At 42.8% G+C, this 122,903-nt stretch overlaps 3 protein-coding genes across 9 annotated transcripts in view; all 3 read right to left on the bottom strand.

Annotated features, from left to right (window-relative positions):
• Positions 1-19,627, bottom strand: part of kaznb (kazrin, periplakin interacting protein b) — a 93,902-nt gene extending 74,275 nt beyond the window's left edge. For 2 of the 5 annotated variants that reach the window (XR_014597881.1, XM_084020081.1), the window contains exons 1-2: positions 19,517-19,626; positions 3,671-3,828 (exon numbers count right to left, since the gene is read on the bottom strand). Coding sequence is in view for 4 of the 5 variants with exons in the window: in XM_084020081.1 (XP_083876207.1) it covers positions 3,671-3,828; positions 19,517-19,592 (234 nt within the window). In the remaining variant the exon portion in view is untranslated. Of the gene's footprint in view, positions 1-3,670; positions 3,829-19,516 lie in introns of all 5 variants that reach the window. The other 3 variants (XM_084020082.1, XM_084020080.1, XM_084020078.1) reach the window with 2 other exon arrangements.
• Positions 19,628-24,159: 4,532 nt separating this feature from the next.
• On the bottom strand, positions 24,160-34,907 carry prdm2b (PR domain containing 2, with ZNF domain b). The gene is made up of 6 exons (XM_084021052.1): positions 34,830-34,907; positions 34,401-34,553; positions 33,817-33,943; positions 31,393-31,497; positions 26,645-31,179; positions 24,160-25,822 (listed from the first exon to the last, which is right to left on the bottom strand). Exons 1-6 carry the CDS (start codon positions 34,836-34,838, stop codon positions 25,805-25,807), a joined length of 4,947 nt encoding a protein of 1,648 aa, XP_083877178.1. The 5' UTR covers positions 34,839-34,907; the 3' UTR covers positions 24,160-25,804.
• Positions 34,908-46,773: 11,866 nt separating this feature from the next.
• foxj3 (forkhead box J3) lies at positions 46,774-121,604 on the bottom strand. Of its 3 annotated transcripts, none has more exons than XM_084026758.1 (12): positions 121,294-121,599; positions 93,275-93,781; positions 70,758-70,832; positions 65,616-65,699; positions 64,059-64,160; positions 60,021-60,149; positions 58,262-58,436; positions 55,247-55,711; positions 54,594-54,695; positions 53,831-54,022; positions 51,860-51,958; positions 46,774-51,748 (listed from the first exon to the last, which is right to left on the bottom strand). In XM_084026758.1, the coding sequence occupies exons 2-12, from the start codon at positions 93,593-93,595 to the stop codon at positions 51,636-51,638; spliced, it is 1,857 nt and encodes a 618-aa protein (XP_083882884.1). In that variant the 5' UTR covers positions 93,596-93,781; positions 121,294-121,599; the 3' UTR covers positions 46,774-51,635. The 3 variants fall into 3 exon arrangements, with proteins under 3 accessions (XP_083882884.1, XP_083882883.1, XP_083882885.1); XM_084026757.1 differs by having other exon boundaries at positions 58,262-58,439; positions 121,294-121,598; XM_084026759.1 differs by lacking the exon at positions 54,594-54,695 and having other exon boundaries at positions 58,262-58,439; positions 121,294-121,604.
• Positions 121,605-122,903: the final 1,299 nt, after the last annotated feature.

Below are 122,903 nucleotides of genomic sequence, written 5' to 3' on the forward strand. Positions count from 1 at the left end.
AACGGATGAAACACCCTTATAGAACTTAACAGAATTGGTGTCCAGTCTTGTTCGAAGTTATATTTATAAAGCTTACCAAGTCTTTTTAAAACTGGTAACTTTGTGTTTAATTGTTGTTGTTGTTATTGTGTTTTTGTTCAAAGGACTTTAAGTTTTATATCTTGAGTTTGTATTTTTATACATTTTATTTATCAGAACTTTAATATATTTTGATGTTCCTCTTTTCCGTTGTGACAATAAAATAAACAAGTTTATTTTTAAACTGCATTATCATATTATTTTAGTGAAGACTGCAAATAAATAACTACAAATAACTAAATCTGTTAATGTTTTGTTACGCGTTTCTGAAAAAAAAATGAAAAAATAAAAACCGGCCGATATATCGGAATATCGGATTTTTAAATCAACAAACACTTGTATCGGTATCGGCCTTCAAAATCCTTTATCGGTCGGGCTCTACTAGAAGGGGTCAATTCTTTGTTTTAATTATGACTTTATACACCATTAAAGTTATATTTCAGAGTGAGCTGGGTCAGGGAGAGAAGCTGGAACCAAACCAGGAAGTGGTAAAAACCGTATTAACAATTTAATTAATTCGCCCTCCTGATCCGACAGCAGGACAACAACAAAGTCCTCTGCGGTGTGTCGGCTTTAACATGAGCTCAGCTCTGACACTGTGATGGGGGAGCGAGGGGCACTGCGGCATGGAATCAGCTCTTTTCCATCCAAACACTTGTTCAGTGGAATGTCTAAGGTAGCAGGAAAACAGCCTTATACCTTTATGAGTGTATTTAACGGCGCAAAAAAAGAAAATTATAAAAAGAAAAGGTGCATCAATAAAAAAAGCTGTATCTGGGTGCAGTGGATGTATTTACTGAAGTATTTCTTGAGGTTTTATCACAAAAAAAGCAAAGTTAATAGGATACAAGCAGACCGACTTTCTCTGACCTGAACAGCTGACCATTTATTTAAAGTCAGAGTTCTTCTTCTCACCCTGGGAGAGTGGATGAGATCAGAGCAAAAAAAACTAAAAAAAAGCAGTTTGAAAGAATTACGCTGAGCCATTTCTCCTCTGCCGCGCCATCATCAGACCGCCGCTGTAGCCCCGCTGACTCTTAAACCAAAGTAGCTAATGCAGTGCAACGTTCCACTACATCAATTCACAGCTTCCACACCCTCCGAAATGCATTTGATTAGTCACCCCAGCGCAGCGTTGGGGACATAAATAATTCATCTGTGCAAATGACAAATGAGGCAATCAATTCTGGGACAGCATTCAAAGAGAAACTATTCAAATCCCCTCTAAATTAATTTTCTGCCTTTTCACCGGTCATGGACTTGAAATTTTAATGCTGAATTCATCAGATAATTGTTTTACCCTGATTTCCGCTAACTAAACTGTTCACACACACACACACACACACACACACTTCATATTCCATCTGACAGCAGAAACATTACTCTACCCATGAGTGCAAACACGTACGTGGGATGAGCTTCACACTCGACTTTGACCTCTGAGACACAGAACAAAGAAATCGGATGCATAATCTGGCCACAATTATTCTGTCTGTAGCCTGATAGACGACGGGGAGTTTGACAGCTGCTCAGATAAACTAAATTAAATAAAGGAGCTAGTGATGCAGCTTTGAATCTCAATCCAGGGTCACATACTGTTATCACACGATCCTCCTGGGGGAGATCGTTTAATTTAAAACACTGTTATGATGCAATAATGTAGCAAAATAATTGTTTTTGTTAAGGTAAGAGACACATCATCATGGTTGTAATAACAAGCAGGTGGAGGTGAGGAAAAGATCTTATTGTTATGTTTACATTTAGCTGCTAATGCATGAATTATTCTCCGAACACCTAATTATAAACTAACCTTAAGCCTGAACCGCACTTAAAGATTATGATGCGTTATGGGAAACGCTGTTTATAGAGGTGGAAGAAAAGCATTCACCTGATCCAAACATGTAACTAGTACCACAACCCAGAGGCTCCCAGACAGCCTCCGAGTAAACACACGTATCGCCGTAGCAACCGTCAGTCACATGTCAGCATCCTTTGACAGTTCAGAGCAACAAACCCACGTCTAACAGACGCCTCCATGCTGCACACATTCCAAGACCGTCTGATAAACAAACAAGGGAAGAGGAATCTATCACACTGATGTGTCTGAGTGAACACTCAACAGTGAACTGCCGGCAAACTTTATTTTTTTTTTCCCCCCACCGGCACAACTTCTTGGAGAGATAATCGGCACTCCGTCCGTGGCCGAGGGTCCCACTCATCCATCACCTCCCAATGTTCCCGACTAACAGGAAAACCGGCCGCGGGCCAACAAGATAAGAATTACCTCCCCTTTAATCAGTGACACAGCTTCGGAGAAAACACCTCCAGGAGAACGGCAGAGGGACTCGGATCCATCATCAACGGACGAGCAAACACATCACATTCAGCAAAATGTCGAAGAAATAGAAATACAAGGATAGATAGATAGACGAAAGATTTTCCTTTTTTACTTCATCTTTAAAGGTTCTCTATATTCAGTGGATTAACATAGCAGACAATAACTATTTGCCATGTAAAGAAATAGTGGATTATTGGACACAAACTAGCATTTCCCTTCCATTACTAGGAAAACAGCTTTCACATCAGTTTTCTTCTTGTGATCGAAGGCTTCATTTAAAGTCAGGGACGAACACTTTGTGGTTTCATCCTGGAGCAGAAGACACGTGACGCCGTGGGGACATCGGTACATCTGTTCTGCCTCGCTTCTCACTGTAGTGAACACTTGATCAGGACAAACATGGATCAGACATGAGTTGTTGTTTATACATTCAGGGCCGTAGCCAGGGTTTAAACCCCTGAGAAAGTTCTGACCAGACAACGGAAGTTTAAATATAATTTACACACGCCATGCTTTATTCATTCAGGGACGTGTTTAAGTTTTCTGTAAATATTATTTCCCAAAATGACAGCTTGAATTATTTTTCAAAGCCTTCTGTGCACCGCCAGCGAAGAGAGAAAAACTACTAAAACATTCATTTATTTTGCTGATTTAATAGTATTTCAAGGAATACACGAGACATATTTCTTGCTCAATCAGAATAATGTGCTGCGGAGAAACGATGAGATAAATATACAAGAGAAACATCTTGTTCAACTGAATGGGAAGCTTTTTAAACAACACATGTATTTATTTATCTGCTTCTCTTTTCTTTTGTCATAATCAACTTCTTCACCACTTATTGTTTTCAGCAAACGTATTTAGAAAACTATTTAAATTAAATGTTTGCATCAAAACTTCGAGGGTTTGAAGGCATGAATTTAGTGGCACATTCGTCTTATCAGGAATACATTTATTTTCCTGCTGTTATTGTCTTTTTTCTGCCATTACTACTGATGTATATTTCTGTCATATGATATCTACATATCTGCACAGAGGAGGGATCCCTCCATATCGGACGTGATGGTTCCAGATGATATCATATGTTGTACATATTGTGAAGCCCTCTGAGGCACGTTTGTGATTTAGGGCTGTGTAAATAAAATGTAATTTGACTGAAATAATGCCTCCAGGCACCGCCATCAGCGGGGCAGAGGCACAACAACTTGAATCTTAATCAGAGGGATGAGCACAAACTGAGATTTTTGGTTGTACCTGAGCATCCACGAGCAGGCGTCTCATCAGAGTCATGGACTTCCTCAACGTGTCCCTCTCTCCGGGGATGAAGGCCTCCTCCTCGCAGGTCAGGCCACAAGGTCTCGTCACCATGAACTGAGCGATCTGGTCATTCAGGCTGTTGAGAGACTGGACGGCTGCAAAGGAGGCAAAGGAGACACACGCTCACAACCCAGAAACACAAGGACTCATGGCAACAGACGAACAGCCTCCATTGTCCTCCACTGTAGAATAATCCCTCTATTTTGGACAAGAGGGGCATCATTAGGCTAAATCCATTACCAAGACTTATTACATAATCCGTCGTGGAGAAGAGTAATAATGTCTATTCTGTTGGGTTTGTTCCGTCAGAAGCTGCTTCAACACAAATGTCTTGGGTTCATACAGTTTGATGAGTTTGCTCAGAGGTGTCGGTCGGTCGCAGCCTGAGGCTGGTAATATAGAAACGTCTGATCAGGGCTAAAACATGTCACGAGTCTCAGAACCCTCCCCAGCAGGGTGACGGGGCAGAAACCTGAACAGTAATTAACATGCAGAACATGAGCATCACAGCTCACACTGCAGCTAACCGCTATCGACGGCTACTTTCAATTCAAAACAAGCAGCAGTAATGACTTAAAGACGGGCGTTTATCTGACAGTCCATTAGATCCACCATTCAAGTTTGTGATTGGTTGATTGAAACCTTCATTTGAAGATGCTAAATTCACTGAGAGCATGCTCACTTTTGCAGAAGTGTTACGTGATGAGAAAAATAAAAAAAATGTAAAAGAAAACAAACACTCGCTACAATAATTCAACTGATGATTTTAGAAAGATGCAAATAAAATGATGCACTAGACATGTGGAATATCCCCATTTAATGGACGAGTTATGGGTTTGAATATTTCATATAGTTTTGATTCAACTTCAAACAAGGCATTAAAGGCTGTATATGATATTGTCAGTCAGACAGTGTGGGCTAAACTTATTGTACCAACTACTGAATGTCAAGGTGTTTTTAACTGTCTAGACAGATCTTCTTATCCTTGTTTTTATCCGAACCAACAGTCAAACTCCAAATATGTTAAATTCATGATGATCGCACCTAAGAGGCCGAGAGATCAGTTTTGGGGAACTCAGGCAACATGTGACTCGTCAATGACAAGTCAAGGTCAGCTTCTCGGCAGAACGTTCGAAGATTTATGGCCACGCCTTCCAGCGCTTGTGTTGAAGTGCAGCAGCATGCAGAAAGAGCGGCGTTTATGAGCACACATCCCATCAGCGCTGGGGGGGGGGTGGCGGGCGGGCGACCCAAATAAAATGTTTACGACGGAGGTCGACGATTGGATTCTAATGTCACATCCAACGTGTACAAGGTGCATCTCGTCGCCCCCGACGACAGTCAAACGCCTTCTCCTCTCTCCGCTCCACTTTAAAAGTCTTGTTGAATGGATTCTGTCACGCACACTGTGATGCAGTGATGCATGATGGGGAAGGCAGGTGGGCTTTCTATAAAAGAAATATGTCAACATGTCGTCTCACAATCAAAAACGCCACCAGCCCGCCGGCCAGACGCCACACGTGACCACTTGTGCTTGATTGCATCTCCATGGTGACATCACGAGAAAATGTTTTCAACTCCAGGATCAACGAGCCGTCTGGATTCCGGTTGTGAAGGTTAGGCCGGCACCTCTCCGCCGCCTGCAGCTCTTATTCTTCTGGCTGGAGCAAAGCAGACGAGGCGGCAGCGCGGTCTCTCTGATGAGGATATCAAACCATGTTTTCTGTGACTGAATTCAAAGCCGCTGGAGACCGGGGACATTTTATAATAAAGAGGAGACGTCGGGAGATCTTGAAGAGAGATATTAATAGTTTACTGATAAATATATATTTCCATTGGCCTCCTGGAGTCCAGCTTCAAGTTTGTGCCAACTTTTTATGCATTCATTTTAGTCTTTTAGCCACAATAATACAAAGTATAAAGCTGCCAGCAACACCAAATGATACCAATGAAAAGGTGCGGATTGTCAATCTTTTCTCCACCAATCAGAGTTAAGTATAAAGTGTGAGGAACGCCTGCTGTTGTTACTGATGTCCTCTGTCTGTGTGGTGCAGCTGTGAAGTCTGCTGTTCTTCCTCATCCCAGTGACGTAGTGAGGAAGAACGATGAGTTTTGGTAGCTTTGCTGTCCGATGCCGAGGTTTAGCTGGAGGCTCTGACCGACGATCACCCAGCGAGTGTCTTATTATGCATGAAAGTTTCCCTCCCCACCAGGAAAAGTGTGTGCTTCTTCAGGATCCTGAAGATCAACTGGAAGACATCAGCTTTCTCAGGCAACACATATTCCAGATCAGATTGATCAGCATTATAAAAAGGTGACAAATATTCCCATTCAGTGAAAATTGCTCAAAATAGAACAGAACAAAATACTGTTTCTACACAAATACAGCAGAAACATAGAAGAAATACAACTACAATAAAGTATATTTACAATTAAATTGATTTTTTACAAACTTATTCATGATATTTTCATTGATTCATAGCATGCCTGTAAGTCATATATGAAGTTTATCATCTACAGACATAAATGAGACCCTGTGAACTGGTTTTCTCAGCTTCTCTAAGTGCAAGAAATGAAGTTTTGATACTAGAAATACATGAAAATGCACAGTATTTACAGATGAATACAGAGGGATTAATGTATACTTGAACAAAACGTCTCCATCACATTCATCGTTTTGAATTTTTTTTTCCCCTGCAACATTTCGTGATTACATAATTTATTCTGGAGCCTTTTTTTTTTTAAAGATATGCACATAAAAGTTCTCCTGAACAGGTTTTTAATTCTCCAGATATTCTGATGTTAAATGTACAATCATTCAAATCAGAGGGATATTGTGTACACTTGTGCACACACACACACACAAACACACACACACAAACACACACACACACACACACACACACACACACACACACACACACACACACACACACACACACACACACACACACACACACACACACACACACACACACACACACACACACACACACACACACACACACACGTGGTTGAGTGCTGCTGTGAGATGTGGACGGCTCATTACAATCTTCACCCACGGGAGCGAAACAACATCAACAATGAACTCTAATGAGGCATGTTGGGGTTTTGTCGGGATGCACAGTCCTTGTGAAAGGAGAATATGACGCGCATGTGAAAAACATAAAAACAGCTCACTCATAAAAAAAAAAGCAATCCTCGGGGGGAGGAATAACAGTTGCCGTTTTTTCGTCTATGATTGTTGTTAATTTGCAAAAGAAAATTGCACAAAATATGAACAAGGGACTTTTTTCCCTCTTTGATGTCGATGTGGTGGAATCCAGTAAAGTCCAGTCAGCTGTCCCACCTGGAGATGTGACGATACACATATTAAAACCACTCTTGCTTCTTCTCTCTTATCTTTATGTTTATCTTTATGTTTGGCGCGCACGGCACTATTCATTCCAACGCCACGCTTCCACGCTTCCTCAAAGCTCATGTGAATGTTTCCCCCCTCTGGCGAGAGTTTGCTCATTTCTGATGCAGAGCAGATGGGAAGCTTTGGTGTTTTGAGCGCAGAGCTTTGTCTGTCTTCATGGTGCAAAGCTGGGAATCTGTGAACACGGAGTGCATCATTGTGACAGTGGATTTAGGGAGATTGACCTCTGTGAAAACAAGCGACATGGGTTCCAGGATTTCTGCATGCGAGCAGCGAGACGATCCCTGGAGTCCCCGTTTCGTTGTCATTCCCACACGAAGCAACAGGCATGTTTTGGCTTGTAAGGACGCTAAACTGGATCTGATCGGCTCCGCATACAGACATTAACTCAGCTGCATGTCAATGAGCAGAATACAGATTCATACAATGATACAAGAGTATCATCATCATTGCATAACATGCTTACAACGATCACGTTAACATGCAGATATCTATGTCGCCCATCATATTGTAGAATTTTAGCATTAGATTTGCAGGTAATTAGTTTCAAACTAACATTCTGGACATTTTTGTCGTGATCAAAGTGCGATTCATCCTCAGGAGGACATGCATGTCTGCACCAAACGCCATGTTAATCAATGCAATAGATGTAAGATATTTCACTACAAATCTTAACTCTCATGGTGGCACTAGAGGACACGTCAAAGGATCATGAGGATACATCCTCAGGGGACAATCAATATGTCTACACATCTACAGTATATAGGAATCAAACAGGTTTTTTTTCTTGTTTGTCAGTCAGCAGAAGCTGCTGAAGACAGAAAGTGAAGACCTTGAGGGCAGCCCAGAGGAAAACATGTTCACAATGAGGTCTGCAGGGCAGGAGAAGCTTCCTGCTCCCCCTGTAGATCCTTCACACCAGTCTTACCAGGAAACACCAAATCAAAATGCAACAAACGTGGTAAAACCGTTCTTACATCCCAAAAACTTTTTTGCAGCCCAGATCTAGGTATTAATTATCCTCCCTCTCTCAAATCTGTTACAAACAGTCATTTATTCTCAAGCTCACAACGCCAAGACAATACTAATTAACTCCAAGACAGAAGCATGTGAAGAAAAACAACTCAGGGGAACAGCACTGACAAAATGCTGAAAACATTTCAATCCACCACAGGACGCTGTAATCTGTAGCTTCTTAAGACTGCTGCCAGGAGCGTGTTGGCAGTCGACAAAAACAGATGATATCGTTATCTTGAAAACGGCAAAGCCTCCACCGAAAGCTGGATGCATCGTTTTGTCTCAAATGTTATTGTGTTGCGTTTCCATAAAGGTTGAAGGACCAGTCAGAGGCAGATTAAAGAGGTTTCTATAATCGAAGGATCAGTCGTGTGTGTGTGTGTGTGTGTGTGTGTGTGTGTGTGTGTGTGTGTGTGTGTGTGTGTGTGTGTGTGTGTGTGTGTGGGTGACTCACATTTTCTCAAAACTGCCAGCTATCTCCTCATTCACTCCTCATCCCCAAACAGGTTACTACTGATGACACAGCTCAACGCAGCCCAAACTATTTCTCACAAGACTCTCAAAAAATATTATGATGCAATTTGCATAAATGAAAATATGAGCTGCTGGCCAACAGATCAAACTGTCGACATGAACCCTGAAGGTTTCACTCTGAGCAGTCTGCCACCTTATTTCTCAAGGTCTTTGCCGTCTCTAACAAATATACAAGTTTTGCTTTCATGTAAAGCCCTTTAAGATGGAGAGAGTCGAGGGTCTGCATCAGACCACGAAGCCTGTGGAGGCACAGACTGGAGGAAGGATTTCATTTTGCCCACGGCAACATTGCCACCACCTGGTCACTTGGATGCACGCTGCGACCGGATGCAATTAAAGTGTGCCTCTCTTAGCCGTCGTTCGCCTGAACAGCACGGTGAGAAAGACGGGAACACGCCTCCACCATGTGAGGTCGTTAAATTAAAAAACAACACGCATTAAAAAAGACAAATTGTGTTAAATAACAACTCCACACATGGGGTGTAATTATGTCCACAGAATAACAAGATCCATCACGAAAAAAAAGCTCCATACTGATCTCCCTAAAACCTGTTTGTGATGCATCATTAAAGGATTCGACGGCTCAGAGGAAGCCGTGGTTTAAAGTGCCCTCCTCTGATTTCACATAACTTTGAACAGTGTGCCACCTAGTGAGGAGCACAAGAGATCGGCGGAGAGCTACCCACGTTCCCCCCCCCCCCGTTCTTCCTCCGAGTCAAAGACTTTAGAAAGACAAACCTCAGAGGGAGCGCTGAACCACCGGCTGAACATAAAAGCCGGCGGCCCCTTTGATAATCTGCCCGAGGCGTCCTCTTCAATGGAACCGCTCACAGAGGACGGTGGCTCTCGCTCAAACTCCTCCACTCACACGTAAGCAATTCATTTCCAGATAAGGAGCCGTTCTCCTTTATATCAAGGTGTAATGGTGTGTGTAATAGCCTAAAAAGAAAAACGTTAAAAACTGTCTGGTCTTACTGAAAAGGTGAGGGATCAGGAGGCAGACTTATCTGAATGGGTTCTCCGGGTCAAAGGTTAATGAACGTTACCATCCGTGAGAAGTCTTTTATAACGGCTTAATTCAATTTCACAGCAGAAGCGGATGAAAGGCTGCACGGAAAGGAGTGAAAAACCTGTGGTTGTTGTTGGATTGCACTCCAGGAGTCGCTGCGTTCTCATTTAATTCTTTGGTGCTGCAAACGGACTCGTCTACTCCATCAGTTTTAAGCTTTAATGTGTCCCTAAATCACTCTAAAAGCTTGCATTTACATTGTGTTCTTTCAGGACTAAACCTTTATATTCTCAGTCTGAATCACCCACAGGAATATGAAACACACGCCGGACAAAGCACGTTTTCAGCAGCAAACCGCAATGAGTGGAAACGAGCGTCGGGGGGGGAACTTTGAAGACACAAGCGTCAAGACGGCAGAGAGGAAATCTCCCCGCATCAGCCGAGATGAGGAGGAACTAAGGATGCTCTCATCCTCTCACGGCGTCGGGGTAAACACAGCTTGTTAGAGTCGACCCGCGCCGGCTCAAACATGACATTTCAAAAAAATCCAGAGGCTGCACGCCGGAGCTTCTTTCCCAGAGCCGGGGGCTCTACAGGCGGCAACCGGTGACAAGGCTGCAGCCAATTAGGAGTGTTTGTGAGCGACTGTCTGTACCTGCCTGTCAGGGCGGATGAAAGTGGGTCAGAGTCGCAGCACATCTCTGTACAAAAGCACAGCAGGCAACTCGCAAAAAAAAAAAAAACTTCAAATGAGACAGATGGGGGGATTAAATAGCCGAAACTTCACATTTGCTCTAATGTGGGGTGACGGTTGTGAATCCATTATCATTATCAGCCACTTTGATGCTCGGGAAATTCAATTTCGGAGCAGGTTTCTAATCGTAGATGAGCCGACCCGAGTTCAGGCTGCAGGTATTACCGCTATCATCGGTTCACACGTCGTCTGTGCAGGTAAACAACTCGGCGAGTTCAAAGGCACATCAACTCAACATATTAGCAACTTAGACGTCAGCGTGGAGGAGAAAACGGTTGCCGCCACAGTTCTCTCACTTCAAACTCTCCGAGCGGAGCCGGAGAGCGCCGTCAACGACGCGTCTCTGAGTGCTCGCCAGCGGAGGGCAGCTCGGACCAAGACGACATCACAGGTGTGACGCAAAAACCACTCGACATGATGGTTGCATGCGGTTGTGATTCTCTGATGTAAAGACTGCGTTCAAGGCCTCTGATGTCAGGCGACGTTTTGTACAACACACACACACACACACACACACACACACACACACACACACACACACACACACTTTAAATGTGCACTAACTTATGGAGCAAGCTGTGCCTGAAAAGGTCAGTTATGTTTGGTTCCATTCATTTTTCTGTATCTGAATATCTTTGGGTTTTGGAACGTTGGTCGGAGGAAAAAAAGACATTAAATAATTATGACGGCCATTTCTCCTATTTCCTAGCAGACCGACTTGGAGAGCGATTAAGGCAGAAAGGTAAACAATTTAACTTATAGATCACTACCAGTTGATTACTACACTAATTATTTGATGTGTTACAAGTTTTTGGAAATTGTATGTTTAAATATACAAATTATGCATTATCTTATTAATTGTGCGCCAATTTCCTAACATTTCTAGAACAGATACAGCCGTCTTCAAAATTCTTGTTGCATGATGTTGACAAATAAGAGTCCAAGTTTCTTTACAGAGGGAATTTTGGATATTTATCACTCCATAAACTGTTATTTATATATATATATAAAAATAATAAAATAACAGACATTGAGACAATTATTCTAGGTTTTCCATAATTTTCAGAAATTTCATATTTTAATATGCAGATGAGGCATTATCAAATTCTAAATTTTAGTGAATTAGGGAGAAATCTACATATGCATTTAGCAAAATAAACACCTAAATGCTAAATGTGTATTTCAGATGTTTTGGTCCCACTAGTCCAAAAGAAAGCAACAAAATAGAGAGAGAGAGAGAGAGAGAGAGAGAGAGAGAGAGAGAGAGAGAGAGAGAGAGAGAGAGAGAGAGAGAGAGAGAGAGAGAGAGAGAGAGAGAGAGTGTGTGTGTGTGTGTGTGTGTGTGTGTGTGTGTGTGTGTGTGTGTGTGTGTGTGTAATGTTAATACTCAAGCTCTGTGGACTAGATTTACCTAAAGATACAATTTCATGTTCCTGCATGTTGTTTTTCCTTGTCATATTCTTCCTTGTTGTTGTATGTAGCCATGTTGTCTACCCGACGTGTAAAACAGAAGAAAAAAAGAAAATTAGAGGTGGAGGTGGAAAAAAAAACAAAAAGCACTTCTATGTTCTCACCTATAGCACTTTGATCACAGCACTGTTGTTCTTACGGTATGTTTGCTGAACAGCTACTACTTTACTCAGACGAGGACCGAACACTTGTGTATTTTTAGCTCTTACTTTATGTTGTGGTTTCTTTCTTTTGACAAATGTACTTATTGTAAGTCGCTTTGGACAAAAGCGTCTGCTAGTTGCCCTAAATGTAAATGTAAATGTAAATGGAGGTGAGTCACGTCACGTGTAGACTGATATTTTAGAGTTTGATGCCGGTGAGCTGACTGGCTCACTGTGAACGTGTGAGGCTCTGAGCCAGCTGACAGTTAGAATAATATATACTAATAATAAGCTCTCCACAAAATGTACCTTTTCCCCGACCCCAACATGTAAATCCTTACTCAAATGGTAATGTGTTGCATTATTTTCTGCAGCATGGCCCGTGCAGACTGGCTCTGCAGCATAATCTACAGTCAAATGAGTCAGCCCTGAGGTCTGACTGTATTTCATATTCCCGGTAATGAGGGAGGCTTGTTGGTTAAAGGAGGACATCTTTATGCAGCGAGTGCGTTCTGGCGGCTAAAAGAGCAAAAAGGTGAAGACTGTGGAGCAGCAGGTGCTGCAGTGCATTTAGAGGTTATAATGAGAATGATCTGTCATTCCCACCATGCATCTGGGTTTCTGTTCCTCTGAGATCGAACGACTTCAAAGAGGCATCCTGCAGACTTTTAGAAGAGCATTAACATGTCACGTAGCAACAACGCGTGCTGCTCTTTGTTAGCTATTTTCCATTTCTATTTTAATGCAAACAAATGGCCAACATCTGAACTTAAAGGAAATAAGCGCTTCCATTGCTGTTAATATTTTCCGGTCACACGCAGGCCTTCCAACCGAAAGTCTGCTCCTCTCATTGTAACATCGATGTACAGCACGGTGTGCACGTCACTCCCCTCCGTGCTCCTGCATGTAAAAGGAGACGCGCCCGGGAGAACAGGCTGGATTTCATCACCACGGGAGCGCCCCGCTCTAACTACCGATGCAAATTTATACAGAGCACGGCAGAGTCTTCCTTTCCTTTCCGCATAGCAGTGCTGTAGCGTGGTGAGGGATGAGAGGCGGGATGTCTGATGGAATAGGATAGTATTTACAGCCACGCTGAGCCGCGGAACAAAGACTTCCCTTTTTATTTTCCAGCTCAGGTGCAGCACGGTGACAGTCTTACAGATTGGACTTTGGAATGTATTCTCTATAAATGTAACTTCTCTGTAAGTTTTCAAACGTGTGTCAACTGCTATCTTGTCCCAGCCTCCTCCTCCTCCTCCTCCTCCTCCTCCTCCTCCTCTGGGGTGTATTGTAGCAGATGAACACTGGTATTTGGGGAAACAGCTCAGTGTGTCTGCAGAGGGCTGAACAATGTATCTGAGGGGTTTATGGCGGGCGGAGAGGGAAAAAGGAGGCCAGCAGTGCTGGGCACGATGAGGCACATGTGCAGAGTCAGCAGACACTCGGGGAGACGGTTCAACGGCGCACAGAACACAGCGGAGACATTAACGGAGGCCTTGCTCTCAAGGTGCAAGATACCGCCAGGGACGTCATCGGGGCGGCGTCAGCTGTCTCATCTCGAGATAAAACCATATTTTTTAATCTGGTAGGGAAGATTCAAACTCATTCAAACTCACATGATTACGTCATAAGACGAGATGAGGATTAGCCTTTAACCCTTAGGGGGACTTGGGGACTTTTTTGTCCATTTCATTTTTGTTTTTACGATCATTTTGGCTGTTAATGCATATGCCATAGAATACTATGTATAGTACATAGAACTATATCTATTTTACACTGTCTGCATACTTGTTACACTGTGACCCTTAGAGACAAAAATGTCCTCATTGAAACACATTATAAATCTCATTTTTGACCCCAGGGCCATTACAGCATACAGTCAGGAATGTTTTCTGTCATTCTGGACTTTGTGCTGTAAGAATGTAGTTTTTACTATTTTCCACCAGATAAAGCCATTTTCCTATTTTGGGAACACAGAGGAAATTCCTCCTTTTTCCAACGATTCCGTGTCTGTTGTATTACAGATCACAGCAGGCCAGTGGAGTACATGTATGCAACACAGACGACGTGGGTGTGTAGATATGGATGTAAGAGAGTGGTGTGTATATGAGTATTTGGAGAAATCTGTCATGCATTTTTATTTTTAATGCAGTTTTAGATTTGTAAACACAAATCTGACTCAGCAGTTTAGGAGAACAATATCCCACTGAAACCAGGAAAAACTACACTTTTTGATCCCACTGCCATAACAGCATAAAATCATGCAATCTCTCTTTTTAGGCTTTCATTCTGAAGTCAAGCCTTCAAAGTTGTAGTTTTTACTGTTTTCCAACAGATTGAGCCATTTTCACATTTTTGAGATATAAGGAAAACATGCAATATTCCTGAGTTCCTCCATGTGTTTTTGAGCACTGGTAGACATTTGAGTGAATATATTCAATGCATCAAAATCAATATTTTTGCTAATCATTGACATATCCCAGACTGTGATTGTGTGACCACTGTGACCAGTTTGCATATAGTGTGTGGAAAATAATTCATGTTTTGTGTTTTTTGTTTTGTTTTTCATCCTGAAAATGAATGAATATTTAATAGTTATGATCAGGACTGATGCTAATTAACAAAATTGGCTAAAAAAATGTTGATATATAATGATTTCATGGCACTTTTTTGAAATTTTTGTCCTCTAAGGGTCACAGTGTATCGTAAATTGAAGGGTCCATAAGGGTTGAAGGCTGCCGGCGTACACAGCAGATCGATCAGTGACACATTTAGCTGCTTTAAAGCGAGGAGAGATGATGACTATTAAATCCAGGAGACGTGCTCGCCGAGCCTCACAACATTCAGCTTATGTGCATCCACTTAAAATTTGTTTTTGCAATAACCGCACCTTTCTATGACTGTGTGTGTCAGGCGGAGAAAGACTGAAAGAAAAGAAATAAAGGGAGATTAAGAGAAAGAGGAGGCACGAGAGTTCAAGGTGCAGAAAGAAATGACTACAATCCTTTCAAATAATGCAGTCACGTATGATAAGCCTTAGAAAAAAAACATCTTCAATAAATCCAGGAGCTACAAAAAAAAAAAAAAGAAGACGTTTTGAGTTTGGTGGTGCGCTGCAGCAATAAATTGCCTTTTGTGGAACTGGGAGGGATGCGGCAGTCGTCGGGTTGAAATTTGTTTTTCAAAAGAAAGCCCCAATTCAGAACTATAAAACAGTAAATAAATAGAGTGAGATTGAAAGTTAATTCTGCCTCGTCTTTGAAGCAGGAGTCGACCAAAGAAATATCGTTGCCCTAAAATAAATATAGTGGATCACCTGTCCAGGGTGTACTCCGTGACATGCCCCCCCATTCTGGCTGATTGAATAAAAAGGATGATTGAAAACGAATAATAAAATGTGAGAATATAAAACAATCAGAAAAGAAGGAGATGGTAGTTTGTTCTCTGAGAATACTCTGAACACTTTGGAGGCTCTGAACAGACTAACAGACTGTAGTGAAACCTGTCTGTCTGTTAGGAGCTCCATCATGCAGCACATGTTGGATCAACTCTACCTGTCTCGTCATGCTCTCAGTAACCGGAGCTCTTCATCTCCTACAGTATCTGCAGTCAGTGACTAGTGTCAGTCAGGGGAGAAGACGCTGATCTCCAGTCAGGGAGCGATCACGTCGATCCGGAGAGAAAACACCAAACTAATGCAGTCAGCGAACCCCCATCGGTTTATCGATCCCTCCGAGGGGAATGCGTGCTAATGAAGATGCATGTGGCCCCGGCCATGAAGAACTAAATGCATGTAACTCAATAAACTGTCCTGCAGTACATTTATTTACCAAATAACATAATTCACCTTCAACTGAAAGCATGTCTACAGTATGTAGATTTAGGGGACATGTCGGCAGGCCTGAGGCTGTCGCTGTGAGACAGGATGTGCTGACTGACGGGCGAGGACCGCCACTCTCAGCTCTACTTAAATCCAATATGGGGATTAGGAGTGAGGCAGATCTAAATCAGGCCTGTATTTATTCTGATGGGAGTGATTTCCAGAGCTGACAGGGACGCCCTGGGACTACGATCAATAACGGAAGTAAGCATAAACCATTGTGGAGGGACGAATTAGGTCAATTGAGCAGCGCTCACGGATATGATTTGTATATGTGATGTAGCTGATTGGACTTAATTCTTTCTGTCTGGCCAAAAATTCCGTCAGCTCTTACGGGATGAGATTCAGCACACACCTGCACTGAAAATAACTCAATTAAGGAAGTCCTTTAAAAAGCCTCCCTCTCTCTGTGAATTATATGGCTATTAGGTTGGATGGCCCGCAGCCCGGGAGTCTAATAGGGACGGGAACATTGGCCGTAAGCCAGCACCTTGACCTCCCTGAGCAGCGGCGTGAGGACGGCTCTACACGAGAAGCAGAATGAACACGCTAAGAGTTATAGGCCTCCGTGGACCTCCTGCACTACAGCGCGCCTGATCCTCACATCACTTCGGTTCGGTGGAGCAGAAAGGTGACTGAGAACCGCCGCACTGTCAGGGCACGGTCATTCGGCCGAGAAGGAGCAGAGTCTGAGCGGGCAGGGATTCAGGCAAAAGCAGCGTTTCCTCCCATGTAGCCGTTAACCATCATGTATATGTTGTTACCGTGAGAAGTGGGACAAAGCGTTGGTAAAACTAAACACAAAGAGGAGAGAATTCAACCAGCGATGAGGAGGCAACACAAAGAAAGTCAAGATGTAGTGAATAATGCATGTCGTTCTGAAATACAGCGGTTTCACTCGCCATTCGCCCCGGGCCAATTAAAGTCCAGGCAAAGATGCACGATTGAAAAAGAAAATGCTGTTTGGACCAGAGGACACTCTTTGCTACACTTTTACTTAATACATGTCCTTGTAAGCACTGCTCTGCACAGAGAGAGGAGGGTGTTTTATCTCTGAACGGCTGCAAATTCTGGAGCACGTCTTTACTTTCAAGATGCTGCAGCGTTTGCGTCCCAACAGCTCTTGTTCTCGGCGTTTTAACGTCACTGTCTCAATTCTTCTCCTGCAAAAATAACATGTCACTTAGGATAACACCCACTATTCCAGCTCAATACATCAAAACGTAGCAGCCTAGCTGGAGCTGGGATTTGCATATCTGTTAGATTTGCCCCTCTTGCTTGTGAATCCGCTCTGACAACTAAACACGTTGTGGCCCAATGAAACAGTTTGCATGAGGCAGACGATTTTATACGCATCACAAGGCCTTCCATGATAAAACAGTCACAGCGGGCCACATTTCATTAAGCTTAATATTATTTATTTTGGGTTTCACATCATCAGTAAATAAACACCTATGGTGCCCAACCTGAGGGTGGTAAGATAAATCTGAGGAGTTTTGAGAGAGGATTAATAAGCACACCACCTCTCTAAACAGGATTAGATGCACTGTTGTATTAGATTTTATTAGTTTGACATTTGTGTACCGAGCTAACTGAAACAGTAGTTTCTCTTTAGGCCATTCGTCATCATTCCTCCTGTGCACTTTGATCCATTTTCATCTTTCTAAAACACTTATTTTGAAGGCTAGCCGTTAGCCATATGCAGCGTGATAGCAATCTTCAGCTGCCACACCTTCTTCTTGTTTTACCTCCCTTTTATACGGCGATGCCCTCCAGATAAACTGACCCGAGTCACATACGGCACAGTGCAGGCCTGCCGATTAACACAGGGCCAGTATGTGTGAAAAAACTGCATATTTAGTCCCTATAGCGTGCATTATACGTTTGACTTTTCCAATGTTTGTGTGCATATTATTTGCACATGAATCCTGAGAGGGTCGCCCTCTCTGTGCTCGCCATAAAAACATCAAACCAGAGACGCACACATCAGTTCAGCAGCGCTCCAAAAGCCCCTCAGATGTTTCCAGCGCTGTATGAAGCAGAATATTCATCAGGGCCTTGCAACCCTTTAACAGTCATAAGCCCTTATCAACAGTATTAAGCCCAGATACACTCAAACAAAGTGCATTATTTATACAACGGGTGCAAAGAAGGGGCTGAAGAACATCAGTGAAGACAACAGATCCACTGCTCCAGATTTTTTGTTTGTACGTTCTCAAACAACCTCCGCCTATTCAAACAGGCAGAATAAATCCCCAGCAGATGAAATCCTGCAGCGCGGCCCATTAACAAACACGTGTAAAGGAGCATGAATTGTTCCAGCTCAGGAAAGCGACTGTCGGGTTTTTCCATTAGTAGCTTAGCCGGGTTTGTTGTAAATGACACAGTCTTTGAAATCCCACTTCTACCCCTCCAGGTGGCAATAAAGGAAAACACAGGGATTTAAAACCGATACGGGAAAGTCAATGTATGCCATGAAACCCTGAAGGCGGTTTTTATTTTGATGTCCGCCCCGGGCTGCCCTCATTATCCATGATAACACTATGTGAAGGATCACTTTGCATTTGTGGCCGAGCGGAGGCATCAAAGGCACCGGCTAAGTTCTCCCAGCGTGAGACCGTGAGGGGGAGATACGGGGCCAGATGAGGGAGGATGCAGAGGACACTTTCATTCTGGGAGCAAGTCAATCTCCGGCTCCGTCTCCCTCCCGAGGGAAATATGCATTCTGACCATGTGAATTACATAATAAGATAGCACTCGAAGCGTGCATCATTTGCAGCGCTCCACGGTTTGCGTTCGGTGTTTCCACGTCCTTGGAAATCTCGATAGATTCAGTTTTCAATAATTCAGCTTACAGTCTGAGCTCAGAGAGCATCTCTGATAGCGTCTCGGCTCGTCAGACTCGACCTCACTAATACTGTGCACCTCCATTATGAATACATGTCAGCTGGAGTCTGTCTTATTGGTTTCACACCTGACAGTAAAACATATCTGCTGCATTAGAATTATAGATGCAGGGATGCTCTTTGCCAACAACACGTTCTGTAAACAAACTACTGCACACAACAGCTTATTAATGTGTATTTCATAAAGTGTCCACTTTGTAAACATGTGAGCCCCAACACAGCTGAGCCACAGCCCCAAGTTCAACCCGAGAATACATGCCTTTGTGGCTCCCTCCTTCAAATAAAATAGTACACAAGTTGAGGTAACCTTAGCAACATGCTGAGCTAACAGAAACATCAACCACAATCACAATCAATGATTCCTCCCTGCCCTTTACAAACGCATACACATCTGACATCCCAAAAATAGACCATTTTTTCTCCCCCTACCAAAACACTCTATTCTCTGTTTCCAGTAGAGGATTTAAGCTTCAATACTGCCATCCTTTGTGTCCTTATATCTCTTCGCATCAGCTCAATAAAAGCAGCAATAAGATTTAGGAGGGGATCGGGAAGAAATGCTGCGGGTGGAGATCAGTTATGCTGACATGTGGGACATGCAGCTGCCTAACGACTCGTCAGGAAGGTGTAATCACTGGCTACTCACTGGCTTGCATGAGCTGTCCCTGGCGTCCAAACACCTGGGAGAAGGTGGCATGGCTGCAGGTGAGGGTGTCCTCCATGGCTCTCCTACTGGCACACACTGAGGAGGAAGAGGGAGCGAGAGAGGAGGGGGGATGAGGAGAAGGTCAGCATCACTGCGTCACATCAAGATGGAAAGACGTAAAAGGGGAAAAAGGGGGGAGGGGGGGAGAGTGGGGTGTGGGCTTGCCTTCAGTTATAGAAGCTGGTGAGTGATCTCTGGTAATAACCGCTCGCCTCTGGACCCGTCCTGCTGCTGCTGCTGCTGCTGCTGCTGAGGAGCGGAGTACAGACCCTCGCTGCTCTCAACAATATGAGCAGAATTGCTCGCCGCACCGATAACGGGAGGGGGGTGTGCCTGCTCGCTTGTCAGCGTGTCAGTGTGTGCGCACGAAAGAAAGTTCTCCGACGGTGCCAGAGCATTTTGCCGTGCGTGTGCAGAGGGGAGAGTAATACAGTTTGATCGAGCAGGTAGACACAGTTGCTCTGCCAGCACTATGATCTGCTGCTTCCTCTGTAGGCTGACAGTCCTCTGCGGCTGCAGACAGACTGGGTTGAAAGGCAGAGCAAAGGCAGAGGGGAGGCGAGGGGGGCGAGCGCCGTGTCTACAGCAGGTAAAAAGTCAATCCTCCCCATCTCCAGGGTGAGGAGACGGAGTCCTCTGGGCACAAGACGGGACGGCTGTTCTCCGATCTGTTCGAGTCTGCCCCCTTTTCTCTCCTCCCTCTCCCTCCTCCTCCCCTCTCTCCCTCCTCAGCCCTCATTTGCTGTGCCTCAGCAGTAACATCTCTCTCACACACATCTCTTACTCTCTCCACCCCGCCCCATGCAAATCCCCTCGATCCATCTTAAAGCTTGGGCCGCTGCTGTGAAACAGATTCTAGCAAACTTGAGTGCTTCATCTTCCCCCAGTGCTGAGGGGGGAAAAAAGAAGAAGAAGAAGAAGAAGAAGGATGAGAAAGAGGAGGGGTTGAATAAAAAAAAAAGTTAAAAGTAGGCCTGGTACAGCTGGTAGTTTCCAGAGGCTTCATCTTGAAAAGGAATTGTAGAAAAGTGCTGAGTTTAAAATAAAATTAGCTCACGCTCAGCTCTCAAACTCTGGCCTGCCTTGCTATGTAGTGCAACATCCACAGTGAAGCACTGATTTACCGGCACGTGTGCAAATACCCTGCAGTTAAGAGAGTTACATGAAGATGTACATAAAACAAAATGAAGTCAAAGTGTTGACGTACCCTCTCAGGCCTGGGAGGCACAGATATTGTACCCACTGTGCAGCTGTTGGCATGGCGACACTCCACCACAGATAGGACTCTTGACGTTCCAACCTTTTAGACTGTCTCTCTGCAGTGTGTAAACCTGTATTAAACAGCAGTTTTCCTCCACACACACACACACACACACACACACACACACACACACACAACACAAAAACAACCTTTGCCAGGAAGCCCATTGTCACGAAGCCATCTCTCACACCGCCGTTCTGCAAGGCGAGCACACGGGGGACCCGACTGCAGCACTCACATCCTCGCATCACATCCTCCTGTTTTGAAAGGAAATGCCAGGATGCTCAGTGGGCCACGGCAGGAGCCGGGGGGGGACGACGCTCGGGCAGCGGGCCCGACTTAAGCAGGTGGCTTCTGCAGGTGAAAGGATAATGGCGAGACAAATAAGCGGCATGAATGCGTTTGCTGAAGGGTAAGCGATTCAAATCCGAATCAATAAGTGAGCGGCAGTAACGAGCGGCGTGCGGTGGCACATAAACACGGATGACGCTCGGGTCAAACTGAGCGCAGGCGTTTCACAAACAAGGAGATGACTCGAAACGCAGCTTCACTTTCAAATGAAAGCATAATGCCCAGTAGAATAAATCCCCTCTCAGTCTTCATCAGCTTTAATGCCATTCTCTTTGAACAGGAAGTGGAGGCAGAGTGAGGTTTTTTTTTTAGGAAGCTGTATATTGTCATGTAGGAGCAGATGTTGCCCCCCCCATTTAGGTGAAAACCAGTGATCCAGTCTGATTCAGATCCTTTGGATTCAACCAGATCTTTCCTTAATAATAATGAAAATAATCTAAACAGTGGGGAGACAGTCTCAGTGAAATTAAATGACATACAAATGAATAATGTCAACATCAAAGAGTAACTAAACTCCTCTAGTCTTTGCTCGTCACCTGGCCGCAGTGAGGCGTTGCCCTGGTAACCTGTCGGGTGTGGTTACAGGTTTAACAGAGCACACCGCGGACCAAAACTCACCACACCCGTCAGCGATGCCGGGCGTGGTCGGAGGCCAAACAGACTGGAAACGCTAACCCAGAGAGGACGACACACACGGATCTTTAACCTGGCGTGAAGACGTGGAAGGATTTTATCAACATTTCCAGTTATAAAATCTTAGGTTGTCTAAAATCTTGCAGATACACAAGGTTTTCACTTAACAGCGATATCTTGTTAAAACTAAAGTGAAGTTATCCCCAAAATACAGATGACAGGCTTAAGGCTGGCGGTGAAAATCCAATGTCACAATATTTTTGACCAAAAACGCAGCGTTGACTACTTCACTACATATTTACTCAATGAGCTTTTTGTTAAATAGTCATCAGTAATGTGGATATAATGACTAAGTGGGTACAGGCTGTTAAATTCAGAATATGCTATCAATCTAGTCTCATTATCGATATAATCAATACATTACCCAGTTCTAATCAAGTTATGTAATGAGATATTTCATTAGTGCATATCAGCCCTACTTTGAGTCTATTTTACCAAACAGATGCCCGTCCTGGACCGTCTGCATGGGGTAATTGAGCTCCGAGCAGCAGCCTCGGTGCCCACCGAAGCTTTAAATCTGCCTCTCTGGTGCATCGTAGTTTATTTCGTCAAGCTGGAGCACAGAGCTGTGTGGAATTGCATTTTTATGAATAGGGCTGAGGCGCCGTACACAGCAATCAAGAGAGAGTGCAGTGATATTTCACCCTGACAGAATGAGTATGGTGCAGCACACACACACACACACACAGCTGAACAGTCATAAACTACATGCAGCCATAAACTATACCATCATTGTACAGGGGCAAATAAACACATCTCCCCATCCCCTTAACTAAAGAAGCCTGTGAATCAAATCCAACATACGGATTGCATTTTATTCATAACCGCGGCTATTAACATGACAACCTCATGTAAATATCATCTCCACGAGACTTCCTCGTTGTCGAGTTGGTTCCTAACGCCAGAGGCACGTTTTTGTGATTCACACCGTCTGTCCGGTGGGCTCGATGGCTCGTTAACTCACGCGAGTGTGATGGATGGAGCCTGGATGGAGAATAATCTCAGCAGATGCACGCACGCCAGGTGAGACCTTGAGAGGTGATTCTGTGACACTCCAGGTTATATCCAGGTTAATAACACACTATTTTATACTGGACGATGTTCCAGAAACAAAGTTATATTATTAAATTATTTTCTAAAGGGAAAGGGTTTTTCTTTTCTTTTTCAGCTGCGTCTCATGAATATTTATCCATTCAGATGGTTTCTCACACATTACTTTAAGGAGATTTATCTCAAAGATAATTTATTCAAAAATGCATCTCAGAAAGTTGGAAGAAGTTTACTGTAGCCGAGCTGGAAAGAAGTGTGCACTTAATTATTAATACCGTTCCTGCTAATGCCCATCCTGGGAGACTTTCTGGTTTTCCACAGATCCATATCATTACTCTGAAGGTAAGAATTAGGGTTCAGCACTTATTTTTTTAATCTATATATATAGAAATGTGGCTTTATAGCTTACTATTTAATTAAATCTATTGTTTTGTCATCATTGTACAATGACTAATTCAATAAAAACTGCCCATTTGAATACAATATATTATCTCTAATAGCAATAATCTGCATGTAACATCCAACTCTTCAACTCAATTTGCCCCCGTTTCCCTTTACACAGAGTGAAGCTACACAGCAGAAGTAGGAATTCAAGGTACTGTAGGACTCACATATCAACCTCCCTGACAAGTGCACTGCTCCCAAAATAGACACAGATCTCCCAGCAACTAGCAAGCTGACAATGGCCGCGGCCCTCCAGCAGCAGCAGCTCGGTGACCTGCGGAGTAAAGGCAGCAACTTAAAAGTCCGATCCACGTGAAGCACCCACCCTCTATCGAATTCCAATGAAACGGAAATTAGAATTCATTTTTCATGATCCCGCCGGTCCCCGACTGGCTGTAAGGGGAGAAGGCAATCAGCAAATGTAATCTGGAAAACTTTATTACAGCTGCGACGGCACGGACATAAAGAGATGCAATGAGAAAAGGTCTCCGTGACTAAAATAGTCTTAAAAAAAAAGGAGTCGGAGCCGTTCCAGAGTGCAGTTAATCATGTCCTGTGTCTACATCCACAAGGTAATTAATTTTTACGTAACCGGTAAACTGCAATAATGAAGAAATACATATTAAATCAGGAGCTTGAAAACTCCCCTTCTATAAAAGGATAGGAATTGAATGGGTGGAAATGGACCTGGACCAATGTGAGGAGAGCATTTCCACCCATTCATTTTCTGTTTATACTCACATCTGGCAGAGCTGGAAGCAAAAAACCAACGCTTTTACACAGATTGAAAAATCTTTTTTTTTTTTTTATTATGTCAATTACAGCAATGTTTTACTTGAGGTCATTCAGGATTTTTTTGTCTTTGTTCATCCTTAAATACATAATCTTGATGCTGAAAGGCAAACATGAAAAATTTTCTCGTGGAGATTAAATTAGCTTCAAATCATATTTCAATTTTTACCTTCCCATAACATGCTACAAGCATTTAAGCACTGACTGTGTCTGCTATCTCTGTGGTACAACTGGATATGGTCAAGAGTAAGAAAGTGGGGTGAGCACTGGAGGGTATAAACTAAAAGAAAGGAGAAGCTTTTCCTTGGTACAGACTTACCAAATATATCAACTCGCAGACACAAAATGACTTTTTCCTTTTCCGTTACGGCGACATGGCTCTTTAAAAAAAACGACACATGAAACAACTTTGCACAAGTCCACTTACAACGAACAACGAAAGAACAAAATAAACACTGCTGCATTCAACGTATTTGAGGATTTGAGTTATCATCATGCATTTTGGCATAAAAGTTGGTTCATGCGTCATTTTCATGTGTCAAATTGCTTAACGGAGACGACCGATTTTAGAGATTTGTTGGCTGTAAAAGCAGCACTTGATTCGGTGCAAATTACCAGTGTCTGTCATGTGCCTGAATACATTCCATTATTCACTGTTTAATAAGCCAATCTTGCCGATCCAGCTAGAAATTTTGGCAGTTATGTTTTTAAAGTGCTGTCGGAAACACTGGGCTCAATGAGTGATATTAAAAACTCTTCTCAAGACGGACATTATTTTAAGGAGACTACAAAAATCAATCCCATCATTTTTACAACTGGAATTAACTGCCAACGTCGGCTAAACAAAGCGTATGAGAAACCAAGTAAAAACATGAGACATACTTGAGATTTATCCAAAGGAATAGCTGTGAGGCCACACATCCAACTATAACCATACACATACTTACCACACACATATACAGTGTTCCTGAGGACCAATTGTTGCAGTAGACTACTGCCATTTTCATTTTTGTTTCCCAAACAAAAATATGCGAATAATATATATTCTACAATATAACGACTACAGAAATTGAAATCAAAACAAACATACTTTGCAAATCATGTATAAACTGAAGTAGGTGCCCAGTTGGGAGAGACTTGGAAATTGGCTTAATCTAGTTTATACTCTATTCTGCACATGCATTAAGAGACTCTGGAAACATCCAAAAATCTAAACAACCAAATTGGGGAAAATAAGGAACGAAAGAATAGACAAGTTACCCTAACCCTCACTGATACATGATTGCCATTTGCAATATATCAGCTTTCCAACATAACGGAGCCCTAATGTTTTACTGTTTTGGGTCAAGTAATGACTCGCATATATTAACTCATTGTCATTTACAGTTTCTTTTTCCTTATTTTTTTTTTTTTTTTGCAAGGCTGGCTAAAACGGAGGCTCAGTTCAGTTCATAGGATAGATGGGAGGATGAAGAGAGTTCCCTCTTTAAATCCAGCAAAAAGGCAGTTGAGAGACTTGAGTGAATAAGCCCACCACAGAGGATGACCTCGGTGCCGTCAGTGCCTCGATTAGTCCAGAGGGTCGCCTGAGAGGTGAGCACCAGTTGCCCAGAAGAGCTCGCCAGTGTCCACGTGGCTCACTTCATCGGCACCTCCTGTAACGCACAAGGCAAGCCAAGTTAACAGAGAACCGTGTGGCGCCGCAGCAGGTCGTTCACAATAATAACGGTCAAGGAAGTTGAGTTACATTGGGATGCATTCAGGCTCCACTCAGTGACAAATAGTATTGGGTGGAAATGATGGTGTTAAGGATGTTTTCACATTCATATATAATTGATATTTTAGGAGAACTGAATGAGAAAAAGCAGTGTTCTGTGTGGAAGCAACACTAAACTTGCAGCAGAGTGATGAAGGTAAGGACTACAGTGTGAACAGAAAGAAGGACTGAGGCCCCATCAGATGTCAGCTGGACCAGTAACAGAACCAAGTCCTCTTTCAAATGAACTGCCAATGTAAATGCAAAAAGAACGGCACCCTAACAGGATGCCAGCCGTGCTGAAACAAAAAACTTGATGAGCTTTTAGCTCTGTGGCCACTTTTAGATAATCAAGTGTGTTTAATGATGTATTTAACTGAAGGAAAATTATTTTCTCAACCCATCAAGACATGCTAAATCCACCAGTTTATATGAAAACTGCAACAATAAGCAAGATGTTCACAAGCTCACTAATTGTTATTAAAGAATCATGATATCAATATAAACTGAGCTTGGCCTTTTTGTTAAAAAATAAAGTCGTCTGCACTCTTTTGGTGGATAAATCATGTAATGGAGACACTTTATAAATTCCCCTCAAACATATTTGGCAATTCTGTGCAGCAAATGATCGCCGCCTCCCAGCTGGCATATACAGTGATATAGAGATATATGCAATAAACTTATATTGGACTTGAAGTCAAAGCGTAGCACAATATCTCACCTGAGTCTCTTTTGGCTCTTGAATGGGTGGCTCTTCCATTTTGACCTCAGCAGAAGGAGCTGCGCTGACCATTTGTAAGCTCCTGGTGACCGGACCGCCGACTCTCTCCCTCGATCGAAGGGAGAAGCGCTCCTCTTTCTTCAGCTGATGTGGCGGCGATTTGGCCTCTGCTAATTTCTTGGGCGCTGCCTCTTTGCCCATACGCTGCATCCTCATGGCTGGTCGTTGCTGTGCAGCGTCACCGGGAGTGTCTGGGGCCGACGGGGTGGGAGGTAGCGACTGAACTTGGCCCTTCTTCGTTTTCTTCCCGGCAGAAAGTGGTGCTGGGAACGAGGAGGGCCTCTTTAGTCTTCCCAGCGTTGTGGCAGTTTTTCCTTTGCTTCCCTGGGAGGGTTCAAGGTCTGCTGCACCAGAGCTACGAGCTCTGGTCTTTCCCAGGGGTTTCGGCCCCGGCTCTGTCTGCTGTAGTTCACAGTCTGAAGCTTTCTTTCGAAGGTTAATGTTTTTATCTACCGTAGACGCCGCTTCTTTTTTCACCTCTGTTAGACCTTTTTTGCCCTTTTTGACAACAGGCTTCATAGGACAACTAACAAGCATGTGTTTGTTGAGACTTGCAGGATAGGTAAACTCCCGGCTGCAGTGGGGGCAAACGTTCGAGGGCAACTCTTCTTCAACTTTAACACTAGCCTTTTTTGCAGTAGTGGCGGCTTTATTTCTCTGTGAAATCGCTTTCTGGACCAGCTGGTTTTTCTTCTTACTGAGAGCACTCATTTTTGTTTTACCAGTCTCTTGATTAAAGTTTAGTCTCTTTGGCTGACCCATTCTACGGAAAGGACTCTGGCCTGCAATGGCCACAGAGGGTGACACGACTCCGTTAGGACTCTTCACTATTTGCTTGAGGGGGATGGGGTTTTTCTTGGGAGTGTAACGCTTCTTGTCACTGGCATTGGCACAGGCCAAAATGTGCTTGTGCAGTTCGGGCATGTTGTCAAAGCTGTTGCCACATTTGGTGCAGCGTATGGCAGTGCTGAAAGTCTGTGGTATGTTGTGGGTGGTGAAGTTAGTAGCCGAGGCCACCGAGCCAGCGTGTGAACGACTATGATAAGGAAAAGGCGGTGGTTTATAACTGGGGTAGTGTTGATTAATGCCAAGGCGGACATCGGGGCCTTTAGGTTTCCCTCCTTCAGAGGCCATGATCTTTATTGTAGTGTACAGCTCCTCGTTGAGATCCTCTGCAAGATTACCATTAACATCGGGTTCTTCTTTTGCTAAATCGGCATCACCTTGCAGAGCAGCCTCATCAGTCACCTCTGGTGCTAGTATTGAAGGACTGCTTTCGTCTTTGGCTCGGGATAGATCCGTGTAGTTCTGTGGCCGAAGCTTGCCGCTCTCTACAGTGGTGTGTGAACACGTCTCGTTTGGATGCAGATCCTTTTGATGCTGCTGGAGGTTGCAGAGAAACGCAAACTCCTTCGAACAGACGGAGCACACGAAGATCTTGCCCACCCCATGCAGTGTCGTCCGGTGGGCCAGCAGGGCAGGAGCGTCGCCAAACAGCTGCACACAGAATTCACACTTAAACGGCCAATCCGCAGCGTGCTCGACGATGTGTCCGCTGAGCTCTTTGATGGAGTCGAACGGCTCCTCGCAGACGTTACACACAAACGTCTTGCAGTACGTCGAGTTGACTTCCTCTGCCCCGGAGGTTTTATCAGGTGGTGTATCAGGAGCAGCGGGCTGAGCTTTAGAGTCAACACCATCAGGAGCTGAGTGATTCATAACTGGCAGCTCATCCGTGCAAGGCTCTTCTTTCATCTTAATCTGAGGGAAAGGTGGTAAAATCGGTGATGGGGATGAATCATGTGATGCAGGAGGAGGAGACGGTGAGGAAGATGAGGATTCTGGCTGAGGTGAGAGAGCAGCATGAGTTTTCTCTGTTACTGAGCCATGGTTTTGGTTCATTTTGCCATTTAGTAGACTGCTGGTGGTTACAGTCGGAGAAATATCTTCTTCTGTAGTGGGCAGATCTACTGATGTCGGCTCAGGAGAGCTGGATGCCGCTGAACAATTAAGGGGATCTTTAAGTGGAGTGTTCTGGGAGTCCAGTGGCTCAGACATATGATCCTCTTCCTCATCTGCATCTTCATCCACATCCTCATCTTCATTTTCATCCATAAACAAGTTGTCCTCCGAGTCCGATGGATCGTTTTCAACTGATCTCGGAGACACTTTCGGCGAGAGGACAGGAAGAGGTCTCAATGCAGAGGAGTCTGAAGGCTGACAAGGAGAGCTCGGCATAGCCGGAGGAGAGGGTATGGTGGGTAGAAGAGGGGGAGGCGGTGTTGGGGATGTCACACTGGAGTCACCAGGGGAGGAGGGGTTCATGGTGACGGGGGTCAAAGAGGGGGGAGAGGGGTGGGCAGACTCTGTCACAACATTCGGGGAGCGAGAATGGAAACAACTTAAGTTTGCTAAAGCAGAGGGGCCCTCGTCTACCGTCAAAGGTAGACCTAAATACTCATTCATCAGCACCTTTTCAAGCATGCTGGTGTTCGGCTTTCTCTTTTTTGTCAGTGGCTGTGGTGCTGCACCTCCCTTTACTTCAGGCTCGGCGTTGCTCTTCCGATTGAAGCTTAAATCAAGCGCTGAATCCCCAAGCACCTTGTTCAAGCTATCCCTCCTCCTACTGATGGAATTTGACAGATCCAAAGGCTGCTGATTACAAGAATTTCCACCACTATTAGACGAGGTTTGGCCGTGCGTATTATCTTCAGAAAGGTTGGGGCTGTCCCGATCTTCCTTGTCCAGTAGGCTCCCAGGAGGTGACACACTGTGGCTTTCCAGCTTTGGCACCTTAAGGGCAAATGAGTTCACCACCTCAGCTTTGCAGCTCTCTGTTTTACATGCAGGACTGAGCTGTGGAGATGACGGGGGAGAGGACGTTCTTCTTTTAAACCTGCCTGAAGGACCTGGCAGAGGTGTGACTGACAGTGGCGAGGCCAGTCTATGGCTTTCTGTGATCAGGGTAATGGTTGATTTCTGAATGTCTTGTGTCTGAAGGAGCTGTTTGAGCTTCGGTGAGAGATAAACGGTCTTCTCTCGTTGAAACGCCGACGAATCGGCAGCTTGTTGGAACAGTCCACCCAACAGGTTAGATGAGGAAGATGTACAGGATGATGAAGACGACGAGGAGGCTGTGAAAGATGCAGATTCTGTCTCCACTTTAAGGCTGGGAATAAATGGGGGTGTAGATGTTCTCCTTTTTGCTGCTGCCTGGCCAATGTTGGAGATCTGCTTTGCAGCACTGGTTCTACCCTCCACCTTCAGGGCCTGACTGATCTGATTTGGGCTGATGATGACCGTGTCCAGACCAAACAGGGCTGCGGATCTGGAGTCCACCTCTATGACCTCACAGGTGCTCACTGAACTGGTGGACACAATCTTGCCGTCAATGTAGAAGCTCAAATTCTCAGAGATGTTTTTGGATATGTCAACTGCGTAATCATCCCTGTCTACTTCATCCTCTGTGTCGGCGCTGGGCACGTAGACAGGCGGAGGGCTGGTGCTGGGGGACTCGTCAGGCAGCTGCTGCTGCTGCTGTTTCTGCACCGATGCCTCTTGGAGCAGCATGCCTTTCCTGCGAACTCCCTTTGGTAACAAGTGCCGTTCGTGTATTCTGCGTTGGTGCCGGCGCATGTTCGTATGTGTGCCAAATGCTTTATTACAGTACTTGCAGGGGTGGAGTTCCTTTGACTCCCCATTTTCATCAAAGATAAAAGGACGGTCAGCATAGGATCCCAACTCCTTTCTCTGCATCTCAGAGTTGTGCAGAGGTGCTCCAGTAAACTGGGACCCTATGGCTATAAAGTGACTCATTGGGCTGGTGCAGTCGGGACTTGAACCATCAGCCTGCGTCACAGGACTTAGTAGAGTGGCCGTCCCTGCTAGAGAGCCAGGCTTCTTCTTGAGCCCGCTCTCATGCCGTCTCTCATGCCGCCGCCGCCCCACCTGTGAGCCAAAGGATTTACTGCAGTACCGGCACTTGAACAGTTGCGTTTGCTGGTTAGTGATGGCATGAATGTGTATGTGACGTTCCAGACCCTGTCTGGTGGAGAAGTGGCGCTCACAGTGGTGACAGGGATATGACTCGCCGTGGGGATCACCCTCGAGGTCACCATCAGGGTCAGGGTCAAGATCAGGATCCGGATCAACCTCTGGTTCTTGACCTGCAAGCGAGGAAGTCTCCGACTTTCCCTGCAAATCCTTATGGCTTTCTTCACGGCAGGTCAGCGATGAGCCAGTCTGCTTATTTTGCATGGAATCCGACACAGGTGAATGCTTAGCAGTTTGCTGCTGTACTACACTCCGTTTCAAATCACCAGGATCCTCCTCCTCCTCTTCTTCCTCCTCTCCGTTTCCCCTGTCTGTCATCACTGCTGACATGTCCTCCTCGTCTCTCTCGTCAGTGCTTCTCATGGGATGGGTTTCCTGGAATTGCTTTACGGTTGATGGTCGCTCATCCTCCTCCTTCAAACCTGTAAACAATATTGTGACAAGTTATAGTTTTCTGTCGAACCATTTCAGGTATTTCAGTTAACAGTTAATACTCTTAAAAACCTGAACATACAGACCCCACCCCACTTATAGCAGGTCACACGTGATGATTGAGAGGGATTGTTTCGTATCGGTTTGAATATTGTTTTTTGTTTGAAATTGCATCCAATACCTTTAACAATTACTCAACTTACCTTCTGCCCCATCCCACATCTCCTTGACAATAGGTTTGGTTACGCTTGTTTTCTTGAATCCACCCAAACCAGCCTGTCTGGCTCTCTCCAGCAGCTTTCTTCTGGCTGAAAGTACACACACACACACACACACAACACACACACTGCTCTGCATCAGGCTGGATAGGAAACACAGGTTTCAAATGAAAGGAGAACAAAACTAATAAGCATATTCCGACATTTTTTAAAATCAGATCTGGGTTGTTATGATGCGACAATTATTGCAACTTGTTCAATCATAAGTTAATTAGAGCAGCATCGATTGTTGTAAACAAAATTAATCTAGTAGGATTGATACCAATTATTTAATGTGAATTATAATCGATCAATATTATTCGACCCACAAAACCTGCGTCAATAAGCCTATGTTGCTTTTTCACCTCATGTACTAAAGTTACTACAAGTAAAAAAAATGGCAAAAACTGCCTGGCATTGCATTCATAATTATGGGCTTGCATGCATCAGTCACTTAAATCTAAGCCCTGTCTGACTCAAGAGGCTTCCCTGGGACCTCCTCATCATTAGAAGTGTGTCAACAAGGTCACCTGACCTGGCCTACAAAGCCCAATTCATTCGAGAGAAACACATGCTGCAGGTCAGTCATCTGACCAGCATGGTCACAGGCATTCTGCTACATCTACAGTAGCAACACAACTCGCCGAACATTTTTTATAATTTCACTGTGCTAGCGTTTGAGGGCCCTCGCCCTTTCCGTCACATTCTTTCAAACCAAGCAGTCACCGTGTATGCACACTAACTCTTGGGCAACCTGCACTGTGTTTGCTATTCAGACGAAGCTAGCTGGATGTGGAAGCTAACTTCATCAGGCTTGACGTTTCAGGACGGTATACGGTGCCAAAAGAGCCAATATACTGCAGTATAAAGAGACGGCTATTTCCTGTTGGGCCACATAAGAAATTAAACAAAACCCCATCGAACCAGACTGTAAAATTACATTTAAAAACTTGGGACATGTAGCTTTTGTTTTCTACCCTGTTTGACAGACAATTAGGGGTTACAGATTTTACGTTCTATATGTTGCCTGTATGTAAGAGTGTCTAAATTACATTTGCGAGCATTATAGTGCTGTTTTATCTACACATAGCTATTGTATTATTGTGTTATTATACTGCTACATTCCTGCAGGACTACTTTGTTATAAATTACATTACACCACACATTTCCCCTCAATGCTCCCATGCCAAAGATTTAAGATGGACATGTGAAATAAGAAGTATCAAAGACAATCAAAGACATTTTTGTCTTTTTTAAAAATCAATTTGCTCTCTTCATCGTGGTTCCGCATTGAATTGCCACAGGATCCAAAACATGTGAACACTATGTCCAAAGTTCACAGCGAATGTGTTTATTTTTAATTGTGACACACAGCAGCCATGTTGATAGTAATTAGTCGATGTGTTGTACGCTTTTCATCCACTTATTACTGAAAACAAAGTGTAACGTTAGCAAAAATGTTGACGAAATCCGTGTTGCGTTAGCCTCAGGTTTCTGTTTGTGTCTTTAGTCACGTACTCACGCTAATCTAACCAGGCTACGACACCACGTTGCCCTTTTATAACTAGTGTTAACTGCCTGTCCATCGTATCAATATGGTCGTGTTTTCAATGATAATTCGGCCCACATAGTTTGTTATCTATTCCTGTACAACGACATATCCGTGCTCTCAGACCTTAGCCGTTTTAGCCTCATGCTAGCACGCAAACACCGAGTCTGACAACTCGATGAACTGGTTATTCGGGACACAAAACTACGCGAAATATCATTCTAAAAACACCCTCCACGACGTGATATAGTCACAATTCCAGTTGCTATCCAGTACCTGCGCTGTGGACGGCCCCGCAGTTTTATAAGAGGCAGCTGGCTAGTTAGCTAACCTGGCTAGGCCATCACCAAGTAAAGAGGCTCGCCGATGGATGGCTTTCATGCTTTAGGAACTCAAGGAAGGTCACATCCTCGACAACGTCAGGACCCAGAGGTGGAGAGAAGGAAAAAAAAAAAAGGGTGCTTAAAAAAAGTTGCCCCCCGATGCCCGTTTAAACGGCTCAACGTGGTGTTTCACGGCAACGAGTCGGCCGATCTGTCGTCATAACAAGCTAAATCCGCTCGCACTGACGAGTTTCAGGTCGGCTGCGAAAGTGGAGAAAAGCCACCGCACACACATCGCAACCGTTAACGTTAGCCACCGCTAGCCTTCCCCCCCTTCAGCCGAAGCTAGCTAGCGTTAGCTCGCCCGTTACAACTTCGACTGCGAAGAAATCGATTCGCGGCCGAGTCTGTGGGGCCGAGCGTGAACGTCGGAGATTATTGTTTTTCTAAAAACCCGAAGCACAAACAGCACGTCGGTCGGAGTACGTGAGGCCTCACCTCGCTTCGCCCTGGGTGAGTTTTTCCTGCTCAGACTGCTGGCTCTTTCTTCCTCCAGTGCAGCTGTTATCTCGGGGTTGTCTTCCACAGTGTACCACACCAGCAGCTCCTCTCCCGGCCCGATAGGCTGCAACAATGAGAGATGAGGTCGGCCACCAATCACAGCGCGGCTTGCTGGGAGGCAAGGGGGATATTTAGGCCACTGTGCATCTTATCTGTCTTGGGGGGGTGGGGGGGGATTTGACAGTGTTTTCACCATAGTCTGCAGTATTGTCCTATGGTGCACATTTGGGGATTTTATTGTAATAGGGATGTAGTTATCAAAACTTTTTTTTTTTTTTTTTTTTTTTTAAATTGCATGAATCTAAAGCTTCATACAATACATCATAAACAACCACTGGCGTCTTTATTATAGAAGGCACACCTACAAAATCTAATTAAAAACAGCTCAAATTCTATAATAAGGTATTAATCTAACAGTATATGTGGGGTTGTGGTTTCCAGAGAACTGGACGCCGTTTCTTATATGTATAAACCATATTCACCATATTCCAGTCCATGTGCACGCTGCTTCTCGGACCTACCCTGAGGACTTTGTAGTGAATGGCTCTGTTGATCTCCAGGGGGAAAAGATTTTGGTCCTCGCTGGAGCGTGCCCAGTTTACGTATCGCAGCCAGTTCCCCTTCATGGGGTCTGTGGCGTCAACACACATCCAACCCCGCGCTGGGAAATAAACCTACAGGACACACGCACAGTTACGTGATAATATGTAGCTCTAGAAGACCTGGACAGGGAGCACTGAGTCATCGGGGTCACCATTGCCCCGGCAGCATTCGTCACATCAGTAGCTTATGTTATTGCAATGTAACAAAGGTTGATTTAAAAAAAAAAAAAAACATTTTGTTCTGTCATACAACTCTTATAAGTGACACAGTTTTAGCGACATAATGCTGTGCAGAGACAAAAAGGTGGAGGAGGGTATTTTTTAAGAACAAAGCAGCCTGTGACATACCTCCCACATGTACACATTACTGGTCACCTGGGACCTTTTTTTCTTCTCTCCAACAAATGGACCAAACCTCTTTCCTTTCGGGATGAGCTGAGTGGCCCAGACACCTGCAAGAAGAACAACAACATCTTATACACGTTGCATTAGAGATTTTTTTTAAATCATCCACGCACTAAATGTTAAATTCTGAACTGGTTTATATAAATCTTTAGATGCATTTAGAGTGGGATTTCATTTTAACTATCTTGAATCTTCCAACTGAAAGGAAGTGGACCATCAGAATTGGCATGCCCAGCCATGCACCAAACAACCATGTCTACAGTTATGTCTGGAAGCCTTTATCTGCCCGTTTCAAAGAGAAAAGAAGGTCACGAGTGTACTTTGTTAGACAGGAGAACAAGGTGACCCATTAAATGGCACTATATTACTAGCTCCAAACACTTTTAGCCTTGAAAAGAGTTACATGATTTTGCTAAGTGTGTTATAATATTAATAATAATAATAATAATAACAACATCTACTTTAAGTAGCCTAAATCTAGTAAATATTGCTACACCGGTAAGGATTGTTTGCAATCATGTGTAATTATTAATTTTTCAGGTTTTTAAATGTAGTTTATTTTGTCTTTTTGCATGTGTGGTCCAGTCACCACCTCTAGTGTCATGCTGAATTAAAGAAAGTCATTTATCCTAATATGCTCCTCAACAGTGAGTTTACACTATTTTTTTATGTTGTACATCAGTGAAATGCAAATGGAAATCAACATCGTGATTAAAGTTTCTCCATATGGAATTCAGAGCATGTCTATTGCCACGTGGCTCTCAACATGGCGACAGCTGAGCCAGAGGCTAGCAGCTAACAACACTTATAATGCAAACAACAGCAACAGTGCTAATAGAGGTAACAGTGTTAGCCTGGGGAGGAAACCGGAGAGTCGGCGCGACCATGAGCTAGCAAGTAGGGAACAACGGAAAGAGACTCTGCGCTAAGATCGGATTACAACACACACAGAGGGAGAGAGACTTGATTCTCTACTACCCATTTATTTAGCAATAGCTGCAATATAAATGTTCCTAATCTTAGAACTTTAAAGCTGTAGTTATTTAAACGCACACACTTTTGTACTCACCAACTCGGCTTCGGTTCGTAGCAGAAGGTCCGAGACTCAAACCGTCAGGCAAACCCTTCCACACATGACCTGGAATTTCATCTAGAGTTTCCACTGACCCTCCGGAGACATCCATGGTCTACAAGACAGGAAACAGTGTGTCATCAAAAAAGCATCAAACCCCTGTGAAAATGTCAAATATACTTATGGCGCACGTTAAACCTCAGCAGATAATATTGTCATCTTATTATATTGAAAGGCATGTTTTGTAAGTCTTCATGGAGCGATATCACATAGCCTATAATCACCACAACTTGAGGGCAACACACCAACTTTCTACAAGTCCTTTAAAGTGTTGAGGTTTTTCGGCCTAACACTGAAACATGACACTAGATGAAAACAAAACGTACTGTTTAATGTCAATGTTAATGTCAAGAGAGCACTGCGTCCATGGACTTTGTGAAAGCTGTGCCATGCTTTCACAAAGCAAAGGCCTTTTCATAAATACAGCAAATAATAAGTTCACAGGCAACCAATAAGTATTTTCACTGTGAATTAGTTTGAAGATATTTAAGATTCCTTGAAGTTTTACTTATACAATTTCAAAAAGGTTCTCCCCAAAGTGAAGTCGTCAAATTGCTGGTTTTGTCAGGAAACCTCAGAGACAGCCGCTGAGATAAGATGAGCGCAGCATCAGGAGGGGTTAAAAATCCTAAAATCTCCAATGATTTTTCAAATATTTCCAGCTTTAAGTCCCAACTGGCAGGAAAGCTAATTGTTCAGCACAATGAGCCTGACCAATGTGGCCAATCCCACTGGATTCATGAATTAAAACAACATGCCACAGACTTCAATGCTCCATATTTGACCATGGCGACTTTTGCTTGACTTACCGATGATGTTATTACCTCAAAAAAGGCAAATAAGGCTGACAAAACCCAGACAATATACCTTATTGTCTGAGATTCCTGTTGCTTGAGCTCAGCTATTTAACATCCTCTTTAAATAAATAAGAAAAAAGCATTAACTTTTAACTGGCCTTTCCATTTATGTTCATTTAATTCACTATAATCCAGCTGATACTGGAGTTTTAATCAGACATTGTATTCAAATCCTTGTAAACTGTAGTTCAGGCAACACATGGAGAGATTTCAACATGGGTGTGTTCGTGTTAAGCAGATTAAAAAACCTTCCTGCATCAAAAAAAGTTGACAAAGACAAAAAATAACGTGTATTTTATGCGTGCAGCGCCAGAAGGATGCAGGTTATTGTTCCCCTTGTAGACACACCGGTCTCCCTCCTGGTTCTCCACGATGCTGGTCGCGGTGGTTTTCCTCCCTCGGCGCTGCTTCTCCTAGGGCGGGTTTCTTTCTTTTTTTCTTTTTTTGGAGGGGGGTTCGGCTACTCACACGCGCTTACCTGCTTTGTGTGTGATGTTTGCGCTCTACCTGCTTTCAATCGGCTGAAAATGGCGGATGGAGCCCAAAGCCTCCTCTGTAACTCGGATGGTGGTGCGGTTGAGGGGAGGCAGCCCCGTCAGACCCGGACCGGGGGCAACAGTGTTCAGCGAGGCTAAAGGCGAACGAGGCTCCCCGGCGTCCTCTCTCGTGCAGGCGGCGGCGGCTCCAGTCCTCCTGTCCACGCGCAGCCTCACGTGAAGCCTTGCCAATTAACGACCTCGCTCACATTCATGTGTGAGCTACGGGGCCTGCAGGCTGCTGCCGTCCGTCTGCATCCACCAACAGCTCAGAACTCAATCAAATCAGGCAAGAGCAGACTGTTGGTCCTCAACTTGAATGGTTGAAACAAAAATGTGATATTATATTATTTCATACTCTTCAAAGTCAGTTCAAAAACGAAGAATGCTGCAAAAAATGTTGATTTTGGTGTGATTCAATTAACTTATTGTTTCAGCTGGATAGTTTCCAGGGAGTTCTGCATATATTAAAACAAAAAGTAGGTCAGTTCAAACCCCAAAAACAGTCGGGAGAGTCTGGTAATCCAAGTGCAACTGGTGTCCAGATTCCAGTTTCTGAATTCAGTCCCTGACATTTGGGTGACAACACAACAAAGCAATGATGACGGACACAAAAGTCCTGCAACACATCCTCCCTGAATGCTTTTTAAATCCTCTAAAATCTTCTATCAGTGTATGACATTTCATATAACACTAACTGTGTATGTCTACATTTTCTATGCATCATTTTCAGAGCCCTATTAAATGGGGAAACCAACCATTCTTGTGTATTGGTTAATTATGTGATCAATTAAAGTGACAGGGATGCTGTAGCTGCCATGTAAGAAACAGTAAGAGGACAATCTTTAATGGAGATAAAATCTCCTCATGATATCCTATATATTGTCATGTTACTTCAATAGAGAAAAACTAGAAATGATTCTAATTGCTCTCACGCGAGACAAAAGTCCACGTGTGTACAGTTTGGTCTGTTCCCTGCAGTGTGCAGGTGTTGATACCTGAATAAGCTTCAGCAACATTTCACTTCCTGTTTGGATATATTCAGTCCCCAGTCTGTGGTCACGTTGGTTCTCAAAGGGCATGCTCGGTAATAAAGGTTGTTCTCACTATCTGCAGGTACAGTGTGTGGCCACTAGAGGCCGCTGTGCTACCATGAACAGGTTGGGTCCTCCTCAGATTGAAGTCTTTGCCTGGAGGTTTGTGAACTATGCTAGTCAGAACAGGACAAATAATTTACCTGTCAGAGGAGCTTCACCACTGCCAAGAAAGTATTGTGACTGAGTGGTAACAAACGTGAGGTGATGTGTGACCTACATATTTAAATGTTAAATGTTGAAAACCTTGTCTGCATGAAGCGTGCAACAACATGCCTCCGCATCTGTTTTAGTGGGGATTTCTCACAGGAATGAAACAGCACAATTCCACCTTTTTGATAATTGCAACAGGATCTGTGTTGGAACATCGGAAGGCGTGACCTCATGCCACACTCGGACACAAAGTTTTTCTTACTCTGCAAGTCTGGCAATCGAACACCGGCGGGTACTCAGGGGTTTTATATTCATTACATCTCCTGCTTGGATCCATGTGTATGTATTCTGAATTACACCAGTAATGCACACAGTCATAGTGTGGACTTCTTGGGTGTCTGTAACCTCAGCGCTTTAAGCATCTCTCAACCAGATGTGCTGATTCGTGACCCCTTTTTCACAAGCGTTCACCCCTGACGGTCAAGTAATGCCAAATTCCTCCACAAGTGCTCCACCCTGATGGCCTTCCCATGTCCACCAGCTGCTCCATGACCTCCTGCTTTTTATGAGCACACGAGGGTGTCCATCAACTACTAGTGTGGAATAGTCGACACCTTCAAAAGTGGTGCCCATATGATCTAACCACTCCTTATTCTCATGCTGGCAATCACAAGATCCATTCTTAACCTTTTTTTTGTGTTAGTGATGAGGCTCAAGCAACATACTGGCAGCAGATCAACCTTGGAATATAGTTTTGTATAAAAGGAGCTTGGATTTTCTCCATCATTGTGTTTTCTTGCTGGCTGTAGTAAAAAAAAAGAGGGAGTTTTGTAGTAAAAACCCTGTAACTTTGGAGAAATATCCACTTGATACAACTCACATTGATGGCAGAGGCCTTCAGAAAAACCTTTTAGACATTTTCAACACAAATACTATATTATAATATCGACTACTAGGAGATATAATCATAAATAATTGCATGAATGTGGGTACGCTTGATTTCTTATGTATTTATCAGTTTATGGACACGATGATCTGAGAAGAGACCATGAGCATAACAGGCACAACTTTAAAAGCATGAATTAAGTTTTTAGGCGCTAAAGAGCAAAAAAAAAAGAAAAGAAAAATTGATATTTAATTCATGACAAAGATATTTCACAGAATCTATGTCATGCTTTTAAAAACATATTATAGCTTAGACACAAAAGAGCCAATATTAATATTTAGTACACATCTTAAATATACTGGATTTTAAATAAAAAACGTACTTCTTATGTAAAGTTTTACTTGGTGATATTCTGAGTAATTTGTCATTGTGTGTTTGTGACTGATTTGCGTCGCTGCGATGTGTAATTTGTTCTCGCTGACACCTCCTGAATAAATCAACTAAGAGGCGAATTAGGCTTCTGCAGTACATAAAGGCTTTAATATCTGCTGTGAATTATATAAAGTTCTAAACATTATTCTGTTTGAGTCTTTACTTCCACAGGTTGTGCAAATCTCCATTTTATTTCATACAGGCTCTTTAAAACAAGTGCAACAGTCACAACAATATGTTTACTGTACTTGGGTGTAGTTTTTAATACACAGCACAGTTTAAAGCGTTCCCTTGGTACACCATGTCCCCCCCTTAGCCTCCTAAAAATATGTACTGTGTGCAGGATGAGCCGTGGACATATAGCTGGTACGGCAACGTGCCAGAGTGTGATTGATAGGAGAGCTCTCTGTCTCTCAGGCTCCATGACAGAACAGGAAAAGTGATAGGCCTCCTTGGCTCTTAAACAGCATATAGGAGGTGTATGCCCTTTTTTTCATGCATGGTGAACTGTACTGTATGTTTGATCCACCAGGCCAATGGAAATGTACAAGTTGTACGTAAAGAACATTATGTAATTAAAGGCTGTACAATGTTAGATTGAACAAGTGTAAGAAAGAAAACATTCACCAAACCGCGCTGACCTTTTTCCTGACCGTCCACGATCAAAAAAGATCAACGAGTTAAGTAACAAGTGCATCAAAGTGTTCATTATCCATGAATTTCAAATTCAATTCAATTTCAAAAATGCCTTATAGCTAATAATCTACTTCTAACAGCAATACATTAGCTTCAGACACAGCTTTAAGACCAGAGGTGGAAGATATGTAGGAGCCGTACTTCACTTGAGTATTTCTATTCAAATAGTTGCCATAACAACAATGCAGCCATACCTTTTTGCAAATCACAGGATACGTTGAATGCACAATGCTGCACGGTTAGCACTGGAAATTATTGTTACATTTAGGCAAAAAATAATGAAAGCGATTATGGTTTGTGTGGCAAAAAACACAAGTTTGTATTTAAAAAAAGAACGTAACATTACAAATTTAACAATAAAGTTAAAAAGTAGAAATGCGCCAGCAAAGGCAGTGAGGAAGACGCCTGCAGCGCTAGCATGTGAACATGTTAACAACGCAAGAATTAAAAATATTATTTATGCCTTTAATATGCCTAAACGTACATAAAGTAGGTAAGGGTAATGCATCAGAGACCATTCTGCTCTCGACCTTTTGCTGATGATGCTTCCATATTTCTACTTAAGTGAAATATAAATAGGATCTTTACTAGTCGAGCGTTTTAATATTCAGGCATTGCCTAAAACACTAAAGTGGAAGATCTTTATACCTCCACTGTTTGGCTTTCAGGCTGCCCAACCCCTGGATCCTCCAGCTGACTTTTCTCATGCAAAGATCCAAGGCAGAGAAACTCGTTCTTCTCGGTCTCTTCGGTCTCTCCACATATCATCAAGCAGCTATTTCATTTGTCAATTCAACATTAACTCCAGTCTCCTAAAACAAGATAAATACTCGGTGTGAGTGTCAAGTTATAGACTGCCATTTAATCATTCAAATTCAATGACATCGTTGTACTCACCTGCATTCAGCGCAGCTTCTTGGCTACAGCCATCCCGACAAACCCAATGACAATAACAGATATCAGTGTGAAGAATGCTCCGCTGAGTACCGTCCCTCTGGCCACCGGCACTGGGAGACCAAAACTGTCATTAGTGAAATCTACTTACTCACTGTGAGCTTTTACCATGAACACGTCCTCACAGCACTTTGGGATTAGTTTACATCATAGTGAGGTATTCATTAAAAACGGGTTTCAAAGTAGCTGGATGGACTCTCACCTACGGGTTCATCTTCTATCAATAGGGCGGCGGCGTTAAACTTTCTGCTCTGTGTCTTCTTGCTGGTGCCGTCACCACCTTCCAGAGGAGCAGAGACAGCTGGGCCAGGAGGAGCCGGGACAGCTTCAGTCGGGGCTTCAGTTAAGATCTCTGTAACAGCTACTGGGATTTCCTCGCCTGGATCCAGTCTCGTCTCGATGGTGTCGTTGTCTGATGGGGTCTGAGTGGCAGATGTCTCTGCGGTACTGTCACCTGCCGCGTCCTCTTCCAGGGCTGTTTCTTCTGGGAGAAGATCTGATTGGATGACTTCTGTAGTCGTGTTGTTCTCTGGAGCATCCTCCTTTCTGTCTTCCAGGGGTATGGTGAGGATGAGGTCTTCGGGAGCTGGTTCCTTGCTGGTGGGTTCCACAAGAACAATAACAGCATGTTCGTCCAGGGCTGGTGCTGTTTCCTCTGCAGCCGCTTCCTCTTGACCTTCCTCTTCTGTGTCAATAACTATAGATTCCTCTTCTTCTGAAAGAGGCGCTTCACTAGTAGCAGGGTCCTGGTCTGTATTTTCTTTTGGGACTATTGGGACAGGCACTCCTGCAGCTTCTACTTCTGTATATTCCTCTGGAGCTTCTTCTTCTGGTGCTCCTGGGGAGACTATGGGGATTGATTCTTCAATAACTTCTTCTTTCAGCTCATGCTCCTCTTCTGCAGGTTCTGGTGCTGACTCTTGTGGTGCTGTTTGTTCTCCAACAGGTTCCACCTCATCTTCCGTTTCGGTCTCAAGCTCTACAGGAAAGGGGGCAACAGATTCCTCTTTTTCCAGTGTACCAGGAGGAGATAGTTCTTTTGTAGGAAGGTCCACTTCAGCGTTTTCTTCCGGGACTAGCAGGAGAGCTTCTTCTTCTGTGTTTGCATGTTCTTCTGGAGCTTCATCTTGTTCCTCTTGATTCGGCTCCTGTAGAGCAGGTTCCACGAAAACAATAACAGCAGGTTCCTTTGGGGCTGACCCCTCTGCAGGATGTTCCCCTGGGGCTGACTCTTCTGTAGCATGTTCCCCTGGGGCTGACTTTTCTGTAGCATGTTCCTCTGGGGCTGACTCTTCTGTAGCATGTTCCCCTGGGGCTGACTCATCTGTATCAAGTTCCCCTGGGGCTGACTTTTCTGTAGCATGTTCCCCTGGGGCTGACTCTTCTGTAGCATGTTCCCCTGGGGCTGACTCATCTGTATCATGTTCCCCTGGGGCTGACTCATCTGTATCATGTTCCCCTGGGGCTGACTCATCTGTATCAAGTTCCCCTGGGGCTGACTCTTCTGTAGCATGTTCCCCTGGGGCTGACTCTTCTGTAGCATGTTCCTCTGGGGCTGACTCTTCTGTAGCATGTTCCCCTGGGGCTGACTCATCTGTATCATGTTCCCCTGGGGCTGACTCATCTGTATCATGTTCCCCTGGGGCTGACTCATCTGTAGCATGTTCCCCTGGGGTTGGCTCATCTGTATCATGTTTCCCTGGGGCTGACTCTTCTGTATCATGTTCCCCTGGGGCTGACTCATCTGTATCAAGTTCCCCTGGGGCTGACTCATCTGTAGCATGTTCCCCTGGGGCTGACTCATCTGTAGCATGTTCCCCTGGGGCTGAATCATCTGTATCAAGTTCCCCTGGGGCTGAATCATCTGTATCAAGTTCCCCTGGGGCTGACTCATCTGTATTATGTTCCCCTTGGGCTGACTCGTCTGTAGCATGTTCCCCTGGGGCTGACTCTTCTGTATCATGTTCCCCTGGGGCTGGCTCATCTGTATTATGTTCCCCTGGGGCTGACTCATCTGTATCATGTTCCCCTGGGGCTGGCTCATCTGTATTATGTTCCCCTGGGGCTGACTCATCTGTATCATGTTCCCCTGGGGCTGACTCATCTGTATCATGTTCCCCTGGGGCTGGCTCATCTGTATCAACGTCTGCAGTGATGAGAACAACAGATTTCTCTTCTTCTGGCGTCACAGGAAGAGCAGCAGGTTCTTCTTCAGTATTATAATCAGGGGCTATAAGTGCCGGTTCCTCTGGAGCAGCTTCTTCTGCTGCATTTTCCTCTGAAGCTTCATCTTCTGAAGCCTGAACAAGAACGATGGGGATTGGTGCTGCTGGAACTGGATCCCCAAGGTCATGCTCTTCTGGGGGTGCATTTTCTGTAGCACTCTCTATAGCAACAGCATTTTCTTCTGCATTTTCCTCTGAAGCTTGATCTTCTGAAACCTGAATAATGGGGATTGGTGCTGCTGGAACTGGATCCTCTAGGTCATGCTCTTCTGGGGGAGTATTTTCTGTAGTACTCTCTACAGCAACAGCACTTTCTTCTTCTGCTTTTTCTTCTGAAGCTTCAAAATGAATGACTGGGATCACTGCTTCTGGAGCTGGGTCCTCCACATAATCCTGTTCATTCTCTATAACAACTCCCTCTACAAAGACAGCTTCTTCAGGGACAGTTTCCTCCTCTGAAGTTCGTTGAGGAGCTGCAGCGAAAGGCTCCTGAGAAGCAGATTTCTGAGATTCATCAGCTTCATCAGAGACCTGATCTGTAACGATAGCTGGTTGTGGTTCTTTTGCAATAACTAGAATGTCGTCTCCAGGAAGGGATTCCTCAGGAGATGGAGCTGCTTCGCCCACAACAGCTGGAAGGAGTTTCTTCCGAATTATTCCTTTTTTCTCTACACATTGACAGTGGTCTTCAGATACTGCTGCAAGTTCCTCTGGCCCTGGTCCAGCAGACAGAATCACTTTGGCAGCTGCAATAGAAATTCAGCAACAGCTTGAACTGATTCTCTAACTGAGTTAGACAACAGCAGAACCCACATTTATCTGAAATATATTTTAAAATATCTAAAGAATACCATTGGGGTAAATATTAAATCTCATTAAAGCTTTTGTTTTGCTTAAAAGGCCCAAACATGACATTCCACTGAGCTAAATGTAATTCCATGCAACAGACAGTTTTTGTAATCGTTTAATATGAGTGCTGTTAGTAAACCCTTCAGTACGCTGCAGCTCTGAATGATGGCTGATTATGTAACAGTTATTCTCCAGTGACCTGATGAGGGATCAGAGTTTGCTTCAAATGTCTTACAGGGTAGCATGCTAACAGGAGCAGGTGTGTCGGTGAACACCAATGGAAGTATTTTGAGACATTTGGTTGTTAAATCACATCCAGTCAGGCGCAGGAGTTTTATTCTGGATTTATGGAGGTGACTAAGGTCATCCTTGAATAACCTGAATGCATATTTTATTATTACTCATAGCTACAAAATACATGAACAAATATCTGCTTTTCCCCGTCTTAGACAAAACTAATGTATATTTCTGTTCATTTCTTAATTATGGTTATTTGTGAACTGTAACTAAAGCAATTTATTATTAGCCTACATTATTTTACAGTTAGTTGTGCAATAATTTCCGCAACATAAAAGAGAGCACGGCTCAGCCAGTATCAGACTGAACCCTCAGGCGTCACTTTAATTTACGGCCCTCTTCTCTCCTTTTCTACTTGTATTTGCATAAAATCTTAAACAACTTACACCCTGCTCAAAATGACCAAACATTCAATAGTTTTGAGGATATTAACCCTTTAACTGAGCAAACTAAAAGCAAAAATCTTGCAAATTATTTATTATTAATTGTTCAGAGAGGGAGCTGTGCAATAATTTCTCACATCATTGATTTAGAATGTTTTAATTTCCAATAATTATGATAGTGTCAAAAAAAACGAAATGCATGGCTTACGTATCGGTGCTGATGAGCACAGGTGGGCATTAAGGACCAGGGTCAGCAGGACAAGAGAGCAAGCTTTGAACATGGTGTCCTTCTCGTCAGAGTCCCTTCCTAAGAATCAAACAACTCCCCGAATGTCCCGACCCAGTCGTCAGCCCCGTGCCTCCACTGTGAGGAGAATATCCCACGGGGGTGAGGCACACATGTAAAGTGCCAGCGTGGACACACGTTGTGAAGTGACACACCATATGGAAATCCTAGGAGGGCGCTTTGAGGGGCGGGTGGGTAAAATAAGAAACCCGCTGTGAGATCTAATCACATGGACTTCTTCAAGACTGCACCAGCTGTTCTTTATCCTGGATCAGAGGTCCAAACGTCTCAAAACACCGAAAAATGTTGCCACTAAAAACAGATACGATGTATTCTACCGGTTCCTAACTCAACATGCAAATATCTTGTCCTATAGCACAGAATGACACACTCATCCAGTACACAATGTTTTTGACCCAACCTCAACCTTCCCAAAGTAGACTAAACAGAATATTTAGAAATCATAGTTATTCTTTGGAACAGTTTGAAGAAAGGATCCATTAAATGGAATAGACCTTGTAATAAGTGTCCTCCAGAAATGAGGTCTTGGCATGCATGGCCACAGTGGATGGAGCTCCGGTGGATGAATCCAGCGGCTAATAGGCCTCTTATGTTTTTTAAAGTATGCTGCTTACCAATCGTCCTACTTTTTAAATAATAACCATCATACAATAGAGACTGTATCCCACATATCTGAGAAGAAATCTCATACAATGCAAAAAAAAAAGAAAAGAAAAAAGAAACGTGGGTTTTCAGAATAAAAAGCTGCAAGAAAATTCAGTAAATTGGTCTGAAGTGGCAGAAAAAGTGAGTATTTTACTTTAAACACATACCTTTTAATAACGTTTGTGCATTTTTATTTTAAAAAATCCCATCATTTGGGGAAGTGGAGTAAGTATTGTAACCAAGTGATCTTCCAGCTGCCTAAATGTGTGTTTCTGTTGGTTTTCTTGTTTTTTTTTTTTGAAGATAACATTCAGGTGCTCATACAGTGACAGATATTGAAGGCCACTCCCCTGCTCTTGTGTCATAAAACCGGCTTATGAGACTGACCATCCTGACAAGGCGTCTCCAGGAACAAAGCTCAAACAGCACATTATTCCACAGTGAAGTTACCATATTTTATTTCTTTTAAGTGCCATTCATGCATATTGGGGAAGGGGGGCGGGGTGGGCGGTGGTATCGACAATTCTAATAACACTTGAGTTATTTTACAGCACTAAACGAATACAAAGAGTAGCTGTGTCACCTCATTGGACAACAAAAGTAATAAACCGTGCAATAAACAAAAAAAGGGACAAATAGGAGAAAAAAAAATACAAGAAATGACAAAGACAAAATCAAACAAAACAGTAAAATAAAACACAAACCAAATATATATTATCAACACTGAAACACTGAATGTAGAACCATAGTACAGGTAAAAGGTAGTGTCACACAAAAAGCCAACGCGTTTTCATCACATATATACAATATAGATATATACATACTGTCACCCTCTGATTGGACAATAACAAAATACTCTATTCTTTTTCGCTCCTGTCTTTCGTGAATAAGCCCCCACCCCCGGCCTTGATGCCCCACCCCCGAGAGGAAAAAAGGGATGATTGAAAAGACATATATGTACAAGCACAACAACACACCAGCACTGAATAAAATAGGCCCCAATCAGCAGTACTTGTTGGCAGTTCTCTCCCATATTGTAACAAGGTTTTTCAATCTTTTTCATCTTTTTTTCTTTTCTCCCAATAATAGTAATCTCTCTGGCAGGTACATGTCCAGCGGTATTTAAAAAAAAAACGGAAATCGTCTTTTGAAAAAGGAACTTAAAACTCACACAAGATAACACACACACACACACACGCATACGGACTTAACGTAAAATTGTGATTGTGATCCAGTCATTGTCTTCACCTTTTTTTCCTCCCTTTTAGCCACATTCTTTTTGCTTAAATCTGGTTTTTCCTAATGGGCTGTTGTGCTCAAATAGTAGCTCATGTGTTCACAGGCTTCACCTGGAAGAACCGAAACACACGTCATCTTCACACCAACCGAGGACTCGCGGGACGCTCTCTATTCAACGTCCGTTAGAGTCCTAACGAAAATCACAATGATGCTCTTTTTTCCCCACTGCTGTCTTCAGCTGCAGTCCTTTGGCCCACACACTCACCTAAAAACAGTCAGGATTTATTCTCACTTAACCGACTGAGAAGTCTGTTCCGAGCACTCATTCAGAAAATTCTGGCAGTTGAACAAAACTTAAAAACTTAAAAAATAGCATAGTTGAGATCCACAGGTGAGGAAATCCTCCACATACAGCGGGCGTTTGATATACAAAGACAAAAGTGGAGCAGAAAGAAGTGGGAGTGGACAGGTATGATTGGCAGAAAGATATAAAAATGAATGGCAGTATCATCGGTTAAAGAAGTGAGCTCGACTTCATCGGCACAGTGCAGCTGTGGACAGTTTATCAAGAAGATCTACAGTTAAAAAAAAAAAGAAAAACTGGGCTGGCTCTAGTCTCAAACAGCCTTCTGTGTGTTCACACAGAGCAGCCGGTTCTAGAATATCCAATAAAACAACCATGTGAGACTTGAATGTGCCTTTTCTCACAATAACAAAGACTTTATGTAATATCATTAAAAAAACAAACAAAGAATCCATGATTGTCATACAAATATTAAATATTAAACTACGGTGATCACTGGAGTTGCCGCGTTGCTAAATTGTCTTAAATTATTAGTTTGACGTACGGGGGAAAAAGCATCCCTTCACAGATTCAGATAAGAAGATCGATGCTGCTCTCATGTCTGGATGGTTAATATGAAGCTACAGACAGTACACAATTAGCCTAGCTTAGCATAAAGACTGGGAACAGGGGGAAACGGCTAGCCTGGTTCTGTCCGATGGTATCCTGACGGCTATAAAGCTCAGTAATCAACGTGTGATACATCTCCAGGAAATGACTCCACCAGGCCAGGAAAGAGTCCGACATATAACCCTAACACTAAGGTTTCTGAACGGATGAGAAAAGAAATACAGCTGTTCATTGGTGAGCTTTAGAGGTGCTAGCATTCAGAATGTGTCACCTTTTGGTGGAGCAATCCTAGTCGTTTCCTTTCTTTGTGGTCACCGTCTGCTTGCTACAAACATGAGTGGTATCAAGTCTTCTCATCCAACTCTGGGCAAGAAAGCAAGCGAGCGCATTTCCCAAAAAAAGCAAGGACACAAGTGTTACAGATGCAAAGCACCATGCACAGTTAAGCAGTATTGAAGAGAGGGGAAATAATCTTGTTCATGGTCAACTGTGCTCATAACTGCCTCCAGAGGTCACATCATTGTACTGAGTCAATGAAGAAAACATGAAAGAACAAGTATGTGAGGGACTAGTTTCTGAGATTGAGGAGGTGCTTTGCATCATAAAAAAAAGATCAACAGAAGTGTGCAAAGGGCTTTTTTTTCTTTCCAAACATAGTGTCTCTGAAGTTCAGCACCTGTCTGATTGAGGAGCCACTTGTTAACAGGTTTCCAGAACCGCTAATCTCCCTGTTCTGTGCTTCGGAAACCCCTTCTAAAAAAAAAAAAAAAAAAAGCATGTCTCAAATCTAGACTTTAATCGCTGTGTGCATCTGCTTTTGTGCTCATAGATAACAGAGATGAATGCAGCAATCAATCATGGCCCTAAAATTACAATAAAAACAAACACACACACACACACACACACACACACACAGACACACACACACTCGTTATTATGAGTCACATTTCTCATTCTGTTCACGATTGTATAATAGCAAAATCCGACGCTATCGAACCATCACAACAAAACGTTGGGCAGTTAAAAAAAAAGAAAAAGAATCATATCTCCGTAATTTAAAAATGTCAGAAGTGACCATAAACACTGAGTGTAGCATCGAAGACTCACTTTGATGTACAAAAGGCGGAAAAAGGCATAATTCAAATGTAAAAGAAATGTACAGTAAAACTCATGATTGGTTTGTCCTCTTCAAATGGAAACAACATCAGACGCATATCCTATTGATCATTAATCAAAGTATTGGGACTTTCAAGAAGCCTTAACACCCTTTATCAGCCCTTATCCGTTTGTCTAATTTAAATGTAATTTAACTATGTTGTTCTTCGTCTTCTAGCAATGTTTTAAGTGAGTGAGGCCGTAGCGCTCAAAATGTTATACATGATGTTTTACCCGTTAATGTCACGAGTATAAATTATAGTTTGGCATGCTGGGAAATATATGCTTACACACTTTCTGTCATACAAGATCAATACCAGAATCAAAGACACAGACGCAGTTAGCCTTGCTCTGTCCATACGTCACAAAATCATCCTACCGGCATCTCTGAAGCTCATTAATTAACACATATCATCCCCAGGAAATCTGGCACATAACCCCCCGTAAAATCACAGTTCGCTGTGTTTACGCAAATACGATCCAACGTGTTAATCAGCGAGCTTTAGAGGAGCTCGTAGGCAGATGTTTGTTACGTTCAGACGGAGCCGGCTGGATGTTTGCAATCACCTCAACTCCTGATGGACATACAGCTTTAATAAACCAAACCCTGCTGACTTTGACAGTACATTTAAGAAAAACATCCATCTGCCCATCCGATACTGAATTGTTGAGGCATTTAACAATTCCCATATTTTAAAGATCAACTCGTCCGTGCTCTTTGGTTGCCAAACTGTCTAATAGAAACACACTTTCTAAATATTCCCAATCTTTATTATTAGCTGACATATGTGGAAGATATATTGGTGATACTCTGATCAGCATATAATACTGGCCTATCAGACTCTATTACAAATGATCTAATTGTGCCTAGATGGCTTGTTTAATGATCAATAGGCTACTCACCTAAAACTGATGTACTTTACCATGAAAACATGCTTGAAAATATGAATTTGTTTAGGATTTCATGTCATCTTCTGATTGGTCAAGCAAGTATTTAACTGTGTGATGTACACAGAGGAGCGAAACCTCAGGTTACTTTGGGTTGAATGAATTTAAAAAGACAGAAAGAAATGTTTGACATCCCTGTTTTCACCTTCTTTTCACACTCATCATATTCACTCGGCTTGAAGTGCTTGAGACAGAGAAAAGGAGGAAAAAAAGAAAGAAAAGTTGCTGTACTTAGAACAAGTCTGCTGCAGTGAGCCTGATGACATCGGTTGGCTATGAAAACAGATCACGGTACTTTCTGTGATCTCTCTCTCTCTCCCTCTATTGGTTTGTTTGATATCAAGCCAGCTTTTACATTTAACACCCTGTTCAAATTTATTGTAAACCTTACTTTACCACCAATCAGCCACAGTGGGGCCCACTTTTTTCCCAAAAGTGACCAACGAGCACCATCACATTACTCACAGAGACGGCCTGTGTTTCTTAAAAACAAAAAAATAAAACAAAATCGTTTTTTTTTTTTTTTCTCTTTCAAAAAAATGAAAACAAGAAACTCATCCAAGAGGCAGCTGAGGCCAATGTCAACACGAGAAGAATTACAAGCTGAACACGTCGCTCAAATCACATAACAGTTACGGAGCGGGGGACGGGTGGGGTGGGTGGGGGTGGGGTGGGAGAGAGAGGGGTTCGGACTTTGGAAGGCTGCTGGCTAGGGACGGGGAGAAGGCTGGCCGAGGAGCTGAGGAGCATGTGGTTTGGACGTGAATGTGTTCTACTCGTCTCTAGACGAGTACGTAAGCAATCACTTTAACATGTCCGACTAAACATGATTGTCTTCAAAGTAACATTTTGGAGTTATGTTTTGCTTTTTGTAAAAATGTCAGGACTCTGAAGTCTGTCTTTCTCCAAAGCTTGTTCAAATGTTCTTCTGCATCCCACCCACAGTGGCCTCCTCCTCCTCCTGCAGCCTTTCAGCTCAGCCTGGCTTCCTCTGGCTTCAACCTCCTCTCCTCGCTCCCTGTCGTTTTGCAAAAGGAGGTCTAAGGGGCTAGACAATGGAGTCCCAATCAAAGTCATCCTGGATGTCATCAGCTGGCATGCGATGCATCTGGAAGTTTCTGGTAGGTATCATGTGCTGCTGGTTCATCTGTGCATGGTGTCCTGGAGAGAGAGCAGGAGGAAGGAAGAGTCAGAACCATACATATAGAAATGTTTCATAATGTGCTAGCAGTGATTATTTGAATCGTGATGTTCTCTGTGGTTCCATGTCACCTGTCATCGTGGGTCCTGTGCTGCTCATGGGGGGCATGTGGGGGTATCCTGGAGGACCCATCATGGACATGCTCTGTCTGGTGTCCATGTAGAGATTTCCTGAACAGGGAATCGAAACAAAACCTTAATTTTTACGCCTCTATTAAAACCGACCTCTTAAATTAAAGTAATGTTCCAAATCATAGCCGATGCCCACAGGTGAAACATGGTGGTTGTTTATTATAATGCGTGAATGTCTTTGTTAGATCGTGATGGGCAGGTGGCAACATGAATCAGCATCAGTATGAATGTGTGTGAATGGGTGGATGGTGACATGTAGTGTTAAGCACTTTGATGCTGGTCCATTTACCCATTAACACGGCTGTCTGCCTCAATCAATGTTTGATCTGCTTACGACAACGCCGTATTACCGGCTCTCCTCCACCAGGAAGTAATCTTTGTAACACTTGTTGTGTTCGGACAGCTAATTTTGCTACCCAAAATTGCATTTATTTTTATTACCATTCCTCTTGTGTTACCCTGGGAATTACTGTATTATATTCTGCAAATAAAAATCATTGTTTGGTTGAACTGGTTACAAATGTGCCGCCACTAGCCTGTAATGAGCCAACACTTTTTATTCTAAGGGGTTGACGAGCTAAAAATGTTGGAGTCAATGGCATGAAGGAAAAAAAAATCAAGACTGTTTGCACTTTCAGACAGAAGGACGTGTAAGTGAGATCAATTCATCTCCCCGGGTTTTGTATTCATTTTTTTGCCCTTACAGATGAAAAGTCAGAAAGACTTGGTAGCTATCCTGACATTGCAGTTGTTTTTAAGTTTTATATCATGCTATGATCTTTTAAAACCAGATCAAAATATCTACATCTTTCAAGATATATGATGTTGATTATTCACCTCAGAGGCAGAGAAACAGCTGAGGCCTCGACTACGAGGCGAGTTCAACACATCCAGAGTATCTTACGGTTATATAACCCCAACAACTGTGATCCTGCTAAACGCTCCTACGAGGGTGAATATCAACTGTGTAAATCAACCCAGGGTTTCTCATTCTGGCTGTGACCACGTTCACATGAAAGGGGTTTGCAGTTTCTACTGTCAGCAGGGCGGCGCATTTTAAAAACTGTAATATTAGACAAATACTAAGAAGTTTAACGCATAAATCCAGGCTAAAACCAAATGCAGGAAGGTATAAAAAAAACTTAGTGTGTGAATGCATGAATTAATAGGTTAATAATATCACTGCCCCGGCACAACAGATTATAGTTACGACTATAGTTACATTTGTCTGTTCCATTGAATGAATGTGTTGATTAGATATATTCTCTCTTATAAAGTAGATGATACTTTATTCATCCCCTTTTCAGCTGCAACCCTGGCGGTGTGAAACTGACTTTGAGCAGATAAAGAATAGCGTGAACAAAAGAACATTTAAAAGCGGTGGCAGGCTTACTTTCTTATCTTATAATCACCCACAGCGTACATAAAACCACCGGAAGCACATCGCCGGGGCATTAACAAAAAGGCTTAAATATTGTCATACATATCGGCAACAAATTAACTTAATGTAAGACACACATGTAGCTAATTATAGTCAGGCCTATGGTGCTCTAGATGTGGCAGTGATATTATGAGTCCATTCATTTGCACATTCACACAGCCGGCAAATTATTTGGCAGCTGTCCTTTCTGCATGTGGTAATTTAAACTGTGCTGCTTTTAGTCTGGATAATGACTTTACCTTCTTCTTGTTAATGTAATATTCTCACGTTGCTCCAGAGCAGGTTAGGTGTGCTGCATGAGTTAGCATGGTGATCTACCCCGGTAAGAAATGACTGAAGGCCCAAAGTTAAACCTGAAGTTACTTCGCTAACCCCAAATCCTGCTCTGCTAACTGTATATGATGATGAAACACACACATCCAATCACACTGGGATGTAAAAGGTGGTGGGTTAAGGAGTGGGTGTTTGACCTGTGTTGAGGTGCTGGCTGGGTTTGGTGGGGTGCATGGAGCCATGACAAACAGGAGGTTGCACTGCCCCTTGTGGCTGGATTACACCGGTGCGGGCAAAAAACTGGTTGATGGACGAGCAGAGGTCGGCGATCTGGGTGGGTTCCAGGGACCAATTGTTCAACTCCGCTTGTCTCATACTCTCTCTCAATCCTAAGGGACATAAAACACACATTTATAGACTGAACAACTGGAGTCACTACCAGAGCTACCAGTATCTTGTCAGCACTAAAATGCCTTTGTGACGATGAAATGTATGAAACTGCACCAACTGACTGTCCAAAGAACATACATTTAGTAAACGAGAAACTAATTTTCATCGTGAAGAAAAACTTTAGTTGCAATATATATTCATTATGTCAGTAACCTTCGGTGGGTGATATTTAAAAAACATCCTACCTTGCAATCCTAGACTGTAATTGGATAAACTGACCTGCTGAGCTCGGTGTTTTGGTAATTAAACTTGAAGGCAGTGTTATTTAATTGAAGAGCTCAGTTTAATTAAACTCGTAATCAACTCCACAGTGTCAACACTTCAGCACTCAATCAAAAGCTGGGGGAAGAACTGTACTATCAGCTCCTGGCTTTAAATGTTTGCTTTCTTTTGTAATCTATGGAAAAAAAAATCTTAATCTCGGACTAATAAATCAAAGAGACTACATAAGTATTATTTGTTTAATAGTTATAAATGCAATAACGTCTATTTGTAGTGTCCAAACAGCACCTTGGAAAGGTGAAAGGTCGACATCAGCCCAGTTATAGCTGCTAGCAATACGACAGCTTTCTTTCAGTGCATCCAGATTTGGGTACCAGTCAGACAGTAAACCTGCAACACACACACAGCATACTATCTGTAACATTACAAGATGAGAGACTTGAAGGACACAGGTCATTTTGGTTCCGACACCAATTTCACTCCCGCACAAAAATAGCTGCTGTAATAGTTATGAACCGTGGATTAGGTTATAAGGCCAGATGATGCATTTTCATTGTTGTCACATTTATATAGCTGTCAGGCAGTCGTAGGGCCGAATGAATGAGACGGTAGCGCCAAATAAAACAGTTCATCAGGCTTTTAAACAGTTCGACTCTGTGTGTTGGCCACTAGGAGGAGCCAGTCGACTCTGTAAGAGCTGCTGAAGTCACTGGATGCAGCATTGCTTTGTTCTCACACCGGCGCAGATAATAAATCAGATGATGATTTACTGTTTAGCACCTTCACATTTCAACATATCAATTTTCTAAATGCTTTATGAGTAAAAAAGAATGCCGACAAAACCATATCCAGCTGTTGTCTTTGTTGACACGTGTCTGTGTGATGAACATGATGTTGGAGAAAACGACACAGTGGAGACAATGACAGACCGAGCGTCTTACCTGTGTTGCAGGCCATCTGTTGGGTAGGATGGGGCTGGTGGGAGAGGCTCGGATGCTGCTGTCCGTGTTGAGAAGGGTGCTGGTTGTGCTGCGTGTGTTGGGCGGGGTGTGGCGTGTGCTGCTGTGGGTGCTGGCCGTGGGGCTGATGCTGCGATGGGTGCTGCCCGTGCTGGGCGTGCGCAGCGTGCTGTTGGTGCTGACTGTGTTGACTGTGCTGGGCGTGTTGGTTGTGGGGGACGCCGTGCTGCGGGAGGTGCTGCGCGTGGGGCGAGCCGTGGCCAGGGTGGGCCTGGGTAGGATGGGACAGGGGCACCTGGCCACTGTTGGCGGGGTGGCTGTTGGGGTGGTTGTTGGGTTGGTTGTTTGACAGGCTGTTCTGAGTGCTAATGTTGCCACCGGGGGAGTGCTGATAGGAGCAGGAGGTGTGGGACTGCTGGGAGGAATCCGATGGTATGCCCATCAGACCTGGGAAACGAAGCACACCAACGCAAAGCTTTTATATTTATATAATGCCTAAACAGACAATGAAAATGTTTTTTTTCCACAGTATTGATTCATTTGGCAATTACTTTTCCAATTAATGAATAAAAAAAAAATCAGAAAATAATTAAAAATGGCCACCATATTTTTCCACAGCCCTCCACAGCTTTGACTTTCTAACCAAAATCACCAAAAATATTAAATTTAGATAAAACGAACACAAAAAAGAAATCCACAAATTCTTGCACTAAAGAAGCTGGAACAAGCGAATGGCCTATTGTTTGAAAAATACCTCAAACAATTAAAATCAACCATAAAATTGTTGCAGATTCATTTTCTGAAATAAAAAATGGCAACTTTCTAGTTCTAGCTTTTTAAATGTGAGGATTTACTGCTTTTGTTTATTTCTTCTCATTGTAAATATAATACATTTGTTTGTTCCTACAGAAAAAGCAGACATCACATCTGGAAATCACTGAATCTAAAAGTAAATTAAATGATAATGAAAACATGTTTAATTTAAAACCTAGCTGGTGAAATTAAACTTCTAATTCCATAATTCCAAAACAAATTGTTTCATTTGTTTAGGATATATATATAAATGCACTTCAGCATGAACACAAAGTCGTCACACATAATAACAGCTACTTACATATATCTTAATATCTTAACATCAATTTCTCATCCTGTCTTACCTTGAATTTGTGAAAAATTTTATTTAGTTTTTCCTCGCAGGCCTCAACAGTGAACTGACAAAATATCCAAATTAATTTAAGTAAATGGAGGTCTGGTTTAACAACAGAAAATCTACATCAAAAAACATAACTCATGCAATATAATGTCATTTTTCAGTCGTATGCTCACTGCATCCCAAACAGTACTATTTAAAACACTTCCACATAAGCAGTCTGACACTTGCACCGGTGCTCCACTCGTCGATGTGAGTGATGTTTATGTGGGAGTGTTTTTAAAATATAACGTTTTAGTGAAACAAACTGATGCTATGATATAGTTTTACCGTTGTTAAACCTGACCTCCATCTCTCTCTATTGTGCTCGGCTTCCTCATACTCTGTGCAGGCATTCTAGGAAAAAGTTTGCCCGACAAATTCAATGCAACACGAGGTGAGTAAATTATGTACAAATAGTCATTTGGGGAGTGAAGGATTTCTTCAAGTGGTTCTACACTTGAGGCAGACTAGCTGCCATTTTGTTGTATCGGGGAATGACTCAGCATCAGTCGAGGTTCCCGAGCTGCTGTCGCCTCTCCTCTCGCGCTACACAGCTCTGGATTGTCTTTGACAAATTCATTGTGCAGCTGCGTGGCTCTTCCAACAGACATGACTGGAACGTGAACATCTGCACACCCAACTGCAATCATCTGAGTGGCAGGGAGTGGTCTTAAGAGGCCCTGTCCTTCATAGCTTTGGCTCAGTAAACCTATTTCACTGGAGTGCTTTTAGAGCTGACTCTAGCCCTGCACCTCCACAATCGGCACATAACACTCACTGCAGGGGTGACAAAGGTGCATCTCTTATCGACACAGAAAGCCCATTGTCCATCCAGGGAAATACAGAAAGCAATTAACGCGGCACCAGAATAATAATGCAAGCTCATTACCTATTATCAAAGCCAGTGAATTAGCTCACTGTCTACAGCGGCAGAGTGTGAAATCCTCCAGCGCGATTATTTACGCTTTTTAATTGCTAGAGCTTGTCTGACGGAGAGATTTCACTTTTATGCGCATAAAAAAAAAAGGTAACAACTTTGAACTAATGAAACATAGATGATAGATTAAAGGAGAAGAACTCTTTGAAAACATTAGCATGAAATGCATGTGATTTGTGAAAGTAGGTTATACACAGAAAGCTCAGTCTACTTTTTGCTCATAACCCGCTTGTCAAGTGCTCTTTGTTTATCAGTCAATCAGATTACAAGAAAAAAATGCATTTTGTTCTGCAGGGACTCACAGGCTTTCAGAAAGCTGTGCTCTATCCAGTGCTATGTATTATATCATATGAATTCCCCATCATTATGACAAATGAACCTCAAACCCAACAGATTTAACCTCCTTCCCTCCCTCTGATGAAACACAGCCTACACAAGAAAACATTTCAAACGCGACAACAAGACGCAGACAACCTGTTATTTGAAAAATATAACGTAAGACGGATGGTGCATCGAATCTGAATTAACCATGAAATGAAAGAAGTAACATCTCGTTTTACATCCTCTAATGAAATATTTACGATATGAACTCTCAGACTCTGCTTCTGAATATGAAATTAGGCCTTTTTCCACATTGCTCTGGCAAAAGTACATGGAAACACTCCATATAGCTTTGCACTATAGGCAGCCTGTTGAATACCTCCTCACTTCCCGGTAAACCTAATCAGCACCTGAAGTCTCTATAGCCCCGGCTGTTAAGAACAACCAAACGTTAAGAAAATCGTTCTGAGAATCATCCGGTTCCTTGATAAATAAAGCTTAAGCTCTTTATTAGGTTTCCACTTGATGCCCCCATGAGGCCACTCACCTTGTTGGCTGAAGGACTGCTCAAAAACAGACTTGTAAAGGCTGCGGAAGGAGGCACTGAGATCTTCAAATTCAGAGAACAGGAGCTGCTTGTCCCTGTCTGGCATGTTGTACTGGGATTGCGGGGGCTGTTGGAGGCTCATAGACTGGGACACAGGCTCTGGGTGACTGGTCACCTGGAGAAACGAGGAGATAAAGAAAGCTCAAGATTTACAAAAGCAAACAGCTGTATCGAGTGCAAAATAAGATTATGTTTAATCTTTAATTTGGGATAGATTTTTTTCCATTAAAGTACGCTGGCTGCAGTTCTGCTACATCTGCACCGGAGACTACAGGGAACACCGATGCCGAGAGGACCGCAATATAATGTTCAAACATACACATCAATAATATACATACATTTTAAAGATTAGCGCCACGCTCATCTGGTCATGGAGCCGTGAAAACAGAAACGGAGAAACCTCTAGAATATTCAATGCCACGCTTGTGGTTGAGGCGAACATACGCGGCAAACGCACAAGTCAAATACGAGGATGGTTCGAGTCCTGTGAGGAGACGCTGTTATGTTGTTTCTGTCTGAAATGGTGTCGGTAACACAGCATGTAAGGAGCACTCACACAGACCACAATTATTTAGGTCAGTGCTTAGATACCGCTTTGGCTCACATACCATTAAGAGACCAACTCGAATGGACACAAACCCAATACTCTGGTGGCCACGCAAAATGTATTTAAAACAAAATCAATAGCAATACCTTGTACAAATAAGCAGCTATTTTATCCATGTATTTGTGTGGGCAGTCGATGTTATGCAGTGCCCCGAGGTGCGAGACGGCAAGCAGCGTTCCCTCCACCAACGAGTTTGTCTACAAGAGTCATCGCAGTGAGGGCAGCGATGAGAAACCATCGCTATTTCACAAAGCGGGATCTGGCCTGTGTCAACTGCGGGGCCAGCGTTACAAGAGAGGTCACGTCACAATTTTTTTGATCATAACATCTTCCTCTTCCAAGATGTGGGCAGGCTGCTGAAGTGCACGGCTCACAGTCTGGCTTGGGTAAAGAGTGAAGAGGTGATAATAAAGCCAGAGTGTTTACTGTGAGTTGCTGCTTTGGCTGTGAGAGAGAGAGAGAGAGAGAGAGCACATCCATCAGGCTGAGCCGATCGATGCTCAGCGCCTGGAGCAGGGAGCACTCTAGGATGCAGGAGGACCACACCAAAGAGGGGGCATCTCTGGTGGGAGGACATCAGAGGAAGAGCTTTCCTTTGTCTGGCTTCCAGGAGTGTGCACATTTTTCTCTGTTTCCCTTAACCCCCTTCCTGATGTTGTACTCTAGTGCATGTCCACCCTGAACCTCGGTCTATTGCTGTCTACAGCTGGCTCTTCTGAAGAAAGCCTCCTGGGGCTTTCTGATTAGATGAAATATGGGATACAGTACACTTTCTGAGTCCGGCGGTGTTTCATTTTCATTCCTTCAGTGAATGTGGCTCCCCCACAGCTTGACAAATATGGATAAAAAGTATTCATCATTTAGCCTTAGTGCTTAGTGCTAAACAAATAATCAACTACGCCATATTTATATAAATATCTTGTAACAAATATCCAACTCAGACGTTCATGGAGCGCAGCACCGACATCCAGAACTACCAGCATCCTTTAAGGAACAGCAGGGCAACAGCATATTGCTACAGCAGAAGCTTATTTGTCCTGTCTTTGTAGCAGAGCAAAATGTAGATTGATGAAGAGCGGTGCTCGGTCTTACCGGTGTGTAGCTGTGCACACTGCCCACACTGTTGAGATTGACGGAGGCCAGACTCTGATCAGACAGGCTGTTGTTAAGGCTGCTTCTTGGACTATCGCTCCCTTCCTGGTCTGTGTTGTACAACGCCACCTGAAACAGAAATGTACATTAGCTTATTCTCTCACAGACAACACAAAAACACACTAATGTTATCAAAATAGGGGTGTAAAGATAAATTGAATGATCAACAATCAGATATCAATGATGCAAAGTCAAAAAGATTAATACACCTATATTTTTACATATGGCACATCAGTAATAAAATGTTTTATATAATATATTTTTTCCATTCTATATACAGTATATACGTATGTTACTGATTGTGTTGAATAAGCATATCGATTGAATTCAATCAAATCAAAAATCAATTTAATTGTGATAACAACATGTTGAAACTTGTGGTTTACAATGTCGCCACTACTCGCCAGAACATGACATCATTCCTCTGAGATAATGCCAGTCTATAGTTGAACAATGTAATTTAGTATGGAAATGCAAAGCCCTACATGTAATGACATGCCATAACAGCAGAGTACTTGCTTTCCATTTTATCAAGAGTATCTTTGGGAAACACAGGGTGCTGCTAAACACCCGCCACAGTCACTCAGGGGTTCAAGCCGAACGTGTGAAGGGGTCGAGAGACAGCTGAGACATTCCTATCACTAAAGGTCACACTACTGCCGATGTCAGACACATCTGCTCACCGAGCGCAAATACGTTTGGGACAACGAACAAAGGATTTCAGTGCAGCCGAGACACTGACCTTTCGATATAGCAGCAAAACTAGCCGAAGCACTTCAGGACGACAATCTTAATTATCGTCTCACAAGGTTTAGGACTCCCACCCTTCCCAAATAAAGTGCACCGTCAGACAATTAAGACAATAACAAGAAGAAAAATCCAGATAATAAATATAATGATACCCACAGAGAATAGCCCATGTGTCGAGTTTTGTATTTAGAGAAAGGAATGCACTGATGGTGTCGCAGTGGAAGAGGGCCTGGCATTCGAAGATTGGTGTGTCTGTGTGTGTGTGTCCATCCATGACTGAGGGAAGCATGGTGGCTTCTGCTCATCACTGTGAGTGGAACAGAGTGGGCTCTGTGCTCAGCACAATGAGACAGCAGTGGCAGCAGGCTTCAGGCAGGCAGCTTGGCCCGGCCCTGCCCAGCACCCTGCCTCTCAGCAGCATCAGTGGACTGAAGCCTCTTGTCTTCTGCTGCAGCAAAGCGAGCTACCACGGAGGAAACCCAGGCAGCCCTGACTGCCTTGCTGGTCTGACTGATTGGCCTGCTGACTAACATGCTGGTACGACTCCAGGATGCACACATGCAGAGTGAGAGCGTCCGATCACATTAAGCTTTTAATGTGGAGTTTGGCTCCTGAGCCGGTAGAACGGAATAGAAATACTGCAATTTAAAAAAAAGAAAGTAAACGGGGTGCTGTACACTGTACGAGGAAGAGGGACTAGGCAGAGGGAGACGAGGATAAGAAGGTAGTAAGAGAAGCTCATTAGGCAACTCTAGCCTTCCTCCGCTAAGTGTGGGCTAGGCTCCAGTGTTCATTAGCGTGAAGGGGAACTCAATGAGCAGCTAAGACTGAGGGCTTAAGCACGTCTGCAAAATCAGCCCTACAATGCTAATCAAAAGCAGTGCGCCACAGAAATATAAATGTTATGTGTAATGAAGTCATAAAACAGGCTTTTAGCCTTAAGTCGCTCACCGCAATCTATTTTTATTCTACGCACCCATAAAAGTGTGAGGATTTCAAAACCTCACTGCTCTGTGGTTTACGCAGACCCCAGAGTCCCCCGAGTGAAGACACCCACTCAAGCACGCACCGTCACAGACGAACACCCAGTTGCATCTCGCCCACATACGTAGAAGCATCCACAAACACATGGCACACACAAACACATGGCACACACACACACACACACACACACACACACACACTTCTCGAGGTACAGATGTGCACAATGTCAGGATAACGCACACACAAAAACACACAGACAGAAGCACAGGCATGCTCACACAGGCAGGAGAGACTCCTCGGTAAATACTGTGTTCAGTGTTAGCTAGCAGGCAAGCGAGTCAGAGTTCTATTCTTAGCGGTGAATTAAGTAAAAAGCCAGAGGTGTATTTTACATGGGGGCCTAATCTGGAGCATGAGACGTGGATTATGAAATCAAAGCAAGATTGGTCCAGGTGTCTCCAACAATGCCAGGCTAGTGTTCAGCACAATCCCTGGGTGCAGGATTGAACAGACAGGGAGAGGCAGAGAGAAGGACGGGATATGAGCGTGAGAGAGAGGGGGGAAAAGGCTGAGTATTCATCAGCAAACACACTTCCCAACAATCCCCTCTTTCCTTTCATCGTCACACTTCAGTGCGAGAGTTTCATCACATCCACGCCAATGTTTAGGGCCGCCTTCCCCCCAAGAAACATCTGAGTGTCTGAGGAAAAGGCACACGAAAAAGAGAGGGACAATTTTTGTTGTAGGAATGTCCGACAGAAGAGAAAGAGATTCCTCCTGGTTCAGTATTCGCTCTGCCAGCGTCTCCCATTGGTCTATCTGAGAAGGCGGGAATGAGAGAGAGACTGGAATAGAAAGGGAGAGACAGAGAAAACCAGAGAGGGAATTCCTGTGGCTTGGCACACTGCACCGACAGAGGCGTGGCCTGTGGTGTGTTTACAGTGTAAGACAGTGAGAAACAACCTCTCTCAGAGGAGTAAGGCCCTCAGATCTGTTGCTATTCCATTTGTCTTCTGTTCACTTCACCACCTTAACAGTTTTTGTCATAATCAAATGAACAAAGGGAACAAAATCAGCTTTGTTTCATCAGCTCTCGGAATCACACAGCAGTCATGTTACGTGTCGTTTTAATGTTTTCTTCTTGTTGCTCTTTGAGTTATTTGACTGGAGGTATTTGATGGCAGGAGTCCAAACTCTAAGCTGTCAGCTCCCTACATTAGAGCCTCATTATGCAGTAACCACTGGTGGAGACTGGTGCTGTGGTAAGTGTTTGTTTGTAGCAATCACACAGGGAAAAAAGGGTCATCTTTCCCCACACATAGCCCCGTGAATCTGTCTGCTACAGCCACATGAAAACCGGCGTGTTGTCTATAGAAACAGCCCCGGGCTAATAGTCACTGACATACTTGTCATAACAAGCAGCAACTATCTGTAACATACTCTACATACATGTACACACAAGTTATTACACATTCACTTTCAAATCTATCTCACACGCACACTAACTCCTTCCTATGAACACTCCTGTTCACATTGAACAGTTTTTTTTTTTTTTTTGTAATGCTTGCAGCAAATGAATAAGCGACTCTTGTAGGCTTTTTAAAAGTACACTTGAGAGCTGCCCCCACTGGGCCCAGAGGATGAGAGCTTAAGGTTAAAAAGCCTATTTAAATTTCAGAGTGAGCGGCACACTCACAGCTAACAGCTAGCAGTCCCTGTAGCTTTGTGCTGTGATGTACAAGTGGTTCCAAGCTATTACACATATTTTAAAAAGAAAGCTAAAGAGACCAGGAGGAACCTGTGCTATGGCAGCACAATGTGGTCACAGAATGAGAAACATGACTCTGGGCGTCAACCTCCACTACAGGTGTGAATACATTAACCCCACGGCGCGTGCGGTGTATCCTATTGCAACTCTGCACGGGACAGTGTAAGGTCTATCAGGTTGCAAAATGCTAAGTATTAGTGTGAGCATCATGTTTCCGTGCTGAAGACAACAAGAGCCTGCTGCCTGTTGTTGTAGAGGAAAAAAGGCGCCGCAGTACAGATCGTTGTGTATTTTGGTGTGGGTTGCATTGCGGAGAAGCTTTAGGCATATGAGCGTGTGCATCTCCCCTCCACTAGAGTGCTCCTCTCTCTGTGGGGAATAGTGCTGTAGGTGGTTGGAGAAGTGGGTGGGGTCAGGGTGCAGCCGTGTAGCCAGGTGTGTGTTGGAGCTGGAGGCTGAATGGCTGGCTCTAGTACCTTGTTAGTCACAGTGTTGATTGCCAGTGTTGGAGAGGCACTTCCAGAGATCATACACTCCATCCCCAAAGACTCCGACTCCAAGCTGTACGGCGTAGAAGCCTGTGGGGGGATGGGGGCGGGGTGTGGAGGCAGACAGAAAAAAAAATAATGATAATAAAAATTCAACACTATCTGATTATCAAGCAGATGAGATCCAACGGCGTGTTGCAAGGAAAGTCCTGTATTATGTTTGTGACACATCCATCTGCACGATACAAAACAAATAAACCAGAGCTATTGTCACTTGGCTGAGCAACACCTTTATTTAGGTCACATTTGAACCGTGCTTTCTGAGACGGTGGAGACAGCCCCCCATCCCAAACCTCACCTCCCACCCAAACACACATGCAGCACACACACACACACACACACACATCCCTGCCCTCATCTGGGTGTATAGGCGCTGTTGTGAAAGAGATAACTCTGCCATGCCTGTCTCACAAAACTGCTTACTGTAAGAGGATTGGCTGCCAACAATACCATTTTTAATTCATGATAAACATAAATGAGATTTCACAAACTCTCAATTTCAATGTCTGACTCTTAATGGAATGCCTTGTAGGCAAACGCTGTCGGGGGTGGGGGTGGGGGGGCATGCACATGTCCTACAGAAAACACACTCTTCACCCGGTGCGTTCTTTTGTGTCATGCTCAAATCAACAGAACAGCATCAGGAGAGCTTTAGTTGAAGCTGTTGGCAGAGGTGCATATTGAAAACAATGTGTTTTTCCTGTAGCTTTACATTTGTTGGATATACAATCTAACTGCAACCAAGAGATGCACTTTGTTGAATGAATGTGATAGTATTTCGATGCTGTAGGGCGACTACATGAACAGTATATTAAGTTTTACGTGCTTGTGCATGTGCGGTGGAGACAATGGCTTGTATTAGCATGGGCGTGCATGAGTCTGCATTGCAAGCCTAACAGGACCTTCCCTTCCTCGTAGCCTCTGGTCAGCCACATTGTGGGGAAGGAGGAGACAAGACCTTGGTGTGTCGGGTGCCCTAGGGCCAGGTCAATCTGAGTAGCTCACTAAAACCTGTACAGCTGTATGTAACGCTGGATGAAACTCATGCATAATTAAAGACAAAAGCTCCCGCTCAGAATAGCCGGCACACACAGCTCTGCATTAATTGATGTTTGTTAAAAAAAAAGGGTGCAGAGAATGTAATGTATGTAATGGCTGCCTCGGGCATAGTTTATTATTAAGGACCCCACTTCATGACAGGTTAGCGGAGCAGCATGGGGAGGCAGTTACATAAAGTCTGGATATGAACTCCTACTGAGTCTCTGTGTGTGTGTTCATGAATGTGTGTGTCTGCATGTGGCAGGGAAGGAGCTGGAGAGAAAGGAGGGCAAAGGGAGAGAAAATCTGAGGCAGAAGTAGAGACACAGAGGCACGGATGAATACTGAACCAAGTCGAGATGGACGCAGAAGCTTTAGAAGACAAACAGCATATGTAGAGAAATATGTTTTCTTGGGAATATGGAGAGTTTCTGTCATCAGACTCACCCGCTCTCCAGACCGCGGCCTCTTCTTCGGCCGTGTAGGCAAGGCGTCCTCCTTTGGGTTGGTGTCGATGGCCCAGTAAGAGCCCTGCAGACAGAAGAAAGACATGTGAGCTGATAAAACATTACATATTGCCGTTTCACATGACATGACGTTTGGACTGTACTGGGAAATTTCCTCTCCGACATGCCAGCACACTATGCTTCAGATCTTTCCCTAGTACAATATTATTTCGAAAACGGAGGTTTCATCTCCTCTGCTAAAGTCAGCCCTATCAGCCTTTTTTTCTTTTGGAGTCGATAGCTGTGAGTTTGTGCAGCGTGTGGGTGGGCTTTGTTAGTAAGAAAGACTTGGCTTTCCTCCTCTGCGGCTACTTCTCAATGAGAGGCTGGTGAGGGCAGCTGGTGGCGGTGAAATGCTAAGCCTTTCCTGAAGCTGTACTTCCTCAGCCTCAGGTACTGAATAAGAGCACTGTTACCAAGGATGAAGACTCCACCGTCTCAGCCCAAGAATCGAAGCAGCCCTGGCCCTGCCGTGTTGCTTTCTTGTTAAGGTCTGAGCAAGGCTAATCAAGGAGAGAACAGTTGGGCTGGCTCTGGGGCTGCAGCAAGCAATTCCACAACCAGGCTGCATTATTTATCTTTGCATTCGGCCCCATTTAATTTATTTTTCAATGGTTTTCTTCCTCGAAGCCAAGAGCAACACCGCTCACAGTACAGATTTTCACCCAAGGGCCCTACCAGTTCTGAATTTATTTTTAATATTTCATATGACCCCCGATAAAATCTCAGTTGTCCACAGAAAGTGAGATCAGGACCTTTAAAATTACTTCCTTAGCAGAGAGAATAATTGTTATTTCCATGAGAAAATCTCCAAACAACAGGAGAGAACACGGAACAAGCTGTATCTCAAGTATCTATACAATAACTGCTGCATAATGGCCTGCTGTTGTTAAATCCAGCAAACCTGTTATTTTCAGAGCTCGAATACAGCACTGCTGCGATTGTTAAAATGAAAAGCCAGGCTTGGCCTATATTTGTCAGGGGGTTAAAATTATAAGTTTTAATATGTGCGAGGCTTTGGGGTCAATTAATATGTTCCTCAGAGGGAAGAATAATTCACAGCACAATCAACCAAAGATGAAGGAACATCTCATACTGAAGTAGGCTACAGGAAGATGCAGCAGATACCTCATTACCCGGCCCATGTTTTTACAAGACGCTTCACTGAAGAATGTATGTAAAGGTGAAGAAAGATGTCTCTACATATGAATGTTATCTGTGTTGAGATGCAGAGGTTAAATGCACAGGTGCAAATGTTAAAAATGAGGGTTCACGAAGACAAAGCCATGCTTGGTGGCATTTCTTTTAATTAGCGGAAGGGGGGGGGAGAAAAACATTAAGTTAACCCTCATGGGAGGAGAGTTTCTGCATTTCCCTACACCCACCCCAAGAGAGTTGGCAGAAAAAAAGAGAAACATATAAAGATTCATTAAATTATTCACAAATATACCGCAAAATACTGTTGCAATGCCAAACGAAGTGTGCCCGTGGAGTCTGGGGTAAAGCCACAATATCCTCTGCAGTCATAAAACAAAGGCTGCTGAAAAGATTGTTTAAAAAAAAAAAAAAAAAAAGATCCTGATAACAGACCCTGTTCTCTTCCCGTAAATGACACAGCTCATTTTCATACATCAACATACATTTTGTCATCTAGTTCCCCTTTTGTGTGTAAATACAGGGAAGACAAACACAACAAGTACATTGGTTATGCTGGCAAGTCCAGACTGAGATATAAGACCAATTAAATAACAGATTATTAACGGTAGCCTTCACAGGCTGCATTTCTACCTCCGAGGTAGACAGGGTGTGTGTATGTACAATACCAACTGTCATCTCTTACACCATCTCAGAGAGAGAGAGAGTCAGACAGAGAGCGACATGACTCTCCTATCTCACCCAACCAGCAGTTCTCATATTCCTGCCACATTACAATATTGATGCAACATATCAAGAGCGGCTAGCGCCTCTTTGAAGTTGTCTTCGGGGGGGAAGGGAGTGAGGAAAATTCCAAATTAAACATTAAGGATGCGAGCACGTTGGCCATGCATTTGGAATGGGATCCATACAGCAATAGATTATTTTGTATTTAGTGGAGCAGCTCCCAGGAGTGTCAATATCAGAGGATTACAGCAAAACATGAAATTAGCATTCAGTCCCCATCCTCTACACAGCTAGGCGTAGCTCTTCATGCATGTGTCGGCGTGCACGTGCGTGTGCACGTGCATGTTTGTGTGTGTAATTATTTGTGCGTTTCCCTGAGCATATGTAGCGTATGCCCTGACAGTGCCGGGATGAAATCTGGGTTAGGCTGCATATGGTAAGACCTATGCAGAATGCACGCCATCAGACTAAATATAGGCCCGTGGGCTGCTTCTTCATGAAGTACTCAGCGGACCAGGGGACACTACTTATCAGGTGGATGTCACTACAGATTGTGAAGTAAATCGAGCTAAAAAAGCAACTGCAGGTGGTCCAACTGAGATTCAAATGTCAGAATAACATGTTGGACTATACGTCCATTTACAGAGAGGAAAAACCGGAGCCGAGTAGAAAGCTATTTTTTTTAGAATAGGTGCAGGTTCACCTTGAGTTAAAACTTGATTCTAGACACGACCAGCGGTCTCATTTATAACTATTGCTTATCGGAACACAACTTGGTGCGAAAGATGCTCGTTCCCAAGCAAAATTTGTGAGCTTGTACAGAAACTCTGACGCACGACCACGAACATGAACGTTTTGGAGACGGGAATTTGGAGACAGAGATGGTGACGTAGTGAATTGAAGCCAGATTATATAATGGTGCCTCTCACACATTTAAAAGGTGCAAACTATGAGATTGGGAGCATTTTGATTGCCTCACAACGGCTCTCAAAATTGCGATGCTAACAGTGCTTAAAGATGATGTCGGTTGCGACATCATCATCAGCTGTAACCGCTGCGAGAGCAGTGCAGAGCGGCAGCTGTGAGCTAGCCAGTGGGACACGCTCATGCACAAACATGCGCTAAAACCATGTGCGTCTGGCCCAGCTATGTCAACAAAGCAATGAGAAGCTCAGATAACACACAGAGAGAGTGACTCCATTCTCTGCTCAGGTAGATATTACTCCACTACATCTTAATACATAGCTAACAGTTTTTTCCAGCTATATTAATGTTGTATTTTGCTTGTTTAACTTTACTTCATATCAAACAGCAGTGTTATTTGTGCTTGTGCTATAACTACTCCATAAGCACCTTTCATTTGGAAAAAATATAAGCCAAATCAGATCTTAAATCAAAGTGTGCTCAATATTTCATCAGCTCTGTCTCACCACCACCAGCACCCGAGAGGGCCGGTTGTATGGTTACTAACTGATGAAATTATCATCGGCTGTAGAATTCCAAGATTACATCAAATAGCATTAAATAACTGCAGAACAGAGCATCAAGTTTAGTAATATATTCTAAAACTGTGCAAATATCCCCAAGTATGATTTGAGTTTTGATATCATTTTTGAGTATAAAATCGCGGCAGTGAGGACGACTGCGGACACGCCGCAGCGCGCCAAACACGCTCTGCCTTCTCCAGTCACCTCACCCGGCACAGCTTCAACACTTGCCAGGTGGATAACATAAATTAGCAAGGTCTGGAAATAAAGTGACAGCTCTCACAGTCAATACACTCCATATCCTCATTATCAGTCTTAATCATAATGCAGGCAAGGTTCACCAAAACAATAAATAAATAACTAAATTGTGTTCACCGATCAAACGTCCATATTTGAATGATATCCCGGGGTGGTGGATACCACTGACTGTCATGTTCAATTTGGCAAGTTGTGAAGCATTAGTCCGATTGCTGGAAATGTGTAAAGTACCGCAATGACACACATAATGTGCTGCATTACTGACCGTAACAAACCACTGATCATCAGGCCCATTTATATGCATCAACATTCAGGAGGTTCTTTGCATTGACCATTCATGGTTGAATGTGGGCGTGTAGAGGGCAGGATATAAATATATATATATATCATATTTTTGTTATGAAGAAATATGCTGTTATTGTACTTTATGTTGTTAAGGACCCCCTTGAAAATGAGATGGGTTCATATCAAGGGGTTATTCCTAATAAAGAAATTCAAATACATACGGTTTTATAAGTCAGATTTTTTTTGTTCTTGTTGCCAGTGATGGCGTTCTAGATTTTTTTTTATACAAAATAAATGACAATTAGTTGATGGTGGGGCATTTCCATTATCTGGATAATCATGAATATCCTCACAAATTACTTCAAAAAGATGTTTGCCATCATGGAAGAGTGAGAAATAGAAGAGAGAGATAACTGCTCAGTAGAAAAACAGCCTGATTGACAAAAATACAGGAATCATGTAGAAAATTTAACCACTTTTAATATATTTATAATTTATTTATGCTGGGGGGGATGTAAAGATTTATGATTACCTAATTTAATAATGTCTGATTGTTTGTTTTTCACTAAAAACAATGATCACTAAAACAGATGTGTGTCCCATCTGTGTTGCAATAAAAATATTTCTTTCTTAGCTTAATGTAAGGTAACTATGTAAAAACTAAGGTTTTAGTGCCATTTGAAGAGCATTATGCTTATTTTTATGATGATCGGGATATCATCATGAACTATTTTGGCCAGGATAATTGTGACATTAAATTTTCATATCAACCCATGCCTCTTGCCCACACACACTCTTTTATAATGAGACCCTTTACTTCCACATTGTTACAGACCCATCTCTACCAGTCTTTGATCCCCCATCACCCACATCTGTGCTGGTCCAACAAACTAGTCTCTCCTTACATTTGTAATGCAATTCAATGGGGGTGAGAGGTTCATAATAGATTACGAGAATGCCATGCATTTGCAGACTGCCAGGGTCTTGGCAGCCATTCAAAGGTAACATTTTTCTACCAGAGATAGCATGATACACACCATAGAAATGTGGCGCCTGTCAATTCCGACAGCTGAGAAACCAAAAAATATTTGTTGATTTGTATTTTCATTTCTTTTCATAGTTGTGTGGCTTCTTCTTCAGTTCATATTAAATTCATGTTTTAAAAGTCTCACCTTTCCTGGGTCATCTTTGGAGCGAGGCACTTTGAGAAAACACTTGTTCAATGACAGATTGTGCCGTATTGAGTTCTGTGGGGGGAAACAGACAGAGAGAGAAAAGTGGCGAAGTGAGTAAACACGTCTGAATTTTTTTTTTTTTTTTTTAAATCACACAATTAAAATCACACAAACAAGTCTCCAGTACTGTGCGGAGAACATCACTAGCAGCAGCAACAAGGGCATACTACTTGTTGGCATGTACCATTTAGGTTTAATCACAGCTCATGTCATCAAGGCCAGCAGGAGATCTGTCCTGCATCTCAATCTGTGTAAAAAGCTACCAGGATGTCTTTCATCAATGTACAACAAACTGCATTCCAGTTGCGCAACATATCGAATTCCTCAGGTGCCAACTATAAGAGCCAGAAGGAATCCCACACTGGGACGGTTGCTGATACCAGGGCCTGATATTAATTAATGCTTCAGCAAGCTCCTGTGGGGGGAGGAAATAAATTATGTAGATCATTCTGAAAGTTAACTCATTACAGTGTTACAAGCTACTCCAAAGCAGTGAAGAGGGAGGTTCATCCAGCTGCCTGATTGGGGAGGCGAGGTGGGCTGAAGTAGCCACAAGGGCTGGAGAGCAATGCTCCAGCCCTGGGTTAACCAGCTACAGCAAGGCTATCAGAACCAGCTGGAAGCAGGCCAGCTCTGTGCTTACAAGAGCCAATAGATGCACACGTTTCTCCACTCCACTTTATGGAGTGGTATTGACAGATGGCCACACTAAAAAGCTGTAGGATTCTCTGATGAGTTCAACGGATGCAGAAGATAAGTAGAGAGAGAGAGAGACTCCCGAGTGCAAAAGATAGGAGCTGCTTATTCAACAGTATTATAGGCAATTATACCACAGGAGGGATGATAATGACAGCCTCGTTGTAATGCTGTCAATCCTTCTGGTTATATCACTCTAAAAATGCCAATGCAAAACTGTTCTCCAGCAGAAAACGTAAGGGGGGGGGACTGGCACCAGAGTCAGAACAATTCTGTTCTTATGCCAGGAGGGAATATTTTCTGAAAGTGAAACTCAACCCAAAATCCATCTTTTGAGTATCAGGATGGGATGTTTATCCCCGTAGGCTTGAAGGAAGGTTGTACAAAGTCTTCTGTTTGCTCCTTCACAAAGAATCGCATGCTACAATGGATCCTGCGAAAATTGTTCAAGGCATCGGTTCTCTGTTGCAGCTCGCGTCGAGTTTAAAACTGTGGTGCTAGCCTGCAGGGCAGGGAAGGGAACTGCTCCTCCCTTTGAACCTCCAAACCACGGTCAAACCCTGCACTTTGGTGCACCCACTGCACAAAGGAGCACAATGGCCCCTGTACTCACTCATCCGAGTCAAAAGCTTTACTTTCTTCTAGTCCTGAGTGAGGTGTGAGGTGGTGAAATAAAGTGCTCACCGAAGTCAGCACGGCAGAGTCACAGCCCTTATTCTACAGTGGGCTGAAAACCAGACGTTTCAGACTACACCTTGACACACCATGCTAGTACTTACTTATTGTGCTATGCACTTGTACTGCAGCACCGAACAGGCTTTTAGTTGTTTAATAGAGTTGCACTTAAATGTCTGATGACAGCTCACTCTTGTTCTTATCAAGGTTGAATTTATTGATTGAAATGTATGAGTCGCTTTGGACAAAAGTGTCTGCAAAAATGAATGTAATGTAAAAAAGTTGTAGGAGTGGGGGAAAAAAGTCCAATGGAACCTCACAGCTTAATCACAATCCACTACTCCTCAGTACCACAACTTCAAGTGCGAGTATCACCCACATTCCTGAACTAAGAACATTTTAACCATACAAACACAGAGAGAACAGCACAACATACAATACGGGGGTAATAAGAGGGAGAGATTCTCACAAGTCACCTCGCCTACACACAAGATTATCAGGAATCATTTTTCTAGAGACTACTTTCATCGTCAATAAATCTGCATATTATTATTATTATTATTATTTATTCTACTCTATGACGTGTCAAAAAAGAGAGTCAGAAATACCCATCACAAGTTCTGAGAAAGGTCACACCTTAAAATGTCTATCTGAACACAAAACACAGAAAAGTGCAAAATCATCACATTCATCATCAAATTTGCTTGAAACACCAAGTTGAAATTAATTAGCAATTAATTAAATTACTGTTGATTGACTCTTCATTAAATATTTGATTTAGCTCTAGTTTAACTCATTCAAAGTATTACCACAAGCACACAAGCCATTATTGACCATTACAGTCAATGTTACACACCAGAACAGATGCATGGAAAGGTCTCTTACCATAATATATAATATTTTGGTCACACTGCTATCAGATCTTCAACACTAGATACAGAAGCACTCGTGCTTGCACTGCGATCAGAACTCTTTATGTACGTCTCCCTCTATGTGGTCTGAAAGTAATCCAACCACAAGATAGCCACTTTCCCTCCAAGTGAGAAGTGTGCAATAATATGACACAGAAAACGCTAATCTGAATCAGATCTAAAAAGGCGCATAGAATTCACACAGGCATCCAAATGCTATAAGACAGGCAAAGTAACAGTGTGGACGAGTAAAGGAGTAAGGGACTTAATGTCGTGGGTACCCGACGTTGAGTACCCATAAACATGACTAAACATCCTGCCCACTCTGAGGCTTATAGATGATCCTCCTCGTCCAAGGCCCAGCCCAAATGCTTTACACAGGCTGGAGTGACAGCAACATTTCACAGGCCTTGTCCTTTAAGCCACACTCTGTCCCCGGCCTTGTTGCAGTTCGACTTTACGATGATTAAAACAATGTAGACACACAATGTGATCATGCATAGTGGATGGTGACAAACAGATAAGAGGCTCTCAACTCAGCCAGATACTATGCTACTTTAAAACCCTGAGACATAGTGTCTGAGCGGGAGGGAGTGTGATGGGAGCCGTTATGCCATACACACTTAAGTACTCAAAACCATTTTCCCTTCACAGCCTCAGTATGTGTGTTTCACTTGATGCAAGGCAGATAGAAGCCGCTGAACTTGCACAGAGAGGTGGCTCTATCCATTAAGGGCCTTCTGCTGGGCCTAAATCATTGATACCGCAAAGCAGTCAAGGCCTGGCGCTACATTAGAAGTTTACTTTTTAATGAACTCTGCCTGCCTGCTCTCTTCTCCTCCTGACAGGCCCTGCACCGCGACGTCCCCTACCGTGTCAGACAAACTCTTTCCACTGCTTTAGACACATTTGTGGTGTGAAACTAACAGGCTGTGGGTCATTTGTGGGCAAAGAGATGAACCAGAAGACAAGGGGGACTTTCAAATATTACATATTACAACGGCAGCAGGGAAAGAAAAAAAGAAAACGCGCCGACAGCGACAGTCGCTGCATTTGATAGATCACAGTGTATTTGCTGAGTAGAAGGAAAGAGAGCGAAACGAGGATAGGGTGATGAAAAATTAAGCCAAATTACCATTGTGCATATAAACAATATGTCAGCATTTGAGCACTAGCGCTACAGATTTACAAATTATGTATATGCGAGTACTAAATATTTGCTTTAAGACAGAAGGATGTAAGTTGTGCATTAGTCTATAAGTGGCACTAAAGTACAGAGGGACATTAAGTAGGTGGAGGAGGTCAGAGGGTGTGAACAGTGATACACAAAGTGAGTCAGACAAAGCTCACTGCAGGGGTCCTGCCCAAGTGCTGCCCAGCATCTACCTGCAACCCCCACAGAGCCCTTCATATCCAACCTCAGCACAAGCTTCGGTGTGCGTGTATGTCTGTCTGTTTATGTGGGATGCCTCCTACACACCTAAAAAAAAAAAAAAAACACGCACACACACACTGGTACGTGTCTCCTAACAAATGGCTGTGATTTAACACACCAGGACAGCAGTGGAGGCGTAAGCAGCTCCGCCCTCGCTGCCCCCCAACCACCACCCCCCCGCTGCTGGAGAGCACTGTAGCTCAGCAGAAGGGCCGCCAGGGGAAAGTAGGTCAGGCTGACCTCTGCGCTCAGCGTGTCAAACGTTCAGAGTGAGCTAAAGGGACAGGCCGTGTCAGAGCCCTGCTCCTCACAGCTGGGGAGGAGGAGGCACCCTGTGCACATGGTTAGGGACCCAAGGGAGGGAACACGGCATGCTGGGACAGACACACGTATGCACATACCGGGTATGACATAGGGACGAACACCAGCAACTGAGGGGGAGGAAGAGTTACAGGGTGGTCCAGCATGTATAAATCAATGCCCCCGTAGGTTCTTGGCTTTCCACATGCACACCATCTTCCTGCAACATTATGCCTCAAGACAACGCTAAAAAACTTTATTTGAAACATTCCTGAGAGTCTGATGACCTAGAGGTGCTCTTAAACTGCTCAAATGTAACTCCAAATTAAGGAGAACTTAAATGCTGCTGGATTTGCTGTCTTTGTGATCAGAGGGTTCTCCCTAGTGCAGTGTGTGGGGGAAATAGGCAGCGGTGTACGGTGTCAGGAACCAGTGGTTAAACATTGCAATGACCTCCGCTGCGGGAGCCGCTCATTAAGACAACCAAAAATAATTCTTGAGATGAAATTCATGAATTCAAATTCCCAGTAAAAAGCAGATCTGGGGAGAGAAGCAAAAGGAGAACCTTCTTTTCACATTTACAATGAAATAGAAGACAGAATGTACCACATGGCTTTTAGAGTGAAAAGCAGCCATATAAAGCATTATACGGGTCTGTACTGCCACATCTAATATATTGTACGTAGAGTCTGTACAGAGGAGAATGACGAATCAAACCAAACATCGCTGGTGCCATGGCTTGGAGGACAGGACCTCAACTTCTAATTGACCAGTCAACAAGTCTGAACAATGGAGTGATATAGATATATATAAAAAAACTTCAACCGCTGCCGAGATTGAGGTTTCAGATCCGTTTGAAAAACACAAAAATGTGATCTGTTGGCTGGATGAATGATGAGATGGAGAAGAGAAAGAACTGTTCATTGAGTGGGTGAGTTGAGCAAGTGAATGAACAAGTGAAACAACAGCAAAAACAAATGGAAAGAAATACAGGAAGACCTTAGGCCTAGGTAATGAAGATGGAGCATATGTATATCTAAAAAGGGTGGCATGTGAGTAGGTGGAAGTGAAAATTTCACTTCCACCATCACTGTTTTAAAAGTATTTTATGCCAGGGAGGAAGACAGTCTAAAATGACTAAGTATGTCCTGCTGCATGCTAGAAGAATACAGCATTTTTTTTTATTATATTAGATTTTGTTAGAAAATTGTAAACAACTCTAATAGGGTAATTGATTAATAATGTATGTATATTTTAAACAATAAATTAAAACAAAAACATGTTGGTTTTAGCTTCTCAGACTGGTAGTTAAAAACAATTTGAATAGGTCACATTAGATTTGAGTAAATTATGAAGTGTAATTTTTCTCCATTTTCACATTAAAAAAAGATCACTTCCGAAGATAATTAATTCTAAATCAATATAAATTAATGAATTATAAATGGCGAGTTGGAGCCCTGTATTCTGAGTTCTTACTGCAGCGGCTCAGGGTTCGACCCTCTCTCCCTCTCAAAAAGCCCATTGATAAGTGATAAGTCAGTGACAAGTTTTAGGACTTATTTCTGCTGCATTATACGCACACTTCCATGAGAAATTTCTGCCAAGCCCAACCAGAGACTAAAACTCTAAAAGAAAGGGGTGACAGTGAGGCATGGTAAGAACTGAGTGTGTACACACACACACACACACACACACACACACACACACACACACACACACACACACAGATTACTGTATTTTTAGGCCTTTGTTATTTTATATGGACCCTGTGACATGCCCACCAACACAGAACATACTCCTCAGCCTCGGGGATCTGCACTGAGGCCATGGAATGTAGCACCTTCGCTGTCTATTTGTAGTGGGTGTGGGAAGGCATGTGGGATACACAGCATTCGCTCAGTTTCTTTTTTTTTTCTTCTTTTTTTTTTATAAACATGTTTTATTGGACACACATACACACAGGTAGAGAAAGGTAAGTTCGTCCAGGTGCAATCACAAGATGATTTAATACCGTTAGCTGTAAGAAAAGTGGTGACCCTAAGGCCATTAGAACGAGGCTCTTCTGACTGGATGAAAACTTGATGTGTGACAAAGAGGCGCCAGGATGCTGTATACTTCACCTCCTGATTTCTGACATGCGTTCACAATATACACATGAAAATCATGACAACGTAAAGTAGGTAAGGGCGATTTTCCAGGGCTTTAACGACACAAATAATTACATTAAACACCTAGTAAAGACAGTTTTAATTCCATTTAGCACTACTTAAGCTTCATTGACTGCAGTGACCCCACCCCCACCGACACCATACTGTCAGACTCAAGACGTCTGCCAACACACACCACAAAGCTCTCTCTCATCTAGCGAAGCTACCTCGAGACCCGAAGCCCACACTCAAATACAAATGAAGTCAACCATAACGATTTTCAACTTGATTTTTTCCAACCATCTTCAAAAGGCATTTGATCTGCCTCCCTTGGCATCTAGTAGTTATGTGTTGGCATGCTAGGTTTTAAACCCTGTAGTCTCTGATCTTTACTGACTTGTATGTAGTTTTAATAAAACATAAACCGTTTGCTTGCCTGCCGCAAAAAAAAAAAAAACATGCCAAGGTGAAATCTGTCATAAAGAAAATAACCTGTTTTTCCGTACGAGGAGCGCTCTTTGTCTATGTCCAAAAATGCAATGACAAAAGAAAATGAGCAATCAAGTAAAATCAAAATGATCGCTAACTTTTGCTATGAAGGTGCAGGTCATTTGGTTCAGCACAATGAGGTATTATAGTAATTAGAACTCAACAGCTACTTGTTCAGTAGGAGATGACACTATAGGGAAATTGTATTTTTCTCCCCCCCTTCCCAACAGTGAGCATTTTCCTAAATTAAACCCATTTTTCACTGGCAGCCTCATATAATGAGGGCAATACATGCAAGAAAGAAATTAGCTTGATAAGCGATTACATGTGGTGTGGACTCAAAAAGAACATGTTATCAAGAGAAGAGAGAACAGTGACGGCAGCAAAAACAAAAACCTTCCAGGACATTTACAATAGTGTAATGCTTCATTTATTATTGAGTGTTAAAACGCTATAATTTAGGAAAATAAACACATAGAACAAACAAAGCTGTCAAGGTTTACCTGCCACTACGGGGGAGCCAATTGAGATGACAACTGAGGTCACCGGTTTGCATCAGCCTCCACAGGTACATTGTTTTCCAGACCCGAGCTACAGTCAAACTGCAGGAATGAGTACAGACTAGGCAGGCTGCGGATACAAAATGTGCTTCATCGCGGGAATAAAGCCACTTCAGATATTTATTCTAGATGAATAAAGCAAGGTAACAGACGACTACAGCAATAATAGACTCGGGGTCATTTTAGACCAAGCTGTCCACATAGTAACCACCCTCCAATACATGTTAACCAAAGAAATCAAACAAAGTAGATATTGAGTCCACTTATTCGGATACCAAGCAAGCAAAACAATCCAACTTCTGCCAAATAATTTTGCCGAGGGTAATCCAGACACTGCCTCCTATAGAGCTTAGACAATAGACAGAGCCAAAACAAAACCCCATAGTTCTGTAGTGGCATAAAAGAAGTTTATGAATGTTACACCGAGGATGTTCCCTTTTCAACAGAAGCACGGGGTTAGAGACCAAAAGCTCAAATATAAATGTTCTGAACTCAATCTCACTCAGGCACATGCACCCACATTCCCTTCCCTACCTGCTTTGTTGCTGTAAGGCCAACCTTGGAATGGACCTGCAGAAATTCAAGGAAAAACACAACTTCTGCATTATTTTCTAGGTGCACTCGAGGTTACAGCCATGGCTTGAATGCTACGTTTGAAATTCGAGCATTCCCCTTTTAAATTGGGAGGCGGTCACTGTAGATTTGAAAAGGTGTGGGGGGGAAAATTCACTGAATGCAACAGTGAATGGCAGGTCAGACAATAACAAAAGCCCTGAGCCACTCATATGAGGCCTATTTGATTCCAGTCCTTCAGAGAGCTATCCGTCTTTGTCGCTCTCTCTCTCTTTTGCCGATATTTGTTCCTCTTCCTCTCTGTCTCACTCTCTTGCTCAGACCCTAAATGCACACGATAAAACGGCTTGTTCTGACCATACTATGTGGTGCAGCGTGCAGAACTGCAGCATTATTCCATTAAGTGGATTATTTCAAAAACATCTTTAACCTTCAACAGGGTTGTCATTGGCGATGAACCAAGAAAGACTTGAGGAGAAATGATGATGGGCACAAACCTCCGTGGAAGTTGGTAGGATTGAGTGATAGATAACAGTAAACCAGTCAATACAACACAGAGATCAGGCTGGAACAAAACGGCTGAAAAACACAGCAGGATTAAAAGCAAGTCAAATAGAAAAGTGTGCAACAGCCAGTGTTGATAATCAAGTGTGAGCCAGGATTGTCTGGGACGGTATCAAATGGGTCTATTAGTACTTCTCTAAGAGTCACAATAATATAAAACATTTATTAATTCATTTGTTTTTATTTCATCGCATGGATGAAAAATAAGGTGATCAAGACAGTACACCTCTGTGTTTCCCAAATATATTGATGCCGCTGACAAATATTTCATCAGTATTTTTGCTTGAAAAACTGTATCTGTATAAAACCCGAATAACATGCTGTAGCTCACATTTAAAGATAACAGCTCTCAAATCATAACAATGACCTTTCCGTGACTCAAATAATTTAATACATTCAAATGTGTATTCATATTTAATGGTAACGGCTTTCTACTTCTCGTAATTGCTGGAAAGTCACAACATCGGATTTCACCTCCATGATCTAGCCTCCACTTAAGCTGTTCACGAGGGAAGGCGAGGTAGCCAATCACCTTCGGCCGAGCATACAGACAATGCACAGTTTAAGGTGAACGCAAATAATGTATACCACTTCTAAAATCTAAAAATGCAGACTTTGCAAACAGCACCCACACTGATCCTGCCGTTGATTTCATGAGGATGACTGGGAACAGAGGGGTTGTAGTGATGGGACATTTTAGGTTTTAACAAGGTTATAATTGCAACAGCGAACTCTGGTTCAAACTCTGACGGTCCATCTATTCTCACGCACTCAGCACCAAAGGTCATCACAACTTACATCAGCCTGGCACAGCGCTGTAAATTGAGTCTGGATTTCTGAGCGGTCTCACACTTTTCTCCTGTGCTACAGTACACAGGATGCTTTTTGTCTCTCCCTTCCTCCTCCACTGCAGAGGCAGCACAAGGCCATGAAAGATTGGAGGCAAAGTGACGTCCTCGGTTTATCCTCCCTGAAAGCCTTCGCATGCTCTCAGTTCCACATGAGGGATCTGATGAAAGCCGTTTGTCAGTACGCCACTTAATTATCAGCCAGAAGAAGAGCCTCTGATGCTATCCTCTGACAATGGCTCACAGCAGCCTGCTGACTACAGTGCCCACTAACAATGAAGAACTGACTGCAGCTACTAATGGTGACGGGGCAGTGCCAACTGTCCACTTAAGCGTTAGACAAATTAAGCAACGGCACAGAAAGCCTTTTGTGTGCTACTTCAGTGTATATTCTTTTCTCTGCATGCTTTAAGTAGCAAGGAGCACATTTTAAGACTTTATAGCAAACATTTGAAATGTGATGTTTGGTAGACAAAATGCAAAAGGAGAACAAGTCTTACGGAGACGTTGTGACCTTTTATTTTTCCTGCATGTCTACACAAACATTATAGAGCTTAATCTGCTGCTCAATATGTATGTTGCCTTCAGACTTCAAATAAATAAACACTCGCATGCATTTCTTAACCTTCTATCATTGCATAGTCATATTTTTCTGACTGCCGACTAGAGATGTAACGATTCATTCGATTAATCGATAGTCAGTCCTATAGATTCTACTAAATCGATCTGCTAAAATAAATAAATAGAACGAATCATTTTGGCTTCACCAATAATCGATATAAATGCATTTAATCGGATGAATCGTGATTCTTACTTATGATTAATGTATTAATATGTTTAAGACACTCAGAATAAAGTGTGACATTTGAATATCAGATGGAAGTAAACAACATGAGTGCACCTTTTGTCTGGTATAGTTGAGTCTATTTCCAAAATGACTAGGGTGTATATATCCTTAAAATTGGTTAAGCTGTCAGTAGCAAAAGTGAAGATCAGCTAGAAAAAGTCTTAGTTAGTAACTATTAGGGTTCTTGTCATGCAACTCGCCCTTACATTTCCTACAGTCAACCTCGGGCTCTTGAATACACTCTACTTCTACTCAAGTAGAAAAAAAGTAAGGCATTTGACATCATCCGTATTAATCTGATCCGATACTTAGCTTTTCATTAGCAAAGTACATCATGGTACATGTCCATTAGAGACACATGGCGATGACTCAGTGTAACCTTGGATTTCCGCAGTAACCTGTCAGCAGGGAGCAAATCCACAAAGGACCAGCAAGAAGCAAGATCTCATTTTAAATCACTGCTCTTCTCTCACTAACAATCTCTGGGAAAAAAAAGCCTAAGAGAACCTTTTTCCCCTCTGTAATGTATTAGATGTGATTTCCTTCTGAAAGGAAATCACAGAGCCACGGTACAGTCCATTAGACAAGTTAATGCAGAGCTGCCAGACTTGCTGACCCATTAATAATACATCGCAGTGGTCAAAAGAGGCCAGACACCTCCGTGCACCCCTTCATCCCTCTACACGGCCACATTAATGGCCTAATTCAGATGCAATTAACTGGTGGGGAGAGGCTGTGGCCTTGGGGCTGGTGGAGCACAGGCTGAAGCCAGGGCTGGGATTTTAATCACTGAGAGCACATACATGAACTTACACACAAAACAATTTACATACTACAAGAAGGGAGCCGCTGGAAGCAAAAAGAAAATGTGTGAATGGAATTTACACTAAATCATCTTATTCATTTGTAGAAATGGTTCTTTGCCATATAAATTTGTTTATTGTATTTCTAAAATACTGTCCACCAAATAAACCTGCAATAACTGATTTTTTTAGCCACTCGAGCTGTAAATAAGATATATAAGAATATATATTATAGATAATAAACATATAGACATAAGTTGATAAATAAACAGTCACTTTAAACAACAGCAATGCATTTATCCCACAAGGACCTTCTTTATGGCATATCTGCATGAGACAACATGGTGTGAAATGCTTACACTGTCCAGCACTGGGATCTAATTTCATCAGTTTCTTTTTTTTTTTTTGTTTGTCCATTATAGCGAGTTATATTCAGTAACGTGGCTGCAGAAATCGGCTCTTCGAGAATGTGACGTTGACAAATGAGCAATTACAGAAGCGATATTCACGTGTCACATCTGTGGCCGGCCTGACCCGAGATTAGCCCTATTGATGCCGAAAGTGAGATGCTAGAGCCGTGCCTGTCAACACGGGCGTCTGGAAAGGCAGCGTGGACCATTCTGGCACGTCATCCATCACTGGTTCCACTCTGCTGCTACAGCTGTGTCACTGTCCCCCTCTCAGAGTCGGCTGACCCCACTAAGGACGCACCAGCAGGATGATCAAATATCTCTCTGGGATAAAAGGCAGCCATCCTGCTCCACTGACGAGGCAGAGGACAAAAAAACCCTTCCCCTACATATCCTCTGCCATGGTGACATCTTTATCAATAAGCAGCATTTAATGGCGGGCAGTGGCAGAGTTGTGTAGTGCCTTTATACTACTACTACAGTTCTATGCCTCCGCCGACATGTCATGTTACAGTTTCCATCCATGTCACTTCATCATTCTATCCTATTGAGACATTTGTGTGTCATAGCATATATTAATTCTTGAGTTATGGCGCGTAAGTGGACATTTGTGCCAAATGTGAAGAATATTTGAGATCGCAGTGATTTTGAGCTTGAGATCACGAGTTTGACCTTGAGATCACAGTGATTTTGACCTTGAGATCAAAGTGATTTTGAGCTTGAGATCACAGTGATTTTGACCTTGAGATCACAGTGATCTTGACCTTGAGATCACAGTGATTTTGAGCTTGACATCACGGTGATTTTGAGCTTGACATCAGTGATTTTGAGCTTGACATCACAGTGATTTTGACCTTTAACTCCAAAGTCAAATTATTTCATCCTTGAGGGTGGACGTTAAAGAAATTCCCTGCAGGCATTCAAGAGATGAACTGGACAGATGAATGGACGGACAACCTGAAAACAATACCTCCGGTGGTTGGCTTTCGCTGGCACTGAACCAGAAAAGAATTAAGGGTTGTGAAGAGCAGAGTGAAGCAATTAGCTTTGGGAAGCTGACACAGAAGGTGACACGGGTTAAATAATTGCCTGAGAAAGAGAGAAGGTGGATTAAAACAAAAGACGAAATGGAACAACATTGGCCGGACGTATTTCCAAGATAATTACTTGCCATGCAGATTTCATCAACATGGCAATCATCAGGGCTAGTGTTCTCCATTTTAAAATCCCCATCAGATGTGAATGACCTGCAGTCTGGATGTAAGGCAGGATGGCTAAGCTCCCAGTAGCTCTAAGTGGATATTCAGTAGAGAGCTTACCTCAGTCAAGCTGCAGACCTTTGACCCTATCAGCAGTCTCAGGTTGCTGTATACTTTTTAAAAGATCCTTCTCCAGACTCCTCTAATTAGTCCTGCAGCCTCTTTTCCTTTCATTTCCAAAAAGGAAACACTGCGTGTACGCTACAGTGCTGGCAGATAAATTAGCTGCATGCTTCACAGGAGGCAACCGTTCTTCAGGGAGAGCAGGGCTACCTTAATTATGAATATTATTAATTACATTTTAAAAAGACCAAGAGAAATAAAAAATGAAAAAAATATCAATCAATCAGATTTTGTGCTAAATTAAAAGTCCAACCTTGTTTATTTTTCTAATGTTAGATTTTATATAAGGATGAGGCTGGCAGCAGTACCCAGGCTGAGCCAGCTTAGATTAATTTAACAGGGCAGATTCAGTGTTAAAGGCAGATTCCAAGGACTGGGTTCTATTTATAGCAGGCAGAATTCATCAGCGTACTTTTCCCTTTTCTCTGCCTCTTTGTCAGGGCAAAAAATCAGTGCACACGCAATAGGATATGTTTAAAGGCACCATCTGTGATCCTTATGTCAACAAAGGTATGATATTCAGACTGAATGACCGTTACGGTACAACTCCATTATTCAGTATGACATTGACTTCTTATTAGCGGTTTCCTGGAGGGGAGGATTTGATTTTACCCCCGGACGAAACAGAACTAATGCATCTGGAGGCTCAGAATGTGTTCGGCTGCACACAGTTTGCACAAATTAATGATACTATTTACAGAGAACAGCAGTTGATATTGAGATAAAAGATTTGCAAAGTCAATTTGCTTCCAAAATATCACAGGAGGGGTTGTGTCCAGGTACAGGAAAATGATAGACGAGGCAGCGTCGAAAACATTTTCAACACAAGATAAGAGTTCACCGAGTGCGTTATTTTCTTGTTTTAGTACAACACTGTTATATAACGGACTGATATCAAAGAAATTAGACAAATAGTGGAGGCAATTAAGTTATGTTACTCAACCCAGCTTGTGTGTACTGCTCCCATTTTTGCAGCCTGAGGAAGATTAGCAAAGGTAGCCAATACAATTAATCTTAACTTGATTTCACAATTATAAATCAGCTGAGTAAGAAAACTGTAAAACACCAATGCCATCCAAAAAAATAAATGTGAATGCACCTGTGAATGTGTTGGTCATTTGGTCAAAATGACTGTTTGGACTTGTAATTGTCACCCTAAAAAACACATAATGTGGCATAGAAAGGGTTTTGAAAACTTTCTTTTGAGTGGGTGGCAGTGTTCACAGACAGATTCTCAGCATTGTGAGGCTCCAACTGTACATATGCTGCATTACGCAAATGCGACAGTAAACCAAGTAGAAGAATGATAGAGGGCAAAAGGCCAATCGCTGGGAAAACTAAGTTAAAATAAAGGGAAAGATAAGTACTGCTTTTGTCTATATCTTTCTAGCCACAGAACAATGACTAAAGAGTTTCTGAGTAGCTCCCCGTGTCCCTTCATCTTCTCCTCTGAAGAATCTCAGAACTAGCTAATGATTTTTCCAGTTATGAGTCGTTGTGGAATGTGCCTCAAATTCCTTGCAATTCATAGATTTAATCAGGGTTGATTTTCTTGCCCAACTGCACTTTAGGCTATATATCTGTGGCAAACGAAGGGGTGATGATCTCAGTCATCACATGAAGGGATATCTCTGGAAAAGACATGGGAATACAGATCCTGACCTCTTCTCCGGTTATTAAACAGTCTCACAGGTCTCACTAGTGCCTGTCAACTAAGTACTTGAGTCTACTCTATAGTTTCATATCCAAACCTCTATCCATCTGAGACAAATGCCAAGCCTTTTGCTAACTAGGGAGCAGGAGGAAAAGTAGCTATCCAATAGATATGACTGCACTGCAGCCTTGAACTCTCAAATTTCTCCATAACCACTAACTGAAGGGCATGTCTCAACAAAACAATCGTATTAATTATTTTTTCCAAGGCCTGAAGCTGTGACTACGAATGTTTGCAACAAATCAACAACCCATTATTGCCCAGAGTTATCTGGCTTATAAATTATTCTAAGAAAGAATTAAAGACACAAAAAAAATATATAAAAAAATGAGGAAGCAGCACAAGTGGTGTCCCCCAGACTCTCAATCAGGTATCGACTTCAACAGATCTCATTATCACAGAGGAAGAAGTTCACTGAATCAATTGATGACCATGGTGAACAGCCTTTTACAGTTTCCATTCTGCTGCTATATACACTGCTCAAAAATAATAAGAGAACAATTAGTCATTACAGGATAACACCTGCTTTGGTGCAAATGAAAGTGACAGGTGCAATGGAGAGGGAAAGAGAGACAAACCCGAAAAAGGGGAACGGTTTTGCATGTGGTGGCCACAGACAACTGCTCTCTCTGCATCCTTCCTGACCGATTCTTCTCTAGTTTTGTGTTCTGGTAGTGTCACTACTTGTAGCATGAGGTGGTACCTGCAGCCCAATCAGGTTCACAGATAGTCCAGCTCCTCCAGGATGCCACATCCATACAAGAGGTTGCAAGGTTTGCTGTGTCTCCCAGCACAGTCTCAAGAGCATGGAGGAGACCGGCTGTTACACCAGGAGAGCTGGACGGGGCCGCATCAACCACTTCCATTTTATACAAACAACAAATTATACAATGTACATCATATATATTTTTACATTTATTGGGATTCACAGAGATTGTCAAATAGACCGCAGTTTCAAGTAAAATTTACGCCAACTTCTTTACACGGGCCTGCAGGCCACAAGAGGAAGCAATAGAAGCTTCAGGCCTTTTATGTTCTGCACTGCAGTCAGCACTTCACTCAGTGGAGTGTGGGGACAGCAGCTCCTGCCAAAATGTATCTGTGCCAAGGCCTGCCAGCCTGCTCTCCCCGCCCACTCTAAGGGCCAGAGCGTGAGCGGTGGGGCGCCGGTAGGCGGGTACAAGGTGAGGCTGGTGGGCGGGTGGCCAGGCTGGAGCTTCCTGACACGGGAACCCACCTCACAGCAGGATCAAACTGGCTGCCGAGTGAATCACTACCCCTCCCACCACCTGACAAAGTAAGCGCCGGGCCAGTACACAGCCACTTCTACTGTCTCTACAATTAACAAGGAATCCAGGATGAGACAAAAATACCACTCATCAGACTGCATCCCACTCAGCCACGGTTATGACACTTGACTGAAAAAGTGAAATTTTGTGAACTTCACGAAAAGGATCATTTCTGACTTGGGGTGGTGTGTGGGTTACAAAAGGAACAGAGTGGTTCTAAATATATAATTCGGTGCTGCTGAAAAATTCAGTATCAGCAAAGTACTTAAAATTTAAATGCTTGCTTTACGGTGTAATGATGATACAAGCTTAGAAAGTAGATGAAGGTATCAGAGAGTCGAGCACCGAAGCAATTTTACACTTTCAGATTTCAGGCCCTGCAAACCTTAGCTTGAGGTGTGAGATAGGGGCAGGAAGCACAAATTCTCATACCTGACCAATCATATTTAAATAAGCAACAGGGGCAGGGATTTTCTGAGCTGTGGCTAGTCACTAGTCAGAAGCAGGAACATTATCTCTAGAGTAAATAATGTCCTGGAGGACCAGTAGCTACCCAAATCGCTTCTTAAAAAATAGAAAACTGCTCCAGGCTGCTATTATTAAGCCTCAGATCCAATGGGAAGTTGAACCTTTGATCTGTTTAGGGTACTGTGTATTTGCATTTTATAATGAGATCAAAGCAAGGTCCAGAGCCCCTGCAGAAGGCAGCTCTGCTCCCCATCTCCACACACTGGACGATTTACAGAGCAAAAGCTATATTTCCCTGTTAACAAGATCATGCAAGAGCTATGGGTCTCAGTGAAAATGCAGTGGGAGATTCAATGTTTGTCAGGCAATCAACAGTAGCCTACATTCTCTTCCAGCTAATTTTCCTTTCCTGTACACAGGTGTGGAAGATAAAAAAGTAAATAAATGCCAGTAGCAACAATCTCCTCAACAGTTAAAGTTCAAGAGCAAACATTTCAAGCATTTTTAAACTGGTTGAGAATTGCTCCAGATTTTTGTTTGGCATTCTTCACCTGGAAGAAACGCAGAGGGAATTTACACACTTTGCCTGAAGTGAGCCTACAAGGAGCTGGGAGAAAGTTGGAGATCAGCATGGAGGTCAAGAATTCAGAGTAAATGCGGAGTCTCTACTCAATACTGTTCCTGACAATTTTTTTTAAAACAGAAAAAAAATAAGAGAAAAGAAATTGCACACAGTCACTTCTTCTTTGACTGAGCCGAGTCTCATATTTTCTGACAGCCTGATTAGAGGTGGAGTCGCTGCATACCGTTAAGAATAATTGGGGAGGTCTGTTTGCTTAAATTAGCCCACCCTGTATGAAGGCAGTATTGTATAACACCCGAGAGCTTAAATTTTGTTGTAAATTTGAATAAAGTGAATTTATTTGCAGATGCCAATAAAGTCAAAAGTTAAATGCAGATTTGCTCAGATGTATATCTTGTATTATGTACTGCTTGGCAACAAATACTCTCTTAACAGGGACGGCACAGCCCATTTTCAGAGTTATTTGTTATATCAGAAAGGTTTCACACATTTTCTGGCAATTTGTCATTCGAGTTTAAATCATGTTAATGCTAATACTCTGCTATGTAAAAAAAAAATATCTGTATCTGTATCGTGGCATTTTTAACTTCGCTATTTGGGGCATTAATATAGCTGCAAACAGCCATTTTCTTTGTACAGACATAGTGGATTAATGTCCCCAGCAAAAAAAATCCCTGGGTAGATATTTCATCTGGCATTGTAACATAAACAATTCGACATCAGGGAAAAATTGTCCATCAAATTTTGTGAACACAGAGTGCATCTCATCCCATTGGAGTCCTGCACTCTGTCTGCAGTCCACCCGTCAAGTACAGCTTGGTCCGGGATGCCATGATGGAGCCAGGTCTCAGACATAAAACAGTGGAGTGCCTAGTTGGTTCTAGCTGGGTAGGCTTAACTGTTTACGTGCATTAATGTTTAAAAAATAAAAAACCTCATACCTTCCGTCTGAATATACCTGCATTCACCCTCTGTGAAACGCTCCATTTTAGTGCATTTCAATGGAATTACGTTACTAGGCAACAGCTTGGTTCCAGGTTACATTTTTGCCAGCTGATGTCATTCACATACACTGCAAAGGAAAATAAACTGGGACACATTTAGGAGGTTTAGGTTTCTATGGTCTATATATTTTAAAGTTGTGACATCACATCTGTACAGAAATCTTGACTGCTTGTTTAAAGTTTCAGCTTGAAAATACAGACTGTGTATTTCTCCATGTATTGAGAGTTTTGATACTTTCATAGTATTTGTATAGCACCTAGACCTAATTTATAAAAAGATAAGAAAAAAAAAAAAGACATGCAAATCTCACGTTTTCAATATGGAACATTTAACCTCTATGGTCATGATGCATCCACTTAGAGGTTGGTTGGGGGAATAACCCCTCCCCTGCATCGGTCTTCTTGAAGTGTCTTGAAGCCACGCGTCTGAAAATCATTTATGCAACAATTGCCCCACAACAGTTGTAACGAAAGTGAGGGACTACTGATTCATCATTCATGACACGCAAGACAGCATCCGCAAAGAGAGAGAGCAGATTTGAGTAGTCTTGACGACAGACTTGCAAAACAAATGCAGCTCTTTCTCCATTCATTCAATTACTACTCAAACAAAGAACACCCCCCCCCCCCCCCCCAAAAAAAAATTTTCCCTACATGAATGTTTTCATGTATTCTTAAATACTGAAACTGACCCAAAGTTAAAAGTCCACAAAGTATGAAAAGTCTCATCTTTGTGAAGCACTCATGATAGGAAGATGGACACATTCTTCTGACCTTGAAGCAGGAGAGTACAGCTCTCCTTTTAATCTCAGAGGAGTCATCTGGGCCATCTAGCACTACCCGTTATGGTTTTGAAATGGAAGGGACTGAGCAACGGATATGAATTATAATCAGGAAGACATAGAAACATTATACTGAATTAAACTGTAGACAAATGCTGCGAGCAAAGCCCCATACTCTTCAAGGAATTGTGTTTAGGAATCCTAGTATATGAAATATCCTTAAGGCAGATGTTCAAATAAGCCAAGCTTGCAATACAAGGAACAGAAGGACACAGAAGCTAGAGTATACAAGCTGAATCATACAATGAACTGCTGAGACTGACCTGCAAAATATGAATCAAAAGTACCTCAGAGAGCTGGAGAGTGTGTTAAGAAGAGCACCCTCTAATTGCTTGCTCATAGATGCCAAGCGCATATTCTGCACTCTCGAAGACAGCGTTCACATTCTTTGACCTTGATGAATTATCCGTTTTTATTGACGGCACTTATTGATATTTCTTAAAAGCGCGGGCTAATGGAGTTCTATTGAGATTATTAAATGAGTTGCTGGTGCCTGGATTAGCCGGGTCTCATCTTGCCGGCACAGCTTGCATTATCATACAGAACAGACGCATGCGTGCCTCGAGTCCCAAATTCCTGCGACTGACATCTCCAGGGGAACAGAGGAGCAATGACTACATCCGACCTACATTCACCCCACCCAGGCACGCTTGCTTCCAACTAATTACACACACGAACATGCATACTCAGTCACACTATAGGTGGATTCATAGTAATGGTTACAGCCTAGGGAAAGGGTTAGTACTGTATCCATATTCTAGAATTATACTATTTCAATTAGGTGGAAACAATACTTTTCCAAAGATGCATCTCTGAGAGTTTTATAGCCAAAAACAACTCATGACTGTGACCTCTTGTTGTTTGGGAGAGACATTTTTCTTCAGCTTTTGCACGGGCTTAGATGGAATATATGATTTGTGCGATTGTTTGTGAAAGTGCTTCGAGCACACAAAAACATTAGGAACAAACCTAAAGCTACTGGCGCTCGCTCAAAAGCCCCAGGCGGGGAAACAGCATATTGCATTTCATTCAAATGTCTTATGCACTGAAAAGATTGTATAATTTCACGTTGCATACACATTATTTCAGTTATTTAGATTCTCAGAAAAAAAATAAGGCAGGGAAAACACCCCATTAACAAGAACTGAGAAATAAGTGTGACGCAGGCTCTAGCGTATGTGCACATCTTCAAACCGCTTGTTCAGTGTTTCCTGTGTTGTACTGCATCCTGGTTAGAGTGATGTGGTTTTTCACACTTTTAAATAAGGGTATTTCTACAGTTGCAGCCCACATTTAGGTCAGAATCTGTTGAGCTACACAAGCCTTTACTAATCTACAAAGTACTTGAAGAGCGTCAATCTCAACCAACGCTGACAACTTCTCTGACTTACACTTTTACTCAAGGCGTTATTCCAGTTACGTCAAATCTACATTACGCCCAACACTGAGAAGAAACACTTTCAACTTCCACATGACTATGTATTTGACTGTTGAATTTATCTTTTTGGATTAAAAAAACGGCATTTGATGGAATAAAAAAAAATAAATAATAATAATAATAAATGACAAAACCCTTAGCAGAAGTAATATTGGATAAACGTGTTGAATACTTTGCATTATGTGTTCAGGACTGACAAGAAAGCAGTATTTTTTATAGAGTGAACTTTCATATAATGAAAAATAGTAGTGAATTGGATGCAAATAACCCTTAACAGTAAGTGTGTGAGAATAATCACGCTCAGTTTCAAAACTTTTCAGCAATCACTTCATCTCACATTTTCACAAATGTGTTAGAATCCCTTGGCTCTGATTGGTTGTTTTTCTTGGGGGGTGGCTAATAGGGGGCAGGGGAACCTGATTTCTTTCAGTCAAATAGAATACTATCAGGATATAGTGAATGTGTGAGCAAATAGGACAAGAAGTAAAAACTGCAGCTTTCAAAAGGAAAGATCCTCCATGATCTATCAATGCTTGAAATTGCACGCTAACTTCCAATATTGGAAATGTGCTCTGCCCAGTTAATCCCAAAGAAGATTGAACTGATTTGCTGCTTAGCTACCTAATAGGTTGTAGAGACGGACACTTGCACAGAGGAAAAATCCCCCAAAACAAAGTCGAGCAGCTGCATTTTAGCCACATCTAAGAAGGATTTCATGACATTTCCAAATATTAAGCGCCAGTTATTATTTGTAGGCATTCAAAATGTTTTTCCTACACTAAACAATATCCTTAATATCCTTCTGAGCACTGGAATCCTAAAATCAGCACCTGATTATAAAGCCACACTTGACAGGAAAATAACCAAAAGGCACACAAACAGCTGCACATAAGCCAAATAGTACCATGGAATCCTTTCTGTATGTACAGTTGAACTGTAACTCAGTGGGTAGAGGAAATCTTCAACCCTGCCAGCAGTACTGGTTTCATTCACACTGACGTCACCCACTCTAAAATGTATGAAAACTCTATGCATTTGAGAGTCAAATGAAAGTGTGTTATCTACAGTTATTTAAGTTGGGCTAGTCAGTTGCACCCTCATAGTTCCAAGCAATAAAGTCCGTGGCTGTGCCCAAGGCTTCACCGAGTCCACTTCAACCCACATTAATGATGATGACCTCATAGCTGCTCTCTGAATTTGAAGAAACAACAGCTTATCTTAACACATACAAAAATGAGCTATATGCTCGGCAATGGGATTTGTTAAAAACTTTAATGCAGCAATGAAAATAGCATAAAATACTGCTGCCACCTTGTGCCAATGTCAAGAGAAAACTGTTGCAATGAATGGTTTAATTTGATGCTGTTTCCAAAATACGGAGCTCACCTCGGGTTTGAGTAAAAATGCCTGTACCTCAATGCAGGCCTACATGCAGACTGACAGCACATGCCCTGCTGCATTGCTGACAACTATATATAAGGGATGATGAAGGTAAAGAGGAAACAAAGGTTGCAAAGTAAAACAATTCATTTCCTTACAAAAGGCCTTGCCACAAAAGCTAAAATCAATCCATTTATAATAACACATGCTTTCTCATCTCCCTCTCACCTACACACACACATGCACACATGCACACAGACACAGACACCTCCGTGCAGTCCGTACACACGCCAGATCTTGTCGCCCCAGGAAATGGGCTTCATACATCTTGTCTGACTGCAATAAAGCAGAGCCTAAGATTCTATTTCCAATAAACGTCGACTGATTGGAAAACTCATTCTAATATCAATTTCCATCTGGGCCCTTTAAAAGGCAATCAGCATAGCTTCATCTCGGTATATCATGGGCTCCTTGAGATGATGACACAGCACTGGCTCTCTCTTCTGCATAATGGCCTTCTCCTATCAAGGCATCTGCAATGAATAATACCACCCATGAATGGGCTATTTAGTCTGTGTTCGCACAGATAGGGGCCACTTCTCTGAATATTAATCCAGGGTTTTACACTTCATATGGTTCTCTCAGGGCTGCACCATTTTTCATTCAGAGGAGTAAGGCACTTAGTGTGATTTGGAGCACTCGTAGTTTCTCGCTAAGCTTTCTCAGAAGGGACAACGGTGATTACCAATGGCATCTTACTTTGTTTAAAATGCCCTGCGACCACAAAACAATGATTTAAGTCAAGGAATACCAATCTCAACTCTTCTACAAAGGCTGCTTCAGCCTCACACAAAATATAAAGCCAAAGAAACATTTCCAGGAGTCAAACTGATAAGAATTACTGCACAACTGCCACTATAAAAAAAAACTAAACGGAAAACCAATATCAAAAGCTCTAAAATAATGTGTCATATTTGACATAAAAAAGTCTGTTCAAGTCAGAAGACCCACTATAACCAAAAGGCAACTCTATCATGATGGCAATAAACTTTTACATCTGCTATATCGGCTTAAAATAAAGGGCTCTTTTTCTCACCTTCCAGCCACTGCCTGCCTCCCTGTAGTAAGGAAAGTTATCACAGATCCACTGGTAGATCTCGCTCAGTGTCATCTTCTTCTTTGGCGAGCTGTTGATGGCAAACGTGATGAGGCTGGCGTAGCTGTATGGCGGCTTGCCGTCTTTGTGCTGTTGTACCTCCTCCTGGTCCAACGTGGTGTTAGGATCCAGTAGGGCGCTCTTCTTGCCCATGCCTGGCCCGTGGGTATTTTGAGCATCCGCCTTGCGGATGGCCGCCTGCATGGTCAGCTGGGGAAGCCAATCCATGGAGGTCAGGCTGCTCTCCAGCTCCGACGTCATGTTGACGGCAGGCTGGGCAGGAGGGGGGAGGGGGGGAGGGGGTAGAGGAAAAGGTGGGGGCAGCGGTGGTTGATGCTCTGTGACTGATGGGGAGGGGACCAGATGTGGAATAGCAAAGAGAGACAGGTCGAGGATGAAGTCTTCCTCAGCTCAAGACATCAGCATGACGTCTTTTGGAGGTCAACTCTGGAGAAACAGGAAACAGACATGGCTTTATTAGTCCATCTATTCTTTGTTATAAGGAGTACAGTAGCCCATTGGACATAAAAGACATGCATATCAGCAACACTGCAGAGAACGAAGCAACTCAGTTAGGCCAACATATAAAACCAAGTGTCTCTGTAAAGTATGCTTATATTAGCTGTGCAGCAGCCCACCACTTGCTGCTCTCAAAGCTGACTCATAGCTGGGACTCCATCTGCACAGAGAGAGAGAGTAAATGCCAGGCAATTGTTTTCACAACTGCCAGCCAAATGGGGGAATGGCTCAGGAGGAATTCCGACTCTCAAGGGTAGTAAACCCCCCTCTCCTCTCTTCCCTGTCTGCCAGCTCGCCTGCCTCCTCCCCTTCCTCCCCCAAACGGAGCCTCTGCCGTAAACAAGCCAGCCAGTGTCGTCTTGCAAACCCTCCTCGGCCCTGTGCGTGTCGGCCGTACTGTGCAGAGCGCAGGCCACAACAGCCTGCCTCTCTGTCCCTCTCGGCACACTGCCCTTCCTGTCTTAAAATAGAGGGGCAGAGCAGAAAGCCATAAGCTACAAATGTAGGTGAACAAGGGGATCTATGGGGGGAAAATCAGAGCATGATGACACGGCAATCTGACTGGGGGGGAGAACAGGCGGGAGAATGAGGAATCCTCACCACATTGTGGGATTTTTTCTCTTGACTAAGCATGCTCGCACAAGTGTGTGTGTGAGCATGTGTGTGTGTGTGAGCATGTGTGTGTGTGTGAGCATGAACTCAGGCTGTCAGGCTGGGAATAAATAGTCCTGACGGCACTCAATAGGTCAAATACCATCTCTTTCAAAAATAGTATTTGTGTGCACTGTGGAATATGGAATCATATCAAGTTATTACCATTTATCCCAAGCGTACATACGTACGTTACAGAACACACACACACACAGACACACACACACACATTCTTAAATTGGGCAAACTGCTTTGGTGGTAGATGGTCACAAGCGGTTTGTGGTCATCCCTTTCAATTGATCTCTCACAGCAGGGCTTGGCTGGGCTATACAGCCAGAACCAGATGATGAAGGCATTTTTCATACATCTGTACAGAACTCTGAGAAGTAAAAAAACAAATCCAGGGGGGTTGGGGTGGGGGCATTGGTTTTAAATCTTCCCTTATAATCAATGCCAGGTTTCATCAGGCACTGTAAAGATTTCTGAGCAAAATGCATTTACATTTTTAAATATTTGATTCCCACATTCTCCACCTATAATGTATCTTTTGAGAATCAAAATTGGTGGATGAGTGGAAAACAGCAGCTGTAGTCAGGTTGAATCCATGTCAGTTATTTATTTTTTTTAAAATAAAACTTTTTAATAGAAAAAGAAAACCCCTACCTTTTTTAGGTCCGAATAATTTCTCAAACCAAAGCCAGAGCATAATCCATTTCTATAATGTGATGTTTAAAACGTGTGGCCAAATATGCTATTTCTGTCTTAGCTTCAAAGCTTTGAGAAGAACAATAGCATGACACGAAAACGGCAAATTCAGCCATACTTTGGCAATATATTAATCAAGAGTAGAGGTTAAATTTAATCCGAGGCCTGGATGAGAACAAGCCTTTGAGATAACTCTTCCAACTTCTGCATTCATGAGCAGACTGATAGATGAGCAGACTTGCTGACTGACTACTGACAGATGAGTCAGCCTAATGGTTCCTCATCACAGAAAAGACAAACAAATCATACACCAAATATCTCCACCCTGCAACTGCAGCAAAAGGTGACTCACTGCAAATGACTGTAATTTTCCTCTTCGAATGGTGGCCTATTGGAATATAAAAATAATTTGATGTTGAATATTTATCTATTTATTATCATCCATTTGAATATCTGCAGCACCACTCAAAGGTTTAAGAAAAGAAAATGTTATTCTCAACCTCTTTGATACTCAATGACCTTTTGTTTCAGCTTCTCTTAAGTGAGGATTTGTAGAGATGACGTAGCGTAAATCAATTAGTTCATAAAAGAATTGGCAGATTAGTTAAGCTGGTTCTTTGTGGTCTTGAGGTTAATGTTTCCATTCACACCAAAACCAAATGGGGGTATAAAAGACGAAGCCGGCAGAGTCTTCTGGTGGCCACCAGAGGTGAGCTGACAGAGACAGTAGTTGATGAAAGGCGCTCCACCCGCGACACAGAGACGTATGCCATTTGACCCTCTACGCTAATGATCCAGCTGCTACATAATCTGCAGGGCCATGTCGGTGTCTTAATTAGAGAACCTTGGGCTGTGGCAGGAATGATGAAGCACATCACAGGCAGGCAGTAAAGCGGGCCCCCTGCTGCCTTCATTACCCTGCCAGGCAGTGGGACAGTCAGAGTAGGGACAAGCCCCGGCCTGCTGCCACGTCAGGGATGACTGTCTGAGTGTGTTCACCGACGGGTCTGGGGGTAAGCAGAGTTAGTACCGAGGAGGCGGGAAAGATGAGAAGAAAAGCCAGGGGAGGCGAAGCAGTAGGGGAGGGTGTGAAGGACACCGCGACGCTGGCACCAGGCCTGGCAGAGAGCAGAAAGTGGGAACCAGTGTCAGCATCGATGGGGTCTGACAGTTCAGGCGCTATGATTACAAACCCAAGGGAACAGACTGCCCCCCCCCCCCAAACACATGAAGCCACTTTGATCTGGCTCGAGGAAAATGGGGCTCCGTCACTGTCACCACCGAAAAAGGAAAACTCTCTCTCTCATTCGATTTTAATTTGTTTTTTTAGAATGGAGCACTGAGAGGGCTGAGAGGGAGAAGCGATGGTCAAATTTATTCTCCATTCAACACTCAAAGTTTCTTTATCCTCCAGGGATTAATGGCAGATCTTGTTCTGAATGAGGATTTGAAAAGACTTTTCTGAAACATCTTAATTCACCAAGTTCTCTTCCGACAGAGCACTGACAGCAAATCAGCGATTGCGCTTTGTGTCTCAGCGACTAAGTCTGAAGTGGCTCAATCAAACTGACAGCACGGTTATTATACAAGTGTCAGGCCCTCTTTTATTCAATAATCACCAATGAGGCAACAAGCTGAGAAACAACCAGGGATTACTCAACACAACACATCAGATTACGTCAACTTCATCATGTTAAGCAAGTACGTACTGAGATGACAAGTCAGCAACTGCGTCATAAAAGTCTGTGCTGTTCCCCATCTCTGCTATTGCAAAATTTATGACTGTATTTAACAGGCACTTAAAAGTTTTAGTACCCCTCACAATGCATTGCCCTGGATAGAATTAATATTTCAAGTGGGATACTGCCACAATGGATGGCACTTAACAGCCTTCAACATTTCATAATATGACATGAACCATCCACTTTATTTCATTCTAATGCAGAAAGCATAGATGTTTCATCAACGTGGGTCATTTTACTGAAATTATCCCATTGTAACATCTTAATTACTTAAATGTAATATATTCTTTACAAATTCAAAGGTTTTATTTAAACATTATTTAATTGTGATTAAATATGAACATGTGTTCAACATTTTACCAAGTTATTCTGCTTGGTAATTTGATCAATAATGAATCGGCCACGGTATAGGCCTATTCAAGGATGGAATATCATTTCGTTTTCCCTTCAGTTGGGGTAGGGATGTTACCAGTTTCACAACTTGCTGCAGCGACCCAAACCTGATGGCAATTATACTGTTCCACATTTTAATTATCATTTCACTGCATATTATTGTCCAGCAGGAACCAAACATAGCCAGCCGCATCATTGAACACAGGTGCGGCATGCAATTTGTACGGGCTATATTAATCTGCTTCAATCTAAGTATGGGAAAATGCAGTGATGGGGCTCTGAAGCCTTTTCACCCTTCTAGGACCAGTCTGAAGAACTGGTTTAATTAAGGTAATTTAATCAAAGATAAGTACCTGATGTGCCATCTGCATGATTGTAGTCTGATGCTTTATTGTAAATGCAACAGGGTTCATATTTATTGAAACACATTTAAAGTGTTTTCATACCGACTTTCACTGATTTACATTTAAATGGATTATGTCTCTGTATAACAATAACTTCTGCTTCTGCTGCTTAAGTTTTCACTGAGAAGACTCAGAATATGCCTGATCTTCTGACAGTATTACTGCATATCTCATATAACTAAAATCACAAGAAATATTAGAAAGCCACAAGCAACAATTTAAAGAACACTGGTTTCAGGATTTGAGATAAACTACCCACAAAATATACTAAAAAAAGATCACTGCCCCGTGGTCACATGCTCGGTCTAATGAATGAAACTACCTCATACTGTCCCTCTGGTTCGCAACATCCACCAAACAGGGAACTACTGATTGAAGCAGAAGTAGAAGAGGCACAAAAAAGGGAAGTATGTAAAACTAAAAGGTGAATAGGACTGGTTTTACGAGTTGATTGCAGTCCAAGAGGGAAAAAATGAGGTTGCAGTGCTTTCCCCCGATAGGGTGCAGTATTTAAAGACGGGACAAGACAGCCCACAGGAAATTTTAGTCAGGATAAGAAGCAGAGTGAAACAGACGCATGCACCCTTAATATGGTCATACATCAGTCATTTCTGTTCAATAACGCAAAGTCAATAAATCTGACAAAGTGAGAGATTTGTGGGGGGGGGGGGGGATTTATGCGTGTCATTGGTGTGGATGAGTCATGATGTCTGATTAATATGAGTGAGCCTACTCATGACGTTTTATGCAGATCTGATACCTGTTCAAGCTGTGGAAGGGGCATTTGTTGTTTGTTCTGTGCTCACTACAGCAATCAATGAGAACAACACAAAGGCTTTTCTCCTCAACAGATAGAAGTACTTGTACTCTCGGTACATAATTCCCCCTCCTCTTCAAAGCAAGCATGCTTATAAATGACTAAAAAGTTTAACTCTTTTCAAGGTGAACAGGTTGGGGAAATCCTGTCAAATTAAAGGAATAGGTCAGCATTTTTTGGAAAATTTGCTTTATTTCCGAGTAATGAGAATTTCCAATTAAAATATAATCCTCACTAATGAAAACCACTTTGAACATTAGTAAAGAGTAAATGCAATTGCCAGAGGTAAAATATATAATATTAGGCTATATAAGAAACTATACCATTGTCGCATTAATCACCACCACTAAAGTTCATGAGTTTGGTGTGATGGACAACCTTTGTGGTCTAATTTAGCTGCTTGTTAGCGACTGACAAAAAAGCCTTAGATGTCTTATTCCAGGCATTTAGCCAAATACCTCTGGAAAAAAAGACTTCATGACAAGGGAACGGGCAGTGCTAAATGCTTGCTCGTTTTCGGGTTTTTGGACGCCTAGCGGTAGTGTGTTTCTCAAAATGCATACTTATTCCTTAGATTTAATATTTAATAAAATTATTTGTATTGTTAACCTAATTCCCTATGTGGGGGTTGTGATTTTCAGTTTGCTCTTTCAGAAAAAAAAATATTTATACTATTATGTAACACTCCACCACAGCGAGCCTAGTTTATTCTCTACCTAGAACACCTAAGTGGCTCTCGAGAACAACTTTCCTTCAAATACCTGACACAAGACTGTTGACGTACCAGACCAGTGTTCTCCTGCACTTATCTGCAATTTACACAATTAATCTGCTTTTACAGCGTCCATACATCCATCAAAGGGTACCACTCCAACAGCATGCACCTGCTCACACACACGCACACACACGCACACACACAGTTTATTATGACAAGAATCTTCCTGTAGTCTGATGGTATCTTGGCAAATGGGAGGGGAATCGCTAAGCGTGCTCCCTCTGTTATGCCTGAAGATTTGGCACATGCACTCACAACAACAACAGTGATGTAACCTGGTAACAAGCCTTTGGCATCTTTACTCTCGACCGAAACCCGGGTCATACCTTCCATATCAACGGCTTCATATCCAGTGTAGGCGAAGTCCTTGTTTTCCTAGCGATTGCAAGGGGATAAACAGGGAGGGGTGGGAACTCTGCTCACCTGCCCTTCCGTCAAAGGAATACTCCTCACTTTTTCCAGCCCTGGAGGCAAAGGACTTAGGGAGTTATTTTTGAGATCTCTGAAACAAAAATAGCAGTGCGAATTGTGATTGCACATGAGCTCTGTAATCATGCAGCGAACTACCCTAAGCCTCATCTTTATTAAAAAAAACAAAAAGTGGGTAACGGCAATACCAAGGCAACAGCTTTTAATGTCAGTCTTCCTTCTCAATTAAAGGCTTAATGGTTGAGCTGAAACCACCCCCAGGAAGAAAGCATTAATAACCCAGTCCTTACTTGCATTTTTAGGATGTGTCAATTATCGCTTCACCGCTCACACGGCTGAGCACTTTGTCCAGCTTATTGCAGCCTACAGCAGAGCCGGGTGCCAACCGGGGCCTCCTCGCTGCTAACAGAATGTCGAGCAGCGTCTATGTTTTACAGTGCAATCTATGTGTCAGTGTTATTAGTGTGTTACGTTGTGTTAAAGTTGGCTTTTAAGATGCAGACCTCTGCTGCGCTCTTTAAGGCGAAGGGGAAAAAAAATTGTATACATGCTCTTTCTGCTCCCCTACTCCCTCAATCCCACTTCGCCTATGGTTGAACAAATCAAGTCCATAATTATTCTGCCAATCAATCGGGAGCGCAAACGTGGCTGAGGGGCAGTTAAACGCTGCGGAGAGACAGAGCTGTCGACAGAGCAGAGCTAAACCTTGAGTTCTTTTAAACCCACTGAACCTTAAACAGGCAGGAGAGACACCTATGTCTTATTACGCAGTGCCAAACAAACAGAGGTCTTCTAAGTATGTGGTGAAGAGAAAAAGCATCCAGCTGCTGCAGAAATACAGACAGACAGACAGGACTGGCCATGCAGAGGGACAGCCGATCAGAGTACTGGACGATCTGGGAGTTGGCTGTGGATCAACCGAGCTGCTTCGGGCTGTCTGGAGAGGCCACAAAGCAAGCAACAGGGTTTGTGACCCTTGAATGCTGACACAGTCAATTCAAGAGAGATATGTGAATAGATGCAGCAGTGGAATATATTAGATATTCGAGAGATGCTCTCAGCAGTCAGTCTCTTTCCATGTTAATGTGGGTTCGGTGGGCTGGATGCGTGTGTGTGTATATATATAAATATATATAGATAAAAGGTACACAGAGAGAGATCTAGCTAGATGGAGGCAGTGCACACACAAGCACAAGGCCTTCAGCTCATTGTGTAATCTGCAGGTCAATACAAAAAACATATACAACATTCCAGTAATTGAATAAGCTTGCAGTGAATCAGAGCAGCGATCTGGAGGGGATGGTCTCGGTCCCTAACAGCTTGCCTGGGAGGTGGCCTTTGTTTCGGAGGTGGCAGGGGTGCCCTGACACAGACCATGCAAACCCAATTACCCCAGCCCCAAGGCCTGGGGGCCCCACATTAACACACGCCCCCCTGGGAGGTTGACTCCATGCCAGCCTGGCAGCCAGCAAGATCCTGCCGCTGAATCACAACTGGACCACTTAAGGCACTCCCAGGCCAAGCGTTTTGGTGGCAATTGTGAGGACTTATCCTCATCTGCATTCACTAGATCCATTTCAACGTCGATGTTAAGATACTGAGCCAGTGACTGAGGCATTGAGGTAATTGGAGCTAGGGTTCGTTTGCCTGGGATAAAAAAAAAAAGCTGTCCGTTGTCCATAAAGAAACTTATAGCAAAAAAAGCGTTGATCACCCTCGCAAAAATGCCAAATATTCAATGGTTCAAGCTTCTCAAATCGCGAGGATATGCTGCTTTTGAACTGAATATTTTTGAGTTTGAGGCTTTAGAAATGTATGTCGTATGTGTGAAGATTTTTAAGGCTATGTTGCCTTTATTACATTGACAGGGCAGATAGAAACGGGACAGAGATTGGATGACATGTAGCATTGTAAATAATTGATTAATTGTGAAAATAATTAGTGAAATTCACAGGTAGTTACAGCTCTGATCTGAACCCTGAGGAACAGGCATGTTCAAATATTTCTAATGAGAATTACAAAAGATGTTAGGTATAATGAAAAGCTTATATATTCAATGGTTTTCATAAACAGTATACTATGACTCAGACATAATGTGGCACAGTGTGCATGTCATCCCTCTGAGAAACAACCGTGTATGAGCCGCATTTTGTAGTGCAACATAGACGCGCTACAAAAGAAACCATGCTAGAATTATTCAAGCGTGATTTAAAGGAATTACCTCGGTGGGCAATGCATTGCTACATGGAACAGGAATCAGGTCATGAATTTCAAATTTCGACAGTGGATCAGCATCGGCAGTTCTGAAGCTGGAGCTGTAACACCGGTTTACAAGGAGAGAGAACCCTCACTTTCCAATCCAGAAAGTACAAAGTGAAGAAACTAAATTCAAACAGAGCAGATATTGCTTGAGGTTTCGGTAGCTGTTAGATGTTCATCTCACGTAGAGCCTAAAATCGTCTTCATTTAGAACGGCACTGGAGTTATAATTAAAACCATTTTGCTTTTTAATCAATATTCAATCTCTCAGAAATAATTAACAGCACATTAAAGAGTTTACTGCCTGATTGAGCGGAATGCCTCTATATCATTAAGCTGTTGAAGCGCTGCTCTTTGAATTCTCATGTCCCATTTCCCTGGTTTGCTGCACCTCCGTATATAGGCTCTTTAAAATGCTCCTGGAGTCGTACTGTACCTGCAGATAATAACACAGCCCACTGATGACAGCGTGCATACTCTCCCACTCTCGCAAAAGCATTGCTTTTAACATGTAACGCATAAACACAGCTCCGTGAGTGAACCTGCATGTGAAACGCAAAGCTTAAACAAGTCTACTGAATGCAAAAGCTTCACAGGAAATAGCAATTTATGATCAAGGTTTCCACGGCATATTGCTGAGGGCGGCCACCTGCTATAAATCTGTGCCCTTTCCCCCCTCAGTGATAATGCAGCATTCATTGGAAGTTGCACAACACCATGTGTTGTTGAATATGTGTTTTATTAGAGGGATTAGAAGTCACAGGTTAACTGTTTCAGATTTTCTTCTCGCGCCATCTTCTGCTTTACCATGACATTGTAACCACTTATAGCCAAACAGACAGCACTTCAAGTGTCTCCATCACTCTATCAAGCACATGATGTGCAGGAGACCCGCACACACACACACACACACACTAACACACTCTGCACATACCTGAGGAGACCTGCAACAAACAGAAAAGAAACAGTCTCAGCAGTGCTGCAGAATACAGTATGAAAGCTAACCAATCAGCTGTTGAAATGACCAGGAATTTACCAGGAATTGTCTGTGTTTATCCAAGCTGATGAATTCCTTTGGCATTCTCTAGATTACTTCCATGGTAATTTCGGGGGGAGGGATTGCTGATTAGAAGAGTGGAGTAAAACACGAGGCCGAGGCTCTCTACAGCCCAGTATGACAGACATCTGTTGGTGTCTGTACCTGTTCTCTTCACCCTGCTCCGTTCCACATAATTTAAATTAATTTGGTTTCCTGGAGACAATGTTGCTATTTATCTGGGCGTGGATGAGGGGGTGCAGGTAGCAGCAGTCATTGTTGGTTTAAGCTCTGCAGTCAAAAAAACCTGGCAAAAAGAAGTGGATACATCACAGTAAGGCTGCTGCTTCACAAGAACCAATAGGTCATCAAAAAAGGATTTAGCATAATAAACAGAAAACACTTGAGGGTAGGCCTAGAGTCGTTTTTGGCTTCCACTACTGAACTGACAAAATGTAATGATAACTGAAAAACATAATGATGAGAGAGTAGGAGGAATGCAAGCCAGTGTTGGAGAGGTGCTGACCACAGTGAAAGTACAGGTGTGAAGGAAAAATAATCGCACACTCGTTGCCACAATACAAAAAAGGATTTAATTATTTACCACCACAACTCAACACACAGTGGCATTCGGCTTTTCGTGTCTCTGAAGAAAGGCTTTGAGACAAATTATGGATTTGCTGCCTGTATTACTTTGGCAATAAATCATAAATTAGCTCACAACACGTGATAGTCCAGTTCACCACGGCAAAAATATGAATAAATACAACATTACAACAATACATTGAAATAATCAACTTATTATTGCATTGATTTTAACACTCATCAAAAATCATAACAGTAGGTACGTTATTATTGCGTGATAATATCCTATATATCGTCCTATCCCTATGCACCATATCATAAGACTGTTCAAATTAAATGCTCTGGGGTACAACCTTCAAAACGCTATGAAGGTCCTTGGCATCATTACAAAGAATAGTACAGAAAATGTATATATTAATAACCGTTTCACCACTAAACTGTACTAAATCCAACTACAAATGTCACATCAACTACAACAGATTAGAGCCCAATCAGAACACTTGGGAAACTTTTTAATTACCTAATGTAAAATGAGAGAGGATAAGTGATCGTTAACCTGTTAGTCATGAGAGGAACTCCCTAACGTCGCCACCCTGTGCACGTCTGAAAGCGCAGCACGTCAGAAACGGAGGAACTACCGTCAGTGTAAAGAAGCAGTCAGGCAGCAATCTGAGCGTGTCATCAGACAGGAGGCAAGCGCAGAAGGAGACACTGTAGTACTGTTGCGAAATCGGCTGCAGTGTTTCCATTGAGGGACTCTAATTTCTTTGGAGGAAGATGAAGAAGCCGTGTGGGCAGCAGACATTTTATTCTGCTCCCCAGCATCATATTAGACATGATGGGTCAACAGTTCTCTCCCAACATGTGAAATAGCTATGCACATTGGTTAAGACAGTTAATTAATTCCTAAGTCTCTGCTCCCAAGGTACTGCTTTCCAGTTTGTTTGCAGTTCTGGATATGCTTTTCAAGTCAAGCACAAGCCTCGGAATACAAAAACTGTGCACAGCGTTCTGTTAGACAGCTAAAAAAAAAAAAAGTCACTTAGGCTGCATTCACACCAAATCAGACATTGCAGCGATTACCGCAGGATTGTGTGACGGTGTGGGAGTGTCACTTAAATGGCCCATTTGTGTGATGCCATGCTGTTGGTATGCCAGGGATTGCCAGTCTGCATTGATGACATATATTCTTTCAATAACTAACCAGGATCCCAGGCCCATGTGCACCAGTTTAAATCAGTGGGTTTTTAACTGGTCCACATGGCCAAATTGAGTGACTACACGTGAAACATCATGCTCTTCTTCCTGTGCCCGTCTACCAGTCTGATCCAGGATTATGCAATTGGCCACTGCAGCGTGACGTCAGGTTGCGTTTCTCCAAAAGTTCTGTTTCAACTTTTCAGCACTGCATCCTCTGCAGTCTCCACCGCCGCAGCCTTAAATGCACTACACATTCAACACCAAAATGCCTGATTTGGTTTGAAGGAAGCCTAAGTCCTCAATTTTAGGACTATAGATAGACATGTTTGTTATTGATCAGCAATTGTGTAATTGACTATTTTTCAAAAAGTAATTAAGTAAAGAGTAAATAACCAAAAAGGAAAAATAATTAAACTGTGAATTAAATTGCTTCAATGGAGTTGTATAAGAAAAAAAAAAACAGACCTAAGTAAGTGCTCTATTTTGAAGATGGATGCCTCGCCTTTGGACGCATTACAAAAAATATGATCATTCTCTTAATCCATTAAAAATGTGTCTAATCTGCAGGGTTCTAGAGATGTTGTGGAACGAAAGGATCCTTTATTTCTTGAGTTGGTTGTTGAGATTTAGATCCCGGAGAATATAGTTTCTTTCTTTTTGAGTTAAAAAAAAAAAAAAAAACTACTTCTATGCACCTTGAATAGCCATCAAGATTTAAAGACCCCATGACATATTGTAGAGCTCAGCTTATGTGAAGTGGCTGTTAACCTTAAATCGATCCAAAGAGCTCATCAAAAGACTTGAGTGCTTTACATTATTGGATTGAGACAGAGGCCAAAGCATCCCAACATCGACTGGGGATTAAATTCTTTATGAGTGAATAAAATCACATTCGCACAGCTATTGGACAGCCCAGCACAGACTAATGGGGTTTATGACACACTTCAGGAACTGCAGTGTGGATGGCAGGTGACATATTCCTGCTGCTGCTGCTCAGTCAAAGCACCCACAGTACTGTATGTATCATCCATCCATCGTCTACCGCTTATCCTGTATTCAGGGTCGCGGGGGGGGCTGGAGCCGATCCCCGCTGTCATTGGGTGAAGGCAGGGTACAGGATAGACAGGACGCCAGTCTATCACACGGCCCATATTCATAAATCATTAGTTATGGAAGAATCTAGAGAGGGAATAACCGTGTTTAAAGATAACAAAAATTGTAATCATGTGATTGTATCTTGAAACTGTTGGGTGTGATCATGATTGCATTATAAGATACTGTCACTCAAAATGTTCCATTACTGAGATAAGTTAACATGTTACCCCATGTTATAGTAAGGTGTAAAACACTCACAGACCTCAGAATTACATCAACAACAAGCGTGTTAGGATGCTAAACTTTCAGTAGAAAATCACACAAAAGCCTCATTACATTTGCTAACAGTGGTGATGATGCACAGTTGTTTCTTCACACCATGTCTTGCTGGTGTAAAAGATAAGGCTAATTAACGTGGCACCATTTGCATCTTTACTTGGAATATTTCAACAGCGAAGGGAAGAGAGCAGACACAGCAGGCTAATGAATGTTTGATTTGAGAGGGGAGACTTCCTGTCACTTCCAGTGCTCCTGACATAACCCTCTCCTAAACCCCTTAAATTTCCGTTCTCTGCTATCTGACTTGTCTGTCTGCGTCTCACCTTTTCAGCCCCACCTTAAATCCCTGAGTACACCCCCGCCTCTCCCCCCTCCCACTACTACCACCACCACCACCACACAGGCAGCACTCATTACAGCAGATTTGCATGTCTGCTCCAGAGCAGTATGAGAGGAGATGAAACAGAACTCCCAGTGGCTGCCTCTGCAGAGCTTCACTCATCTGACAGAAAGAGCTCCACCTTGGGCCCAAGACACAGCCAGCAAACAAATGCAGGCTTCATAAACAGGCCATACACACACACATACATACACACAAACACCCCAGAAATAATATAAACTTCACCATATTCAGTTTAAATATATCTATATTCAGGAGGTAAATTGGAAAAACTGAATTCTACCTTCCAGCACATTGCTCCCCTCCTTGCACATAACCCATCAGGCCTGCTCAGCTAAGAAGGATGACACCACCAGTTATGTTACTGGACCATCTGTCCCCATTCTCACTGAGAGCTCACACATACCTAAGACCGATGATGACCATCTTTTTTTATGTGGATGTCATGGTTTCTCACCCTGTCCTTATGAATTTTATTATAGTCCATTTGTGAGACAGCAGCTGGGTGATAATTCAGAAATACCAACTACCATCCTTCTTTATAATTATATTATGACTAAATTATCCAGCCATCTAGTCATAATAAGATTATATAATACTAATTTAATATGCGATAAATTCAGTTTTAACAAAAATCTGTCAACCTTTTCTGTTCCAGTTTTTTTTTCATTTGTACATTAATATTATAAATAGTTGAAGTAATGAGTCAGTCAACTGACCGAAATAACTGCCAACAATTTTGATTCATGGTTTAAGACATTTATGATGGGGTATTTTTCTTCCTTAAATTTGAAGATTTGCTGCTCATTGAAGTTGAAAACATTACTTAAGCCTTAGGGAAAATGTTACGGTTAACTTTTCACTATTTTCTATGATGTTCTTACTCAAAATCTGTTGGAGAGAGATTGTTGTTTCAAATAATCATCTTAAATTTTAGAAGACCTTTAAGTTGGTGGGTGGGTAACGCGTTCTGATGGTACCACATGCTCTGTCACACTGCACAATTAACCACGAGCACAACTCATGCCAGTTTTTTTGGTCGGCGATGACTAAATGTCACACACTTTACTAAAAAAGAAAGAGCAAAACCTAAAAAGGGTTAAAAAAAACAAAAACGTACATATTTCACTTTCAAATTAGTTGCTTTTGTTCAGGATGACTCCCTTGGTGAAAGTGGTGCATCATGTGTTATGAGTCACCATGAAAAAGGAGGGCAGAGACACCTATACCACACAAGCTCCTGCCATGTATTGTTCTCCACTGACCTCACTTTAGTAAAATAACACCGAGTCGCGGTGGCCTAAAAACTATAAAGACCATTCAGAAGAAAAGGAAATGTTTGAAAAAGTTTAACTTATTTATATCCTGTTCATATTTTCTTGAAATAGAAACCAACAAACACATTCTGCTGCTATGAACCGTCTGAATTTTGCAGTTTGAAATGCATTTATTGCATCATATCCACACAGAAAATCCTACTCAGTCCACTCTGACTCATACTCAGCAGATAAATAAAATGACGAGATATTAAAAATGAGAACATGGATGTTATTTTTGATCCAAGACTTTCAGATCCATATTCTGAGAAAACTGCAATAGGTGGAGATATATATTTATAGATTATAGAAAACAGCTAAATTATTACTAGCGTACTGTATTTGAAAATATGAGATATAGCAATAAGTTGTTATTGCAAAAATAATGCAGAGTGAGAGAGAAGCCTGTGTAACAAGTCAAATCTGTCAAATCAGAAACAGATTTCTGAACTCACACCCCTAACCTCTATGAAGGTCGGACTTATTTTAGCTAGTCCTACCCAGTGCTGTTGAAAAAGAGTTGCGACACGCCATGATCTCACCACCAGGTGGTCACATGGGTCATGTAGCTGTCTATAGTTCCAGCTCTCTCAGTCCAGTTTCAGGCAAGACTCACAGCAGTGTGTATAATTGCATCGGTTTTCAGTGAATAATAACGGAAAATGTGCATTGATTACTACATCGACTACACTTATACGACTATAGTCGATGTAGAAATCAATGGGCAATCAATGTGAAAACCTAATTTCCAAACAAAGCCCTTAATGTCTGTGATTTGGTAAGAGTAAGAAATTGATAAATGCCTTGATGCCATTCTTTTATGTATTTGGTGCAGTTTGAAGTTATGTCAAAATGCAATATTACACTATCTTGGCTCATTGTTAAGTGTCTATCAAACAACATAATCATCTCTACAAGCATCTCCATCGCTCCACCAGCATGGTCATCTCTACAAGCCTCTCCATCGCTCCACCAGCATGGTCATCTCTACAAGCATCTCCATTGCTCCACCAGCATGGTCATCTCTACAAGTATCTCCATCGCTCCACCAGCATGGTCATCTCTACAAGCATCTCCATCGCTCCACCAGCATGGCCATCTCTATACAAGCCTCTCCATCGCTCCACCAGCATGGTCATCTCTACAAGCATCTCCATCGCTCCACCAGCATGGTCATCTCTATACAAGCCTCTCCATCGCTCCACCAGCATGGCCATCTCTATACAAGCATCTCCATCGCTCCACCAGCATGGTCATCTCTAGAAGCATCTCCATCGCTCCACCAGCATGGTCATCTCTACAAGCATCTCCATCGCTCCACCAGCATGGTCATCTCTATACAAGCACCTCCATCGCTCCACCAGCATGGTCATCTCTATACAAGCCTCTCCATCGCTCCACAAGCATGGTCATCTCTATACAAGTCTCTCCATCGCTCCACCAGCATGGTCATCTCTATACAAGCATCTCCATCTCTCCACCAGCATGGTCATCTCTATACAAGCACCTCCATCGCTCCACCAGCATGGTCATCTCTACAAGCATCTCCATCGCTCCACCAGCATGGTCATCTCTAGAAGCATCTCCATCGCTCCACCAGCATGGTCATCTCTATACAAGCATCTCCATCGCTCCACCAGCATGGTCATCTCTACACGCATCTCCATCGCTCCACCAGCATGGTCATCTCTATACAAGCATCTCCATCGCTCCACCAGCATGGTCATCTCTACAAGCATCTCCATCGCTCCACCAGCATGGTCATCTCTATACAAGCATCTCCATCGCTCCACCAGCATGGTCATCTCTATACAAGCATCTCCATCGCTCCACCAGCATGGTCATCTCTACACGCATCTCCATCGCTCCACCAGCATGGTCATCTCTACAAGCCTCTCCATCGCTCCACCAGCATGGTCATCTCTATACAAGCATCTCCATCGCTCCACCAGCATGGTCATCTCTATACAAGCATCTCCATCGCTCCACCAGCATGGTCATCTCTATACAAGCATCTCCATCGCTCCACCAGCATGGTCATCTCTATACAAGCATCTCCATCGCTCCACCAGCATGGTCATCTCTACACGCATCTCCATCGCTCCACCAGCATGGTCATCTCTACAAGCCTCTCCATCGCTCCACCAGCATGGTCATCTCTATACAAGCATCTCCATCGCTCCACCAGCATGGTCATCTCTAGAAGCATCTCCATCGCTCCACCAGCATGGTCATCTCTACAAGCATCTCCATCGCTCCACCAGCATGGTCATCTCTACAAGCATCTCCATCGCTCCACCAGCATGGTCATCTCTATACAAGCCTCTCCATCGTTCCACCAGCATGGTCATCTCTATACAAGCATCTCCATCGCTCCACCAGCATGGTCATCTCTATACAAGCATCTCCATCACTCCACCAGCATGGTCATCTCTACAAGCATCTCCATCGCTCCACCAGCATGGTCATCTCTACAAGCATCTCCATCGCTCCACAAGCATGGTCATCTCTATACAAGCCTCTCCATCGCTCCACCAGCATGGTCATCTCTATACAAGCCTCTCCATCGCTCCACAAGCATGGTCATCTCTATACAAGCATCTCCATCGCTCCACCAGCATGGTCATCTCTACAAGCATCTCCATCGCTCCACCAGCATGGTCATCTCTATACAAGCCTCTCCATCGCTCCACCAGCATGGTCATCTCTATACAAGCCTCTCCATCGCTCCACCAGCATGGTCATCTCTACAAGCATCTCCATCGCTCCACCAGCATGGTCATCTCTATACAAGCATCTCCATCGCTCCACCAGCATGGTCATCTCTATACAAGCCTCTCCATCGCTCCACCAGCATGGTCATCTCTACAAGCATCTCCATCGCTCCACCAGCATGGTCATCTCTATACAAGCATCTCCATCGCTCCACCAGCATGGTCATCTCTATACAAGCCTCTCCATCGCTCCACCAGCATGGTCATCTCTATACAAGCATCTTCATCGCTCCACCAGCATGGTCATCTCTATACAAGCACCTCCATCGCTCCACCAGCATGGTCATCTCTACAAGCCACTTCATCTTAAGTTCTTTAATATCAACTAGCTGGCTCAATTAAAGATTCACAAGAGATAAGCTAACGTGTTAAAATGTCAAAAGAAATGCAATTTCGAGCAGCAAGCGTGCATAGGAATTAATAGGGTTTAATGCTGGAACTATCAAGTGTTTGGAACTAATCGTTGCTCCATGACATGCATTACTATCACTGTTTTCCTTACAATGTAGGTCTATGGGAGTGTCATAACTTTCTTTTTCAATGTTACTGGTTGTACCTTAATGCCATGTGTCAGCTACTTCAAGGTACAATAGTAGCAACGTTGCAACTATATCATATCAAGTTATATTAAGCAATATTAAGTTATTAGTTTTGTGTGCAATACAATGTGACACTTAATTCCACTTTGTGTATTCATTGTGGAACACGCTGTGTGACCTCTACCTGAAAAATGCATCTAAAAATGTGGCCTTAATATTCACTGTTGAGGCCCGTTCCAGCTTTAAAATTGATTTGCATGTCCTGTGACGGACAAACATAAGTGTGGTTCTGTGGGGAATATTGTTTAAACCCTTAGCAAATTCTTGGGTGCGACAAGATTTTGTGATACAGTCAAAAACATCAAAAATGAACTGGCACCAGTAACACCACCGATGATCTGCAGCCCAGCTTCTTGTTTCAGTTCAGTAGCAATATTATAGCAAACCGCACAACCAACAAATACAAGGGCATGCTTTTGTAACAGAAAAATTACATATAGTATATAGGCGACTATGTAGGTGTGCTATTGGACTGAGACATTTCATGCCTCTGCTTTATAAAAGGCACCATGGGGATTTCACTGAAAGCAAAATGTTTGATTAAAACAAAAAGGAAACTCAAAAAGCCAGAGTAATGGTCAAAGTGGCACTTGCTCAAAGTGGTTTTAAAAAGACAGTTATTTTGGATGACTAAATAAGGATTATCATGCATAACTCAGAGTGGCGATCAGCATTAACCAAAGACTTGATCATTTGCTCCTCTCCAATTATAGTTACTTTTGTCTTTGCTTCATTTGAATTTCTTTGACTGGAGTCGCACAAAAAAAATCACAGCACTACGAGCTGCCTGCAGAACTTAGCGGGAGTATGGCCAAGCTGTACGGTGCACATTAAGTCATTAAAGTCCCCATGCTCACAGTCCCTTCCTAACCCCCCACTGTACACACCAGTAACCCACCCAACCCCCCCACACACACACACACACACCCACCCACCCACACCCCAGCACTAAGCCTTTCAGACCAAACGCTGCTCTGCCTTCTGCATCTTAATAAGAGGAGGGAAACTAGAGGGAAGTGAAGACATGGCAGTCTTTTAGAGGAAGCCGAATAAATGACTGAACACACACCCTGGGGCGGGCATGCCGGGGGGTTTCCAGGAGGTCGGCGCGAGCGGGGCCAATCGTGTCAAGACGAAGGCGGCAGACTAAAACAAAACTGACATATCAAAGCAGCTAAGCCTTGTAGAAGGGAAAAGAGCAGCCAAGACGCCGCATTCAGCTGCACAGCTTGTTTCTGCTTCAATGAGAGACAACATGACCAAAAAACGGCAATTAGCGATTAAAGTGGAAATTCCATCTGCTGCAAAGCTGCATCTTTTTCCAATCAAAAACCATATCTGAGTGATCCTATGGCCTTTGATCCCATTCTTGTTTTACTTTCAGGAGGTAGACAAACTATAAAAACCATGCATTTGAAAAAATATTCTGTGCCCAAACACTTATCTTCTGCCCTAATCCATATAATATTTAAGAGCAACTGTTCAAACGTTACCTTCCCAGTACAGCCAAACCTCAATCATTACTAAAACAAACCGACTAGGCCTTGAGGCAACTTTCACTGATTTATGGAGATAAATGCTTTGTCTACATGTAGAGACCATAACCTCTGACAACCTGGTTACACTGGGAATGTGCAATATAAAAGTGCACAGATATTGCAGGATAATGAGAGCACTTAAATTAGTTATATTTTTTAAATTAGCTTGATGAGAACCAGTGTGGCCTTAAACTCAGTTTGCTTCTCACCAGATAAACTGTTTACTACATATCTTCTTTCCTTGTGATAATGAAGAGATTCCTCTGAGGTTGCTGCCATGCTGACACAGCCTTTAGAAGCTTATATTCAAAAATGGGTGCATTAAGTGCATTTTAATTGACTTATATCTACCCACTGTATTGTCTTCCAAATAAAAAAGATCTTCTGGCACTCCTAGAAGACTTAAAAGTAGGTCACTCAGTCTCCTGTGAGTCATAGATTTTGGCTGGGGACCAAGCAGAGCAGGTATGGGAGAGACGGAGCTGGAGCCGAGAGGGGCCTAATGGTATACTGATATCTTTTCATTTTGTATTATAAAAGATAATCAAGTTTACTTACAACTCTTGTGCTTTTCGTGGTACACTTTATTATCGAGCAAAATTATATGCGGAAGGGAATTAAAACGAGAAAAATAAGTGTTACACACTTAATGGCATCATAAATTTACACACAAATATATATTGTAGTCAGGCCTCCTGAGGAACATTTAAACCTAGTAACTGCATGAAAACTCCTCCACAGTCTTTACATCTCGCTATATAAATTTCCTCAGTGAAGCAGATTTCTGAGATTGCAGGTGCAGTCTCATTTCTCTCCAGAGTCGAGGCCCTGGGCTGTTCTCCCAGGGCCTCGGCACCTTGGCAGAGTGGCTGAGGTGTGGGGTCGGAGCTGGGCATTAGATTTCCAAGCGGTTACTTTTTGAAGGCAGTGACTCAGCCTGATGAAAGCCGTCAGTCACACAGCCACCCGAGGACAACCACATGTTGAGGAAGCACTGATGTGCACAACTCCGCTCTGTGACCGACGCACTGATACTGTCTTAATTACATTGGGCAACTGGCACAAACCACGTCGCCTCAGCCATTGAGCCCCTCCTCCAGCTAACCTCTCCGCCCTCTCATTCATCCAACCGAGGGAGAGGCATGCAGGCCAGAGGAAGTATGACTCATCTGAGTAGCAAGATGCATTCTTCTGAATTCTCTACAGACGTGTTGTTTTCTAAGTGAAGAGCACAGGAGAGTATGGTGCAGCGAGAGATAAAGAAAAAGAAGTGAGGACACTAAATTAATCAATAATCAAGAGAGCACCTATGTGAGTGGAAGAAAAAGGAATAGGGGGGGGGGGGGGGTGATGGGGCAAGAGCGAGTCATCATTTGTGTGCGTTTCCTGGTCCACACAGATCAACATTTCCTCCAACTCCACCGAGAGAATCCTTGGCTTCTCTTCGGGGTTTTCTGAATCACAGATGGAGATTCCAAGTACTACATTTAAGGCTAATCCCTCAGGTTTCATGCAGAAAGAAAAAGCGACAAATCACGACAACAGAGAGGTTTTGACGTGCATTTCTGCTGAGTGTGCAGAGAACGAGGCATAAGACATATGAAGAAGAAGTGTTAAATGATTAGGTCACACAGATCCACCACAGCTCCTTCCCAACCAAAACCACATCTGCAATACTTGGCACTCGCCCCTACAGATCATGAGCCTCACACACACCACATCACACACAGTCTCCAACTTCTACATGAAGCTATTTCTGGACCAGCCCACATTATTGTTGTCTGAAATCACAAAACAAATGGAGAAGCTACACACAGCCTTTAGGTCGGATCAACCATCAACAAATGCACCCGTATCATGATTTCATACCGTCAGCAAAGGATGAACTTCAGTGATACAAGAGTTAACTACGTCCTCAAGACTCCATTATATACTCCACTATTTAACCCTACTACGCAGGCTTAGGAATGTGGACTTAATTAAACCTGACCTTATCTGACTTTCCTCTCTGCAGATTGGCATTGAAACATTTGAGAAATTCTTCATTGTTACTCCATTGCTGCACAGTGAACATACACAAACACACACAAACACACACACAAACACACACACAACAGGACACAGCAATAAGCCAATAAACCTATGAGGGACAACATATTATTCGCATTGCACACTTCTTTTACGAATACTAATACTTTGTAAGAGATTATGCCACCAAACATCACTGACCGATCTTTGTCATCTGACAAGACAACCATCAAGAGTCTGGATCTAAAGTTCTGGTTAAGTGCACACAATCTGCAGTGTTTATCTATGCTCACACGTATGCACCGCTGCACAGAGCAGTGAGATTATCATATCATCAATCTGGTTCTTTTTTTATCAATCTGATTTGTGGCAGACTGTACACTTGTCATCCTCATGGCCACTATCACCACTAAACTGCCATGAAATGCACGCAGTCCACAGAAGGGAGCTGATGGTAACATTTGGAAAATGTTACTTGATTGTCATTTTTCAATTGGGATTTTAGTACAGGGGCAGTTGCCCCCATTTATATGATCCGTCTTAAACAACAGATCAGTGACTGCCGATCTGTAGACGAAGCCGTGTTGTTTAGCCAGTACAATTTTTAAAAATGTTATCGGTTCAAAACTGACAGAAGTCCCCTTCTCCTCTATAATAAAACTGTCTCTAGGTATCCTGCCATTTCACCTGGAACTGAATTTTGTATCTGCCACAGGAGCCACTGTAATGATAAAAACAGATACCGAGAACTATGATGAAAGCCCTGTTCTTATTATTTAAGCTGTGTCAGCTTAGCAAGCTTCTCTTCCTGCACACAGCTTGAAAGTCTCCTAAGAGTGTGAATCATATAAGCATATCAATTGCTTCTACTGAGTAAAGAACAAAAAAAAAAAGCTTAAGAGAAATGCACTGATACTGAAGGCCTATCAAAACTCAAGGACAAAGAATATGATATGATGAATTATCAAATCCTTCAAGGCATTGAAAAGTCAAGTCTTATTCCTTTAGACTTCGGTATTCATTGGCACCAGAGTAAGTAAAATCTCAAATGAGACAGCAATGCATTTACTCGGAAGTCTTTCGCTTTACATGTCATTAAGCACCACATTAACTCCCCTTTAATCGAGGGGATTTGTAAGCCCTGATTTTGTTTGCACATTTAGTACACTAAAACCACCTAACACATATTCTATTTTTAAAGAAACACTGTTCATGTACCCCTTCCAGTTCTTAAACTTGAACTTAACACAGAGATAAGATCAAGCCGAACATTCATAATAGCCTTGCCACAAATTTGATTAGTGTTTTTGCTACCACAAGGCTGAAATGAGTCACAGAAACCACCATGCAATACAAGAGCCTCCAATACCCTACTCTTTCCCATACACTTTCTTAACTTCCCCAGCAAACTCTGGTGTGGGGAATTACAGTAGTTCCCTTGTAGACAGAAAGGCTCCGATTAGCCATACTGGGGAAACAAATGGCCGTGAGATAAAACATGTATCTGAGCAAATGTGCCAATAATATTAGGCAGCGAACCAGTTGAATTAAACATCACATACTTCCCTCACCGATTCATGCCCACATCCAGCCCAGGATGTGAATCGGAGCATATAGGCTAGGACTAGTTCACTGACAGATTCAACTCAATAGACTGAGAGGGGGGTGGGAGGAGGAATACTCGGCAGTGTATTGCTGGATGAATAAAAAATGAAAGTATAGTGCTTCAGTAAATTCACTCTCTGCATCCCGTGAGGAGGGTGGGTAGTGAAGGGGTGGGGGGGGGTGACGGTGGAGTAGAGGTTTGTTTGAAAACTGAACCAGTGCTGCATTCCCACATCCACCCGTATCTAGCGAGGGACTCTTTAAAAATTCATTAATTTACAGCAAAAATAGATTAAAGCACCCAGCTGAGCAAAACTCAAAATTTGGCTCCTGAATAACATTAATGATAAAACATCTCCCTCAAGCCCTCGGGGTGGGGTTGCCTGAAGAAAGAGGACCGACTTCTTTCACCTTACAGCACCTTGAGAATAATTTATTTTCAATCATAACTGAAATAATTCATTTCTAATTGTCACTTTTAATTACGCTTTTCTTCGGATGGAAACAAATGGAACTAAGCAAAAACCTGAAGAAACTAATTAAAATCCATCCGAGGATCTACCATTCCCATGATGCTATGCCAATGTCATTCTATTCGCCATTTGATACATCAGCTACAGCGACTCAATGACAGCTGCTCTAGGCCCCAAAAAACTCAGAGAACTGCAGTTACAGTAATTGCTCTGGCCAGCACTAAATGAGGTTCACTTAAGTGCAATTATCCCCCTCTGATCTCTCACATAAAGAGACTTCTTTAACATGGAGAAGTGGGCTCACACAATGTGACTGCAAACAAGATTCAAATTGGAATCAGGGAGGCATTTCCAGCAGATGAATGGCTTCATAGCTCATCTGCATTCTAGTGATGCACGGCATCGCTAATGAAGACTGAGCCAGTCCCCACTCACCAGCACGGCTTCCATGAGAGCAGAACTTCACACACTGGATTTATAAGCAGAGTATGGGGAGAAATTTCTCACAAAAACGCTCCAGTCCATGTGGCCTGAGTTACATTAGAGGACGACTTAGCGTTGGGGGGGAGGAGGAGAAGATCCTGTTTTTTTTCTCCCCAAATCCAAGGTGAAAATGCACTGAAGGACAAGAGGATGGGCAGTGAAAAGAAACCGAAAATAACTCCACATTTCAGAGCAGAGAGGAATTCAAACAAGTCCACTTTGGATTGAGACCAAAAATAAGTCATCCTAAAAATACTAAACAGAGGCCTTTGAACAACAGCCTCACCAATACACCATGCCAAAAAATATATATATCAGACATCCTCATGAATAAATTGCCATCTGCCAATCGCACAACACAATAGGTTTTCAGCCTGAGGGGTAAGATGTGGCGGTCTAATAGGGGTTGCTACAGAGAGTACCTGTTGGGTGTAGTCCAACAACACAGTGTGGTGGGGAGAGGGACTGTGATGGGCATTCATGTTGCCACAGGCTCAACTACCACCAGGAGTCTGATAACAGCATCTCACGGATGGCCATTTGAATAATCACTTCAACAAGGGGAGAAATTAAAAAGCCTCTCAGTGAGACGAGGCTAGGCACAGGGCCACCTCCTGAATTCCAAATGAGCAGCTAGTATTTAAAAAGGTAGAAACCCGTTCTGAATTCACTATACTATATTGGCTTGCTGACGACTCTAAATTGGCCCCATATAATGTCACTATTTTATTTAATCTATTAAATTAAACGCTATCACTTTACAGATGATGGCAAAGTCATTTTTTCTTTAGAGATGTTAGACGAATATGCTACTGTCACAATGCACACCGGCAAACAGAACACGGGGAACCTCGAAGAGCCAGTCGTCGTGTTTTTAAACCATTAGGCAGACTTCTCAAACACCACTGCAGGCTAACGCCACCATTAAAGAGAAGCTGTAACACATCATCCCATTTACACTTCCAAACGGTTACTGTGAGAATAAACAGATGTGTAATCTTCTCCATACTTTCTTTACAACCGTTCAATCCATTTATCAAATCCTTTAATTTTATTTATTTTTTTTTTTTTTTTAAAGGGGATCCATAAAAAGTCACTCTCCGCTCAATTTGATTTGATTTGAAATAGGAAATAACAACTACTAAAAAAGACATAAATCACCAAAACATGCATTATTAGCAGGAGCATTATGGTCTGAGCATGCACAACATTTCCAGTCATGAACAAAACCACATTTCTTATAAATCAACAGAATTTAATGGATGATAGGGTCGAGCTCTAAGGAACACATTTGACTATGTGTGTGCCGTGATTCATAGTTCTGCACGCAATCTGTAAAAAACCATGCATCAGCTGCACTCCAGGTCTACTCTGTAACAGCTAGCCAGCAAACTACAACAAAATGTCGCTTCCGCTTAGGAGTCGACTGATATGACTTGTTCAGGGCTGATACAATACAGATTATTATTTGAAACCTATATGCATCTTCAGTAAAAAAAAAAAGGGTCAAAGGTGTCCAAATTTAGAATAACACAAACTCTAAACATAAAACTTTGTTGAAATTCCTTAAAGCATATGATTAATTCACAGAACTTTTCGACATGACCTGAACACAAACAGTGTAGGGAGCCATCAGCAGCATTATTCTAGTTGAACAAATGAACAAACAAATAAATAAAATAGTTCCCTGAAGTTTTATAAAGTAAAAATGAATAAAGCAAGAGATTGAACCTCGAGGAAAAAACTGTGCCAGGTCACCGACAACAGAAACAGACTCCAGTCTGCAAATACCTTCTTCTGCCAGTCTGAGGGACAGTAGCCTTCACCGTCGATAGGCTGAACTACCGGTACATCAAAGCAGGTAGTGCTGCCGTCGGACGAGAGAGCAGTGACTGCGGCTGCATCAGAGGCAAAGTAGTGCATTTTAAAATGATATTACTTTATCAGCAGATCGCCTTAAAACATTACCAATACTGATTACCATAAAAATGCTGAATATCGGTGCCAATAAACTTCCGCTATCTATGCAAATTATTCCACCGCTGTATGTTGCACATAGTTGTTTCAAATGACTTATGTTGAGGCTTGTAAAAAAAAGAAAACTCTTTGTAAAAGAAGCTGAATTTTCTGAATGGCATTGTTAGACCAAGCCTAGGGACACTGCAATAAAAATGCCAATTAACATAAACTGCACATGGAGCCTTTCAGAGAGCTAAATAAATTACAGCAGCAGATCATTTACAGACTAAGACAGTGACTGACAACTGTTCATGCTTATTTCTAGAAAATTGTGATAAATAAAGCCTTGCTTACCTGGATGGAATAACATCAAAACTCAAAACCATGTGTCTTTTTAAAGCTATACACGCACAGCCTTGATCCAGACAGCTCGCTGTAGGCCTGCTATTTAAAGGATGGGTGATTAAGAAGCAAACCAGGTCTGACCTTTGATTGTGGGTGCTGACTAAAGCTATGGGCACTTTGTCAGTTGAAGCAGAAAGTGGCAGGGTTGGGATATTCTGTGCGGGGGGATTTATAATGTTTTGTTTTAGTCATTTTTATGCTGGCTTTATGACAAACTAAACTCGGGAACATGGGAGAATATAATGAGCAGCTATTAATTTGCACCTAAATCATTAAGATAACAACGTGACATCATTGATAAAACTTGAACAAGTTGACAGCGGGGCAAATTAAGAGTTCAGTCATCCATCCTCTAATAAAGGCCGTCAGGGTAAAGCAAGGGCACTGTTTTGTATATGGCTGTACGCAAATGCCACAGCTGTTTAGTTTAAAGTAGTGGCCTTAACTAATCAGTATTGTGCATCACACACACACACACACACACACACACACACACACACACACACACACAGCAACTAAAACATCAAAGCAAAGAGAAGAATGCCCTGAGAAATGTCTTGCACAAAGGTCCAAATATTTAACTGCAACACAGTCTGTGCCATCTCAGGGTAATCCACAAGGGTGTATACACCACCACCACAGGCAAAGACACAGTCCCGAGATTAATTCAGTCGCATAGAAAATTCACCTGAAACATGCTTTGCACTTGTTGATTGTCCAGTCACGTGACAAAACCTGCGCCTTGTCATAAAAAATCGACTAGTTTTACACGCGAGGATCATTATTTTGTAGGAGTTGACGAGCCGCGACAGACGATTGACAGACGAGAAAACACGCTGCAACAGCTGTGAGTCAAATACCATCAGAGCATGCAGGAAAGCCAAATGACACTGGGTTTCTACACACAAACACACACACACACACACACACGGGCGCGCGCGCACACACACACGCACACACACCTAATGCAGGACACACGACGTCTCACATACCAAACAGCTAGCTAACGATAGCTGTTGTGGGGCTTGGATAAGTCATGATATCCAACCTAATGGGAGGAAAACACACACACACGCACACACACAGCTAGTCCTGGCCGGGGAGAGAGCCGACAACGTTCAGCTAAAGTTAGCTGGCTACCAAAACTGGCTAGCTAGCTGTCAAAGTTGCCCTGTCAGTTGTCACCGGTTGCACGGCGGTGCTAGCAGGCTAACGCAAGAGCTGTCAACTTGGGAGAGTTACAGCAACACGGCCGGGGTGTACTAACACTGACCACGGGGAAACACTGACTGGCTCTCTGAGAAAAAAAAAAGGTGTCCCCCCCCCCCTCTCCACCCCCCAGCACGCCCCGCCACGGCGAGCGGAAAGCTTGTTGCCAAGGCCTGTTCACTGGGCTCAATCCCCAGAACTTCAGTGCAGCTCACTTCCCCGTTAAAGTCGTCCATTTCGTGGGCCTTAGTTCAACTTCCATGCCCGTGTAGCTCACTTACTCTGGGTGAAAGCTGCTGTGACGGCGTCTCTCTGTAATCCTGACGGCAGTTTCAGAGTAACTGCCCTCTCCCCTTCCTTCCACCTCCTCTTCTTCGGCTAGCGGGGGGCTCCGCGGGAGTGTCCCGTGCTCTTGACGTTATCGTCCTGTGCAAAAGAAGCGCCGTAGCCGTAGCTTCGCCGGTGTGCCCGCGGTGCCGTGGCGTCCCTCTTCAGCTTCTCTCCGCCTTCTCCCGTTCGCCTTTCTCTCGGCGGCCGAGCCAACATCCGGGACTCTCCCCAGTTTGGGTTAAGTGCCCGGAACTACTTTCACAGACGACGACGCACATAAAGGTTCTCTCTCACTCTCTCTCTCTCTCTCTCCCTCTCTCTCTCACTCCACCACCCTGCCGCCACAGAAACTAGCGCGCAGTCAAACTCCCAAACCCGCAGTCGGAACAGCATGCATGCGGGTTCAACCGCACACACGAGCTTGCCTTTCAATCAACCAGTTGATCAACAAATCAGTTTGTGATTTGTTGGGGAATATAACTCAAAATGCCTTATTGCGTTTGACAGACCCTATTAAATGAAGAAGTGGAAATAGGCAAGATATGAGACGGGATCACAGACTAAAAGCAGAAAAAATGTCGCCTTTCATAAAAAAAAGTGAACGTTGTGGAGAGAGGCTTTATTAACGGTTTATACATTTACAATTTTCCAGTTCGAAGCCATTTATAAGAGGAACTTTGGGTTTGATATTTGTAGGAAATTAATTTACACACTTTCTAATAAGCCTTATTTAAGTCTATACATGTTAATAGGTTAATAGGTTGTTCAATTTTTTTTCCAGAAGTGGAAGTCCTTTGAGTTTAAGAGCTACTACACATGAAGTAGATGAAAACATAAAAGATAGCCATGATTCACATTTCCATCTGATTTGTTCTAGAGAAATTAAATAATTGGTAGAAAAGTTTGGGCATCCATGGACAGTGATAACCCTCCTGCCACAAAATTGCAGTGGGCCCAATTTTAATTATATATTCTGTATAAGCTATTTCTAACTCTTAATTGTTGCTGCTTGTGATTCAACTTTTATTCCACATTATTTGCACATAAAAAATACCCCTCAAAATAACATTATTTATCTAAACTTAATCATTTATTATTTTCAGTGCAGTAGAATGCCCCACAGTTGCTGTGAGTACAGCATAATGTTTAATATTTCATATAGAAACAATAAATAGGGATGCACTTACCTCAAGTAATTATTTTATGACAAAGTGTTCCAACATGCTATTTTCAAAGCCTTAAAAGATAACTTTTTGTTTTTTTTATTAACTGTAATTTCAGTCTATTCAGAAAAATGTCATCTGGAAAACAAATTGACCTGAAAAATAAAGTTCCATACAAAACCTACACAGCTCTTATTGTTTTAGTTTTATTTATTTATTTATTTTTACAAGTGAATCATAAACTATATATAGCTATACACCTTTTATCTATGTTGGACTTTTTTATGCATCTTGTCCAATTCCAAGTGTGACCTAACACAGAGGACGTATGGGTTTATTAAAACCTAAACCAACTCTTAAATAATCTATGTAACTGTTGGTGTCTCAGTAAAACGGCC

The sequence above is a fragment of the Eutrigla gurnardus genome (assembly GCF_963514095.1).
Source record: "Eutrigla gurnardus genome assembly, chromosome: 2".
Taxonomy (NCBI): Eukaryota; Metazoa; Chordata; class Actinopteri; order Perciformes; family Triglidae; genus Eutrigla; species Eutrigla gurnardus.

Bases quoted from the DNA above. Each gene is read 5' to 3' on its own strand.
- prdm2b (XM_084021052.1), bottom strand. The intron at 33,944-34,400 runs GTAGGTCCGAGA...TCATTGTTGCAG, and splicing joins TTCACTACAAAGTCCTCAGG to CCTATCGGGCCGGGAGAGGA. The intron at 31,180-31,392 runs GTAAGTTGAGTA...TATTGTTTACAG, and splicing joins GATGTGGGATGGGGCAGAAG to GTTTGAAGGAGGAGGATGAG.
- foxj3 (XM_084026757.1), bottom strand. From the start codon at position 93,595: ATGACGTCGGAGCTGGAGAGCAGCCTGACCTCCATGGATTGGCTTCCC. The intron at 60,150-64,058 runs GTACTAGAGCCA...TTTCTGTTTCAG, and splicing joins TCAACACTGTGACTAACAAG to GTGGCGTTGTACAACACAGA. The intron at 51,959-53,830 runs GTCAAACACCCA...TTCCCTGTTCAG, and splicing joins CAGCCAGCACCTCAACACAG to GAAATCTCTACATGGACACC.